At 48.5% G+C, this 131,467-nt stretch overlaps 2 protein-coding genes across 9 annotated transcripts; one reads left to right on the forward strand and one right to left on the reverse strand.

Moving 5' to 3' along the window:
- Positions 1-50,805: 50,805 nt before the first annotated feature.
- LOC103016485 (voltage-dependent calcium channel gamma-like subunit) lies at positions 50,806-56,274 on the forward strand. Of its 8 annotated transcripts, XM_057539986.1 has the most exons (6): positions 50,822-50,928; positions 51,583-51,980; positions 52,654-52,843; positions 53,308-53,515; positions 55,464-55,816; positions 55,898-56,274. In XM_057539986.1, exons 4-6 carry the CDS (start codon positions 53,405-53,407, stop codon positions 56,052-56,054), a joined length of 621 nt encoding a protein of 206 aa, XP_057395969.1. In that variant the 5' UTR covers positions 50,822-50,928; positions 51,583-51,980; positions 52,654-52,843; positions 53,308-53,404; the 3' UTR covers positions 56,055-56,274. The 8 variants fall into 8 exon arrangements, with proteins under 8 accessions (XP_057395972.1, XP_057395970.1, XP_057395969.1 ...); XM_057539984.1 differs by having other exon boundaries at positions 55,464-56,274; XM_057539985.1 differs by having other exon boundaries at positions 50,863-50,928; positions 51,583-51,602; positions 55,464-56,274.
- Positions 56,275-58,198: 1,924 nt separating this feature from the next.
- Positions 58,199-121,469, reverse strand: LOC103005092 (secretin receptor). The gene is made up of 13 exons (XM_057539982.1): positions 121,404-121,469; positions 108,888-108,993; positions 93,023-93,130; positions 88,630-88,733; positions 82,588-82,685; positions 81,234-81,366; positions 79,093-79,246; positions 71,244-71,304; positions 69,676-69,745; positions 66,307-66,398; positions 64,409-64,535; positions 59,599-59,640; positions 58,199-58,529 (listed from the first exon to the last, which is right to left on the reverse strand). Exons 1-13 carry the CDS (start codon positions 121,452-121,454, stop codon positions 58,383-58,385), a joined length of 1,293 nt encoding a protein of 430 aa, XP_057395965.1. The 5' UTR covers positions 121,455-121,469; the 3' UTR covers positions 58,199-58,382.
- Positions 121,470-131,467: the final 9,998 nt, after the last annotated feature.

Genomic DNA, 131,467 nt, shown 5'->3' on the forward strand with positions numbered 1-131,467 from the left:
CCATAACCATAAGCAAACCATAAAATAGATTCATTGACCATACCCATAAATAACTCATTAACCATAAAACTTAAACCATAACAGCAACCATAAACCATCCACAGCCCCAACCCTCACACCAGCCCCAGCCCTGATGCTAACCCTCCAAACCACTTACACCAAGCCAAGTCTAGTCAGATTATACAGATACATCTTGGAAAAGAAAACTGGGGAATTCTCTGGTGGCCCAGTGGTTAGGACTCTGTGCTTTCACTGCCAAGGGCTCGGGTTCGATCCCTGACTGGGGAACTAAGATCCCACAAGCCATGGGATGGGGCCAAAATAAATAAATAATTAAAATGAAATAAAACCACTATTTTAAAAAAGATTTTAAAAAGAAAGGAAAACAACAAGAAAAGTACCCCAGTATAACTTATAAATATGAATGTAAAAATCTATCACAAAATAATAGCAACATGAAACCAACAGAACTTTAAATGGATAATGCCATAAGCAAGTATCTCTACACCAGAAATTTCAGGTTGCTCAACATATTAAAAGTAAGCAATGTATTCAACCACAATAATGGTGTGAAGGAAAAACACACAATCCTATCAATTAATGCAAAACATCTACAATGAAAATCCAGTGTTATTTCATGAAAAACACTCAAGAAAGCAGGCATAAAAGGAAATTTGTTCAATATGGAAAAGAGTAGTACCAAAAGCCACAGCAAACATCATGCTCAATGTTAAAGACTGAAAGATTTACTCCTGAAATCAGGAACAAGGCCAGGAAGCTGGCCTTCATCACCATTACTCAATAGTGTACTGGAAGTTCTACCCAGAATCTTGAGGAAAGAAAGAAAAGGCATCCATGGGTGAATGGAAAAATTAAAACCCTGTCTCTTCACAGAACATAGGTCACATCATCTTATATATAAAACTACCTATAATCAGCAAAGAAATTATTTGAGCTACTCAACTAATTAATCAAAGTTACAGAACAAAATATCAATTCATGAAAATCTATCTTATATGCATACGCTGGCAAAAAATAATCTGAAGAAGAATTTATGAGAACAATTCCATTTTTAATAATGTCAACATCAATATTTAGGAGTATATTTAAGCAAGGTACAAGACTTGTTTTTATGTATGTAAAGTTGTATGTTTGAAATTACTGGAGAGTCAATTACTTTTCAAAACATCATGTATGTCAACAGCATGCCAGAAAAGCAGAGAAAACATCAAACTTCCATATAGAAGCCAAGCCTTACCCAGATCCACTTCACCCAAAGTCCACATGTCATGGAGAGGCACTGTGGGAAGGTTATACTAGGAGCCGCTGTCCTCCGTGTTGTGGACGACCTGGATATGGTAGAAACAGTGGGATGTTTGAATTCCAATTTTCCACTTCATTCCACAAAACAACTATTAGAACTAATAAATAAATTCAGTAAAGTTGCAAAGTCAATACACAGAAATCAGTTGCATTTCTCAACACTAATAATGAACCATCAGAAAGAGAAAGAAAGCAACCCTATTTACAACTGCATCAAAAAGAACAAAATACCTGGGAATAAAGTCAACCAAGGAGGTGAAAGACCTGCACACTGAAAACTTTAAGACATTGATGAAGACACTGAAAAACACACCAATAAACGGAAAGATAGCCTGTTCTCACGGAATGGAACAATTAATAGTGTTAAAACATCCATGCTACCCAAAGCAGTGGACACAGTGAATGCAATCCCTCCCAAAATTCCATGGTATTTTCCCCCAAAACAGAGCAAATCCTCCTAATATCTGTGGGGAACCACAAAGGACCCCAAATAGCCAAAGAAACCCTGAAAAAAGAGAACGGGCTGGAGGCAACTCCCTCCCTGACGTCACACTCTGCTGAGAAGCTACAGTCACCAAAACAGTGTGGAACTGGCTCAAAACGGGCACAGGGACCAGAGGAACAGGACAGAGAGACCAGAATTCAACCCACACGGACGGGCTCGGGGAATTTAGGACACAGGGACCAAGGACACACCAAGGAGCACGACACTCCCCACGATAAATGGTGCTGGGAAAACTGGACGCCCCATAACTCACGCTGGCTACCCTGCACACAAACCTGACCAAACACCCAGCTTCCCACGCCAAGCCCTCCCTCGCTCACACGAAGACGGACCCCCTCAACGGTCAGTCGCCCACAGGAAGCTTCTCCCCACTTTTCCTCACCGTCTCTTCACCTTTTCCTCAGGCATCACCTGGGTCCTCAGGAAACCTAGTTCCCTAGTCAGCGTGGACGCAGCCCCACTTTGTCCTGAAGCCGAAACCCCAGCGAGCGAGTCCTAAGGAGACGGGAGACCGAGCTCCTCTCAGCAGAGACGCTGAGCCGGGCGTCCTACCCGAAGGCCCCCGCCCCCGCGCCTGACGAAGCTCAACTCCTCTCAGCTGCCCTCACAATCCAGTTGGCAGGGAACGAGCATGCGCTGTGGGTCAGAGAGGCGAACTCGGCGCCACCCTGTGGTCAGTGCAGGGAAGTGCAGGCCGCGCCTCCCTCACAGGTCCCTGGAGGCAGCGTGCCCTACTGACAGGACTGCTGCATCCATGAAACTGGAAATTCAAACTAAAATGGAGTCTCTATCCCAAAAGTTTTCTAAAAGTAGTTAAGGAACAAGTAATTGGAAACCATTTGGAATGAAGTGAATGTAGATGCAGACTTTACAACTTATACCAAATTCACTCAAAGTTATTCAGAGGCAAATTTTATTTTAGTTTCTAATTCATTTTTGGCTGCGTTGGGTCTTCGTTGCTGCATATGGGCTTTCTCTAGTTGCGTCCAGCGGGGCTACTCTTCTTTGTGGTGCACGGGCTCCTCATTGCCGTGGCTTCTCATGTTGCGGAGCACGGGCTCTAGGCGCGCAGGCTTCAGTAGCTGTGCCGCGCAGGTTTGGTTGCTCTGTGGCATGTGGGATCTTCCCGGACCAGGGCTCGGGGCCGTGTCCCCTGCATTGTCCCCACAGACAAATTTTAAATACAAAACTATTCAAGGGGCTTCCCTGGTGGCGCAGTGGTTGAGAATCTGCCTGCTAATGCAGGGGACACGGGTTCGAGCCCTGGTCCGGGAAGATCCCACATGCTGTGGAGCAACTAAGCCCGTGCACCACAACTACTGAGCCTGCGCTCTAGAACCCGCGAGCCACAACTGCTGAAGCCCACGCGCTTAGAGCCTGTACTCTGCAACAAGAGAAGCCACCGCAATGAGAAGCCCCCACTCGCCGCAACTAGAGAAAGCCTCCGTGCAGCAATGCAGACCCAACACAGCCAAAAATTAATTAATTAAGGAAAAAAAAAAGGCAGCACCTGGGGGCTGGCAGACTGATGCACCAAGTCTTACATCACGTCTACTTAGTATCCTGCATGTCAGGGCCATGCTGGACCTGGGGCTGCCCAGACAGAGTGGGGCCTGCATCACCCTTCCCAGGAGGGAGGGTGGAGGGAAACCCTGCATGACCTCTGAGGCCCTAAGAACCCTTGACTAAGGCTGAGCTCAATTTGAAACACTGGGTGACCAGAGCAGACATTTCATTCAGCTATCAATGAGAATCCAGCACTGGAGGAGCAGAAAACAATGGCCTCGCTCAACCTTGACGCTAATCCTGACATGGACCCTAACCCTCAACTCTGATCCTGACCCTAAGCCCTGACCTAACCTTAGCCTAACCCGTACCCTAAACCTGTACCTTACCCTAACCCATGCTCTACCCGTAGCCTACCTGTACCCCAATTCTAACCCATACCCTAACACCCACTCTAACACAGAACCCTAACACCCACTCTAACACAGAACCCTAACACCCTGAGACCAAAACCATAAACCTTAACCAATAAGCAAAACCATAACCATAACCAAACCATAAAATAGATTCATTGACCATACCCATAAATAACTCATTAACCATAAAACTTAAACCATAACAGCAACCATACACCATCCACAGCCCCAACCCTCACACCAGCCCCAGCCCTGATGCTAACCCTCCAAACCACTTACACCAAGCCAAGTCTAGTCAGATTATACAGATACATCTTGGAAAAGAAAACTGGGGAATTCTCTGGTGGCCCAGTGGTTAGGACTCTGTGCTTTCACTGCCAAGGGCTCGGGTTCGATCCCTGACTGGGGAACTAAGATCCCACAAGCCATGGGATGGGGCCAAAATAAATAAATAATTAAAATGAAATAAAACCACTATTTTAAAAAAGATTTTAAAAAGAAAGGAAAACAACAAGAAAAGTACCCCAGTATAACTTATAAATATGAATGTAAAAATCTATCACAAAATAATAGCAACATGAAACCAACAGAACTTTAAATGGATAATGCCATAAGCAAGTATCTCTACACCAGAAATTTCAGGTTGCTCAACATATTAAAAGTAAGCAATGTATTCAACCACAATAATGGTGTGAAGGAAAAACACACAATCCTATCAATTAATGCAAAACATCTACAATGAAAATCCAGTGTTATTTCATGAAAAACACTCAAGAAAGCAGGCATAAAAGGAAATTTGTTCAATATGGAAAAGAGTAGTACCAAAAGCCACAGCAAACATCATGCTCAATGTTAAAGACTGAAAGATTTACTCCTGAAATCAGGAACAAGGCCAGGAAGCTGGCCTTCATCACCATTACTCAATAGTGTACTGGAAGTTCTACCCAGAATCTTGAGGAAAGAAAGAAAAGGCATCCATGGGTGAATGGAAAAATTAAAACCCTGTCTCTTCACAGAACATAGGTCACATCATCTTATATATAAAACTACCTATAATCAGCAAAGAAATTATTTGAGCTACTCAACTAATTAATCAAAGTTACAGAACAAAATATCAATTCATGAAAATCTATCTTATATGCATACGCTGGCAAAAAATAATCTGAAGAAGAATTTATGAGAACAATTCCATTTTTAATAATGTCAACATCAATATTTAGGAGTATATTTAAGCAAGGTACAAGACTTGTTTTTATGTATGTAAAGTTGTATGTTTGAAATTACTGGAGAGTCAATTACTTTTCAAAACATCATGTATGTCAACAGCATGCCAGAAAAGCAGAGAAAACATCAAACTTCCATATAGAAGCCAAGCCTTACCCAGATCCACTTCACCCAAAGTCCACATGTCATGGAGAGGCACTGTGGGAAGGTTATACTAGGAGCCGCTGTCCTCCGTGTTGTGGACGACCTGGATATGGTAGAAACAGTGGGATGTTTGAATTCCAATTTTCCACTTCATTCCACAAAACAACTATTAGAACTAATAAATAAATTCAGTAAAGTTGCAAAGTCAATACACAGAAATCAGTTGCATTTCTCAACACTAATAATGAACCATCAGAAAGAGAAAGAAAGCAACCCTATTTACAACTGCATCAAAAAGAACAAAATACCTGGGAATAAAGTCAACCAAGGAGGTGAAAGACCTGCACACTGAAAACTTTAAGACATTGATGAAGACACTGAAAAACACACCAATAAACGGAAAGATAGCCTGTTCTCACGGAATGGAACAATTAATAGTGTTAAAACATCCATGCTACCCAAAGCAGTGGACACAGTGAATGCAATCCCTCCCAAAATTCCATGGTATTTTCCCCCAAAACAGAGCAAATCCTCCTAATATCTGTGGGGAACCACAAAGGACCCCAAATAGCCAAAGAAACCCTGAAAAAAGAGAACGGGCTGGAGGCAACTCCCTCCCTGACGTCCACTCTGCTGAGAAGCTACAGTCACCAAAACAGTGTGGAACTGGCTCAAAACGGGCACAGGGACCAGAGGAACAGGACAGAGAGAGCAGAATTCAACCCACACGGACGGGCTCGGTGAATTTAGGACACAGGGACCAAGGACACACCAAGGAGCACGACACTCCCCACGATAAATGGTGCTGGGAAAACTGGACGCCCCATAACTCACGCTGGCTACCCTGCACACAAACCTGACCAAACACCCAGCTTCCCACGCCAAGCCCTCCCTCGCTCACACGAAGACGGACCCCCTCAACGGTCAGTCGCCCACAGGAAGCTTCTCCCCACTTTTCCTCACCGTCTCTTCACCTTTTCCTCAGGCATCACCTGGGTCCTCAGGAAACCTAGTTCCCTAGTCAGCGTGGACGCAGCCCCACTTTGTCCTGAAGCCGAAACCCCAGCGAGCGAGTCCTAAGGAGACGGGAGACCGAGCTCCTCTCAGCAGAGACGCTGAGCCGGGCGTCCTACCCGAAGGCCCCCGCCCCCGCGCCTGACGAAGCTCAACTCCTCTCAGCTGCCCTCACAATCCAGTTGGCAGGGAACGAGCATGCGCTGTGGGTCAGAGAGGCGAACTCGGCGCCACCCTGTGGTCAGTGCAGGAAGTGCAGGCCGCGCCTCCCTCACAGGTCCCTGGAGGCAGCGTGCCCTACTGACAGGACTGCTGCATCCATGAAACTGGAAATTCAAACTAAAATGGAGTCTCTATCCCAAAAGTTTTCTAAAAGTAGTTAAGGAACAAGTAATTGGAAACCATTTGGAATGAAGTGAATGTAGATGCAGACTTTACAACTTATACCAAATTCACTCAAAGTTATTCAGAGGCAAATTTTATTTTAGTTTCTAATTCATTTTTGGCTGCGTTGGGTCTTCGTTGCTGCATATGGGCTTTCTCTAGTTGCGTCCAGCGGGGCTACTCTTCTTTGTGGTGCACGGGCTCCTCATTGCCGTGGCTTCTCATGTTGCGGAGCACGGGCTCTAGGCGCGCAGGCTTCAGTAGCTGTGCCGCGCAGGTTTGGTTGCTCTGTGGCATGTGGGATCTTCCCGGACCAGGGCTCGGGGCCGTGTCCCCTGCATTGTCCCCACAGACAAATTTTAAATACAAAACTATTCAAGGGGCTTCCCTGGTGGCGCAGTGGTTGAGAATCTGCCTGCTAATGCAGGGGACACGGGTTCGAGCCCTGGTCCGGGAAGATCCCACATGCTGTGGAGCAACTAAGCCCGTGCACCACAACTACTGAGCCTGCGCTCTAGAACCCGCGAGCCACAACTGCTGAAGCCCACGCGCTTAGAGCCTGTACTCTGCAACAAGAGAAGCCACCGCAATGAGAAGCCCCCACTCGCCGCAACTAGAGAAAGCCTCCGTGCAGCAATGCAGACCCAACACAGCCAAAAATTAATTAATTAAGGAAAAAAAAAAGGCAGCACCTGGGGGCTGGCAGACTGATGCACCAAGTCTTACATCACGTCTACTTAGTATCCTGCATGTCAGGGCCATGCTGGACCTGGGGCTGCCCAGACAGAGTGGGGCCTGCATCACCCTTCCCAGGAGGGAGGGTGGAGGGAAACCCTGCATGACCTCTGAGGCCCTAAGAACCCTTGACTAAGGCTGAGCTCAATTTGAAACACTGGGTGACCAGAGCAGACATTTCATTCAGCTATCAATGAGAATCCAGCACTGGAGGAGCAGAAAACAATGGCCTCGCTCAACCTTGACGCTAATCCTGACATGGACCCTAACCCTCAACTCTGATCCTGACCCTAAGCCCTGACCTAACCTTAGCCTAACCCGTACCCTAAACCTGTACCTTACCCTAACCCATGCTCTACCCGTAGCCTACCTGTACCCCAATTCTAACCCATACCCTAACACCCACTCTAACACAGAACCCTAACACCCACTCTAACACAGAACCCTAACACCCTGAGACCAAAACCATAAACCTTAACCAATAAGCAAAACCATAACCATAACCAAACCATAAAATAGATTCATTGACCATACCCATAAATAACTCATTAACCATAAAACTTAAACCATAACAGCAACCATACACCATCCACAGCCCCAACCCTCACACCAGCCCCAGCCCTGATGCTAACCCTCCAAACCACTTACACCAAGCCAAGTCTAGTCAGATTATACAGATACATCTTGGAAAAGAAAACTGGGGAATTCTCTGGTGGCCCAGTGGTTAGGACTCTGTGCTTTCACTGCCAAGGGCTCGGGTTCGATCCCTGACTGGGGAACTAAGATCCCACAAGCCATGGGATGGGGCCAAAATAAATAAATAATTAAAATGAAATAAAACCACTATTTTAAAAAAGATTTTAAAAAGAAAGGAAAACAACAAGAAAAGTACCCCAGTATAACTTATAAATATGAATGTAAAAATCTATCACAAAATAATAGCAACATGAAACCAACAGAACTTTAAATGGATAATGCCATAAGCAAGTATCTCTACACCAGAAATTTCAGGTTGCTCAACATATTAAAAGTAAGCAATGTATTCAACCACAATAATGGTGTGAAGGAAAAACACACAATCCTATCAATTAATGCAAAACATCTACAATGAAAATCCAGTGTTATTTCATGAAAAACACTCAAGAAAGCAGGCATAAAAGGAAATTTGTTCAATATGGAAAAGAGTAGTACCAAAAGCCACAGCAAACATCATGCTCAATGTTAAAGACTGAAAGATTTACTCCTGAAATCAGGAACAAGGCCAGGAAGCTGGCCTTCATCACCATTACTCAATAGTGTACTGGAAGTTCTACCCAGAATCTTGAGGAAAGAAAGAAAAGGCATCCATGGGTGAATGGAAAAATTAAAACCCTGTCTCTTCACAGAACATAGGTCACATCATCTTATATATAAAACTACCTATAATCAGCAAAGAAATTATTTGAGCTACTCAACTAATTAATCAAAGTTACAGAACAAAATATCAATTCATGAAAATCTATCTTATATGCATACGCTGGCAAAAAATAATCTGAAGAAGAATTTATGAGAACAATTCCATTTTTAATAATGTCAACATCAATATTTAGGAGTATATTTAAGCAAGGTACAAGACTTGTTTTTATGTATGTAAAGTTGTATGTTTGAAATTACTGGAGAGTCAATTACTTTTCAAAACATCATGTATGTCAACAGCATGCCAGAAAAGCAGAGAAAACATCAAACTTCCATATAGAAGCCAAGCCTTACCCAGATCCACTTCACCCAAAGTCCACATGTCATGGAGAGGCACTGTGGGAAGGTTATACTAGGAGCCGCTGTCCTCCGTGTTGTGGACGACCTGGATATGGTAGAAACAGTGGGATGTTTGAATTCCAATTTTCCACTTCATTCCACAAAACAACTATTAGAACTAATAAATAAATTCAGTAAAGTTGCAAAGTCAATACACAGAAATCAGTTGCATTTCTCAACACTAATAATGAACCATCAGAAAGAGAAAGAAAGCAACCCTATTTACAACTGCATCAAAAAGAACAAAATACCTGGGAATAAAGTCAACCAAGGAGGTGAAAGACCTGCACACTGAAAACTTTAAGACATTGATGAAGACACTGAAAAACACACCAATAAACGGAAAGATAGCCTGTTCTCACGGAATGGAACAATTAATAGTGTTAAAACATCCATGCTACCCAAAGCAGTGGACACAGTGAATGCAATCCCTCCCAAAATTCCATGGTATTTTCCCCCAAAACAGAGCAAATCCTCCTAATATCTGTGGGGAACCACAAAGGACCCCAAATAGCCAAAGAAACCCTGAAAAAAGAGAACGGGCTGGAGGCAACTCCCTCCCTGACGTCCACTCTGCTGAGAAGCTACAGTCACCAAAACAGTGTGGAACTGGCTCAAAACGGGCACAGGGACCAGAGGAACAGGACAGAGAGAGCAGAATTCAACCCACACGGACGGGCTCGGTGAATTTAGGACACAGGGACCAAGGACACACCAAGGAGCACGACACTCCCCACGATAAATGGTGCTGGGAAAACTGGACGCCCCATAACTCACGCTGGCTACCCTGCACACAAACCTGACCAAACACCCAGCTTCCCACGCCAAGCCCTCCCTCGCTCACACGAAGACGGACCCCCTCAACGGTCAGTCGCCCACAGGAAGCTTCTCCCCACTTTTCCTCACCGTCTCTTCACCTTTGCCTCAGGCATCACCTGGGTCCTCAGGAAACCTAGTTCCCTAGTCAGCGTGGACGCAGCCCCACTTTGTCCTGAAGCCGAAACCCCAGCGAGCGAGTCCTAAGGAGACGGGAGACCGAGCTCCTCTCAGCAGAGACGCTGAGCCGGGCGTCCTACCCGAAGGCCCCCGCCCCCGCGCCTGACGAAGCTCAACTCCTCTCAGCTGCCCTCACAATCCAGTTGGCAGGGAACGAGCATGCGCTGTGGGTCAGAGAGGCGAACTCGGCGCCACCCTGTGGTCAGTGCAGGAAGTGCAGGCCGCGCCTCCCTCACAGGTCCCTGGAGGCAGCGTGCCCTACTGACAGGACTGCTGCATCCATGAAACTGGAAATTCAAACTAAAATGGAGTCTCTATCCCAAAAGTTTTCTAAAAGTAGTTAAGGAACAAGTAATTGGAAACCATTTGGAATGAAGTGAATGTAGATGCAGACTTTACAACTTATACCAAATTCACTCAAAGTTATTCAGAGGCAAATTTTATTTTAGTTTCTAATTCATTTTTGGCTGCGTTGGGTCTTCGTTGCTGCATATGGGCTTTCTCTAGTTGCGTCCAGCGGGGCTACTCTTCTTTGTGGTGCACGGGCTCCTCATTGCCGTGGCTTCTCATGTTGCGGAGCACGGGCTCTAGGCGCGCAGGCTTCAGTAGCTGTGCCGCGCAGGTTTGGTTGCTCTGTGGCATGTGGGATCTTCCCGGACCAGGGCTCGGGGCCGTGTCCCCTGCATTGTCCCCACAGACAAATTTTAAATACAAAACTATTCAAGGGGCTTCCCTGGTGGCGCAGTGGTTGAGAATCTGCCTGCTAATGCAGGGGACACGGGTTCGAGCCCTGGTCCGGGAAGATCCCACATGCTGTGGAGCAACTAAGCCCGTGCACCACAACTACTGAGCCTGCGCTCTAGAACCCGCGAGCCACAACTGCTGAAGCCCACGCGCTTAGAGCCTGTACTCTGCAACAAGAGAAGCCACCGCAATGAGAAGCCCCCACTCGCCGCAACTAGAGAAAGCCTCCGTGCAGCAATGCAGACCCAACACAGCCAAAAATTAATTAATTAAGGAAAAAAAAAAGGCAGCACCTGGGGGCTGGCAGACTGATGCACCAAGTCTTACATCACGTCTACTTAGTATCCTGCATGTCAGGGCCATGCTGGACCTGGGGCTGCCCAGACAGAGTGGGGCCTGCATCACCCTTCCCAGGAGGGAGGGTGGAGGGAAACCCTGCATGACCTCTGAGGCCCTAAGAACCCTTGACTAAGGCTGAGCTCAATTTGAAACACTGGGTGACCAGAGCAGACATTTCATTCAGCTATCAATGAGAATCCAGCACTGGAGGAGCAGAAAACAATGGCCTCGCTCAACCTTGACGCTAATCCTGACATGGACCCTAACCCTCAACTCTGATCCTGACCCTAAGCCCTGACCTAACCTTAGCCTAACCCGTACCCTAAACCTGTACCTTACCCTAACCCATGCTCTACCCGTAGCCTACCTGTACCCCAATTCTAACCCATACCCTAACACCCACTCTAACACAGAACCCTAACACCCACTCTAACACAGAACCCTAACACCCTGAGACCAAAACCATAAACCTTAACCAATAAGCAAAACCATAACCATAACCAAACCATAAAATAGATTCATTGACCATACCCATAAATAACTCATTAACCATAAAACTTAAACCATAACAGCAACCATACACCATCCACAGCCCCAACCCTCACACCAGCCCCAGCCCTGATGCTAACCCTCCAAACCACTTACACCAAGCCAAGTCTAGTCAGATTATACAGATACATCTTGGAAAAGAAAACTGGGGAATTCTCTGGTGGCCCAGTGGTTAGGACTCTGTGCTTTCACTGCCAAGGGCTCGGGTTCGATCCCTGACTGGGGAACTAAGATCCCACAAGCCATGGGATGGGGCCAAAATAAATAAATAATTAAAATGAAATAAAACCACTATTTTAAAAAAGATTTTAAAAAGAAAGGAAAACAACAAGAAAAGTACCCCAGTATAACTTATAAATATGAATGTAAAAATCTATCACAAAATAATAGCAACATGAAACCAACAGAACTTTAAATGGATAATGCCATAAGCAAGTATCTCTACACCAGAAATTTCAGGTTGCTCAACATATTAAAAGTAAGCAATGTATTCAACCACAATAATGGTGTGAAGGAAAAACACACAATCCTATCAATTAATGCAAAACATCTACAATGAAAATCCAGTGTTATTTCATGAAAAACACTCAAGAAAGCAGGCATAAAAGGAAATTTGTTCAATATGGAAAAGAGTAGTACCAAAAGCCACAGCAAACATCATGCTCAATGTTAAAGACTGAAAGATTTACTCCTGAAATCAGGAACAAGGCCAGGAAGCTGGCCTTCATCACCATTACTCAATAGTGTACTGGAAGTTCTACCCAGAATCTTGAGGAAAGAAAGAAAAGGCATCCATGGGTGAATGGAAAAATTAAAACCCTGTCTCTTCACAGAACATAGGTCACATCATCTTATATATAAAACTACCTATAATCAGCAAAGAAATTATTTGAGCTACTCAACTAATTAATCAAAGTTACAGAACAAAATATCAATTCATGAAAATCTATCTTATATGCATACGCTGGCAAAAAATAATCTGAAGAAGAATTTATGAGAACAATTCCATTTTTAATAATGTCAACATCAATATTTAGGAGTATATTTAAGCAAGGTACAAGACTTGTTTTTATGTATGTAAAGTTGTATGTTTGAAATTACTGGAGAGTCAATTACTTTTCAAAACATCATGTATGTCAACAGCATGCCAGAAAAGCAGAGAAAACATCAAACTTCCAAATAGAAGCCAAGCCTTACCCAGATCCACTTCACCCAAAGTCCACATGTCATGGAGAGGCACTGTGGGAAGGTTATACTAGGAGCCGCTGTCCTCCGTGTTGTGGACGACCTGGATATGGTAGAAACAGTGGGATGTTTGAATTCCAATTTTCCACTTCATTCCACAAAACAACTATTAGAACTAATAAATAAATTCAGTAAAGTTGCAAAGTCAATACACAGAAATCAGTTGCATTTCTCAACACTAATAATGAACCATCAGAAAGAGAAAGAAAGCAACCCTATTTACAACTGCATCAAAAAGAACAAAATACCTGGGAATAAAGTCAACCAAGGAGGTGAAAGACCTGCACACTGAAAACTTTAAGACATTGATGAAGACACTGAAAAACACACCAATAAACGGAAAGATAGCCTGTTCTCACGGAATGGAACAATTAATAGTGTTAAAACATCCATGCTACCCAAAGCAGTGGACACAGTGAATGCAATCCCTCCCACAATTCCATGGTATTTTCCCCCAAAACAGAGCAAATCCTCCTAATATCTGTGGGGAACCACAAAGGACCCCAAATAGCCAAAGAAACCCTGAAAAAAGAGAACGGGCTGGAGGCAACTCCCTCCCTGACGTCACACTCTGCTGAGAAGCTACAGTCACCAAAACAGTGTGGAACTGGCTCAAAACGGGCACAGGGACCAGAGGAACAGGACAGAGAGACCAGAATTCAACCCACACGGACGGGCTCGGGGAATTTAGGACACAGGGACCAAGGACACACCAAGGAGCACGACACTCCCCACGATAAATGGTGCTGGGAAAACTGGACGCCCCATAACTCACGCTGGCTACCCTGCACACAAACCTGACCAAACACCCAGCTTCCCACGCCAAGCCCTCCCTCGCTCACACGAAGACGGACCCCCTCAACGGTCAGTCGCCCACAGGAAGCTTCTCCCCACTTTTCCTCACCGTCTCTTCACCTTTTCCTCAGGCATCACCTGGGTCCTCAGGAAACCTAGTTCCCTAGTCAGCGTGGACGCAGCCCCACTTTGTCCTGAAGCCGAAACCCCAGCGAGCGAGTCCTAAGGAGACGGGAGACCGAGCTCCTCTCAGCAGAGACGCTGAGCCGGGCGTCCTACCCGAAGGCCCCCGCCCCCGCGCCTGACGAAGCTCAACTCCTCTCAGCTGCCCTCACAATCCAGTTGGCAGGGAACGAGCATGCGCTGTGGGTCAGAGAGGCGAACTCGGCGCCACCCTGTGGTCAGTGCAGGGAAGTGCAGGCCGCGCCTCCCTCACAGGTCCCTGGAGGCAGCGTGCCCTACTGACAGGACTGCTGCATCCATGAAACTGGAAATTCAAACTAAAATGGAGTCTCTATCCCAAAAGTTTTCTAAAAGTAGTTAAGGAACAAGTAATTGGAAACCATTTGGAATGAAGTGAATGTAGATGCAGACTTTACAACTTATACCAAATTCACTCAAAGTTATTCAGAGGCAAATTTTATTTTAGTTTCTAATTCATTTTTGGCTGCGTTGGGTCTTCGTTGCTGCATATGGGCTTTCTCTAGTTGCGTCCAGCGGGGCTACTCTTCTTTGTGGTGCACGGGCTCCTCATTGCCGTGGCTTCTCATGTTGCGGAGCACGGGCTCTAGGCGCGCAGGCTTCAGTAGCTGTGCCGCGCAGGTTTGGTTGCTCTGTGGCATGTGGGATCTTCCCGGACCAGGGCTCGGGGCCGTGTCCCCTGCATTGTCCCCACAGACAAATTTTAAATACAAAACTATTCAAGGGGCTTCCCTGGTGGCGCAGTGGTTGAGAATCTGCCTGCTAATGCAGGGGACACGGGTTCGAGCCCTGGTCCGGGAAGATCCCACATGCTGTGGAGCAACTAAGCCCGTGCACCACAACTACTGAGCCTGCGCTCTAGAACCCGCGAGCCACAACTGCTGAAGCCCACGCGCTTAGAGCCTGTACTCTGCAACAAGAGAAGCCACCGCAATGAGAAGCCCCCACTCGCCGCAACTAGAGAAAGCCTCCGTGCAGCAATGCAGACCCAACACAGCCAAAAATTAATTAATTAAGGAAAAAAAAAAGGCAGCACCTGGGGGCTGGCAGACTGATGCACCAAGTCTTACATCACGTCTACTTAGTATCCTGCATGTCAGGGCCATGCTGGACCTGGGGCTGCCCAGACAGAGTGGGGCCTGCATCACCCTTCCCAGGAGGGAGGGTGGAGGGAAACCCTGCATGACCTCTGAGGCCCTAAGAACCCTTGACTAAGGCTGAGCTCAATTTGAAACACTGGGTGACCAGAGCAGACATTTCATTCAGCTATCAATGAGAATCCAGCACTGGAGGAGCAGAAAACAATGGCCTCGCTCAACCTTGACGCTAATCCTGACATGGACCCTAACCCTCAACTCTGATCCTGACCCTAAGCCCTGACCTAACCTTAGCCTAACCCGTACCCTAAACCTGTACCTTACCCTAACCCATGCTCTACCCGTAGCCTACCTGTACCCCAATTCTAACCCATACCCTAACACCCACTCTAACACAGAACCCTAACACCCACTCTAACACAGAACCCTAACACCCTGAGACCAAAACCATAAACCTTAACCAATAAGCAAAACCATAACCATAACCAAACCATAAAATAGATTCATTGACCATACCCATAAATAACTCATTAACCATAAAACTTAAACCATAACAGCAACCATACACCATCCACAGCCCCAACCCTCACACCAGCCCCAGCCCTGATGCTAACCCTCCAAACCACTTACACCAAGCCAAGTCTAGTCAGATTATACAGATACATCTTGGAAAAGAAAACTGGGGAATTCTCTGGTGGCCCAGTGGTTAGGACTCTGTGCTTTCACTGCCAAGGGCTCGGGTTCGATCCCTGACTGGGGAACTAAGATCCCACAAGCCATGGGATGGGGCCAAAATAAATAAATAATTAAAATGAAATAAAACCACTATTTTAAAAAAGATTTTAAAAAGAAAGGAAAACAACAAGAAAAGTACCCCAGTATAACTTATAAATATGAATGTAAAAATCTATCACAAAATAATAGCAACATGAAACCAACAGAACTTTAAATGGATAATGCCATAAGCAAGTATCTCTACACCAGAAATTTCAGGTTGCTCAACATATTAAAAGTAAGCAATGTATTCAACCACAATAATGGTGTGAAGGAAAAACACACAATCCTATCAATTAATGCAAAACATCTACAATGAAAATCCAGTGTTATTTCATGAAAAACACTCAAGAAAGCAGGCATAAAAGGAAATTTGTTCAATATGGAAAAGAGTAGTACCAAAAGCCACAGCAAACATCATGCTCAATGTTAAAGACTGAAAGATTTACTCCTGAAATCAGGAACAAGGCCAGGAAGCTGGCCTTCATCACCATTACTCAATAGTGTACTGGAAGTTCTACCCAGAATCTTGAGGAAAGAAAGAAAAGGCATCCATGGGTGAATGGAAAAATTAAAACCCTGTCTCTTCACAGAACATAGGTCACATCATCTTATATATAAAACTACCTATAATCAGCAAAGAAATTATTTGAGCTACTCAACTAATTAATCAAAGTTACAGAACAAAATATCAATTCATGAAAATCTATCTTATATGCATACGCTGGCAAAAAATAATCTGAAGAAGAATTTATGAGAACAATTCCATTTTTAATAATGTCAACATCAATATTTAGGAGTATATTTAAGCAAGGTACAAGACTTGTTTTTATGTATGTAAAGTTGTATGTTTGAAATTACTGGAGAGTCAATTACTTTTCAAAACATCATGTATGTCAACAGCATGCCAGAAAAGCAGAGAAAACATCAAACTTCCAAATAGAAGCCAAGCCTTACCCAGATCCACTTCACCCAAAGTCCACATGTCATGGAGAGGCACTGTGGGAAGGTTATACTAGGAGCCGCTGTCCTCCGTGTTGTGGACGACCTGGATATGGTAGAAACAGTGGGATGTTTGAATTCCAATTTTCCACTTCATTCCACAAAACAACTATTAGAACTAATAAATAAATTCAGTAAAGTTGCAAAGTCAATACACAGAAATCAGTTGCATTTCTCAACACTAATAATGAACCATCAGAAAGAGAAAGAAAGCAACCCTATTTACAACTGCATCAAAAAGAACAAAATACCTGGGAATAAAGTCAACCAAGGAGGTGAAAGACCTGCACACTGAAAACTTTAAGACATTGATGAAGACACTGAAAAACACACCAATAAACGGAAAGATAGCCTGTTCTCACGGAATGGAACAATTAATAGTGTTAAAACATCCATGCTACCCAAAGCAGTGGACACAGTGAATGCAATCCCTCCCAAAATTCCATGGTATTTTCCCCCAAAACAGAGCAAATCCTCCTAATATCTGTGGGGAACCACAAAGGACCCCAAATAGCCAAAGAAACCCTGAAAAAAGAGAACGGGCTGGAGGCAACTCCCTCCCTGACGTCACACTCTGCTGAGAAGCTACAGTCACCAAAACAGTGTGGAACTGGCTCAAAACGGGCACAGGGACCAGAGGAACAGGACAGAGAGACCAGAATTCAACCCACACGGACGGGCTCGGGGAATTTAGGACACAGGGACCAAGGACACACCAAGGAGCACGACACTCCCCACGATAAATGGTGCTGGGAAAACTGGACGCCCCATAACTCACGCTGGCTACCCTGCACACAAACCTGACCAAACACCCAGCTTCCCACGCCAAGCCCTCCCTCGCTCACACGAAGACGGACCCCCTCAACGGTCAGTCGCCCACAGGAAGCTTCTCCCCACTTTTCCTCACCGTCTCTTCACCTTTTCCTCAGGCATCACCTGGGTCCTCAGGAAACCTAGTTCCCTAGTCAGCGTGGACGCAGCCCCACTTTGTCCTGAAGCCGAAACCCCAGCGAGCGAGTCCTAAGGAGACGGGAGACCGAGCTCCTCTCAGCAGAGACGCTGAGCCGGGCGTCCTACCCGAAGGCCCCCGCCCCCGCGCCTGACGAAGCTCAACTCCTCTCAGCTGCCCTCACAATCCAGTTGGCAGGGAACGAGCATGCGCTGTGGGTCAGAGAGGCGAACTCGGCGCCACCCTGTGGTCAGTGCAGGGAAGTGCAGGCCGCGCCTCCCTCACAGGTCCCTGGAGGCAGCGTGCCCTACTGACAGGACTGCTGCATCCATGAAACTGGAAATTCAAACTAAAATGGAGTCTCTATCCCAAAAGTTTTCTAAAAGTAGTTAAGGAACAAGTAATTGGAAACCATTTGGAATGAAGTGAATGTAGATGCAGACTTTACAACTTATACCAAATTCACTCAAAGTTATTCAGAGGCAAATTTTATTTTAGTTTCTAATTCATTTTTGGCTGCGTTGGGTCTTCGTTGCTGCATATGGGCTTTCTCTAGTTGCGTCCAGCGGGGCTACTCTTCTTTGTGGTGCACGGGCTCCTCATTGCCGTGGCTTCTCATGTTGCGGAGCACGGGCTCTAGGCGCGCAGGCTTCAGTAGCTGTGCCGCGCAGGTTTGGTTGCTCTGTGGCATGTGGGATCTTCCCGGACCAGGGCTCGGGGCCGTGTCCCCTGCATTGTCCCCACAGACAAATTTTAAATACAAAACTATTCAAGGGGCTTCCCTGGTGGCGCAGTGGTTGAGAATCTGCCTGCTAATGCAGGGGACACGGGTTCGAGCCCTGGTCCGGGAAGATCCCACATGCTGTGGAGCAACTAAGCCCGTGCACCACAACTACTGAGCCTGCGCTCTAGAACCCGCGAGCCACAACTGCTGAAGCCCACGCGCTTAGAGCCTGTACTCTGCAACAAGAGAAGCCACCGCAATGAGAAGCCCCCACTCGCCGCAACTAGAGAAAGCCTCCGTGCAGCAATGCAGACCCAACACAGCCAAAAATTAATTAATTAATTAATTAATTAAGGAAAAAAAAAAGGCAGCACCTGGGGGCTGGCAGACTGATGCACCAAGTCTTACATCACGTCTACTTAGTATCCTGCATGTCAGGGCCATGCTGGACCTGGGGCTGCCCAGACAGAGTGGGGCCTGCATCACCCTTCCCAGGAGGGAGGGTGGAGGGAAACCCTGCATGACCTCTGAGGCCCTAAGAACCCTTGACTAAGGCTGAGCTCAATTTGAAACACTGGGTGACCAGAGCAGACATTTCATTCCTCTATCAATGAGAATCCAGCACTGGAGGAGCAGAAAACAATGGCCTCGCTCAACCTTGACGCTAATCCTGACATGGACCCTAACCCTCAACTCTGATCCTGACCCTAAGCCCTGACCTAACCTTAGCCTAACCCGTACCCTAAACCTGTACCTTACCCTAACCCATGCTCTACCCGTATTCTACCTGTACCCCAATTCTAACCCATACCCTAACACCCACTCTAACACAGAACCCTAACACCCACTCTAACACAGAACCCTAACACCCTGAGAGCAAAACCATAAACCTTAACCAATAAGCAAAACCATAACCATAACCAAACCGTAAAATAGATTCATTGACCATACCCATAAATAACTCATTAACCATAAAACTTAAACCATAACAGCAACCATACACCATCCACAGCCCCAACCCTCACACCAGCCCCAGCCCTGATGCTAACCCTCCAAACCACTTACACCAAGCCAAGTCTAGTCAGATTATACAGATACATCTTGGAAAAGAAAACTGGGGAATTCTCTGGTGGCCCAGTGGTTAGGACTCTGTGCTTTCACTGCCAAGGGCTCGGGTTCAATCCCTGACTGGGGAACTAAGATCCCACAAGCCATGGGATGGGGCCAAAATAAATAAATAATTAAAATGAAATAAAACCACTATTTTAAAAAAGATTTTAAAAAGAAAGGAAAACAAGAAAACTACCCCAGTATAACTTATAAATATGAATGTAAAAATCTATCACAAAATAATAGCAACATGAAACCAACAGAACTTTAAATGGATAATGCCATACGCAAGTATCTCTACACCAGAAATTTCAGGTTGCTCAACATATTAAAAGTAAGCAATGTATTCAACCACAATAATGGTGTGAAGGAAAAACACACAATCCTATCAATTAATGCAAAACATCTACAATGAAAATCCAGTGTTATTTCATGAAAAACACTCAAGAAAGCAGGCATAAAAGGAAATTTGTTCAATATGGAAAAGAGTAGTACCAAAAGCCACAGCAAACATCATGCTCAATGTTAAAGACTGAAAGATTTACTCCTGAAATCAGGAACAAGGCCAGGAAGCTGGCCTTCATCACCATTACTCAATAGTGTACTGGAAGTTCTACCCAGAATCTTGAGGAAAGAAAGAAAAGGCATCCATGGGTGAATGGAAAAATTAAAACCCTGTCTCTTCACAGAACATAGGTCACATCATCTTATATATAAAACTACCTATAATCAGCAAAGAAATTATTTGAGCTACTCAACTAATTAATCAAAGTTACAGAACAAAATATCAATTCATGAAAATCTATCTTATATGCATACGCTGGCAAAAAATAATCTGAAGAAGAATTTATGAGAACAATTCCATTTTTAATAATGTCAACATCAATATTTAGGAGTATATTTAAGCAAGGTACAAGACTTGTTTTTACGTATGTAATGTTGTATGTTTGAAATTACTGGAGAGTCAATTACTTTTCAAAACATCATGTATGTCAACAGCATGCCAGAAAAGCAGAGAAAACATCAAACTTCCATATAGAAGCCAAGCCTTACCCAGATCCACTTCACCCAAAGTCCACATGTCATGGAGAGGCACTGTGGGAAGGTTATACTAGGAGCCGCTGTCCTCCGTGTTGTGGACGACCTGGATATGGTAGAAACAGTGGGATGTTTGAATTCCAATTTTCCACTTCATTCCACAAAACAACTATTAGAACTAATAAATAAATTCAGTAAAGTTGCAAAGTCAATACACAGAAATCAGTTGCATTTCTCAACACTAATAATGAACCATCAGAAAGAGAAAGAAAGCAACCCTATTTACAACTGCATCAAAAAGAACAAAATACCTGGGAATAAAGTCAACCAAGGAGGTGAAAGACCTGCACACTGAAAACTTTAAGACATTGATGAAGACACTGAAAACCACACCAATAAACGGAAAGATAGCCTGTTCTCACGGAATGGAACAATTAATAGTGTTAAAACATCCATGCTACCCAAAGCAGTGGACACAGTGAATGCAATCCCTCCCAAAATTCCATGGTATTTTCCCCCAAAACAGAGCAAATCCTCCTAATATCTGTGGGGAACCACAAAGGACCCCAAATAGCCAAAGAAACCCTGAAAAAAGAGAACGGGCTGGAGGCAACTCCCTCCCTGACGTCACACTCTGCTGAGAAGCTACAGTCACCAAAACAGTGTGGAACTGGCTCAAAACGGGCACAGGGACCAGAGGAACAGGACAGAGAGACCAGAATTCAACCCACACGGACGGGCTCGGGGAATTTAGGACACAGGGACCAAGGACACACCAAGGAGCACGACACTCCCCACGATAAATGGTGCTGGGAAAACTGGACGCCCCATAACTCACGCTGGCTGCCCTGCACACAAACCTGACCAAACACCCAGCTTCCCACGCCAAGCCCTCCCTCGCTCACACGAAGACGGACCCCCTCAACGGTCAGTCGCCCACAGGAAGCTTCTCCCCACTTTTCCTCACCGTCTCTTCACCTTTTCCTCAGGCATCACCTGGGTCCTCAGGAAACCTAGTTCCCTAGTCAGCGTGGACGCAGCCCCACTTTGTCCTGAAGCCGAAACCCCAGCGAGTCCTAAGGAGACGGGAGACCGAGCTCCTCTCAGCAGAGACGCTGAGCCGGGCGTCCTACCCGAAGGCCCCCGCCCCCGCGCCTGACGAGGCTCAACTCCTCTCAGCTGCCCTCACAATCGAGTTCGCAGGGAACGAGCATGCGCTGTGGGGCAGAGAGGCGAACTCGGCGCCACCCTGTGGTCAGTGCAGGAAGTGCAGGCCGCGCCTCCCTCACAGGTCCCTGGAGGCAGCCTGCCCTACTGACGGGACTGCTGCATCCATTAAACTGGAAATTCAAACTAAAATGGAGTCTCTATCCCAAAAGTTTTCTAAAAGTAGTTAAGGAACAATTAATTGGAAACCATTTGGAATGAAGTGAATGTAGATGCAGACTTTACAACTTATACCAAATTCACTCAGAGTTATTCAGAGGCAAATTTTATTTTAGTTTCTAATTCATTTTTGGCTGCGTTGGGTCTTCGTTGCTGCATATGGGCTTTCTCTAGTTGCGTCGAGCGGGGCTACTCTTCGTTGTGGTGCACAGGCTCCTCATTGCTGTGGCTTCTCATGTTGCGGAGCACGGGCTCTAGGCACGCAGGCTTCAGTAGCTGTGCCGCGCAGGTTTGGTTGCTCTGTGGCATGTGGGATCTTCCCGGACCAGGGCTCGAACACTTGTCCTCTGCATTGGCAGGCAGATTCTCAACCACTGCGCCACCAGGGAAGCCCCAACAAATAAATTTTATAAGTGTTTGTCTTTAGATTATTTTCTACAATATTCTGATTTAAAGTAATGCCAAAAAAGGGTTATTGACTGAATGCTTTCTACTATGTATTCTGGTATTTAATTAGATTTTATTTTTGATTAACTGCTTACATTTTTTCATCATTCAAGTTTCTTTCCATTATGAACTCTCAGGTGTTTTCTAAAGTATATATTTAGGACTAACATCTTTTTTTTTTTTAATTTTCATCAGTTTTTTTTAAATTTATTTATTATTTATTTATTATTTATTTTTGGCTGTGTTGGGTCTTCGTTTCTGTGCCAGGGCTTTCTCCAGTTGCGGCAAGTGGGGGCCACTCTTCATCGCGGTGCGCGGGCCTCTCACTGTCGCGGCCTCTCTTGTTGCGGAGCACAGGCTCCAGACGCGCAGGCTCAGTAGTTGTGGCTTACGGGCCTAGTTGCTCCGTGGCATGTGGGATCTTCCCAGACCAGGGCTCGAACCCATGTCCCCTGCATTGGCAGGCAGATTCTCAACCACTGCGCCACCAGGGAAGCCCAGGGCTAACATACTTTAATCACTTACTACATTTGTAGGGTTTCTCTCCACGGTGGACCCTCCGATGTCAAGCAAGGTGACAATTGTGGTTAAAAGCTTTGTCATATTCTCTACATTTGCACAGTTTTCCCTAGTAGGAAAATGTCTAGAAAGTTTTGAGAGCGAGTTAAAGGCTTTGGCAGATTCCCTGCCTTTGCGAGGTTTCTCTCCAGCACGAGATCTCTAACGCTGACTAAGATATGAACGCTGATTAAAGGCTTTGCCACATTCTTTACATTTGTAAGATTTCCCTTCAGTATGGATTTCCCTATGTCTTCTTAGATTTAATGATTGATGAACGCCCTTCCCACGTTTATTACACTTGTTAACGTTCCTCCCTAGTATGAATTCTCTGATGCTGAGTAAGACTTGAAGACTGGTGAAGAACGTTACCGCACTCACTGCGTTTGGAAGTCTTCTCTCCAATACGAACACGCTTAATACACAGTAAGATTAGAACTTTGATGAAAAACATTTCTACACTGTTACTTTTAGAATGGTTCTCTGAAAATTGAATTCCCCGATGTTTCATAAGATTTGAGTCTTGGTCAAAGTGATTCCCCATTTCAATGAATGGATAACTTCTTGCTCCATTATAAATACTCCTGTGATTGTTGAAGATAGAGCTCTTGCTTAAGGCCTTACTCATTTTATTACACATGAAAAGTTGTTTCGTATTACCTATACTATGATACCTATAGAACAACGTTGGCTGGATAAAGACCCTCCCATTATTATCAACATTACAGGTTTTAGAATAGGGAGAAACTATTTGTTGGTTAAGGTATAAAGAACACTTGCTAATGGATCTCCCAAATTGATACTGGGAATTTTTTTTTCATTCTTAAATCTATTGTTTTCAGACATGAGTATTTGCAATATAGACTAGATGACTTTCCAAGTTTTCCAAATTTTCATTCAGAGATTGTGCATAATTTAAAAAATTATAGGTACTTCCCTGGTGGTTCAGTGGTTAAGAATCCACCTGCCAATGCAGGGGACATGGGTTCAAGCCCTGGTCTGGGAAGATCCCACATGCTGCAGAGCACCTAAGCCCACGCGCCGCCACTACTGAAGCCCGCACGCTCTAGGGCTGGCGTACCACAACTACTGAGCCTGCATGCTGCAACTACTGAAACGTGTGCGCCTAGAGCCCATGCTCTGCAACAAGATAAGCCACTGCAGTGAGAAGCCTGCACAGCGCAATGAAGAGTAGCCCCCGCTCCCCACAACTAGAGAAAGCCCGCGTGCAGCAATAAAGACCCAACACAGCCGAAAAATAAATAAAAATTTTAAAAATAAATAAATAATAAAAAAAGGTACACATCTTTATGTACAAAAACATATTTTTCTGCCAAAGTTACTGACTTAAATTGGAGTTTTTCCCAATTTGATTTATATCCTTGATTTATTTTGGCAGTAATGTTTTTCCTATGGGAAGTTGTCCTAATATGATTATATCCATAATAACATCCTTTTAGTCCTTCACATGCCTGCTTACATTCCCAGTCTTTCATTAAGTTTAAATTTTTAAGGCGACAGCTTTCTTATTTCCTGAACAGCACTTTTCAGAATAAATCTTCCATGCCTGGCTTTTTTTGGCATCAAACCCAGGATGTCATGAAAAGATATAGCTGAAAGATACCAAATAAATTATCCCACTTAATAATCTCAGTGAAAATACTCTACATTTTATGTATACTTGACAAATAGTTACCTAAATTAAGTAAAACAGAAATGACCCAAGTAAAATCAGAAGTGAAAGAAGAGATATAATAAATGGTACTATAGAAATAAAAGTAATTATAGGAGGCTACTATGAACAATTATACAACAACAAATTTGACACTTAAAAAAATTACATGAATTTCTAGAAAGATACAGCCTACTTAGAATTTAGCATAAAAGAATTTTTTAAAATCACAATAAACTTACAATTAGACAAAAATACTAATTTTAAAGAATTCCCAACAAAAAAAAATCTATGAACCAGATGAATTAACTAGATAATTTCAACGACATTTCAAGAAAATTTAACACAAATTCTCAACAAATATTTCCAAAGTGTGAAGAGGAGATAAATTATCAGGACACCTTCTATGAGACCAGGGTTATCCAATATAAATTAAAGCAAACAACCGGAATATAATGAAGATTATACATGAAAAGACCACAATTATCAGTATATTCAATAGTGGAAGACTGAAAGCTTTTCCTCTATATTCCAGAAAAATATAAGAATGCACATTCTCACCACTTGGATTCAATTTCCTAGTCAAAATGATCACGCAAGGAAAAAAAGGCATCCAAACCAGAAAGGAAGGAGTAAAGTATCTCTGATTACAGATGACAAAATCTTATGTAGAAAAACCTAAAGCATCCACATTAAAAAGCAAATAAGTACAGAAATCATAAACAAATTTAGCAAACTTCAAAATACAAAATTAAACAAAAATTAGTTGAGTTTCTATACACTAACAGAAAATAATCCAAAAAAGACATTAAGAGTATATTTTCATTTACACTAGGTTCAAACAGAATAATATATTAGGAGTTAATGAAGGAAGTGAAAAGCTTGCATGATAAAGATTGTAAAAACTGCTGGAAGTTATTTGAGAAGATATAAATAAACAAACACACATTCCATATTTCCAGATGGGAATACTTATATTAATTGTCAATACTACCCAAGGTGATCTATAGATTCAGAACAGTCGCTTTCAAAATCCCAATGACAATTTTGACAAAAATAGAAAAGTTCCTTCTAAAATGTATGTGGAATATTACAAAACATTGAATATCAAAAATAACTTGATAAAGAAAGTGAAAAGTTGGAAGCATTACACTTCCAGATTTTAAATATACTACAAAGCTATAGTTATCAAAAGAGAATAGTGCAAACATACAGACAGAAAAAGAATAATCGATCAGCAGAGAGAGCACAGATAGAAGGTTCCATATTTATGTCAAATAATCTTCAACTAGGGTGCCTAGAGCACACAATTGGAAATGGGTAGTCTCTTAAACAAATGGCGCTGGAAAAATTGGATGTTTACATGTGAAAGAATTATGTTGGACTCTTACCTAATGCCACATATAAATGTTAACTCTGAAAGGATTGAACTGGGACTTCCCTGGTGGGCCAGTGGGTAAGACTCCGTGCTCGCAATGCAGGGGACTGGGTTCGATCCCTAGTCAGGGAACTAGATCCCACATTCATGCCTCAACTAAGAAGCCCACATGCCTCGACTAAGAGGCCTGCATGCTGCAACCAAGAAGTCTGCATACCACAACTAAAAGATCCCACATGCTGCATAAGACCCAGTACAGCCAAAGTAAATAAATAAATAATTTTTTAAAAAATAAAAGGATTGATGATTTAAATACAAAACTATAACTATAAATCTCCTAGGAGAAAACATAGGGGATATTTTTTATGACATTGGATTTGGCAATGATTTTTTGGATATGAAACTGAAAACTCAGGCAAGAAAAGCAATACAGTTGAATGGGATTCCATCACATGTAAAAACTTGCACACATTAGAGGAAACAATCAATGGGGTGGAAAGGCAACCTGCAGAAAGAGAGAAAATTCTGCAAATCATATATCTAATAAGGAGGTAAGATCCAGATTATATAAATAACACCTAGAACACAACAACATCAAAAAACAAGTAACACAATGTATGGGCTGAGGATTTAATAGACATTAATTCAAATAATATATACAAATAAACAACAGAAATGTGAAAGATGCTCAAAATAAGTAATTATTAGGGAAATAAATGAGACCACAATGAGGTATCACCTCATACTGATTAGGAAGACCACTACATATATATATACGTAATATAGTATATAGAAAATGTTGACAATGATATGGAGAAATTGAAATACTTATACATTGTTCAAGGAAATATAAAAGAATATAACCAGCAAAAAAATAATATGGAATTTTCTCAAAAAATTAAAGATAGAATTATGATATGATCCAGCCCTCCCACATCTGGGTATGTATATAAAGGACTTCAAAGGAGCATCTGTTAGAGATATTTTCACACTCAGTTACTTTGTAGCATTACTCACAAAAATCAGTAATAGATGAAACAGCCCAATATTCATGAATATATTTTAAAATGTAGCATATACATACAATGGATTATTATTCAGCTTTGAAAAAGTAACGGATCTTGTCACATGATGCAAAGTGAATAAATCTAGAAGACAGTATTATTTTGTGATATACAATAGTCACAAAGGAACGGAGAGTATATGACTTTCTTTAGGTGAGAACTCTGATAAAGAAAAAGTGGAATGTTAGTTGACAGAGGCTTGGAGCAGAGGGAAATGAAGAAGCGTTTGTTGGGGGCTTCCCTGGTGGCTCAGTGGTTGAGAATCTGCCTGCTAATGCAGGGGACACGGGTTCGAGCCCTGGTCTGGGAAGATCCCACATGCCGTGGAGCAACTAGGCCCGTGAGCCACAACTACTGAGCCTGCGTGTCTGGACCTTGTGCTCTGCAACAAGAGAGGCCGCAATAGTGAGAGGCCCGCACACCACGATGAAGAGTGGCCCCGCTTGCCACAACTAGAGAAAGCCCTCACACAGAAATGAAGACCCAACACAGCCAAAAATAAATAAATAAATAAATAAAATGGTTAAGATGATAAATACTATATGTTTTTCCCACAGTTAAAAATTAAATAATACCAGGCTTCCCTGGTGGCCCAGTGGTTAAGAATCTGCCTGTTAATGCAGGGGACAAGGATTCGAGCTCTGGTCCAGGAAGATCCCACATGCCGCAGAGCAACTAAGCCCACACGCCACAACTACTGAGCCTGCGCTCTAGAGCCCGTGAGCCACAACTACTGAACCCGCGTGCCACAACTACTGAAGCCTGTGCACCTAGAGCCCGTGCTCCACAACAAGAGAAGCCACCGCAATGAGAAGCCCGTGCACCGCAATGAAGAGTAGCCCCCGCTCACCGCAACCAGAGAAAGCCTGCACACAGCAATGAAGACCCAACACAGCCAAAAATAAAAATAAAATTTAAATTTAAAAAAAAATTATTTTTAACGAAATAATACCAAAAATAGAAGTGTAAAACTTTTCAAAAATTACTTTTCATTCAAAATTTTCTTTCACAAGGTAATAAATTCATTTAAAAAGTAGATGAGAAATTAAGACTATTTCCAAAACTACTCGCCAAGTCAGAATAAAGCAAACAATGATCAATAACCAAGAAGACAAATAAAGTTGATAAGTCATAAGCACAGTAGGGGTATAATTAAACAAATAATCACATATATTATTGGCAACATATGGGAGATTCAAATTTGAATTCAACACCACATTGTCTTAAGTGTACTGAGTTGAAAATTGTCTTTTACAGACATGAAATATAAGTTAAAAACAAAATGAGATTAACTAATTTGGGAAAACACACCTTATAAAAGGAAGCATATTGTTTGTAGAATTTCTAAAGAAAAATAAGAGAAAATTTATTGCCCTGAATTCTGAATACAACATATATGTACTATTAAAAAAGAATCTTTTTAGATGAGATGATGTATGTTAACTAATTGTATTGTGGTAATCATTTCACAATATATGTATGTCAAATCATAGGTCAATTATATCTCAATAAAACTGGAAAAAGTTACATCAGCTTTACAATAATGTCTGAAATATACATATAGATAGATAGATATAGATCTATCTATATATATATATATATATATATATATATATATATATATATATATAGGACCAAAATAAAATGGAAATACAACTTAGCAAAACTTACAGGATGCAACAAAAACAGCTGTAATTAAGAAGTTTATCATTATAAACAACTACAATAAGAAAAAAGATCAGAAATAAACAATCTAACTTTACCCTTAAAGGAACTAGAAAAAAAAGCAAAAAACTAAGCACATAAGTAGCAAAAGGAATGAAATATCAGAGCAGATATTAATGGAGACCATGAAAACAATAGAAAACATCCATGCAAAGTGTGCTTTTTTAAAAAGATAAGCAAAATTGACAAACTTTTATCTATACTAAGAATAAAAGAGAATACTCAAATACACAAAATCAGAAATGAATGAAGAGAAACTGCAACTGATACAACAGAAATACAACATCATAAGTGACACATATGAATAAGTATACTCCAACAAATTGGATAAACTAGAAGAAATAAACAAATTCCTAGAAAACTACCAAGACTGAATCAAAACAAAATAGAAAATCTAAACAGATCAGTGATGAGTGAAGAGCTTGTATCATTAATCAAAAACCTACCAACAGAAAAAAGTAAAGATGAGATGGCTTCACTGGGAAATTCTACCAAACACTTAAATAAGAATTAATACAAATCTATCATAAACTCTTCCAAACAAATGAAGAGGAGGAACATTCCCAAACTCATTTTATGGGTCCAACGTAACTTTGATACCAAACCTACATAAGAACACTATCAGAAAAAAAAAAAACTGGGAAGTATCCCTGATGAATATAAATGCAAAAATTCTCAACAAAATACTAGCAAACTAAATTCAATGGTATACAAAAAGGATCACACACCATGACCAAGTGGGATTTATCCCTGGGGTGCAACGATGGTTCAATGTAAACTAAATAAAATATGTAAATTAAAATATGTGATGCACCACATTAATAGAATAAAACATATAAATCATATGGTAATCTCAATAGACGCAGAAAAGGCACTTGACAAAATTGAACATCCTTCCAAAATTGGTTTAGAAAAATGTACCTCAACATAATAAAGGTCATAAAGAACAAATTCACAGCAAACATTATTCTCAATGGTGAAATTCTGAAAAATTTTCTGCTAAAAATAGGAAAAAAAAACAAGCATGTCAACTCTCATCACTACTTTTCAATACGGTGCTGGAAGTCCTAGCCATGTCAATTAGACAAGAAAAGGAAATAAAAGAAATCCAAATTGGAAAGGATGAAGTAAAACTGTCTCTGTTTGCATTTAATATCATCTTATATATGAAAAATCCTAAAGATTCCACCAAAATACCATTATATCTAATAAACAAATTTAGTCAAGTTGCAGGATACAAAATCAACGTACAAAAAACAGCTGTGTTTTATTTTATTTACTTATATATTTTTGGCTGAGTTGGGTCTTCATTGATGTGTACAGGCTTTCTCTAGTTGCTGCGAGCAGGGCTACTCTTCATTGCGATGCACAGGCTTCTCATTGCAGTGTTTTCTCTTGCTGTGGAGCACAGGCTCTAGGCGTGTGGGGTTCAGTAGTTGCAGCATGCAGGCTCAGAAGTTGTGGCACATGGGCCCTAGAATGTGTGGGCTTCAGTAGTTGCGGTGCATGGGCTCAGTAGTTGTGGCTCATGGGCTCTAGAGTGCAGGCTCAGTAGTTGTGGTGTATGGGGTTAGTTGCTCTGTGGCATGTGGGATCTTCCCAGACCAGGGATTAAACCCATGTCCCCTGCATTGGCAGGCGGATTCTTAACCACTGTGCCACCAGGGAAGTACGAACAGCTGTGTTTTAATATACTAACCACAAACAATTTGAAAAAAGAAGTAAGGAAAACAATCATATTTACAATGGCCTCAAAAATAAATAAAACACTTAGGAATAAATTAAACCAAGTAGGTGAAAGATATGTAAAACTACAAGACCTTGATGAAAGAAACTTAAGAAGATACAAATAAATGGAAAGAGTTCTTGTGATCGTGGATTGGAAGAATTAATATTGTTAAAATGTCCATACTATACAAAGCCATCTATGGATTCAATGCAATTCCTATCAAAATTCCAATGACTTTTGCACAGAAATGAAGAAAACCACCCAAAAAGCTGTATGAAACCACAAAACACCCCTAATAGCCAAATCAATCCGGAGAAAAAAGAACAAATCTATAGGCATCACAATTCCTGATTTCAAACTTTATTATAAAGCTATAGTAATCAAAACAGTATGATACTGCCAAAAAATAGAGACATAGACAAATGGAACAGAATCAAGAGCCCAGAAATAAACCAGCTCATACATGGTCAACAAAGATTTGACAAGGGAGCCAAGAGATGCAATGGTAAAAGAATAGTTTCTTCAATAAATTGTGCTGGAAAAACTGGGTAACTACAAGCAGAAGAATGAAATAAACCACTTTCTTCTACCACTCACAAAAATTAACCCAAAATGGACTAAAGGCTTAAATGTAAGACCCCCAAACTATTACTTCTTCTGTTACTTGAAGAAAACCTAAGGAATAAACTCCTTGTTTTGGTTTTTTTTTTATTAACGTCTTTATTGGAGTATAGTTGCTTTACAATGGTGTGTTAGTTTCTGCTTTATAACAAAGTGAATCAGCTATACGTACACATATATCCCCATATCTCCTCCCTCTTGCGTCTTTGATACTGGTTTTGACAAAGACTTTTTGGATATTTGTACCAAGGGTGCAAGTGACAAAAGCCAAAATAAACAAGTGGAACTTGTTTCAAATGAAATAAAAACTAAAATAACAAACAAGCAAAAAACACTAAACTAAAAAACAACACTTCTACATAGCAAAATAAACAATCAGCAAATACAAAGGAAACCTACAGAATGGGAGAACATATGTGGAAACCATCTTTCTGATAAGGGCTTTATCCAAAATATATAAAGAATCTATAAAGCTCGATGGCTAAAAAAATAAAAAATAAAAAACTGGGATAAAGACTTGAATAGACATTTCTCCAAAGAAGACATCCAAACAACAAACAGGTACATGAAAAGATGCTCATCTAAGTATCAGGGAAATGCAAATCAAAACCACAATGAGATATCACTTCATACCTGCTAGAATGGTTATGTGAAGAAAAAAAAAGGGCAACTCTTATGTACTTTTGGTGGAAGTGTAAACTGGTACAATCGTAGGAATCAAAAAGAATGGAATTGGAGCCTTATCTTACATCACTCACACAATTTAACTCAAAATGGATTAAAGATTTAAATGCAGGACTTGAAACAATAAAAATCCTAAAAGAAAATAAAGGAGAAAAGCTCCTTGACATTGGTCTTGGCAATAATTATTTTTTGCATATGACCCCAAAATAACAGGCAAGAAAAGGAGAAATAAACAAGTGGGACTATGTCAACCCAAAAACCTTCTGCACAGTAAAAGAAATAATCCAAAGAATGAAAAGGCAACATATGGAATGGGAGAAATTAACAAACTGTCTTATCATAAATGGTAATTACCGAAGTATATAAAGAAATCACACAACAGCAAACAAACAAAAACAAATAATCTGATTAAAAATGGTTAAAAGATCTGATTAGACACTTTTCCAAAAAAAAAAAAATACAAATGTCCAACAGGTACATGAAAAGATGTTCAGCATCATTCAACATCACAGAAATGCAAATCAAAACCGTAATGAGATACCACCTCACACCTGTTACAATGGGTACAGTCAAAGAGACAAGAGATTACAATTGTTTGCAAGGATGTGAACAGAAGGAAATCCTTTTTGGTGAAAATGTAAACTACTACAGCCACTATGAAAAACAGTATGGAGGTTCCTCAAAAAATTAAAAGTAGTCATTTTGTTGTCCCAGTACCATTTGTTGAAGAGACTATCATTTGCCCATTGAGTATGTGTGACTCCCTTCTCAAATATTAGTTGACTTTATATGCAGGGGTTTATTTCTAGGCTCTCTATTCTGTTCCACTGATTATGTGACTATTTTCTTGCCAGTACCATACTGTCTTAATTACTATATCTCTGTAATATAGTTTTATAGCTACTTTATTTATTTATTCATTTTTGGCTGTGTTGGGTCTTCGGTTCGTGCGAGGGCTTTCTCTAGTTGCGGCGAGCGGGGGCCACTCTTCATCGCGGTGCGGGGACCGCTCTTCATCGCGGTGCGCGGGCCTTTCACTATCGCAGCCCCTCCCGTTGCGGGGCACAGGCTCCAGACGCGCAGGCTCAGTAGTTGTGGCTCACGGGCCCAGTCGCTCCGTGGCATGTGGGATCTTCCCAGACCAGGGCTCGAACCCGTGTCCCCTGCATTAGCAGGCAGATTCTCAACCACTGCGCCACCAGGGAAGCCCTGTAATATAGTTTTAAATCAGGAGGTTTGATGCTTCCCAACTTGTCCTTTCTCAGGATTGCTTTGGCTATTTGGGGTCTTTCGTTTGACAAAGTTTAAGGTTTTTTTTTTCTATATCTGTGAAAAGGGTCATTAGAATTTTGATAGAGATTTAATTGAATCTATAGATGTGTAGTATGGACATTTGAACGATATTAATTCTTCTGCTCCATGGGCACAGTATATCTTTCTATTTTATTTTTTCTTCTTCAGTGTCTTTCATCAAAATCTTCAAGTGTTTATTGTACAATTATTTCCCTTCCTTGGTTAAATTTATTCCAACTATTTTATTGGTTTTGATGCTATTGTGAATGGAGAAAGAATAATGTCTTCAACAAATGCTGTTGGGAAAATTGGAAAACCACATGCAGAAAAATGAAATTAGACCCTTATCTTATAGCACTCACAAATATTAATCAAAATGGATTAGAGACAAACATAAGGACTGATACCCTAAAACTCCTAGAAGGAAACATAGAGAAGAAGTGCCTTAACATTGGTCTTGGCAATGATTGTTTTGGATATGACCCTAAAAGCATAAGCAACAAAGGTAAAAAATCAGTAAGTGAATCTACATCTACCTAAAAAGCTTTTGTACCGCAAAAGAAACAATCAACAAAATGTTAAGGGAGAATACAGAAAAAGGAGAATATGTTCTCAAAGCTTATATTGGATAAAAGGTTAGTATCCAAAATCTGTTTATACTGAACTCATACAACTCAATAGCAAAAACAAACAAGCAAAAACAGGAAAGAAAATCCAATTTAAAAATGGGCAGTAGAATTGAATACATACTTTTCCAAAGAAGACTTCTAAACGGTCAACAAGTACATGAAAAGATGCTCAACATCCCTAAAAAGTAAGGAAATACAAATCAAAACCACAATGAGGTATCATCTCACAGCTTTAGAATTGCTATTATCAAGAAGACAAGAGATAAGCATTGGTGAGAGTATGGAAAAAAGGGAACCCTTGTGCACTGTTGGTGGGGATATAAATAGTTTAGTCACCATGGAAAAACTGTAGAGGTTGCTCAAAAAATTAAATATAGGACCATATGCTGCAGCAATACCACATCCTGGTATATAGCAAAAGGAAATAAAAGCAAGGTATCAAAAATATATCTGCACTCGCATGTTTATTGCATCATTATTCACAACAGAGGAATCAATAAAGAAGATGTGGTGTTTACATACAATGGGATATTATTCAGCCTTAAGAAAGAAGGAAAAAAAAAGAAAGAAAGAAGAAAACCCTGCCATTTGAGACATCATGGATGAGCCTTGAGGGCATTATGCTTAGTGAGATAAGCCAGCCAAAGACAAATATTGTATGTTACCTATATATGGACTCTAAAACCAAACCCTTAGCAACAGAGAGTAGAATGGTGGTTACCAGGGGGTGAGGAAGGGGAGAAATTGGGGAGATGTTGTTAAAAGGCACAAACTTGATACCAGAAGATGAATAAGTTACATAGACCTAACACACAGCACAGTGATCACAGACGACAATACTGTTTTATGTATCTCAAAATTGCTAAGACACTGGATCATAAATGTTCTCACCAAAAATAAAGTATAATTATGGGATGTGATATAGATGTTAAGTAAAGCTATGGTGGTAATCAGATTGCAGCATATAAATGGTTCAGATCACACTGCAAACTTTAAAAAAATTAAAAGTAGGGCTTCCCTGTGGTGCAGTGGTTAAGAATCCGCCCGCCAATGCAGTGGACACGGGTTCCAGTCCTCGTCTGGGAAGATCCCACATGCCACAGAGCAGCTAAGCCCATGCGCCACAACTACTGAGCCTGCGCTCTAGAGCCCGTGAGCCACAACTACTGAGCCCACGTGCCACAACTACTGAAGCCCGCATGCCACAACTACTGAAGCCCGCGTGCCTAGAGCCTGTGCTCTGCAACAAGAGAAGCCACCGCAATGAGAAGCCCACGCACCGCAACGAAGAGCAGCCCCCGCTCGCCGCAACCAGAGAAAGCCTGCATGCAGCAACGAAGACCCAACGCAGCCATAAATAAATAAATAAATAAATAAATAAATTAAAACTAGAACTGTATAACCTTTTATGTATGTGTATTCTAAAAGAGCCAAACTCAGAGAAACAGAGAATAGAACGGTTGTTGCCAGGGCCTGGGAAGTGGGGAAAATGAGGAGATGGTGGTCAGAGAGTATAAACTTCCAGTTATAAGATGAATAAGTTTTGGGAAATCCAACGTACATCATGGTGACTATAGTTAACAAAACTATTATATTCTTGAAAGGTGCTAAGAACGTAGATCTCAAATGTTCTCATCACACAAAAAATAAATAGTTAAATAACCTATGGTCATTGTTTCACAATATACAGGTTTATCAAATAACTACATTGCACACTTTAAGCTGACAAAGTGTTATGTCAATTGTATCTCAATAAAGCCGGAAAAAATATTTCAAGATGGTGACAGCAGAGCATGAAAACAAGCACAGGCTTTTCTGAGCAAAGGACCCAGTGTGACAGCAAAAGTGTCACACCTGTGGGGCTGGCCCTTATTGAACCTGCTAAGACACACCTAAAACCTGCCCCCTTGTCCCCATCTCCACGGCTAACAACCTGCCTGAGCTCCCACCTGGGTCACTATGGCAATCTCCTAATCGGCCCCCTGATTCTCCTTTTGCCCCTTCAGACCATTTGTGGGACAGCAGCCAGAGTAAGTCAGATGATGTCCTTCTTCTGCTTAAAACCCTTCCCTGGCATTTCACCCAGAGTAGAAGCCAAAGTCCTTTCAACGGCTGACAAGCCTGTTCACAACCCCCAGGACTCTCTCCCTCGCTCACTTAACTTCAAACACACAGCATTCCTGACGGTCCTCAAAAAAGCCAGGCACGTCCCTTCCTTGTGGCATGTCCCCTTGCTCTTCACTCTGCTTGCAATCTCTTTGCCACCGGTGGCACTCTGCATGTCCTCCCTCACAGCTTTTGAGTCTTACTCATTGACAAATATCTACGGAGCACAGACTACGTGCCAGACACTATTCAAGGCACAGACGGCTGCATCCAGCGTCCCTCTGATCATTACTAAGGCGGAGCATCGTTTCATAAACTCGCAGTCAATTTTACAGCTATTTTCCTGGAAAAAATAAATAGATAATATGGGAGCATGGGAATCTTTCAGGCATAAACCCCAAAACTTAATATAAATGTTATAACTGTCAGGGATGTGGAGCTCAGCTTCCCACTCCTTAAACATGGGCTGTGCGTAGTGACATCCTTCCAAACGGTACAGACAGAATGGACTGGGGGAAAGAGGAACGTTATAGTGCAGGAACCTGACAAGCCCTCCTTCAGCCAGGGGACCAGGGTCACATCAACAGTAAAAAGCCACAGGGACTTCCCTGGTGGTGCAGTGGTTAAGAATTCGCCTGCCAATGCAGGGGACATGGGTTCAAGCCCTGGTCCGGGAAAATCCCACATGCCACGGAGCAACTGAGCCCATGCACCACAACTACCGAGTCTGCGCTCTAGAGCCCACGAGCCACAACTACTGAGCCTGCGAGCCACAACTACTGAGCCCGCATGCCACAACTACTGAAGCCCGTGCGCCTAGAGCCTGTGCTCTGCAACGAGAAGCCACCATAATAAGAAGCCCGCGCACCGCAACGAAGAGAAGCCCCCTCTCGCCACAACTAGAGAAAGCCCACGCACAGCAACGAAGACCCAACACAGCCAAAAAATAAATAAAAATTTAAAAATGTTTTAAAGAAAGGAGTAAGCCACCCTCAGAGCTTTTGCCCTGTATATGGACTGTTGTGAACTACTTTTACCCTCTGTGGTTTTCCCCTCCAAAAACACAAAGCCCCAGGCTAATCACGAGGGAGACACCAGGTAAAATTCATGCTACAAAATTCCTGGCAAGCACCCTTGAAAATGGTCTATGTCATCAAAAAACAAGGGATGTCTCAGAAACTCTAACAATGGAGACATGACCACTAAACACAGTGAGCTATCCTAGATGAGATCCTAGAGAAGAAGAAGGTAAAACTAAGAACTTTGAAAAAAGAGTGGACTGTAGTTAATAGTCGCATATCAACATTGGTTCATTAATTATGACCATGTACCCTAATTATTGGAGACGGTATTAAAATAGGAAACTTGGGCAGGGCTACTTGTGGAATCCTGCACTCTCTTTGAAAAAATTTTCATTCTTTCTTTCTTTTTTTGACTGCACAGGGTCTTATTTACAGCACGCAGAATCTTCATTGCAGCACTCAGGATCTTTTTTTAGTTGTGGCATGCAAACTTCTTAGTTGTGGCATTTGGGCTTCTTAGTTGCAGCATGTGGATCTAGTTCCCTGACCAGAGATTGAACTTGTGCCCCCTGCACTGGGAGCACAAAGTCTTACCTACTGGACCACCAGGGACATCCCACAAAATTTTTATAAATCTGAAAGTATTTTAAATTAAAATATATTAATCAATACATCAAATTTTTACATTTTTCTAACACTTTATCTATTGTCCTACTAGTAATTACTATAATTTTCCACTGTCACCTAGTTTTATAGTTTTATTTATTTATTTATCTATTTATTTTATTTTATTTTATTTTTTTTTGGGCTGTGTTGGGCCTTCGTTTCTGTACGAGGGCTTTCTCCAGTTGCGGCAAGCGGGGGCCACTCTACATCGCGGTGCGCGGGCCTGTCACTATCGCGGCCTCTCTTGTTGCGGAGCACAGGCTCCAGACGCGCAGGATCAGTAGTTGTGGCTCACGGGCCCAGTTGCTCCACGGCATGTGGGATCCTCCCAGACCAGGGCTCGAACCCATGTCCCCTGCATTGGCAGGCAGATTCTCAACCACTGTGTCACCAGGGAAGCCCTAGTTTTATTTTTTTAATTGGATTCATGACACAGTAAAGTAAATAACCCAGGATAACACATAATTTCCTATAGCACCATATGGTACATTTTATATTAAAGTATTAATGCACATGTGGATAATAATTTATTATACACTATGTTATTTAGAAGTATTCTCGGTTGTTGTTGTTTTACTGGAGCAGCTGTGTCCTGGGTTCACTCTCTAAAAAGCCTGTCACCATAGATGTAGGTCAGGATTCAGACTGACGTGAGTCTATTTCACTTCATGGCTGAACATATTCAACAGGTCAGTTTATAAAATAAAAATAAAATGATTAATGATTCATTGTGACTGGCTGGTTTTAATTTTGTTCCATGTTTACATTTCAGGACTAATAGCACAAAATCAACTATTTGTCAACTCAAATACCAGTTTAGAATAATGAGAAAAGTAGTGACCACAAAGATTCAATTTATCATCATGATTTTTTCTAATCCAAAGTGTTTAAAAAATATTCAAACTCATCAGTTCCTAGGTGACAGGAGAAAGTGACAATATCAGAGGACCAACAATGGCAAATTATCTTGCAAGTGATTTCAGATGCTGCTACATTTTGTGCCAGAAATAAGCTGACTCTTAAAAGATCAGATGGAATTACTGGAAGCTCAAACCCTGCAATATTTCCTTTTCTTTTTTTTTAAGACTTATTTTATTATTTATTTATTTTTTGGCTGCGTTGGGTCTCAGTTGCAGCACACGGGATCTTCGCTGATGCACGCGGGCTCTTCGTTGCAGTACACGGGCTTCTCTCTAGTTGTGGTGTGGGGGTTTTCTCTCTCTACTTGTGGCATGCAGTCTCCAGGGCGCATGGACTCTGTAGTTTGCGGCACGCAGGCTCTCTAGTTGAGGGGCGCGAGCTCAGTAGCTGTGGCACAAGGGCTTAGTTGCCCCGCCGCACGTGGGATCTTAGCTCCCTGACCAGGGCTCGAACCTGTGTCCCCTGCATTGTAAGGCAGATTCTTTACCACTGGACCACCATGGTCCAGTGGTAAAGAATTACATGTTGGACTTCCCTGATGGCACAGTGGTTAAGAATCTGCCTGCCAATGCAGGGGACACGGGTTCGAGCCCTGGTCAGGGAAGATCCCACACGACGCGGAACAGCTAAGCCCATGTGCCACAACTTCTGGGTCCGCGTGCCACAACTACTGAAGCCTGCGCACCTACAGCCCGCACTCTGCAACAAGAGAAGCCACCGCAATGAGAAGCCCATGCACCACAACAAAGAGTAGCCCCTGCTCGCCTCAACTAGAGAAAGCCCGCGCGCAGCAATGAAGACCCAACGCAGCCAAAACTAAGTAAACAAATAAATTTATTTAAAAAAAAGAATTACATGTTATTACAATGTCCATCCATATAGTTAGCAATGTAAGTCAAGATAAAGAGTGATCTGTTCCTATATGTGCACCACAATTCAAAAGAAACACATAATGCTTCTAAGAAATCAGGTTAGATATTAAATAGAGTTGAAAATATAAAAAGCAAATACTTTTCCTTGCTTTGATTGTACAAAAGAAGTGGCCCGGGCTTCCTTGGTGGCGCAGTGGTTGAGACTCTGCCTGCCAATGCAGGGCACACGGGTTCGAGCCCTGGTCTGGGAAGATCCCACATGCCGCGGAACAACTAGGCCCGTGAGCCACAACTACTGAGCCTGCGCGTCTGGAGCCTGTGCTCCGCAACAAGAGACGCCGTGATAGTGAGAGGCCCGTGCACCGCGATGAAGAGTGGCCCCCGCTTGCCGCAACTAGAAAGAAAAGCCCTCACACAGAAACGAAGACCCAACACAGCCAAAAATAAATAAATAATTAATTTTTTAAAAAAAGAAGTGGCCCATGTTAAACAAACACGTCACCTGATAAGGTATGTTCATCTTAAGAACACTTCCATCTTTCTCAAAAAACTGAAAATAGAGTTGCCATATGATCCTGCAATCCCACTTCTGAGCATAAATCCAGACAAAACTATAATTCAAAAAGATATATGTACCCCTATTCACAGCAGCACTATTCACAATAGCCAACATGTGGAAACCACCTAAGTGTCCATTGACAGATGAATGGATAAAGAAGATGTGGTACATATATACAATGGAATATTACTCAGCAGCCATTAAAAAGAATGAAAGAATGCAATTTGTAGCAACATGGATGGATCTAGAGATTATCATACTAAGTGAAGTAAGTCAGAAACAGAAAAACAAATACAATATCACTTATATGTGGAATCTAAAATACAACACAAATGAATTTATTTACGACACAGAAACAGACTCACAGACATAGAGAACAGACTTGTGGTTGCCAAAGGGAGAGGAGGGTGGAGGAGGGATGGACTGGGAGTTTGGGGTTAGCAGATGCAAACTATTCTATAGAGAATGGATAAACAACAAGGTCCTACTGCAGAGCACAGGGAACTATATTCAATATCCTGTAATAAACCATCATGGAAAAGAATATAAAAAGAACGTCTATATATGTATAACTGAGTCACTTTGCTGTACAGCAGAAACTAACACAACATTGTAAATCAACTATACTTCAATTTAAAAAAAAAAGAACACTTCCATCACCACAGAAGAAAGATGTATTGATTGTATTGAAATAAAAGAAAAAACTGATATGCTGTAACTTAGGAAATTATTAGTAAATTGGAAAAAGATAATGTGGGCTTAGAAATGCTCATCGTCACAAATATTTTACATGAGTGACTCTGGCAGTTGTACAAAGTGGTAGAAGTCATTATTCCTCAACTGTATATGATTATGGCAAATGTGTTCAGCTCATAATCTTAAGAGACAAAATTTCTGCTCCTATAAATTAAATCATGATAACCTTTAAAATATCGTACAATTTCTTTTTTTTTTGGAAGCCCCCGCAGCTTGTGGAATCCTAGTTCCCCAACCATGGACTGAATCCGGGCCACAGCAGTGAAAGCGCGGAGTCCTAACCACTGGATTGCCAGGGAACTCCCAAAATATTGTACAATTTACAAACATGTTTTGCAAATTCAGTGAGTACATTAGATATTTTCACATCTGTTCTAAAAAGCACTTAAAACACTGATAAGAATGCCCAACGGGCATCAAGATCAAATGCAATCAGCTACCATCCCAGGCAAATTAATGACATTGAGCAAATGTTAATCTATGTGTCCACTTATTTAAAGCATATATTAGTGTATGATACAAAACAAAGTCAAATACTATATGATTATATTAATATTTAAAATAAAATCCTATTAGGAAATGCAACGTGGTGAAATCAGAAGCATCTTGGTATAAATATATTACAAATATTTATGCAGGATTCATGATGGGATGATACTGTGAACCAAGTGGAAATTGATAAGAGAGCTCTCCATGGAAAAATCCTGACTCTATATAAAATGCATGCTTGTTAGAAGGCCTTTCCCCTTGTTTACAATGAGAGAAAACACCTTTGAAATATGTTAGAAAAATGAAAAGCTTTAACAAGAGATAGGCATACACTTTCTGACATAAAAATTAAACAAAAAGGAAAAGTAAAGAAATGGGGAATGAAGAATCTACAAATAAAAATATCGATTCTTTTTTTTTTTTTTTTAATCTTTTGGCCACGCTACACAGCATGTGGGATCCTAGTTCCCTGACCAGGGATGGAACCTGCACCCCGAGAAGTGGCAGCACAGAGTCTTAACCACTGGACCGCCAGGGAAGTCCCAAAAATATCAATTCTTATGGGAAAGGAGCTTATGATAAAAAATAAGATTATAGATATCCTAATTTACCATTGAAATATACAAAATTATTCTAAAGCCTTGAGATTTTGAATTTACTAGGAGAAAGTTTATTTGCAATGAAAGTATCTACAAAAAGCACCCATTGTCTTGGCTCTTAAATATGCTAAAGTTTCAAGTTTTAATATATTTCGTCTTAAATTGTCTTAAGTAGTATGCAATGGCTAGTATTTTAAAAATCACAGCTGTATGTGGATCTTCTAAAAGTGAGTCACAATATTTTCATTATATCTTTATAAAAAATTTGGTAGTGGGCTGGCTATTATTATTTAACACTTCTAGTCACATTGGAAATCTGCCAAAGTCGTTTCAATGACCTAATATTTACGAATATCTAAGATGGTCACTGTGTTAAGAGAAACCGTCAAGCATGGCAATATCTTAATCTGGAAACAAGGTAAGTTAAGAAGTATATTTTAAATATATTTTAGATAATTTGTGTTCCTTTAAAGCCAGGGAAGTAAAATTATAGAAAATTCTGAATTGGGGGCTCCTCTGGTAGCACAGTGGTTAAGAATCCGCCTGCCAATGCAGGGGACACGGGTTCGAGCCCTGGTCCGGGAAGATCCCACAACTGCTGAGCCCGCGTGCCACAGCGGTGGGCGGCCCTCTGAGACTGGGTCCAGGCGCTGTGATGCTCTGGTTCTCTCGCTCGGGGTTCTCTGGGCATCGGCCTGGTCGCCCCCTGCCCTGGTTGGGCGGCCTTACGCCAGGAGGAGGGCTGAGGCCACGCACAGCCCAGGCTGACAGCCCCGCCTCGGGGAACCCAGAGGAAGGGGACATGCGCGGTGTACACATATGAAGCCCGGGACTGCCCTGTCTGGGTTATGTTCCCACCCCTGGGGCCCATCGCTGTTGCTGCCCTGGGCCACGCGCCTGTTGCCATGGCCAGGGCGTGGGATTCTGAAATCGTGGCTCCAGTGGGATGGAGTGGCAGGGACGGCGGGCGAGGGTCAGTCTCCCCGACCCCGGAGAACTGGGCAGAGTTGAGGAGAGGCAGCGGGGTGCCAGGCTTTGGTGCAGGACTTAAACGTGGGTTCTTTGACTGTAATGCCAAGCAGAGGCCAGCAGAGGGAGGCGTAGTGATTTGCTGGGATCTTGTGGGGTCCTGCCCATAGACACGACTTGGGAAGCCACATGTATCCCGTTTGGGACAGTCCTGTTGGTGGCAACCTGGGGTGAGTGGCCAGGAAGGGAAGAGTGACAGAAGGTGGGCTCCCTTGTCTGCAGCACCGCCCAGCCCGGCCAGCTTGCCCCGGGCAATGCGGCGGGCAGGCTGAGAGCCCCAGATTCGCCATTCTCCTGCCCGGTCCAGTCCCCGCTTACATTTTCCCCAGAGAGAGGCATTTCCTGGTTCCCTGCTCACCGTCTCAGCAGCTGGGCATTCTGCAAAGTCTCTAGAAAATACCCGCAGTAGATTTGTGAGACTTTTTTTTTTTTTTTTTGGCCGCACCACTCAGCATGTGGGATCTTAGTTCCCTGACCAGGGATCGAACCCACGTCCCCTGCAGTGGAATCGCGGAGTCTTAACCACTGGACTGCTAGGGAAGTCCCTTGTGAAACTCTTTAAAACGCCTTTACAAAGTGCCCAGGATACGAGCAGTGAGTCAAGGTTGTGGGTGTCCTGCCAAGGCTCAGGGCTGACCCTGCAGAGAGGACTGGATTTAAACCCCAACCTACCATTACTGTGTGTGTGCCTGGGCCAATTGCTTGACTTCTCTGTGCTTCCCTTTCTCCCTTGAAACCGAAGATCGTGATAGTACCTGCCTCAAAAGACTGATGTGAGAAAAAAAAAAAAAAAGACTGATGTGAGGAATAAATGAAATAGTACGTTCTAGCATACTCGGCACGTGATCTAGTACATAACAAGCACTTGACAAATAGTATTATATTATTATGCCCCCAACACAAACCCATACATTAAATCATCTGACTGCACATAAATCAGTCTTCCAGACACTTGCAGCTGCCCCTTGAGGCACAGATACTCCATCAGTAACGGGTAGAATTCAGTGCTTTGTGGGCTCCCCATCTTCTTAAGCAAGAGTGAGCAAACTTTTCCTATTGACCTGAGGTCAGGAGAACATCAATCAGTGTAATTAGTTAATTCAATAATGGCTTAATTTGGGAATGCCCTGACGGTCCAGTGGTTAGGACTCCGTGCTTTCACTGCTAAGGGCCTGGGTTTCATCCCTAATCTGGGAAATAAGATCTCACAAGCCACGTGGTGCAGCCAAAAAAAAAAAAAAAGTAAATAATGACTTGACTCTGTTTGGCTGTTGAGGAGTTTTGGAGGGCTTCATCCTTTTTTTACCTGAAATTGATTGACAATATTATGTTTAGCTTCAGGTCTACTGAGGGCTTATTTCTTGGTTCTCACTTGTGTTTGAGATGAGAAACTGTCAAGTAAATGCCCTTTGGACAAGCAAGGACAGCGTCTGCCTCTGGGACGCGTGTGTGAGCAGCTGCGGCTGTGCAGGTCCACACGTACACACACGCAGAGATGTCTTTGACTCACAACAGTTACCTATACAAGGAGCCGCCCTCACCCTCCACTTCGGAACCTGCACTGCTCTATGAGCAGTCACAAGCCAACCAACCTCCAAGGTCAAAATATCTTCTGTGAACCCAGAAGAGAAGAGGGTAGGGTGAGGAACTAAGGAAAGCAGAAAGCCTTTAGGATAGAGGTTTTCAACCTCAGCTGCAACTAAGCCAGCGCACCACAACTACTGAGCCTGCGCTCTAGAGCCTGCGAGCCACAACTACTGAGCCCGCAAGCCACAGCAACTGAAGCCCAAGCACCTAGAACCCGTGCTCCACAACAAGAGAAGCCACCGCAATGAGAAGCCTGTGCACCACAACGAAGAGTAACCCCCGCTCGCCACAACTAAGAGAAAGTCTGCGTGCAGCAAGGAAGACCCAACGCAGCCAAAAGTTAAAAATAAATAAATAAATTTTTTTAATTAAAAAAAAAATAAAGCAATAAGAAGCAATGAACCAGACCATTCAAACTTTCCTTACTGGGACCCACCTAAGAAATACGTTTCACTTTGCAACCTGTATCTATCTCTTTTTGAAAAAAAATTCATGAAACAACATTTACCCTAATTATGTTTGAGGCACTCTGATATTGCCTATTACATTGTATTTGTTTATTATAAATGGTGATTATGCCCCCGCCAAATTGATCTCACCAGCCGCTACTGGGACCCAACTTACCATGTGTAAAACACTGAATTAGATTTACACATACACCAACAGGGGTGGCCTCAAATCATGCTGTTGGGTGAGAATAGTAGGAAACAGAACAAGATTTATAGCATAATGCCACTTAGGAAAGCAAAAATCACACACACACACACACACATACAAGGATACACAATGGTTAAGGATATACATCAAACACATTAGAGGCGGTACCATTGGGGGAATGAAAAACGGAAAATAAACTCCAGGAGGATCTGGATGCAAGGATGCCCGCGTGCTGTGATCTGAGAATGGTTGGCTAGGCTCGGAACTGGGGTCCAACAAAACAAAAGACGGGGGGGTCATTTACTGGAAAAGTTTGAGAATCACATAAATATCCAGAAAATACATAGGAGCTGGAGAATGCCGCATTTAGAATTCTTGAAATGTATTTAAAAAATCAATTCATAAGGTCAGAGACAAAATATCATCCAGGGCAAAGTTGGAAGAGAGGAGGAAGGGTCCCCTCACCATCGACAAGGTGATACCAGATGAAAAGGAGGTGGTCGGCTTGGAGGCTGGCAAGGAGCAGGGTCCGAGAGGCCTGGCTGGTCAGTGCACCCCCGGCGCACTCCAGGGGCGGGGGCTCATGGCGGGGGCCACAATGACTCCAGGGAGGGGCTCTCTGTCGAATGTACGGCCCCTGCCTCATTGCTCTCTTGCCCAGAGCCCCTGCCGCCCAGGAGGCTGCCTGCCCCCAGCCCTTGGTTACAGCTTTTCTGGACCAGGATGGACCCCTAGCCCCAGAGTCACCAGTGCTCAGACCGTCTGCTTGCCTTTACACCCAGCAGCCTCGTTTTCCTGGACTAAGGAGATTCTCCTTCGGGAACCTGAACCCAGAAGGGGGAGACCATTGCCATCGGGGTGAGGGCTGCAGCAGGAGGGTCTGGAATCTGGGCAGGAGAGACTGGTCTGAGGAGCGGGGTGGGGGGGGGCAGAGTTACAGGGAACAAAAACTGGGGCCAGCCAGGAAGGCGGTGGTGGTAGCGTGGAAACAGACCCTGAAAGCATGGCTGGGTTATTTACCAGCACAACACAGAGCTGGGCTTATAAAGGGAAATCCTACGAGGGCCAGGCAGGCAACACAGAAGAGTGAACAGAACGGGGGGGCGGTAAGACTGGGGGCCCCCCAGAGCACAGCCCATGCAAAGGGCAGTCACCCAAAGTGGCCACTGCTCCCATGCAGAAAAGGGACCCTCGGGGTCCAAACTGTCTCATTTTCAAGAGAAGCCAATAAATCCAGAATTTAGTGTAAAACCTCCCAATTTATTTTATTTTAATTTTTTGGCCGCCCCGTGAGGCATGCGGGATCTTAACTCCCCAACCACGGATTGAACCTGTGGCCCCTGCAGTGGAAGCGCAGAGTCTTAACCACTGGACCGCCAGGGAAGTTCCAAACCTCCCAGTTTTTGAATTGACGACACTTTTTTGCTTTTAACATGTCTACAGACTGAGGTGGTTAAGTGGCCAGACTCCCAGACCCTGCTGGTTCAAGGCCCGGAGGCTCCCCACAGCCCACCCCTCCACTCCCCGTGGGGGACCATCCTTCCCTCCCTTATCACTCCTCTGGACCCTGTGACAGCATGTCTTCCTTGTAAACGTCAAAGCTAATACACGGGGTGGTGGGGTATTTCCTGGGCTTCCCCAGAGCCTAGGCAAAGCCCTGCCTAAAGTTTTTAACTTCTCTCGCCATCATTCCGTGCTCACCACCAATTCCTGGTGTCTAATTTTGCTTCCTGGACCCTTTGATCCGGCAGGTGGGGTGCCCTGATCAGGGAAGAGCACCGGCCCATTTTGGGAAGGGACGGGCTGGCAGTCTGCTCTATACAACTGCCCTGGGTGTGCCTGGTTAGGGGGACCATCCCCTAGAGACGCGGTGTCTCAGAGTGCGCTGACAAGTCCAGGGTCCACGCCTGCAAAGAAGGTGCTAGAAGTCTCCCCAACTCTGCCTGGAAATCTGCAGGTCCTGGCGCCCTGGAGGGGCCCCCATCTCAAGGACGGACTGGCCTGTAGAAAGGGAGACCCTACAGAAAGGCCACCCTCTGAGCCCACCTACATCCCTCCCCATCCTCTTCAGACAACGTGGGGGGAAGTTCTGATATGTGGGGGCGTTCAGGAAAGATGCCTGCATCCTGCTGCACTCGTTCCTCCCTTCAGCAGGTCAGTCCCCTTCCCCACCGCCCTTGCCCCCCTGGGGAACTGGTGCCCTGGGGCCCTCAGAGGCTGACACCCTCACTGGCAGCATAAACATGACACCTGCTACCCGCCTGGCCCAGAGGGAAGCGCTGTAAAGCCAAGCCCCAGGGCAGGCGGGGAAGCCCCTGGGCCACTATGATGCCTAAACAGGAGGTTGGAATGCAGGGCTAGAGCTTGAGGCAGAGGAGGCAAAGGGCAGGGGGAGGTCTGGCGTGGAGGGGATGGAACCGGCCTGGAATCAGGAAACCTTGAGGAGGGGGCTGGGAGAAGAGAAAGACCCAGTGGGTGAAGGCAGGGCGGTGGGGAGAAGGTGGGGAGGGGACGGGAAGGGGACAGGGAGAGGCAAGTGGGCTGGTCCACAACACGGAGGGACCAGAAGTCCAGGCTTCGGGCAGGCAGAGTTAGTCATCAGCTTTGAAACTGCCCAGTGAACTCGGCAGCTCCTAGCAGACTCCCCGTTATTGCCTCTGGGTCTCCCCATGTGTCTGCCCCAGCTCACCTCAGAGACCCCACACCCCAACGGCTCAAAGGAGAAAAACCCGGGGCAGGGGTCTCCCTAATGGTAGAGTGGAGCCTGCCTCAGCTAAGCTTCTCTGGGGTCAGGGGTCAGTGCCCACCCTGCACCAAGCAGTTGACACACTCACTGCCCCCGTGACCCTCGCAACACCCAAAGGATGCGTTTCCCCTTCTGACAGAAAACCAAGGCTCACGGAGGGGAAGTGATTCGCCCAGAATGCATCTGAGGCTGCTCCATCAATCAGCAAGCCGTATGGACCAGCCCCTGCTCTTAGAACTGGGCATGTGGGGGTGAGAGACAGGCCTAGCACTCAATTGTGTACTGTACTTTAGAGAGGGAAACGGACAAATAGAGAAGTTCAGCTAATGATCAAGAAAATACGAAGGCCCACAACATTGTAAATCAACTACATTTCAATAAATTTAAAAAAGAAAAAGAAAAAAAGAATGAATGAGACAATATATACAAAAAAAAAAAAAAGAAAGAAAGAAAACACGAAGGTAACAGGGTCAAGCGTGTGTGGGGTGCTACTCTGGCTGGCAAACTCAAGGGAGGCCCTTGAAGAGGTGACAGCCTGCCCAGCAGACCCCCAAGGAAGGCCTGTCACACAGAGGGAACCGTGAACACAGCAGCCCTGAGACTGGACAGAGCTTCCCGCCCAGGGCACAAGCGGGCACGTGCAGCTGGAGCTGAGGGCAGAGGGGTGGGCCTGCAGAGAGAGGGGATGGGAAACTGCAGGACAGAGGCTGAGAGTGGAGGCAGGGAGGCCCAGCAGGAGGCTCTTACGCAGGCCTCCACGTCAGAGGTGACGGGGCCTAGAACTGGGGAGAGGATGGTGCGGACCAGGGGTGCAAGGGAATAGAGAGAAGGAGGATGTGGGCCTGAACTGGGGAGGCTGGGGAGGAAGCAGAAATGAAGGGGAGGCAGATTTTGACCCTAAAACCCAAGCATCTTACCCCTGACGGGGACTTTGTCTTTTTCTCCTTTGTCGTCCCTCATTAGCCAGGACAGCGGGTACACAGTAGGTGTACAATTAACTCATTCATATATTCAATGAATATTTATTGAGCACCTACTATCGTGCCTGGCAAAGTCCCTGGCCTCTTGGATTTCACACTGTGGAGAGAGAGGGGGCGCGCGTGTGGTGATGGAGGGAGGGAGAAGAGAACGGAGGACCTTTGTTTCAGGTGCGGTGGTCACTGCAGGCTTCTCTCCCACCTCCTTGGGGGAGAGAGGCGGTGAGTCTTGGCCGGGAATATCTTGAAGAAGTGCACCTCAGGCAGAGGAAGCGGCAAGTACAAAGGCGCGGAGGTGGGAGGGTACTCACTGAGTCTGTTGATTCATTCACCGGTACCTGTGCCCTTGCCTTGGAACTTTCTAAGATCAGTGCCTGGGTCTTTCTCATCAGACAGCAGTGGTCGGAGGGCTGAGTGGGGGCCACGTCCTCCCTTTCTTTACGCAATTCCTCTTTCCCAGCACTGGCCAGGCCTAGAAGCAGGACAGGTGGAGGAGAAAAGGCAGAGACAGTCAAGCAAGAGGGTGGGTTCTGTGCTGTCCCGCCACTCACCCCCAGGCTGTTCCTGGTTTTAGCCCCTGAAGGTCCCACCCTGGCATTCCCCTCCCCCCCACCTCTGCCCCTGCCAGAGTCCCCCTGGCACTGGGAACCCCCTGCCCCTCACAACAGTCACTCCTGCTGAGTGGAGCGTCTGTCTCTCTCTGCCACACCCGCTCTGCTCAGCCCGGGCACCACGGAGGGACCTAGGGGAGCCCGGGAACCTACGGTGCAAATGAAGGGCCGGCCCAGGTGAACCCTAACCGCGCCGCCTGCAGTGCAAGGGCGGAGTCTTAACCACTGGACCGCCGAGGGAAGTCCCCCGGCTTTCTGAAGCTCATAAAATAACTGGAAGCGGACCATCACTTCCTCATTATCATTCCTAAGTCATTTCTGCTTCTCCAGCAATCTTGCTGACATGTCGCTCTAAATTCCACCGATTCAAGACTTTCTATTCTTACCAAGAAAGCGTAACAGGCAGCAGACCCCCAAACAGGCCTGACCACACACGGAACAAGGTGGGCGCTAGGTTAACGGACCTGACACGGTTTCTGCGGCAGCGACAGAATCAGATGAACCTCTGACAGGGAGATGCCCGGGATGGGGCGGGGGGTGGGGGGGCAGGAGCGTTAGGTGCCAGCTGAGAACGTCCCCGGGCAAAGTCACCGGGGAGCTGCCTGCCTGAAGGGGCCAAGTAACTTCCCTCACCCTGCTTCGCGACGGAGAAAGGGGACCTTGCTTCACCTAAGCGGCAACCCCCTCTCTGTTTATCAACAGCTGAGAAGGGCTGGCAGGGTCTCAGCTGGGATTTACCCTTCTTGGGGTGGGGACGTTGTGCGCTGCCCCCTTGAGAACTCAAGCCCCATCAAAAGTCCAGGAAGAACAATGACTTTTGTTTGGTCCTATTTGCCTTCTGGATGGTCCCTGGGGAGGCGAGGAGGCGAGCAGGGCTGTACGGCCCCCTTTGGGGGAGAGGAAAGGGACGCAGGAAAGACTGCCCGGGGGAGACACTCCGTTCACACTTACCGAGGCCTCGCAAGACCCCGCCCTTTCACAGGTAGCATCTCATTTACCGCCCGTGGCTCAGAGACGGAAACAAGAGCCCAGGATCACAACGGCCCAAGGTGGTGGAGCTGCAGAGCCCGGGCGCGCGCCTGCCGCCTGGACGCCGCCGCCTCCCCCGGACGCTCGGGCTGACCCGGCTCCTCGGCCCCGGGCCCTCGAGGAATCGGCGCCGCGGGCACAGCCGTGCCCTGAGACCGGGGAGCGACTCCGGGCCTGCAAGTCGGCCGAGTCAGCCCTCCCCCAGGCCCCGAGCCTCCCCTTCGGGCCGGGTCCTGGCCCCCACCCCCCCGGGGGCTCCTCCGGCGGCCCCGCTGACTCAGCACAAAGCGAGCCGCGGCGCGCGGGGAGGGGCCCGGCCCGACCAGCCGCCCGGGGGCAGCAGTTCCGCCCGCCCCTCCCCCGGCCCGCCCCGCCCCGCCCCGCCCCCGGGAAGAGGTCCAGAGTCGGGAGCCGCGGCCCCGGCAGAGCGGCGCTCGGGAGCCCCGAGGGAACCAGGCTGGAGCGCGCAGCCGAGCCCCGGCGCGGGATGACAGCCCTCGGCGTGCAGGTGGGCGAGAGCCCTGGGGGGGGGGGGGCGGGGAGGGGCCCGGCCGGGGTCCGGGGGGGGGTGGAATCCGCCCAGGGCGCGGGCCCCTCGAGGTCCTGCGGGCACCGAGGCTCCCAAACGGCTGGGGAGGAGTGTTGTGCTTCTCTTTGGGGTCCGCAGTGTCCATCCGTTAGGTGCACCAGAGGGGTCCCTCCTGTTAAAAGGGGGCGCGTCTGGGGCGGAGGATGGACGGAATCCACTCGAAAATGAGGCTCGCCTTGTCACACGAGGAAGCATCTCTGGGGAAGCCAGGACTTTCCTGGGCGGGGGCAGCAAGACCATCTCCCCTCCCGAAACTGATTTTGGGGGGCGGGCAAGGGGGTGGACTCGCTGGGGCACGCGGAAACCTCAGGACAGGCTGTAGAGAGGGGAGGGGCCCGCCTCGCAGAGATGGGGTTTCTCCTTAGAAGGATGCCAGGGGTCCATCCCCACGCCTACCCCCCGGGCGTGCGGCTCTCCGCTGCCCTGCGTCGAGCTTCCCTAGCGGACGCGTCCCGCCTCCTCACCTCCCGACTGGACGGTCTGGACGGTCAGAGCGGCCCGCAGACTCTGCCCGCAAGTGCTCGGCGCCCCGCAGCGCAGACTCCGGCTGATCCCAATGCGCCCACTTTGTAGATGCGGTGACCGAGGCTCAGGTGAAGTAACCCGCCCGTGGCGGCCAGCTCAGCGACAGAATCGAGTCGAACCAGACTTCTGGGCCCGAACAGGAGAGACTCCACCCATAGGCCGCGCCCCCAGCCCCTTGTGGCCGGGACACCGCAACCCTAGAGCCGGATGCAGCGAGTTCCTCTCGTGCTGGGCATAATCTGGGGTCCCGGCCGGGCCGCCTCCGGGACCGGCAGTGAGGAGGGTGGGAGCGGGTGCGGTCCCGCCTTCGGGAGCCGACGGCCCTGCGTGGGAGAGACGTGCACACCGGGATTTCGGAGCGGTTTGGGGGAAGCGAGTGCTAGACTAAGAGGCGAAGAAACTGCGGCAGGATTAACGGGGGCGGGGAGGGGCAGGAGAGTAGCCAGGTAAACAGACTTGACCTTTTAGTGAAAGAAGGGGGGCGGGGAAGATGAGGTAAAACCCTGGGGCGCTACTGCCGGCGGCGCGGGGCGGGGCGCTGTGCTGGCTTGAAAATCGCCGCTGATGCTAGGAGCACGTAACCGCCGGCCTGGGACTGTTCTAAGCAGTGGGGGTGCTTAGGTCTCGTTTCGGCTCCACCCGGGGGCCAGGAGGCAGGTACTGTTATCTTCAGGGGGTATGTAGCTCCCCGGAGGTCAAAGCGCTAAAAGGCAAGCAGGCCGGCTCCGGCGCCTCCCTGACCGGTGCCCTGCGGTCACGCAGGCGGAGCTTACTCTGCAGGAGGCTGTCGAAGAGATTTCCAGCTGAGGAGGAGGAGGGCCTGACCTGGGCCTGGGCTGAGCGGGCAAAGGGAAGGGGTGGCGGGGTGGGGGGGAGGGAAGCGCAGGGGCGCGGGGCGGGGGGTTGATGTGGAGAAAGCGTAGTGAGCAGCCCAGAGTGTCCACTACTTAGGGGTTGACGGGATCAGATGGGGTCCTGGGTTACAGAGGAGGACAAGACCTTGGCACTGGACTCAGTGGCCCAGGAGTGCCACGTGACACTGTTCTACAGGTCACTACTTAATCATTCGGGGCTCTGGATGAAAAAGGGAAATGCTTCCATTTTTCTTTTTTTTTTCAGTAGAGACAGTCCAGGCCCTAAGAGATTAAAGTGATTTGCCCAAGGTCACAGAGCTGGAGGCTGGTGGGTCAGGGGCAGGGCTAGACTGCCCTCATACCCTCTGGTCCACGGACCTTCCACTGACCACGCTGATGCCCAGCTGCCCTCCGGAAGAGGATTTCAGGCCCTGGATCACTGCAAGTTCACAGAGGTGCTGGCAGCCGGGGTGTGGGGCAGTGGTGAGGAATAAGGACTCCCAAGATACCTTATTATTGTTACTAATATTAATCAGGAACTGCTTCTGTGCTGGGCACCTTTATATACATGATCTCACTTAATCCTTGGGAGTTTTACTGGTGTCAGGGTTTGAATGATGCCCTCCTTTGGGGTGGGAGGGGGAAAACGACCTGATGTCAGCTGTCTTTTTCTGATCCCAGTGTGATGTCTGAGGGCCTGGAGATTAAAGTCCACTCTGTGTGCAGGACAGGTGGGGCTGAGGGTAGGATGGCATGTGCTTTTTCTCCAGACAGCGTGATGTCTGAAGTCAAAAGGCCTCTGGGTGCTGCGTTCTTGTGACTTGTTGCCTGCGTCTGGGGTTTTCCCATCCTAGAAACTTATCAACCTGCAGGGAGTTACATAACCTCCGGGTGCCTTCATGGCTACTCTTTCCTGCAGGGATCACTAACTCCTGCTACAAAATGCAACTGCGGAACCATAGATGAGAAAATAAGGGCCAAGGAGGTTAAGAAACCGCGCAAAGACAAACACCTTTATGGTTTGTAGTCCCAGAGGTTTCCAAGTTCCCTTGGTTTGTTTCTCAGTAGAGCCGTTTTTTCCTCATGAAATCCAGTACGGACTCTTAGATTCCCAGCGGCTCCAGCAGGTAAGAGGGACCTGCTGTGGGTTAAGTGAGGGGCCGGGAGCTGACCCCCTGCCCCCTGCTTTAGCACCTGGAGGCCTCCAGGAGACGAGGGGATGCGGTTTGAGAACCAGAGCCCAGACTCCCCGCCCGAGTGCTCTCTACAGCGCCCCAGGCTGCCTTTGTCTCTGGTCTGCGTCGGGTCCTGAGCCCTTGGGCGTCCCTCTGGCCGCTCCAGTCCTTCTCCTCACCACATACTGAGCCCCTCACACGAAGGCCCCAGTGGGTATTCATCGGTTGCGTGCATCCCCCCCACTACACATGATACAGCTGTCGGGCAGCTGTGCCAGGCTTTACTGTGATCTCGGTGAATGCTCTTGGGCTGGTCCCCTGACCTCTGTGTGAGTTTCCCTTTTTACATACCCTGCCCCCCCCACCCACATGGAGCATCTCCACCAGACTCAGGTTTAAGAGTGAGACAGGACCCTAACTAGGCAGAAGTGCTGAAAGCAAGCCGGATCCATAAGGATCCTGGGGCCTCCCGGGAGCGTGGCTCTGCTGTCTGCCCCTCACCGAGAGGGGCGGCCCAGACCGCCTCTGGAAGCCTCCACTTGCACGTGGCATAGGGCTCACCCCCAGAGTCCCCTTTCGGTTTGCTTTCTAGCAGTGATCGTCACGCATGAGCTGTGTGCTTTGCTTACCTCCCAAACTGGGGCGTGACCTGGGCTGCTTCCACACACACTCTAAAGGGCGTAATTTATGACTGGGCAGGAGATGGTTTAAAGGGAGCTTCAGATGGAAGTGACAGCGGCTGCAAACTCGACCTCGTGGCTCTTGAGCACGGCGCCGAGTGCTGGGGACACGGTCCTGCCCTCCCACTACGAATCAGACAGGAATGGAAAACTTGTCAGAACGGTTCCTGACGGAGAGTGACCGGAGGGGTCCGTTCTGGGTTGGGTGGGCAGGACAGACCCCTCCCAGGAGGCGATGTTTCAGCTGAGACATGAAGAATGGAGAAGGGGGGGGCAGCCGGGAGAAGAGCCTTTCAGGTGGAGGGACCAGTAGGTGTGAGGAGGAAAGTTCTAGGCTTGTCCTAGGCATGGCCAGGAGGATGCCCTGGGAGGGCTTGTGGGCCGTCTAAGGAGTTTTACCCTTTGAAGCATTCCTTTTGCTTCCGGGTTGGGGGTTGGGGACGGTGGCGTGGGGGTGTCCCGGGGCTGTGGGAAGGGACACCTCACTGGACGCGTGGCCCGGCTTGCCAGGAGAGAGGACAGGGTGTACTTTTGCAGGGCCGAGACCATAGGCTTCGAAGGGGAGCCTCAGGGACTCCCCCACCCAGAAACTTCTAGAACAGACAGTGGTGCCCCGTCCTGGGCGGAGTACAGGCTGAGCCAGACTGAAGGGCAAAGTGCAAATATCACTGCGCCCTGAAGAAAAGTGCTGAAAAAGCTGGGTGCAGATTAGAATGAAACTGGGGAAGACCAGGGGCCAGAAGAGGGAGCTATGTAACCTTCACTGATGTGCTAATAAAGTCTAGTGCAGTATTCTTGTTTTGCATACAAAGAAGCCAAGGCTGGCTGCTAGCTCAAGGTCACATCAGCCAAGCCAGACAGGTTTGCTGACTTCAGAATGGACTAAGATTTGCCTGTCAATACAATTTGGGTTTCTTACTCATTATAAAGATCATTAAAGAAAGGTCAGGAAACTCTTTGCCTGATTAATAACTGGATCCACAGGCAATGCTTATAGGTCTTGAATGGAGGACGGACGGGAAACAGGTAGGATGGGAGGAGGGTCCCCCCCCCCCCGCCCCACCAGGAGGTGGGTCTGTGCTGTGACTAAGGTGGGCTTCCCGGGCATCCTGGGAGACCGTGGCTGTCGGAAGCTACAAGGTGTGTTCTGGGTCTTCCCTGAGGAGGCTGGTGGGCTGTGGCGGGGGCCCTCCCTCATGCTGCCCCGTGCTGTCTTCCAGGCCCAGAAGTTGCTGGCCCAAAGGAGGTCCCGCCGGTCCTTCTCTGACCCCTCCATCCGGGCGCTCATTATCTTGTGCACCTCCCTGGCAGTGGTCCTCTCCTCCCTCTCCATCTGCGATGGCCACTGGCTCCTGGCCGACGACCGCCTCTTCGGGCTGTGGCACTTCTGCACCACCTCCAACCAGGCTGAGCTGCACTGCCTCCGAGACCTGAGGCAGGCCCATGTGCCCGGGCTAGCCTCGGGCATGGCTGTGGCCCGCAGCGTGGCCACCTTGGCCGTGGTGGTCGCCATCTTTGGCCTGGAGCTCCTCATGGTGTCCCAGGTGTCCGAGGACCCCCGCTCGTGGCACAGGTGGGCTGTGGGCTCCGCCCTCTTCCTCCTCGCGTTCATCCTCTCCTTCGGGGGCCTCCTGAGCTTCCTGACCCTCCTCAGGAACCAGGTCACGCTCATGGGCCTCACGCTGACGTTCTGGAGCGAGTTCACGGCCTCCTTCCTCTTCTTCCTGAGCGCCGTCAGCGGCCTCCACGTCAACAGCATCAGCCGTACTGACAGCGTCACGCACCCCTGGGGCCTGCCTGCAGAATTTTAGGCCCCCCTGCGAGGACACTGAGTTCTACCAGCAAGTGGGGTCACGATGGGACTTCTCCAACATGGGACATTCAAACTGCCGCCTCTTGGCCTTGGGGTGGTCGGGCCAGTGGCCTTTGCAGCCCAGAGGCCGGGTGGGTGCCTCCGAGCCAGCAGCTGCACCAGCTTAGCCACGTTATTAGGATGTTGATTTTACAAGAAGAAACATATTTTAAAACCTTTTCTTGAGTCCTTCCTGGGATGGGAATAGACGTGGAAGCAGCTCAGGGAACTGGTGCTCAGGCTGGCTGCACAGCCAAGTACATTTCACACCTGTTTTACTGACTCTGCCGGGATATGGGCTGTAGGGTCCCTGGGGCCTCCTGCGTTGCTAAAAGTGAATCATTCGTCAGCGAAGGGTGTCCAGTCAGTGCCTAGAACCTTCTTCACCAGCTCAAAGGGCCTTGTGCAAATTCCCTGCTTTAGCTTTGGTCATGTCAGGGAGGCAGCGTTCAGGGCTGCTGGGGTGTAGAAGCTTTTCAAACCGTTCGACTTTATTTGAGCCCTGCCCTTTGTCGGGGGTACCCCGTAATCCCTGGATAACCCCAGCTTCCAGCAGCTGGCTGTGCCTCGGGACTCTCCCTGTGAATCCCGCCTGAAGCCCTTCCAGGAGGGCCCGCCTGGCTTCTAATACTGTCCTCTCTGAGGTAAGCGTGTGCATCCATCTTTGGTAAGGGCCAGACAGCCTCAGGGTACCATTTTTATCCTAGAACACACTTCAAAGAGCACATATCTGGAGCTGCTGGACTCCAGGGGGTACTGGGGACTGGCCCAACCTCAGGTAATGATTAACAACCACCCTGGATGCAGAGGCCTGCAGGTGGAGGGGACCAGGAACCAGTGGAGATTTCCACCTTTGCTGGCCACTTTACATTTCTGTGCATCAAATTGGCCCCTGTCCAGTCCCTTTTCTGCCCAGTAGGTGGGTTTGTGGCCCTCAGCCCATTTCATTCTACACTAGCCCCATGCCCCTCCCCCACCTGATGAATTCAGGCCTTTCCTGGTTCATTCTGGCTGCCACTGATTGCATGGGGTTTTGGTCTCTGCCCTGCCAGGTCCTCTTTCTGGGCTGGACTGGGTGCCTCTACCTCTCCTGTGATTTTACTTTTTTTTTTTTAACTTTTTGATTCCAAGGTGTACAGAGTCCATGAAGGTCCCTGGAGAAAGCCCTGGAAAATGGGTGTCTGGCCTTCTCACCCCAGTAGCAGACTATAAGATGCAAAGGGGGTGACCCTGTCTGCAGGGGTGAGATGCAGAAGTTGTGGGCCAGGGCCACTTGTCCAGGGTCACCCAAAGCCAGGACTAGAGCTGGGCCCACCTACCAGCAAGATGCCCTCTTCTCTAGCCGCGGGGAGGGTCACCTCTGCTTCTGTCAAGAATGCTCTCCCCTGAGCACGCAGGCTTCGTTTTGTAAAAGGGTTCAAATACGTAGTCCTTTAACCCTCACATGGCTGGCAGGGAAGGAGTGCTAATAATTGAGGGAACTGAGATTCAGAGTACAGGGGGAGACTTAAAATCCCCAGTGGGGCGGGGAGACAAGCCCCTGTCCGCCCTTGCCCAGGAGCAGGGGAGACAGACAGCCTTGGAGGCTGGGGATTTGAAACCAGAAGCCCTGGACCGAGCTGCCACTTCCCTGCTGAGTGTCTTGGTCAAGTCACAGGACCTTGGTGAACCAGTTTCTCTTCTGTCAGTGGGACTCTGCCCCATTTCCTGCTGTACTGCAGATAGCTTAGCCGAAAGCAGGAAGAACGGGTGCCTCATCCCACGCTGGGGCGACTGAAAGGGCCGGGGCTCTCCTGGGCTCCCTGTGACTTGGCTGTCAGAAGGCTCTGGGGGAAGAGCGACCGGGTGGGTGAGTTGCGGTGAGGGGTGGGGAGGGTCCACCTAGGGCCGAGGGCCTCAATCTCCGCTAAGCTTGTCCCTGAAAACTGGAGCAGGGGGACCCAGGCAGCCCCATCCTCCAGGAAGTGGTGGGGGCGGCATCCTTCACCTGTGGCTCCCGGGCAAGAGGACTGACAAATACCAAGTCTCATCCCAGCTACCGTTTATTCCCCTGCCCCCTCCTGGGACCCCTGAAGTCTTCCCAGAAAACTCAACAGACCCAAATCCCAGGCCCTCTTCCTGCCCCAGGTCCCTTCGGTTCTGAGGAATTACCACCACACCCCCGCCCCGAGGCCCGGAGGAGGGGTGTTATAGTCACAGGAGCGAGCACACAGCATCTGGCAGGAAGATGGGCAGCAGTCAGCCCTCAGGACCTGTCTTGGCCTGTCTGGGTGGCCCTGCTCCAGCCTCAGATGACACTGGTCCTGCAGGTACCCCGGCTCTGCTCCGAGGGGCTGGCCTTGGTGCCGCTGCTGAAGGAGCCGAGGGCCACCGGGTGCAGTGGGAACTCACGCAGGTGCCACTGCCGCCACTTCTTCTGAACCTCCAGCTGCACCTGCCCCCAGAGACCAGCCGTCAGCCGGGAGGAAAGGATGACCCTGGCCCAGGGTCCTGCTCCCCTGGGGCCTCGGTCGGGCTCTGCCACTTCTGCCCAGCGGGCATGCCTTCCCCTCCTGCAGGCCGCTCAGATTTACCATCTCGACGTCCAGTAGGTATTGAGGGCCCCCTTTCCCTTGGGTCCTTTCACCTGCAATCTCCGCACACCTGTCCCGAAGAAGGGGGTTGTTCCACAGTCTCCAGATTGGTCACCTGGGGCAACTGGACACATCCCCATGAAGCCACCCAAGCTCGGAACTTATCTGGGGGCCAAAGGGCTGCTCTTTGGGAATTTCCTTCACAATCCCCAGCTGTAGCAGCAAAGCCTTTGAGGCCAGACTTGATGCTTGATTTTTGGAAAACATCAGAGGCTACTCCCATTCAAGTGGGGCAAACCAGATGATCAACAGTCACGGGAAGGCTTTACTTGTGTGCAACACCGTATCCAACTAATGTCAACTGCACGGCCTCTGTGCCAGGAACCTCACGTCCCGACGGTGCTCTGGGCAAGGGCAGAGACCTCCAGCTAGGGGTGCAGCCCCCCGCCCTGCCAGGAGTCACACTCTCTGGAGGTCTCAGAGGACGGAGCAGCAAACGTTTCACCTGAGTCACTCGTTTTACAGATGAGAGGCCTGAGGCCCAGAGCAGGGCCGTGACCGACATCACCCATCAAGCAAGCAGTCAGCAGCCGCGGTTAGGGCTGGGGTGCCTGCACTTTCCTCCATTTCCTGAACTTGCCCAAGGATAAGAATCACCTGGGGTGCTAGTTAAGACATTCTCAGCCTCCAGCCCAGAGTGACGGGACCTATTTTTGCTGGTTTAGAAACAGGGCAGGACCCAGTGGTTGTTTTAACAAGGCCTGCAGGTGACCCTGGGGCTCCCATGAGGTAAGCCCAGACTCCTGGAAGACAGACCCAAGCCAGGAGGGCCCGGCCTCCCCCACCAACGCCACACCCCACTCCCCACCACCCCTTCCAGGTACGGCTGTGAGGGAGCTCCCCTGCACCCCGGCAGCCCAGGACACTCACCTCCCCATTGAGGAAGCAGTAGAGAACGGCCACCACCAGGCCCTGCGGAAGAAGCCGGGCAACGGGATGAGTGCGGGCCCAGCACCCAGCCTCCTACCCACCTGGGGCCCTTTCCTCACCAGCCCCAGCTCACTGCTCCCCACAGCTGTTCCAGAGCCTCCCCGCGCCTCTCCCCCTCCAGGGGAAGCGGAGGCTTCCTCTTCCGGCCCTCAGTGCCCCAGCTGTGCTGGCATCACCCACACAGACTGACGCGCTTGGGGGCAAGGACCTCCCCCGTGTCCAGGGAGGGGCCCTGCACCAGGGCCGTGCCAGTTACGTTAAGTGGAGGCCACAGGGACCAGGCAGGTCACCGGAATTAGCGAGGCGGGCCACCTGGGAGAAGCAGCAACAACGGCACCTGAGCCATGCCCATCTGGCCCGGAGCTGAGCGGGTGGGGCAGCCCATGGGAGCCCCTGGGCCTGGGTGGGCTCATCTGCAAGACGAGCTGGAAATCTGGAGAGGTCTAAACAGGGCCAGCTACTCACGTTGAAAGACAAATGTGTGGCCGTGTGGTCAGAACAGCTGGCGTGCAGGTCGCAGGCAGGTACCGGCCAGCCAACAGTGGGGCGTGAGCCCCCCTCACGTCCAGGTCAGAGGCCTCAGGGCTACGTATGCTTTAGGTTCCCTGGGACGGTGGGGGTCTGTGCCTATCAGGGCCCTCCCCCGCTAGCATCCGGAGCTCCTCTCTTCCCAGCGGTACCCCCGGAGTCCTGGCGTGGAGCCTGCCAGGCGGGGCTGCGGGCGGAGATGTGGGACCTGAGCTGAAGAGGCCTGCGTGGAACCGTGAGCTACGAGCAGGGTCTCGCAGTCGGGATGCCCTGCTCACCTCAGGGCCCTCCGAGGGCCGGCCTGTCCTTCCTAACAAGCCCCTGCCCTCAGGCTTCCCACAGAGGCCCAGGTGCCACAGCCCTGACCGCGGGTGGCCCAGCCCCTCCCCCCAGTGCCAGCCAGGCCTGCCCCTGGCTGCTTATGACATGGACAGGACCCCAAAGAGGGGTGAACCTGCCTGTTTATGGTGGGCTTCATCCACACGACTGCTCAGGAGTCCTGGTGTTTTTTTGTTTTGTTTTGTTTTTTAATTTTAGTTTTTTTTTTATTTTTGGCTGCATTGGGTCTTCGTTGCTGCGCGCGGGCTTTTCTCTAGTTGTGGCGAGCGGGGGCTACTCATCGTTGCAGTGCGCGGGCTTCTCATTGCTGTTGCTTCTCTTGTTGCAGAGCACGGGCTCTAGGCACACGAGCTTCAGTAGTTGTGGCACTCGGGCTCAGTAGTTGTGGCGCACGGGCTTAGTTGCTCCACGGCATGTGGGATGATCTTCCCAGACCAGCGCTCAAACCCGTGTCTCCTGCATTGGCAGGCGGATTCAGAACCACTGCGCCACCAGGGAAGCCCAGTCCTGGCGTTTTAACAAGAGTTACAAACTAGAAGGATCTGCTCTAAGAGTCTCAGGTGTGGTTGATGCCACAGGGAACGGGGACCAGGGGGGTGGGGCAGGAACACGGACTCAAGGCAGCAGTTTTCAAGTTTTGCCACACATAAGAATCACCTGGGAGCTCTGGCCCAGGGTGCAATCTGTGCCCCAACTCCGAATGTCTGGGGTGAAACCATCAGCAGCTCTGAAAGATGGTTCGAAGGGGCACCATTGATTAGGAGCCGCTGTCAGAGGGTGTGAAAGTCGGGCTTTGAAATAAACGAGAGCTGGGTTTGGGGCGCAGCTTAGCCTGTGTAATATTGGGCTTCTGGGTTCCAGGTGCTTCATTCAATCCTTGCAGAGCCCTAGGAGGTGGGTGGGGAGGACCCCCGCTTCACAGGTGAGGGACTGAGTCCCGGGTCGGCAGGCCAGGAGCTGGTGGTCAGGCTGCTGCCACCTCACTGGACCAGGGCTGCCGCAGCCTCAAAGGTCCGGAGACACAGTCTCACTGTTGAGGTGGGGGTAGCCCCGGGTGAGGGCCGGTTAGACGTGCCCCAGGTACGCAGAGGGCGGCCTGCCTCAGCCAGCAAGCTTCAGAAATTCCACGGTTTGTATACAGTCATTAAGAATATGCAGTCTTGGACCTCCCTGGTGGCGCAGTAGTTGAGAATTGGCCTGCCAATTCAGGGGACACGGGTTCGAGCCCTGGTCCGCGAAGATCCCACATGCCGTGGAGCAACTAAGCCCGTGCGCCACAACTACTGAGCCCGCGAGCCACAACTACGGAAGCCTGCACGCCTAAAGCCCGTGCTCCACAACAAGAGAAGCCACAGCCATAAGCCCGCGCACCACAACGAAGAGTAGCCCCCGCTCACCGCAACTAGAGAAAGCCCGCGTGCAGCAACGAAGACCCAACACAGCCAAAAATAAATAAAAATTAAAAAAAAAAAAGAATATGCAGTCTTTGAAGAATTTTAATGACCTGGAGAAACGTTCATTATGGAATGATAAAGAATTAAACAGAACAAGGAGGATATAAAAGCCACACGTCCTGATCTCAATTTTGTGTATGTGTGCGTGTCTTCTTGGATAGAAAAGAGACAGAAGTAAACACACTGACATTTTAACAGAGGTCATTATATCGGGTTATGAGATTATCGATGGATTTTCCTTTTTCTTTTAACTTTTCCTTATTTTCCAAATTTTCCTCAATTAGCAAGTATTTCTACAATTAGGAGGAGCTAATAAACTTTCATTTTTAGAAATATATGACAGGGATCATAGCATTATGGTTCTGTGTGTGTTCTTTAAGCTCTCGTCTTTTAGAAATACATGCTAAAATATTTACGTTTGAAATACAACGATGGCTTGGGGTTGCCTAAAATGATGTGGGTGACGGCAGAGGTGAAACAGGACAGGCCACGACAGGGTTAGGGCCACACGGAGGTTCGTTATATCGTCCACTTCACTTTTGTATTATGGAAAAATTTTTCCATAATACAAAATTTAAAAAATATGCATACAGTATAAATGTATAATATATAATAAAATGACATCTATGTTTGTATTTGAACAGTGGTTCTTTTTTTAAAAAAAGTCTTAAAGATCCTTTTTCTCTGTAAACATTTCAATGGGAACATTTAGGCAAGTGCTTTTGGTTTCCTCCTAACAAGCATTTCCCGAGGGGAGCCGAACGGCCTTCAGGAGCAGTCTGCAGCCCCAGCCGCAAGCCCAGCTCCAGAGACAGGAAGTCCCCACCCACGCAGGATGACACCTGGGTCTCCAGGTCCTCAGCGGGGTCACTACCCACTTCTGTTGGCCAGGTCATGACCTTCCACCCGTCTGGACCTGGACCCCCCACCTGCTAAACGGGCCACGGTGAGCCCAGCCTCCCGCACGTTATGTGGAAGCTTCCTGGCCCAGAGCAAAAGATCACGGATTACACAAGAGACTAGGTGCTCTGCGGGTCTGGGGTGCTGGCCGGGGTCTCTGGGCAGAGAAGGGGCTCAGAGGGAGCAAAGGGGACAGCCCTGGGGTGGGGGTCTGAAGGCGTGGGTTAGGGCCAGACCCCACTCAGGAATGTGTTCCCAGTGATGCGTCCTCCCTGGAAGTGAGCTGTGACAGGAGGACCACCCTGGGCACACCTGTCCTGAACAGAACTCCAGGAATGAGGGCGGCGTTGAGCCCCGCCCCAAGGCCGAGGCCTGCCCAGGTGAGGAAGACTGTGGGATGGTCAGTGTTGTTGAAGACAGGCTGGCTTCTTCCGGAAAACCCACTGGGAGAAAGTTCTCTCAGGCCGTTCCCTAGGGACTAGCCTGCTTTCATCTAAATCTTGAAAGAGTGTGTTTCTGTCTTTGCTTTGGCTACTGGGAAGCTCCAAACCAAATTTATGACACACCTCTCCCACCTTCAGAAAACTTGATCAAATTTGTTTCTGTGTATGAACTCAGTTTTGGCTTTATTTTCTTTATTCACTGATCCCTCATCTACTTATTTTTTGTCCTTTGTATGTTTTCCCTGAAAGCTACATCATATTATTTTTGGAAGGAGATAGTTATGAGTAAATAAACAAATAACACTGTGAAGTTTGGGATTCATGTTAAAAGCCCCTTCTGTCCAAACAGGTTTACTATATTTTTTAACTTCGCAACATCTTGTTGAATTAGAAGGTAGGTGGTTTCTCCCCCACCCCCTTTGTTTTCTTTTTTTAAAGTTGGCTTTTATTTTTAGTAAATTGTGTATGTAATTGGTTTCAAAGAGTCAAATGTCTCTTGTCACAAAAAAAAGAAACGAAAAAACAGTAAGCTGCTGACACCCCTGCCCCATTTCCTGTTCTCAGAGGCAGCGACTTGGAACTCTCTTGACTGATTCTGAGTTATAATGCGGATGTTGCTACTTCTGAATTTTTCAGCTTGGGGCGGTTTTTATGGACTTCCCAGTGTGGAGAGGAGGCTATCCTTCTTTCGCACAGCCTTCCACCCCCCGCCCACTCCCCCACTACACTCATCTTCCTGTCCTACTCCTTGATGGCTGAGCCCGAGCCCTCGGTGCTTACATTATTTTGACTCTAATTACCGAGACTTGTGCGATCGTGTGTGCTGGGCTACGTTCCCTTCGTCTTCCCTGGAGTCAGTCTCTCTCTCCTTACTTGCATCTCCCACCCCCGCGTGACTGGTGGGGAGCTTGGGTCCCACTGAGGGTCACGCAGCACGGTGAGGTCCTGCCCCTGCGTCTCGTGGGTCTCTGCCAAATGAGGCATCCCTCTGCCTCCGGGAAGACCTGGCTTTTGGCCTCTCCACTTTTCTCTCAGGAGAGAGAGAACACTTCTTCCCACCGTGAAGCCACAGCCCCTGGAGCTTACCTGGAAGGAGCCAAGGGCCAATTCAAAGAACAGCTGCATCTCCATGGCATCCTCCGGGGAGAAGGCAAAGACTATGTAGTGGACTCCGAAGAGGGGGACCAGCAGGAGGGTGGACTTGGCCAGGCGCCTGAGGACACAGAGGCGCTGCGGTCTCGGGCCCCTCCACACCCAGGGGCACCCCCATCTCGCCTGACTGCAGGAGGCTTTGCAGCAGTGTCCCCGCCGCTTGTTTGTTTTTACTTCCGTTTCGGAAAATCTCCAGCTCCCACGCACCCGTCACCCGGATTCAATACTTATCAGTCCACGGCCAGTCCCCAAATTTCTGTTCATGCGCCCTATCAGTAAAACGCTTTGAACCCATACCCACATGAATAACTTTATTGATTTATAACGTATCTGCATGTACTACTATCACGCTGTGTCTTATGTATTATTAGCAAAACCAGCATTCTCATTTGTTTGATAATAAATATCTGTAAGGAGAAGCTCTTTTGTTTTCTTCCCAGGTTAGGGTGGCCAAATTTAGCAAACAAAAATACAGGATACCCAGTTCAATTTGAATTTCAGATAAACAATGGATAGTGTTTTTTTTGGTGTAAGTACTAAAAAACTATTTGTTGTTTATCCAAAATTCAAATTAAACTGGGCATCCTGTATTTTATCTGGCAACTCTGTCCTGGATCCCCAGCTGCCCCCTACTTTGGAGCCACTACTCTAGTGACATCCTGGGGAATCTGTCACCCAGTAATCCAGGCCTCTGCCAGATTCTCAAAACTCAGATCATGACAGAGAAAGCCTCTGTTGGACACTGATTTGTCTTCAACATTTGTCATGGGCTGAACTGTGTTTCCCCAGAATTTTAAGTTGAAGGTCTAACTAAGCCCCAGTACCTCAGAATGTGACTGTACTTGCAGACAGGGACCAGTTTAAATGAGACCATCAGGGTGGGACCGTAGTCCAACCAACTGGTGTCCTTGTAAGAAGAGACACCAGGGATGCAGGTGCACAGAGAAAGGCCACGTGAGGACCCAGTGAGAAGGCGGCCGTTTACAAGCCAAGGAGACAGACCTCAGGAGAAACCAAACCTGCCAACACCTTGATCTTGGACTTCCAGCCTCCAGAACTGTGAGTAAATAAACTTCTCTTATTTAAGCCAGCCAATCTGTGGTATCTTATTGTGGCAGGCTGTGCAGACTAACACAGCATCTTTCTTGAACATCTTAAAGGTTTTAAAGTACTTTTGGATCACATTATCTTGAAAATCTGGTGAAAGCTAAGGTCTGGTGAAAGCTAAGGTCTAGTGAAAGCTGGAAAATACAGTCGACCCTCGGCATCCACGGGGATTGGTTCCAGACCCTCCGCAGACACCAAAATCCTTGGATGCTCAAGGCGTTTATATAAAATGGGGTAGTATTTGCATATAACCTACGCACATTTCCCCATATATTTAAATCATCTTTAGATTACGTATAATACCTCCTACAATGAAAATGTTTTGATTGGGAATTTTTTTTCCCAAATATTTTCAATCTGCAATCCAAGGTTGGCTGAATCCTCAGATGCAAAACCCACAGACAAGGAGGGCCACTGTCCCTGTAAAGATTTGAATTTAGGTCCTCGAAGCCCACTCTCTGACTCCCTAGCCTTGTCCCAAGGGTAAGATCTCTGCCTCCAGGGACCCTGCTTAGATTTCTCTTCTCCCCACCCCCAGGGCTGGGTCTCAGGGTCACATGGACCCACTCTCCCTTCCCCTGGTCCACTGTAAACCCCCAGGCCCCGGCTTTTCCTTTTCCTCCACCTCCAACAGTGCCCAGCACCAGCTGGGTACACGATAGGTGCCCAGGAAATGCCTGCTGACTGACTGAGCGAGCGTGCCTAGGTCTTGGCCCTCCACTTACGTATAGTGGTTCCCTTCACTTCCTCTTGTTTCTTGAGTTCTAAGTTTCCTCATCAGGATCCTTAGGATGTTTATAAAAAGGATGAAATTAATCTGTAAAACACAAGGCAGAGGTGGGGCTAAGGGTGATCTGCGCTCCCAGCACGACCCCCCCGGCCCTGGCCCCCGGGCAGGGAAGGCGCTGCAGGCCACACCAGGACAGCTCAGCTCGCCACTCCCTCTGCCACCCGCAGACCTTCCGGGGGCTGGGCAGTGTGCTGCTGAAACACACCGTCTGGGCAGGGACGGCTGCCACAGCACCGCCCCCTGCCCCTGGGATTCAGGAGCTCTGAGGTCTGCTCAGCTGCAGCATGGATTACTCACACTTGGAATGCGTTGGAATCTTGTTAAAAGGCAGACCTGGAGTGGGCCTGAGATTCTGCATTTCTAGCAAGCTCCAGGGAATGAATGCCAAAGCGGGTCCTTGGACTACGCTTTGAGTAGCAAAGGCTTTATAGCAGAGGTTCTCAAAGTTTAAGGTGCAGATTGCTGGGCTCCACCCCCAAGGTTATGGTTTAGTAAATGCAAATTAGATTTGCTTTTTTTTTTTGGCCACACCACATGGCTTGCAGGATCTTAGTTTCGCAACCAAGCCCTCAGCAGTGAAAGCACGGAGTCCTAACCACTGGACCACCAGGGAATTCCCAAGATTTGCATTTTTAACAAGCTCCCAGGTGAAGCTGCTGGTCTGGGGACCACACGTTGAGAACCACTGCTTTGGAGACTCACAGAATCTCTGCAGGTCAATCGCCAGCTCCAGGAAGCCTTCTTATACCTCCTTTTCCTGATTCACTGTAGTTAGGGATGACGCTACTCGTAAGAGCACTTGAAATACTTGAAAGGGGCCAAACGCAAGCATCTGTGTGCGTCCACTGATCACCAGTTCAATCCTCACTTTCTAAAGGACAGGAACGCAGTCTATTTCTTTCAGTGTCCCCTTCCCCAACTCCAGTGCCCAGTGCCAGCAACACCATGAAGCTGCCTGTGCGTCGGCCCCTCTCCTCCCCTCCCCCACCAGCTCTAGACCATTTTGCAGAAGCAGGATCAGTGGAGCTGACTGGCTGGGCCCCCTCATTGTTCAGACAAGTAGCCTGGGGCCTGTGGACGCTGGCCAGAAGACACAGGATTAGCGGCCTGTCTGGGACCCCAGCCCAGCGCCCCTGCTTCAGGACACTTCTCAGCTCGCTGTTTGTGCATCTTGCTCTACGCCGTGCGCGGTGTAAACTAACAAAGGCTCTTTTATCTTATTTCATTTTTTGCCTTTGAATTGTATTTCATTTAATAGGGAGAACTTGAAAGCAAGAGGGAAAATCTTAACTATCCCAAGGATGAGTCTTAAATAGTGGAATTCTAGGCCCCGTGACAGGCTGGTAGGGAGAAACTTTGCATCAGTAGTGCCCACCCAACATCCGTCAGTCACTAGAGAGACTACAGTCTAGTGAAAGCAGCCTGGGCCCTGGGGCTCTCGCGGGCTGGGCTGTCCAAGCCCCACAATTACAGCAGGGAAACTGGCTCGGTGTTATGCAGCAGCAGCACATCAGCTGGTCAAATAATTTCAAATGACGTGGGAAAGATGACATCTATTGCTAAGTGAAAAAAACAAACTAGGACACAAAACTATATTAAGCATTTTTGAAAAAGTACATGTGCTCAAAGAAAAAAATAGGAAGGAAAAGCACATGATCACAATGTGCATCTAGGCACTAAAAATATGGGTGATTTTATTCCCTTTTTAAAAATACATTTTGTATTTTCCAATTTTTTACATGAATTCCATTATTATTATTTTAGAAATGACAATATATTTTGATTTTTCAGAAAAACAAGTACATTCTTATTAAAACATAGTTAGTGATAGAGTCAATATTTTTCCACCACATTATCAACCTAATAAAAAAGGTTCTGACATTATCTAAATGTGACAAGCTGACAAAAAACAACTTTTGGTAAATAATAGCAGATTTCATTATACTGTTTTCAGCGTATTGACTGTAGTAGGAAATGAAAGCTTAGTATCTTTCATTATCCCTTAAGCTTCAATTTAGTCAGATTATAAAACACTATGCTAAGGTTAGCAAGTAAAAATGATAATCAAATTATTTGTTACCATAAAATGACTTTGGGTAGCAGTGTCTTAGGGGAGCAAAAGTAAAGCCTTGTTTAAAGTACCAGACACTCCCTGCGCTAGCAGTACAGCCTGCATTACCACCGTGTCAGACAGCCCCTTCCCTGAGTGGTTCCGGATTAATGAACGGCCCTCGCACCTGCTAAGAGAAGCCGAAATAGGAAGTCGCTGTGCTCTCCTGAGCTACTCAGTGGCCTAACGCGGCTGCCACTCGGATTTCGCCACAATTTCCAGCTCTCCTACTGCAAGTCGAGATGGTAGGCAGCATCAAATAAAATTCTGTTATTTTTGAAAAGAGAAAGGTGGTGGTCACGGATGGCCCCGGGAGGCGAGCCCTTCAGCCATCAGCAGAGGAGGGGGCTGCTGCCCTGTGCTGCCCTCCTGTGAGCCCAGGAGGGGCACGCCCTGTCACCTGGCTCTGCAGCCTTGGCGCTCCTCTGAGCCTGTGCACATTACTTCCGGAGAGGGGCTGCCCCAGTGTGCCCCCCGCCCCACGTGTCTTTCTTGTTCTTATCCAGGCCCACAGGCTCAGCTAAGGGCCTCTGGATTGCAGAGCACAATCACCTGGGAACTTAAAACCAAGACGAGCCCCCAGGCCCCTCCCCAGGACAAGGAGACCCTGCACCTCTGCTATCACTGTTTTTACAAAGCTCCCAGGTTGAGAGTCCAGCCAGGGTCGAGACCCCTGAGCTCCCCTGTCCACGAGTCCCTCCTGAGTCTCTCCGCTGGGGCCACCCCTCCGGGCCTGTCCCCGTCACAGCACCACAGGGGCCCAAGGCCAGTCTGGCACTTGGCTTTCCCCAGGTGCAACCCCCCTCCTGTGATCCCAGCTCAGCGAGCCTGCCCACTTTAACCAGAGAACACCGAGAAAACGATCAAGCGCCAGTGCTCTGCACCAGGGGAGGGGGAATCTCAGGCCAGCCTGAGCCAGATCGGGGAAGGAGCTCTGCTCGCCACACCGCAGCTGCCACCGTGGACCAGGCGAAGGCAAGCTCTCGCCACCTGCCTCACTGCCCTCCCATCCACCGGTCTCTAGGGGCGGAGCTCCCAGACCCTCCTGCCACTGCCCAGCCCCCGGAAGGTCTGGTTTATCCCTCCGCACACCCAGAGGCAGCAATGCTGGCCTTGCCCTGGCCCTCTGCCCTGCAAGCCGGTCCTGTTTTGGTCTCTCCCGCTGGAGCCCAGCTCAGGGGGACGGCCACTTACCAGGACGGAGACGATCACAGGCCCTCGAATGACCCACCAGATGGACGCGTTGGCATTGATGTCCCAGCACCTAGGCAGGGAGAGCCAGGCATCACAAGGAGTGGGGAGCTGGCTGACCAGAAGAGACTAGTTCTCTGACGTCCCCTTTGCGGGAAGGACCCACACTGTGGTCCTGACCCCGGAGGCTGTGTGCTCAGCACCCTGAGAACTGACCATCCTCTGCGGCCCAGGAGCACTGCCGGGGCCAAGGGAGCATCTGGGAGCAGAAGCGTGGGGACCTGAGATGGAAGATTCTGGGCCCCAAAGCCAGCACGCTGTCAGATGCATCGGGGAGCATGGTGGCTGGGCAGCTGACCTCAGGGAGTGAAGTGTCCGGGTGACTGACGTGTGACCTCGGCCCCGGGGACATCAGGCACAGGGGCACTTGGCAACTGGAGAGCCTGTGCTTGGTCTAAGGCGGCCACAACTCTGTCCAGCTCATTTTTGCCACGAGGGCACATAGGAAATGTTGACAGAACTTTCCATTTGTTCTAAAGAAGCTGAAAATCCAGACTTTTTTTTAAGGGAATTTATCCAATCAAAAGGATTATTTGGGGGGCTTCCCTGGTGGCACAATGGTTAAGAATCCGCCTGCCAATGCAGGGGACACGGGTTCGAGCCCTGGTCCAGGAAGACCCCACATGCCGTGGAGCAATGAAGCCCATGCGCCACAACTACTGAGCCTGTGCTCTAGAGCCCACGAGCCACAACTACTGAGCCCACGTGCCACAACTACTGAGCCTGCGAGCCTAGAGCCCGTGCTCTGCAACAAGAGAAGCCACCGCAATGAGAAGCCCACGCACCGCAACGAAGAGTAGCCCATGCTCGCCGCAACTAGAGAAAGCCTGCACGCAGCAACGAAGACCCAACGCAGCCAAAAATAAATAATAAAATAGATACAACATTAAAGAGATAAAAAATGTTTAAAAAAAAAGAAGGATTATTTTGGAGTGAATTGGACTGCAAGACGCATGCATGCCTCGTCTGCCCTCGTCCACTCTCCGGCCTGGCTGTGTCATTACACTGATGACACACGGCCTCCCTACCCCTCGGCCCGGCTGCCGCACCTCCTCTCAGGCGTCTTCCATGCTTTCCTTCCACGAGCCCGCTTCCAGGAACCCCCGGGCTTACCCTGTCCCTGAGCCCAAGTCTTTGGAGAACGAGACTAGAGCTCTTGGTGCCCGTCAGGGCTATAAGGCTGCTCTCCTGCTCTCCTGGGCCTGCGGGACTCACACACTCGTGTCGGAGGAGGGAGCTGCCAGGAGAGGAAGAGCTGGGCTGGCCCTTAGAGCAGCTGCCAGTGTTTCACAGCTCTCGTCGGGTACCTGACCCAACCACAGAGTGGCTGGGCTGGCCAACCCCAGGAGGGCTGGGCATTTGGCAGCCTGCGCTGCAGAGAGCTCACCTGTGGCCCAGGCCTGAGACACAGGCCTCTCCTAGGTAACAGCTCCAAAGAAGGAGCCATCCTGCTGGAAGCGCTGGACAAGATAAAATATACCCTCGTTACCTCCCTCCGTCCACCAGCTTACCCGACATCTTCCAGAAAGTGTCTGGTGACAGCCCACAAAGCAACAAAAATCGCTGGGGAACCTGAGGGTTAAAAATAAAGGGGGGGGCACAAAGGAGAGGACTCAATTTTCAGCACCCTTATGAGAGACAGGACAATCAGTGATTCCAGGCCAGGGAGCAAGCAGGTGCCAAGGTCTGGTTGCCATGGAAACCCCCTTGCCATCCTGTGTAAATCTGCAGCCTCCCGCTTCAAGGGTGCCAAGGAATCCCTGGGAACGGAGGCAGGATCAGACAGATCCTGAAGGCCACGGTGGGGCAGGGGGCTCTGGAAGCTTGGGCCAGATTCCAGAGGACCTCTGCGGGGGAGAAGGGAGGGGACCAGGGCCCCTGGGCAGGCCCATGAAGCTTGTGGAGGCCACTGGTGGAGCCCTTTTCTCAAACTGGGATATTTGGCGGGGATGCAAGGCCACAGGAGAACATTTAGTTTTATTTGAATATTGGTTTGTAAAAAGCTTGGCCATTCAACTGGTAATGTAAGCTATCAATGTTATGTAAACAAAAATACATTTTGGACTAGAGAATTGTAAGTACACAGGAAATTTAAAGATAAAATACAAGAACACTTCCTGACTTCTGGCTGAACATGACAAACTGAACTTATACATTTATCTCTGTTTCTCACTGAAACCCCCCCAACATGAGAGTAAAGAAATAAAAAAGCTACAAGCCCATAAGCACAAAGAATGGGCAAGGAGGGTACAGTGCACGAGAGATGTCAGCACACTTAGGAACCTGGGAGCTGGCAGAGGAGCAGTAACTGATGTCCCAGAGCAGACGAAGCTGAAACACAGCGCGGCATGGGGGCTGCTGCTGGGAAGGCGCCTGGGCCCGGTGGTGAGGGCACCCGGGACGCCAGCAGGCAGGAGAGAGGGTGGGGCTGGAAGACAGGAAGCACGGAACCACCCCAGGTGGCCAGCACCAGCCTCCTACAGCCAAAGAGCTCATCCCCGACAGAAGGGCACTCTCTGGAGAAACAGAGCCAGGGGGAATGGGGCTCTGGCCCAGCAGAGGGTGGGAGGGGTGCTCAGCTGGGCACGGGGACCAAGAGATGGTCTACACCTGTGCTGCCACGTGTGGCCACTGAGCCCTTGATACGTGGCTGCTCTCAGATGAGCCGTGCTGCAAGTGCAAGAGAGCAGACTTGGAAGATGTGCAAGAGTAAAAGACTGTAAAATATGTTATTAATGATTTTTAAAATTATACATCGAAATGTTAATATTTTGGTTATATTGGGTTAAACAAAATATACTACTGAAATTAATTTTACTAATTAATGAAACTAATTAGTTTCTTTTTACTGTGTTTACTGTGGCTACTAGAAAATTTTAAGTTATATAAAATACAGCTCAGATTCTATTTTTAATGGGCATGCCTGTCATCCGCTGACTGGTAAGAGCCCACCCCCAGGCTGCTCAGTTCTCAGACTTCTAACAGCCGGGATTGCACCCTTGCTCGAGCCCTCCAAACCCCACCCCAGGCAGGAGATGACAGGATTCTTCCCTGGAGGAACCAAACAGCCCCAGACAAAGGGCCTCTAGTACCGATGCTGAGGACCCACGAACACAGCGGCCACTTCCAGCCCCGTCTCCCTTGAGAGACATGTCCCCCCACTCCCCTCCACACCCACACAGAGGGCCTTCAGTCAACACCGAAGTGACTCACTCTTAAATATGAATAGTCAAGGTCATCAACATCTGAGGAAAGCTGATTACATAAAAGACAAGGACCAAAACAACCAGAGAAAAGGAACTCAGAGGAAATAGACCATACAGGCTGTACGAGGAACTTGAGCAAAACAATTCCAAGGAATATCATCAGCGAGATTAGAGGGACGATTACTTCTCCAAGACACAAACAGGATGCCGAAAAGAGGGAGCATTCAGAGAATAAGGAAGAGGGCTTGGACATTCAAAATATGATGATCAAGATTTTTAAAATTCCATAGATGGGATGGAAGATAAAGACCGGGAACTGCCCAGAAAGCAGAGCGCAAAGCGTGGAATGAGAAGTAAGAGGAAAGAGACGAGAAAATTAGAAGCCAGTTCCAGGGGGTGCACCAACTGATTACAAGTCTCAGAAAGAGAGGGTTAAAAACCAGAGGGAAGGAAGTGATCAAAGGGGCCGTGTAAGAACACTGTCCAAGAGATGAAGGATGTGAGTTTCCAGATGAAAGGACCACCACATACCAGCAAAAGGATGAAAACAGACTTGCATGGGGGCAATCCCTATGATATTTCAAAACACAATAGACAGAGAGAAGATTCTACAGATTCTACAGCTTATACAGAGGTGAGTAAAAAGGCTCAGGAAACAGAATGACATGGCATGTCGCATAACACCAGATGCCAAAACAGAAGGCCTTCAAAATTCTGGGGAAAAATAACTGTCAACCTAATTTCTATGCCCAGCAAAACTACAAATAGGGCATGAAAGTTGAACAAAGATATGTTTAGATATGCAATGCAAAAAAATGTAGCTTCCAGACGTCCCTGGTGGTGCAGTGGTTGAGAATCTGCCTGCCGATGCAGGAGACATGGGTTCGAGCCCTGGTCTGGGAAGATCCCACATGCCGCGGAGCAACTAAGCCCGTGCGCCACAACTACTGAGCCCATGCGCCACAACTACTGAAGCCCGCAAGCCTAGAGCCTGTGCTCCGCAACAAGAGAAGCCACCGCAAATGAGAAGCCCGCGCACCGCAACGAAGAGTAGCCCCCGCTCACTGCAACTAGAGAAAAGCCCGCGTGCAGCAACGAAGACCCAACACAGCCAAAAAAAAAAAATGTAGCTTCCATGCACTCTTTGTTAAGACAGACACTGGAGGATGTGCTCCAACACGACTGGACAGTAAACCAAAGAGAGGCAGACAAGAAGTCAAGGAATAGGATTCGTGGAGGAAAACAAAGGAAATCTCAGCCTGAAGGTTAAGGGAGCTGAGCAAGTCTAGAGAATGACCAGCCCAAATAGAGCAGGAGGGCAGAAGGCTCTTCTAGAAAGAACATGGGTGGGTGTATCACGTTAAACAGCACCCCCCCCCAAAGGTTCATATCCCTAGAACCTTAGGATGTGACCTTTTCTGGAAATAGGGTTTTTGCAGGTGTTATTAGTTAAGATGAAGTCATACTTATAAGGACCTTAATCCAATATAACTGGCATCGTTTTAAGAAGGCCGTGAGATACACACACAGAGAGGAGACATAGAGGGAATAAGACCATGTAAAGATGGAGGAAGAAATTGGAGTGAGGCTCCTACAAGGCAAAGAAGGCCAAAGACTGCCACCAACCACCAGAAACAAGGGGAGAGGCATACAGCATATTGTCCCTCAGAGCCCTCAGAAGGAATCAGCCCTGCCAAGACCAGACTTTGAACTTCTGGCCTCCAGAACTGGGAGACAATAAATTTCTGTTGTTTTAAGACAAGTGGCAACTTGTTACAGCATCCCTAGGACACTAATACAGCAGGAATAAACCAAACAAATAGGAACTAATAGACTTCACGTTGTTGCATTTGATGATGGGGAACCAGCACTGGAGGGTTTTCCAGTTCTGTTGAGAATTTGGGAGAATTAATGACAGCAACACAAAATGAGTCAATAAAAAATGACTCCATAAGTTTGGGATTAACACACACACAATACTATATATAAAATAGATAACCAAAAAGGACCTACTGTATAGCACAGGGAACTCTACTCAATATTATGTAATAACCTATATGGGAAAAGAATCTGAAAAAGAGTGGATATATGTATAACTGATCCACTCTGCTGTACACCTGAAACTAACATAACATTGTAAATCAACTATACTCCAAAATAAAATAAAAATTAAATTAAAAAATGACTCCATAAAATATAAAAACTTAAATACTGGAAGTAAAATCAATGTACACCAGTTGGCTCGGTAGTAAACAATATCTACATAGACATGATGATATATACATTGAATATTGTGATTTAGCCCCAAACTGTGAAAGACTCTAACGGGAGGATGGAGGTGGCAGATGAAAAATTTTATACCCTTCCCTTTAATCACAAGGAGTCAACAAATAACGCCTCAGGACTTCCCTGGCGGTACAGTGGTTAAGAATCCACCTTCCAACGCAGGGGACGCGGGTTGGATCCCTAGTCTGGGAACTAAGATCCCACATGCGGAGGGACAACTAAGCCTGTGCGCTCTAGAGCCCGCACGCCGCAACAAAAAGATTCCGCATGCTGCAGCGAAGATCCTGCGTGCCACAACTAAGACACGATGCAGCCAAATAAACAAATAAATATTTTTTAAAAAGCGGGCCAAGGATGTGAATAGACAGTAAAAAAAAAACAGTGCCTCAGATGGACAAATCAAGACACAGTAGAATACTGTTTAGAAACATGAGAGCAGATATCAAGGGGAGCAGCTAAAGAGCTGGAGGGTGTTACATCTGGTGGCAGAAGTGGGAGCCTCTTCAGGAGCTGCTTGCTTTTGTTTGTTTTTTCATTTTAGACTTGTAGTTCTATTTAATTCTTTAAACCAAGTACACGTATGGCTTTGATAAAAAAAAATTCTCTGCCTCAACTGCGGGTACTTTGGGCAAACATGGATTCTGAGGGCCACCTGTTTATGAGTATTTGTCTTACATCTTTAACAGTGAGTCGGTGGAAAAGTTTGAAAAGCGGATAATGGCTTAAGTCGTGGTTCTCACTGTGGTCCCTGCAACAGCAGTATCGGCATCACCTGGGACCTGGTTAGAAATGCAGAGTCTCAGGCTCCACCGCTGGCCCACTGGACCGAGGCTGTGGGGCGGGGCCCAGGCAACCAGGTTGACGTGCCCTCTGCGTGGTTCCAACGCAGCTCCAGCTGGAGCACCACCAGTCTGAGATCCCTCAGTGAATGGGAGTTTGACGCAGCTCCTATACAAGCCAGAGGCACCACCTTTCCTGGGCACAGACTGACACCCCAGCCACCTTGAGAAAGTAAAAGCTTTGGATAAGCAATAAAAACTTCAAAAGCTTGTGCCTTCTGACTCAGGGGTCCCAATTCCAGGATTCTCTATTACACATGGAATAAGCTTTGCCCACAGAAGTATTCCTCACTGTGTTATTTATCACAGTGAAAAATGAGAAACAACCTAAACATCCAAAAAATAGGTATTTGGTTACATACATCCACACAGTGGTTAAAAATGTTTACTGAAGATTTGAGAGAATACAGAGCATGCTTCTGTGTTCATGGAAAGAGGCAAGATCCAAAATTCTACATACAGGATGACTGCAACCATGTGGGAAAAACTGGGAGTATAAAAGAAGTCTGGAAGGAAACCCCAGAAAATGTTCAACAGATGGGACTACGGTAATTTCTTTTCCTACTTTAAAAAAACTTTTTTTTTTTTTGCAAAGTTTTATGGTGGCCACATACTCATTCCAGCAACCTATCTCTGGGGAGGGGGGTGAGTACAAACTGAGGCAGGGGCGCTGCTTTTGCAAGACAAGAGCCTCTCGCAGACAGCTTTAGACCTTCCTGAGTCCCTTCATGTCCCCTGGGGGTTGTGCAGGCAGAGAGGCACAGAGAGAAGGAACCCCTGCTGTTTAATGTGCTGCTCTATCCCCAGGGCCTGGCATATAGTAGATGCTCAATAAATATTTGAGGAAGAGGGACTTCCCTGGTAGCCCAGTGGCTAAGGCTCTGCACTCCCAATGCAGGGGGCCCGGGTTCCATCCCTGGTCAGGGAACTAAATCCCACATGCTGCAACTAAAAGATCCCACTTGCTGCAACTAAAGATCCTGTGTGCCACAACTAAGACCCAGTGCAGCCAGCTAAATAAACAAATATTAAAAAAATATATTTGAGTAAGAAAAGAAGGCTCTCATTATCTCATTTAAACCTCCTAAAAACCCGTGATGGAGATATTATCACAATGCACTTTTGTCTCCTTGCTAGACTACAAACCCCTGGAGCGATGGAACCATTTTTGTTTTTGCTTTCGTAATCTCCGTAAGCCCTTCTGAGCACAAAGAAGTGCTCAAAGAAAGTTCAGCAAATTATGATCCTGACATTATAGATGACAAAACTGTCCATGTTCATACAGGGAAATCCTGGCAGATCTGGGAGTCAAGGCCCAGTGAGTTGGCTAGACAGTGGGGGCATCTGGGGCAGAGTCAGCAGCGTAAGGCAAGCCCCTTGTCCCAGGCTCCCTGGAACTACTGGCCTATGTGGAAATCCAGATCTGCAGAGCCCTACATCTCCTGCTGACTGAGGGTCATGTGCTAATCAGGCTGCCAGAGTTCAGAAGCAGGAGGGCTCAGTGGACTCTGCTGGTTCAGGCAACTTCCCTGATGGTCTGATGAGGAGACAGAGCCCTTGCACATAAGGATTTAGACAAGCAGAAAAGACAGTGGAGGGCATTCCTGGCAGGAGCACTTCTTAATTAAAGGCACCAAGAGGAAAGTAAATGAAGCTAATGGCTACTACACATGACTACCCCTGTAAGCCTGTGAGTCACTCACAGAAACCTGACTCTGTCTAGAACCCAGTGGGTAACTTACATATGTTTATCAAATGAACAATTGATGGATGGAGGGAGGGAGGGAAGCAGGAAGGGATAGAGGGATGGATGGAGGGATGGATGGAGGGATGGTGGGATGGATAGGTGGATGGATTGATGGAGGGATGGATGGATGGATGGATGGATAGAGGGATGGATGGAGAGATGGATAGGTGGATGGACTGACGGAGGGATGGACGGATGGATGGAAGGATGGATAGATGGATGTTTGTTTATGGCAGAATAAGAGTTAAGGGGCTTTGCAAATAGACAGGCCTTGGTTTGAATTCTGGTTCTACCCTTGTCTACAGTGTGAGCTGAGCATGTTATGTCATGTCTCTGAGCCAAGGTTCCTCTAAGAGGCCTCTGGAGGTTGTTGTGATGATTAAATAATGCATGCAAAGTGTTGAGCTCAAAGCCTGGCATACGGTAGGTGCTCAAGAAATCAGAATTATTATCATCTTCATGGACCAGAAAGGAAAGGGGGAAGAGAAGCAGTGGGGCCTGCAGTTAGCTGCCTTACTACCATTTCCCCTCCTTCCTAGAAACTGAATCCTGAATTTCCTTTGGGAAGCTATGTGGTTTGAGTAGCTTAAGCCAATCAGTGTATTCCATTCTCTCAGGCCCCTGTGATTGGTTCAAGGATGTGTATAACACTTCAGCTGGTCCAATCAGAGTGAATCTCAGAGTATTTGCTGGGAGTGCTTGGACACGGCCTCTCTCTTTCATCAGATTTAACAGTGAAGCCAGGAAGAAGCCCAGAGCTGCTGGCAGTTACACTGGGAGCACCTAATGATAACACTGACGTCACAGGCGGCAAAGCAGAAAAACAAAAAGAAACGCTGAGCTGCTAGCTTCAGCCTCACCTGAAGCTGGTAATCCCTGGACTCGTCAGTTATACGAACCAATTAATTCCTTTGATGTTTAAAGCCTATCGAAGGCAGGTTTTCTGATACCCACAGTCAAAAGCACCCTAACTGATACAAAAGGAAGCAGGAATGAGGACGTATGGATGCGACGTCTGGGGAAGACGAGGCAACAGTGTTGGGGGTATCAAACTGTAAAAGGCTTTGGATGCCAGAAATTGGGGCTAGGTTTTAGCTGTTTTTTCCCATGTGACAGACAAACTGAGGCCAGAGAGTTAACCATCAAGCAACTTGTCTAAGATCACACAAGTTCACGATCTTAACTAAGTATAGAGCTGATACTGGAACCCACACCCTTCTCCTTCTGCCTCAGTGCCCGTTCCCACATAGCATGCAGCCACCGTACCCCTGGAGAAACATACCCCATCCGAGGGCAATAAATCCCTGGAGCCATTTCCTTTCTGAGAAGAAGGAGATGACGAGGAGTGTGTGAAGGTAGAGGCCTTCCACCAGCAGCCAGGAGTAGTTGGCCATGATGCAGTACTGGAAGAAGACCATGACCAGCTTACAGCCCACCTGCAAGGAGAGGCAGCTGAGTCCCAGGCTGGAGACCCTGGGCTTCCCTCCAGGAGAGGTGGGGTGCGGTAGGGGTCAGCAGCCAGGCCAAGGAGCGAGCCTCTGGGGCTCACGGCCATCCCCTCTGGCCTTCCGCTATGAGAAGACCAGGCTCATAGAGTTCTCTAGAGTGGAAATCCACAGGCCAGCAGGCTTGGTCAAGATGGCCAAAGGGCTGTTGCAGCAGCAGGAACGGCATTCAAATTCTGGAACCGGCTGCCAAGTGTCAAACGGTCAGACATCGCCCAATTCCCAGTAGCAAATGAGGGCATTTTTCAGATAAGGAAACTGAGGCCTAGAGAGGGAAAGGGATTTCTGAGCAAAAGGTTAATAAAATCCTTTCCAGGCTTAGTTTTCCTGGAAATAGATGAAGAAGGGACAAGCCAACACTGATGAGAGTACACGACCCTGCCTGGTGCACTGCGTCTGGACTGCAGGCCTCTGAATACCCCAGGGGGGTGCCAGGGCTGGCCCTGCCTGATGCTGTGACTCTTGTGGCAGGCCTGTGCCTCGCCGGGATCCCTGGAAGCTACGCCTGTGGGATTGTCGGGCCGAGGCTTCTACGCCAGCACGGCTCCCATTCCCGCACCGTGAGGGCCTCCTCTCCTTTCACCGCGCGGTTCCCTGAGGAGAGGACAGCTCCTGGGATGGCCCGAGGGCTGCTGCCCAGAGCGCAGGTCACGTCCATGTCCACGGTGGAGGAGTGCCCAGGGCCGCCTGTGGCCTCCCAGACACTCCGACTCCAGGCATGGCCTGTGGCTGGCTCGTTAGTCTGCGGGTTAGTAGACCCTGGAAAGGTTCCCTGCTGGGCACTGCTGGACTTCTCCACTGGTCAGTGATGGGGTGGGGCCTGAATCTGTCTTCTGACTCCCAGGAAATCTCCCTGAGACACAGGGGCCCTGCTTGAGGGACCTCTCAGTCTTGAGTCAGAAAACACACACATACACACACGCACACGGAAAACTATAAGCAAGGCAAACCTGACAGATCTGTGAGCAATTACAGATGTGAGTGGTGGGAAGTGGCGGGCAGGCTGACTAAACCAATCTCGATTTCCAATCCCCTTCTCCCTTGCTGGCTTCTGCTGTGGAGACTATGATAGTAAAATACTCAATCTCCCAGCTTCCTTTGCAGTTAGATGTTGTCACATGACACAGTTCTAGCCCGTGAGACGTGGACATAGTCTTGGGAAGAGGCAAAGCCTCCCAAAGAGAAAAAAAGTTTAACCTTGACTTTCCTTTTTGCCTGGAACATGGGGTGAGGCCTGAGGTTGCAGCAGCCACGTTGCTAACATGCAGTGTAAAGCGTGGGATCAGGAATGGCGGAGCAGAAGGGGAAAAGGACCGTGTCCGTCACGGCGTGGAGCCACTGAGCCACCTCTGGGTCACCCGTCTGTGGACCGCTTCTGTGGGGACAACCCCCACTTGTTTAAGGCACTGACGTACAGTTTTCTGCTACGTACAGTGAAAGGGATCCTCAACTGGTACACAGTGATGCTGCAATGAACGAAGACTCATCTGAGCTTTCAGAAGGAGGACGAGGGTTGTTAGATTTAACAAAACGATTGTTCTACTGCACTTCTGGGTGTGCAGACACACAAGCATATGCTCACCTTTTTCTTTCTACAACCCCAACCCTCTAGCTTTAACCATCTGTCTACATTTGGGACTTGGCAGGAGCAGGGAAAGGAGGGGATTGCTATGCGTCTAATTCCCAGAATGGCTAATCCACTCCGGGACACTGGGAGTTGAACAGCAGCCCCATGGGCTTCTCGACAAACTGCTTTCATATGGGTCCCAGACTGTGCATGTGGGGACATGAGACTCCCTGAACCTCCCCAGCGCTGGCCCCTTTACTCTAGGCATTAAGTGCAGCCTCAGCAGGGACGGCGGGGGCAGCAGGGGAGCAGGCAGGCCTGGCCACACTGTGGGCCACGCAGGCGTGTTACCCTGTGGGCATCGCAATGGGCGACGTCGTCGTCGGAGAAGAGCACGGCATCCTTGATGAAGTTGGACAGGGCACGCAGGATGAAGGACACAAAGAGATGCATGTGGATGTAGTTGCGGGTGCAGTGGAGCTTCCTGGAGGGAGAGGGTGCAGGGCCGGAGGGGTCAGAGCCGGAGGGGCCCAGGGCTCAGCCGCCCACCCTCCCCCCACCCCACGCACCACGGAAACCCAGGCCCTGGACGTGACAACTCTCTAAATCTCCCTGTTTGCAGAACCTGAATGAACCCAGGCCCCCAGGTGCCCAGACTACTCTGTCTCGTGCTGCAATTAAAAAAAAAAAAAAAAAGCTGGGGTTATAAGGGCGAGATCCTATTCTGCCCCGACCACCACCTCCAGCTCCCAGAATTGTCAGAAGGGGGTGGGGAAGGGGGCAAGTGGCACAGAAAGAACACAGGCTGTGGGGAGAAATCAGACCCGGGCTCTGCCACTTTTCAGCTACTCGACCTAGAGCAAGCCCTTCACCACCAAAGCCTAGGTTTCCCCCTTGCTGTAGGGACAGAAGTCTGTTAACTGCTCCCCTCCTTTCGCTTCAGGAACCAGGCTTTCTTATGGGGAGTGCATCCCAGCTCTGGTTGGGGAATATGCTACCTCTACCCACATGACAGACCTGACCAATCAGAGCTCCATACCTGGCTGCAGTGATTGGCTCAGGGATGGGCATGTGACCCAAGCCAGCCAATGAGAATTCCCCCAGGACTTTCATTGCAACTAACGGAGAAGGGGGTCTCTTGGCCCTGGTGTCGCTGAGCTGGTAGAATGTACGTCTGCAGCTGCTGGTGGTTGTCTGTGCCAGCCCCGCGTAAAGCCTGCCTGAGGCCAATGCAAGGTGAAGAAATGGCAGGAGACAGACCCAGTTCTGCTGATACCTTTAAGCACCTAGATCCAGGCACACCTAAAGCCAGATGCCCCTGAACTTGTCAGTATGTGCATCAGGTCACCTTTGTTTTTCTTACGGTGTTTTAAGGTGGATTTCTGTTTCTTGCAACCAAGAGTCTGGCTAATATACCTGTAAAATGGGGATGATACCTATCTCCCAGCATTGTGTGAAAATTAGAAATGATACATGTAAAGCAACTGGTGCAGTAAGTTCTAGTGATGTTCAGTAAATGTCAAATGAATAAAGGAATGAACGAGGTCACAGAAACTTCAAAGTTTTGCCACAGGTAAGCTTTAGATCAACAGGGGACAAAGTGGCCCACCCAGACCTTCCTCTCTCTGGTCAGAGCAATTAAAAGAGACCCGAAGTCTGTGCCGGGGAAGGCTGGGAGGACGGAGAGCTGGCAGCGGGCTCTTACCGAAAGGCACAGAGGACGCTGAGGGCAACCAGCAGCATCACCAGGGAGGAGCTGTAGCCCACGGTGTACATGACCTTCAGCTTCAGGAGGTACTCGTACTGCAGAGAGAGAGGACTGTGTCAGCCCCGCCCGCCCACCTGGCTGCACCTGCCCTTTTCTGCCACAGCGTGTACCTGCTCCAGGCTGCCGAAACCCCTTCAACTCTGACCGCTATCCTGTTCACACCCCAAGGACACACATTCATAGACTCACGACATTTTGGCTTGGGAAAAGACCTTGGGGATCATCTGATACCAGTTCAAACTTCTATCCCATACACAGGGCCCCTGACCATCACCCTGAATTCAAGCCTTTGCTTGAATACCTCCAGGGATGAGGAGCTCACTGCTTTTTGAAGAAGTCACTGGGTATACAACAGTGCAAAGTATTAGATAATTTTTTCTCAAGTGAATCTAAAATCTATTACCTTTAAATTGTACCTATTGGTCCCTTTTCTTCTTCTGGAGTCACTGAAAATAAATTGAATTTGTCTTGCACCTAGAGCCCACTATTATTTTAAAAATAAATTTTTCACTGTAGAATAGCTTTAGACTTATAGAAGAGTGACAAAGATTCTACAGAGAGGACTGTCCTTTCTGAATACAATTCTTCTGCCCATCTGCCCCCCACTTATCATCTGGGCATTAAATATTCCCTGTGTCTTTAATCTCTTTCCATAACCCTTCACCATGTTTCTCAACTAATATGCTCCAGTTTGTGAATGTCCTTCTTAAACAAGACACCCAGAACCAGATAGCTGAAAAGCTCCAGATGCATTCTCTGACCAGGAAGAAACAGAGTGGGACCATCACTTCCCCTGATCTATACACTGCACCTTATTAATGCAGCCGAGCAGTCATTTACTTGTTCAGCAGCCAGCTCACACTATTGGCTCATCTTTGATTCAAGAAGATCTCAATGGAATGGAATAATGTGACATATAGAAATAAATGTGAAGACCTGTATTTTTAAGGTTCAAAAAAAAAAAAACAAATTGTACAACAGTCTTAAAAAGAATCAAGGAAATAAAAAGTAAAGCAATAATGCCATACCATTTTTTTGTTTTACCAACCGAATTAACAAATATTTAAAAGTACTAATATTCTATGTAGGTGAGGGTATAGTAGGAGTGAAAATTGGTTCAGTCTCTCTGGAAAGTAGCATGTATCAAGAACCTCTGAAACATGCATTCCTTCTGACCGCCCCTCTACCTCTAGGAATTAATTCTGAGAATTATCAGAAATATAAAAGCATATTTATATATAAAGATGTTCATCAAAGAACCATTTTTGATGAAAAACACACAAATGTCCAACAACAGAAGAATAGTTAACTAAATTCTTTTAAATCCAAAGGTTAGACTGCATTAAAAAATGGTGCTTACCAAGAGTTTTAAAAGATGTCAGGACATAATGTAATGTTAACTGAAAAGGCAGAATACAAATTTTACACGTACAGTGTGATTTCTGCTTTAAGTAAAAAAAGTGTTAAGTTGAATTGTATGAAACTGCCCTTTTCTGTACATCGAAAAAGACCGCATATTGGCCATCTCATGTGGTTCAATCTCATACACACACAGAAACAAGACTGTAATGAGGTGTGTTAGACATTATTAGTGGTTAACTTTGGAGTATAAACTTGTGGATAGAGTCGTTATTTTCATTTGTATTTTTTTCTGTACTTTTCATTTTTCTTCAGTGGGTAAGTACTATCTTATAACCAGAAGAAAAGGGTAATAAAAAACAAAGAACCACAGGCACAAGAATACTATTGGGGAAACCTGACAGCTGTTCATATGAAAATGACCTTGAGGTTTGAGTGGCCCAAGCTCCATGGCATTAAAGAAGTGTATGCAGAGAGAACATGCACAGGCTTCAGAGCCAAGAGACAAGGGTTCCCAACCCAGGACTGCTACTACTCACCAGCTGTGTGACCCTGGGCAAATTACTTAACTTCTCTGAGCCTCAGATTCCTCATCTGCAAAATGGGGATAATATCTACCGTGCAGGTTTTTTGGAAGAACAAATAGGGTATCAGGTAGAGTACCTAGACAATGCCTGGCACTTGGAAGACACGCAGCACATGTTGATTCTTCCCCATCTCCACCCTCTACCCCCCCAACCACCGTTCAGTCTGAGGCAGCAGTCTGACAGTGCCGGTGTGAGGTATGGGTATGGGGTAGCTGCCAGGACAATTAGGTCTCTTCTCAGTTACATTAATGCAGTGCTGTGCAGCAGGCCACGCTGGAACGTCTGGAGTGTTTGGTCCAGGTCTGGGTATGTTACTTTAAGAGGAGCATTAGTAGAGTGGAGCACCTCGGGGGGAAGGTGACTGTCATCTGAACTGGCTACACTGCACCCTACAGGAAACAGACAAGCTTAGGGAAGCCGAGTACTAAACGCCTGAGACCTCACTGCGAGCCCCAGGGGTAGGGGAGTAACCACAAAGCCCACTGGACTCAGACGGACCGAGTTTCCTGGCAGCAGAGGGAACCTTTGACGGCCGGCCGCCATGTGACCCTGCGCTTCGGCACTGAGGCGACTGCGACCCCGGAAGCCGGAAGCCGCCTCTCGGCAACGAGCGGGGAGACACAGCGGCAGAGGTTGCATTGGTGAATGGTTCCTAGGCTTGGGGACGCCAAAGAGCAGTGAAACGTCAAAAGGCCGGAGGAGCAACGTGTCAGCCTAGGATCTCGTCACGTGAGGGACGTGTCCCACAGCTGAGGGCGTCGGCCTCACCCCGGGGACGCCTGGGTCTGCAGCCCCGGGTCAGGAGCACATCGGGTAGCCTGTGGCAGCGTGAGGAGGCATGGGGTGACAAGCGTGCAGGGTCCGGACTGAGCATCCCGTGCTGTCCTGTGGCTGGGTTATTGTCTGCCGGGTCACCCTCAGGACGCCCTGGCCAGCTCGCCTTTGTCTGTAAGATCTGACCCCAAAAGAGCCCTGTTCCCAGGAAGCCAGATGTGACCTCTGCCCCAGGCCTCAACCTCTGCAGCTGTGCACCCCCTGCCCCCCAGAGGGCTGCTGCCTGTCCTGGATCAAGCTGCCCATCTCTCTGCTGTGTGTCTCGACTGGGCCCCCTCCTCCTCTATCCTCTGCATCAGGAGACAGCAGACGTTTTCCATAAAGGGACAGACGGGAAACATTTTAGGCTTTGGGTACTATTCGGTCTCTTTTGCAACTATTCAACTCTGCCCTTACAGTGCAAATGGGTGTGGCTCTGTGTCAATAAATCTTTACTTGCAAAAGCAAATGGTGGGCTGGATTTGGCCCAAGGGCCCTAGTTTGCTAACCTCTGCTCTCGGTAAGCAAACTCCACTTTTTTTACCCAAGTGGCAGCTTTGCCTGGTCTTTCTGCTAATCTGTCCACTGTTGGCAATTGGTGTGGGCCAAGTCAGGAAGTTGCAAAAAGACAACCAACAAATACATACTTTCACCATCATTTGATTAAAAGAGAAAAAGACATTTCAACACTAAGAAAGGATGATTAAATTCTCAGAATAAAAGAAAAAGTTTGTGGGAATTCCCTGGCAGTCTAGTGGTTAGGACTCCACGCTTTCACTGCCAAGGGCCTGGGTTCAATCCCTGGTCAGGGATCTAAGATCCCACAAGCCTTGGATTTCCCTGGTGGCGCAGTGGTTAAGAACCCGCCTGCCAATGCAGGGGACATGGGTTCGAGCCCTGGTCCGGGAAGATCCCACATGCCGTGGAGCAGCTAAGCCCGTGCACCACAACTACTGAGCCTGCGTTCTAGAGCCTGCGAGCCACAACTACTGAGCCCGCGTGCCACAACTACTGAAGCCAGAGCGCCTAGGGCCCGTGCTCTGCAGCAAGAGAAGCCACCACAATGAGAAGACCGCTCACTGCAATGAAGAGTAGCCCCCGCTCGCTGCAACTAGAGAAAGCCCACGTGCAGCAACAAAGACCCAACACAGCCAAAAATAAAATAAAAATTAAAAAAAAAAGACAAAGTCTGCGCTTGTCTGTGGACTGGTATTTAAGGACCCGTGAATCACAGTGAATCTCATGGTCTGGAAACCCTTCCACCAGTCTTAGGGATTCGATTTTATCTTTTTATGTGAGCTGAAGCCACGGTAGGTCTTCTTTTTACTATTTTAGACAACTGATTTTCTGAGTTAAGTCCAGAACTTTGCATTTATCTTTGTTTTAATTTATTTAATTTATTTATTTTTGGCCGTGTTGGGTCTTCGTTGCAGCACGCTGGCTTTCTCTGGTGTGGTGAGCGGGGGCTACTCTTGGTTGTGGTGCATGGGCTTCTCACTGCGGTGGCTTCTCTTGTTGCAGAGCCTGGGCTCTAGGTGCATGGACTTCAGTAGTTGTGGCACGCGGGCTCCATAGTTGTGGCTCGCGGCCTCTAGAGCGCAGTCTCAGTAGTTGTGGTGAAGGGCTTCGCTGCTCTGCGGCATGTGGGATCTTCCTGGACCAGGGCTCAAACCCATGTCCCCTGCATTGGCAGGCGGACTCTTAACCACTGCGCCACCAGGGAAGCCCACATTTATCTTTGTTAAATCTCTGCTCCTTCCTCTGGCATTTTACAGTTCCAACCCGGCCGTGAATAACACGGTTAAGGCCCTGGGCTCCGTGCTTGCCCAGCTGGTTAGTCTAAGCCAACAGTCCTTATATGTGGTTTTCACAGACATAACTCACAAAACCAAAAGCTCTTTAGGGCCCTCAGTAACTCCCAAGGGTGTAAAAGGATCCCGAGGCCAGAAAGTTTGAGAACTGCTGGTCCAAGCCAAGCACGTGTCCCAACCCTCTGCCAGGGATGGTCTGGAGGTGGACAGGCTCAAGTCACGTTGGGCCAGTGAGACGTGAGGACAGGCTTGCTGGCGGCTTGCATAAGAAACTTTCTTGCTGTTAGCAAGAAAAGTAAGGCCGCCCCTCCTGCTGGACAGGCAGGCCTGGGGAGTCTGCGCTACAGTCACCAATGGCAGTCACCTGACAACAGGAAGCGAGCCAGCCTTGGGATAACCCACCAGGCTAGCAGGAGGAGAGACAGAAAGAAGCTGGTCCTGGGTGGCTTTGGGGTACTGCTCACGAAAGGGTCCTGAGGCCCGTTCTCCGCATCCCCAGCTACGTGAGCCACGTTAGCTTACGAAGCCAGTTGGAAATTTCTGTCACTTTCGAACCTCCGTCCTGCCACCCACTATACAAATGATCCCTCTTAATCTTATGGACTTTACAAACGTGATACACGTAAGCCTCCTGTCTTCATATAGGCCAGTGACAGAAATGGTAATCTACAGAGGTCAGAGCCCATCCACTGGCCCTCCAAGACCACAGGTATCCTTATTAAATTACTCCCATCGGATCTGAAGACCTCATGTGTCTTCCCTAACTGGATGATAAGACCTGGGAGAGAAGAAACTCCATCCTCCACGTCAGGCCCCACTCCATCTCCTTCGGGAAGGGCTCTGAACCAGACGGCCCCTTCAGGGAGCCCACCGCACCAGCGTCCTGTCTCAAACCAGGCCTGCCCACCGCCGGGCTCTCCTGCCTCTGGAGCCCGAGGCTCCTCTGAGAAGGGACATTTGTGAGCAGGCGCTGCGGCCAGGAACCCTTGCCTGCACTTCCACAGCTTCACGAGCCTGTGAGGTCAGGACTATTACTAACCCCATTTCCCTGATGAAGAAACTGAGGCACAGAGAAGTTACATCCTGCCCAACCCGCAAGGTCACAGGCAGGTTCAGACTCACCACCGGACCCCAAGCATTTAGCCCCAGTCTCTGCTCTTCGGGTTTCACGCCTGCCCGACCCCAGCGTCCCGATGGCACGTGGCGGTTCTCACTGTGCCGTGCTCCTCAGCACCACCACCTCTGGGCTGGTGGACCAGGGAGGGGAAGCGGGCTCATCCAGCCCAGGGGAGCGAGGAGGGTGTGGGGCTGAGAGGGGCAGCCCGGGGTGCCCAACCTCGCCCTGAGCCAGCCTCACTCTCTCCTCCCCCAGCCACCTCTGCCCCGCAGGGAGGTGTTGGCAGGCTTACCCTCTTCTCGTTGGAGGAGTCGTTCACGTGGACCCCACAGGCCAGGTCGGGCCTGGGGAAGGTCTCTGACCAGCCGCCCTGCGTGCAGTTCCGAAATATGGAACCTGTGGGGGCCAAGCAGCCTGCGGTGAGCAGTGGGGACCGGACCCAAGGCCGGCTCTCCAGGGGCCCTCGCCGCGTCTCAGGAGCAGCTGGAGCTTCCTTCCGTCACCCTGTCCCTTTCTCTGAACCACACAGGCAGCTGCAATTGGCCCAGCTGGCCCTGGAAACCTTAGTAAGAGTCAGTCAGGAAAAGTAGTGGGAAAGGTGCGCAGGTAGATGGCCTAGAGCGGATGCGCGAGCGTGGGACAGACCCGCGGCTCCCGGATACGTCGACCTGCAAAGCTGGCCGGCCCTGCCCCGATACCCCTCTGGCCCCCGCCCCACGCCCACTGTGCCAGGCACCGAGCTCCACAGTGAGGGAGACGACTGACACATGCCCCAGGCCCAGGCCCAGCAGAACTTCCAGCGTCACTACTCGATTCCCTGGGTGCCCCCGGAGAACCTTCAAGCTGGGAGGCACTGCAGTGTCTCCTACGAGGAGAGAGGCTGGATGCAGTGCTTAAGAAGAGCAGGTTACACACCTTGAATCAAACAATGTTGATCTCACACTAACGGCTGGGTATTTACTCAGTTATAAAATTTCATGCTCTAGTGTAACAATACACGGTCACTGCTACGTGCTACACGGTCACTGCTAGGTGCTGGGCACTGTTCTAAGCGTGTGATGGGTATTAACTCACTTAATCCTAACAAGACTAGGAGGCCAGCACTGTTACTTTTACAGTAAAATGTACTGTAACATGTAAATACTACACCCATTTTACAGCTGGGGAAACTGAGGCACACCGTGGTTAAATAACTTGCTCAAGGTCACACCACAGTAAATGGGGGACCTGGGATTTGGACCCCGGGGCTCAGGCCTATACTCTTAGCCGCAGGCTTTGCTCTAATGCCCTTTCTTACTCCTGGGCTTCCTGCTCCCAGGCCCTGCAGCCATCTAATGGGGTGGGTCGCCCAGAGAATCTGCCTGGCTGGTGAGGACCCAGCCCCGCCCACAGTGAACCCTCCTCAGGCTCCGGGTCCTACTCCTGCCCTAAGAGGTTCTATTCTACATCCAACTTCGCACCCTGCTCGCCAGCATCTGCAGACCAGCAGAGCCAGCCCTCCAGGCAGCCACCCCTGAGGAGGGAATGATTAGCCCTGTAACCACGACGCCAGGCCACACCTCTGCGTTTCTCCGCGTTACAAATCGCAAGGTAGCCGCAGCCCTCCCTCCCTGTCCCGGGGCTCACCACCCCACCCCTCCAGCACACGGCTGCAGCCTGCACCCCACACGGAGGTGACAACGGCCCCCCTGCCCCCCTGGCAGACGACAGTTCCCGAAGGCTCCCCAGGGCCCGCGCAGAGCGCTTGCTCATCAAACATTTGCAGGCTGGCTGGCTGGCTAGAAAAGCAGATGGGGGCGGGGATGAAAAGCCTGCTCCACGCATTTCTACAAGAGGAGAGGGAAGAGCCCGCCCACGAGGAGCTCCTAGAACAGGAGCCCGAAGACTGGGGTAGAGGAGCTGCCAGCCAAGAAGGAAGTCTGGGGAAGCAGGGGGAGCTGCCCTGCTTGCACCGGCCGGCCCAGCTGCATCCTCCTCTCCGGGCTGCCGAGGAGGGCCGAGTTCCGGTCCCCGGGTCTGGCTGCTGTGGAGGCTGCGGGGGCGCAGGGAGCTGACCCTGTACACAGGAGCCCTGCTGCTCCTCTCGCTCTAACCAGTATCCTGTCCAGGGCCCCCAGCCACCCCAGCTGGGCCTGGTGTGTTCCTCTCTGACAGGCCCCAGGGTCTGGGCCACTGGCTCTCAGGGTTCCACTGAGCTGGAGAAATACGGCGGGCGTTTCTAGGACCAGCCACTAGGCTCACGTACGGATTCTGATCTCATCGTCACAGCGCCCCACTGAGGGAGGTGCTGCTGACCTATCTCACAGACGAGAAAACCAAGGCCCAGGACTGGGCAACAGTGCGCAGCCAGGACGTGGGCCATCACTGCACGGCCCTCCTGCCTGGCCCTCTCCCTGAGGTCCCAGGGGCAGCTCTAGCAGGAGACCGAGGCCTTTGGGCTCCAGGCGTGCCAGGTCTAGGATGGCCCGTGGCACCGGGAGCGCTGGTGCGGAACCAGCCAGATCCGAGTTCGAAACCCAGCGCTGGCTCCTTGTCGCTGCGTACCCTTAGGCGCATCGCCGCCCCGTGCCGAGTGGGCGTGATCGCCCGCGCTGCAGGACGCGGCAGGAAAGGCGACGGCACACGCACGCCACTCGGGCTGGTGCCAGGCAGGCGGGAGCCGCGGGGCTGCTTCCCGCCTGCTTTGGGCCGCTCTGAAGTGGGCCAGGACGGTGCGGCTTGGAGTCTGGGGGTTTAGGGGACGGGCGGAGGGTTTCCGTCATTGAATCAGGCAAGCGCGGCTGTCAGAGAGGGGAGAGTGGTGGTCAAAGGCACACTGGCTGGATGAGAAGGCTGAATTAAAAGCCCACACCCCCGCCTGGAATCCAGAAGCGGTTATCGGACAGCGTGTCCCTGGAGGCTGGGCTGCCTGTCTGGGGGCCTCTCTTCACAGACCCCACAGGGTTCCCAAGATGATGCTGCGTGTGAGCCAGGCCAGGTGCCCAGAGCAGTAAACAAGGCAGTGCCCTCTGCTGACAGGGCTCTTAGTACAACTGCAGAGGAGACAAGGGGTGGGCTCCCTCTGGAGCCCCTTCCTCCCACCCACTTCCCCTGGTTTAATTCCTAACAGGTAAGGGATTCTGCCCCAAGTTCAGGTCAGTGAACACCTCAAGGGCCCCTGAAACTACAGTCAGCATTTCTGTTCACACGTGTGTGCAGTCTGGGGAAGAGCCAGGCCAAAGCTTTTATCTGATTCTCAAAAACCCCCAGGACCCTAGTCAGGTTAGGAATCTCTGCTGCTATAAGGCTCCCATTCCCACCAAGACAGAAGGGAAAAAAAGCCAGGGCCTGACCCCACTCAGGAAGTGTGCTTTTTAATAAGAAACTCTGGAACACCAGTGCCCTTTCAAGCATCAAAGGAATGCATCCTAGATGGAACATTCTAGGCCCTGGCACAGACAGACAAATATCTGGAGGCAGAATCCAGCCTGCAGTTTCCCCAGTCACACAGACACTCATTCCGTCTGGGCCCATGTAGCGGGTGCCCTGAGAAAGAATTAATCTATTCTGTTTCTTTCTTCTTTCAAAAGGAAGGGTCTGGAGCACCAGCTTGTCCTCACTGGGTGCTCCGTCCTTGCCCTGGCTGGGGAGCCCTGGAACCCTCGGGACACCACCGAGAAGCCTTCCTCCAGACCCCGGACCCGAGATGGCTCCAGGGGAGGGAAGGGGTGGTGGGAGGATGGTTCTCGGTACCTGAGGCTGGACTGTCCCGACCTACGCTCCTGGGCTGGCCGATGCCCTGGACCTGCTGCTGGGTATGAGCACAGTGGGACCCAGGCTGAGATGATCCACCCACCCTCAGCCCCGTCCCCCAACCAGCCCCGGACGCCGGGCATCGCACCCAAGGGGCAGCGCCTCCGTGCCGACGGGCAGGTGGCGGGTCCTGCAGCCCCACAGCGACACCGTGTGGCATAGAGGAGAAACTGCAGTCCCCGCCTCCCCACCTCCCAGCTGTGAACCTGAGGGCAACGGCTAAACCCCTCGTAGACGCTGTTACTTTTTACTCCGTAACTGGGTCAAGCGCAGGGAAAAGGTCTGTGGTTTGCAGGGGTTTTGTGATGACTGAGCGAGCTCACATCTCTAAAGATGCCTGGCACGTGACAGGGCTTTAGCCAGCGTTAGTCCCTGCGCGTCCCCTGTCTGAGACGACCTCCTCACTTCCTTGCCTGAAATGAAGGGAACCCGTATAAACTGCAGCTTTGCCAGAAGCTTCCAGGGAGGCCAGAGTTCACCAGCAGGGCCTGGCCGAGAGGGCACAGGGGAAGTAAGTGTCCTGGAAGGCCAGCCTGGGCCCGGTGTGACCCAGCCACGAGGGCTGGAGCAAGGGCCCCGGGCGCTAAGGGGGCAGAAACGTGGAAGGGAGGAGGGGAGCCCCTTGATGAGGGCACTGGGCAGAGAGAAGCAAGCCTGGCCTCCTTCACCACTTCCCCAGTCTGCGGCCCCCAGCCCCCTTGCTTGGCGCCCTGACAACTGAGGCCACACCGCACCTCCCCAGTCAAGGCTTCCAGTCCCCAACGAGGACACGCCCACCCTTCCACTCACTCCTTGTCGCCAGAGAAGTCTCCTCGGCCAACGCCTCCAGGCCCAGGCCCACCCCGGGGGCCGCCCCACAGCCTCCCAGCTGGGCCCCTGGGCTGGGCGGTTACCGTTTCTGCCCACGAGCATCCAGAGGAACCGCGGGCAGGCCACTTCCACCGTCTGTCCCGGCGCAGAGGAGGGCCAGCAGCTCGTGTTGTCCCACAGCCCCTGGCAGCCTGCCGAGGAGAGAAGCGGCGTCAGGCGGGTCACGGCGTGGACGCAGGGCCTCCCCAGCACCGTGGCACCAGCACCGGCACCCGCGCCTCGGTGTCCCCCCAGGTGCACTCCCGTGACCAGGAACCACGGCGTCTAATGGGCCCTGTCACCTTTGGGGCGGTGGCCTCGGCATCTACACGGTGAGGGCTCGGTGCTGAAGACACACAGGGACACGCTGTCTCACAGAAGCCTCGCAAGGGCAGGGCTGGGCTCCTCCAGAGCAGAAGATGGGGCATCTCCTGGCCTCTGCTCGCACCCGCTGACTCCATGGCAGTGAGCCTGCCTCCTGGCTGCACAGTACAACCACCAGGGAGCTTTAAAAACATACCTAACCGGGCCCTACCTCCAGGGACCCTGATTTCATCGGTCCTGCGTGGCGCTCAGGCATGATGCGGTGTTAAAGCTTTCTGGGTCATTCTACCGTGACGGCAGGGCTGAGAACTTCGTCCCATGACTCTGACTTCAGCTTGTATCAGAATTATCCAGAGTGCTTGTTAAAACACAGATGGCTGGGACCGCACCCCCAAAGTCTCGGTGGAGCCTGAGAATTTGCATTTTTAACAAGTTCCCAGGGGAGGCTGGTGTTACTGGTCTGGGACCACACTCTGAGAACCGCTGCCTTGGCTATGGAAGCAGCACTGCATTTGTGGTAGGAACGTCATTGAGGATGCTGCTTTCACCTCACTGGGTTCCCTTGATGAGGCCCCCTACCCCCCCACCCCCAAAGGAGAACATGGTCTCAAGGCAACGCGAAGCTGAACTTACGGTGAACAACTAGTATACATCTGTCCTTATAAACACTGAATTTGAGGCTGTTTCCTTTTTGCTTTGTTTGGTTGCTAGGAAGCTCAGAGCCAGATCTGTGGCCCACTTCTGGTAACTGAAAGGCTTGGAAATGAAAAGATTATCAGGTGTCTTCAAAGCAAAACTAGGCGTTGTCTAATCACAGCCTTCTGGGTTAGCTGATTCTGTGGATCTCTGGCCTTTTACGTCTTTGAGCTATTTTGCAACTCTATAAATTGTAGACAACTGATGTCCTGTCCAAAGGCATTTGAATCCACATTTCTATCTCCTCCTTTGCATTTGCATGACTATCAGTTATCTACAATTTATACATAGTTGTTTTCAGCCAGTTTTGCATCTATTTGTAAATTCATTTTACCATTCTGCCTTATACGTACAGTACTTTGAGTTCTCCTGTGAACCAGTGGTAGTATCTTACTGGTTCTCTCATTACTTAGGTACACTGTTTGGCAGGTATTCATTTTGTATTTGCCCGTGAGTTATGATTATACTCTGTTAAAAATGATCATTTAACATAACCACCCACCAATTCTCCCAAAGTTGATCCCAGGGGAAGAAAGACCAGGGAAATTGCTCCTGTGACAGGCTTCTGGGGGCCCATGCCACCTGGGAGGGCATCACCCGGGGAGGTCTGGAGCAGACCGTAAATTGAGCCGAGGTGACTGACACCCATGAGGTCAGCAGTCACCCCACATCTGGTTTGGGGAACACAGAGCAGACCACACTAACCTGGAGCCCCAACCTTCAGAGAGAACCCAGACCCTTGAGGCCCACAGACCTGGGCTCCAATCTGCCTCACCACACACTCGCTGCCCGAGCCCGGTTCCTCAGCTCTTTCGGGGGAAACAGATGCCTTCCTCCTGAGGTTGTCCGGGGGAGGAGGAGATCAACCTCACACGGAAAGCCCGGCCCTCAGTGGGTGCAGGGGAATTACAGCTCCCTCCTGCCGTCCTCCCCAAGCCCTTTCTGGTCTCATCCTGGCAGGGGGAGGGCAGGCCAGGCTGGGTCCTCTGAATTGCTGGGCAGTTTTCAGCTCCAGGGACTGGCGGATGCGTGTGGTTTGAAGGGGCCCTTGGGTTCCCAGATGGCTGATGCCCAGCTTTTGTGAAGCGCAGGGTAACAACCAGGCTCAAAGCATCAATATCCTCCTCGACACCCTCGTCCACGCCATGTAAAGTCCCCTGATGATCTGTCCCACTTCAGAGGCTCTGATCCTGCAGTGGACATCAGAATCACCTGGGAGGTTCTAATTCAATCATCCTGAGCCCCAGGAATCCGCATGTGAAGACCTCCCTACAGGCGCTGCTGTATGTGTCATTAGGCTCTGCTTTGAGAATCTTCGCACTGCACCTCCCCACAGCGAAGGCCCTGCTTCCTGGCTCAGACCAGCCCTGGGCTCCCAGGAGCACATCCAAGATGGCGGTGAGAGGCCAGGGAGGTCACAGCGGGGGGGCAGCTCCTCCTGGTGCCCGGGCGCAGACGGCTCCCCCCACCCCGGGCAGACAGTCGGGAGAGCGGGAACCTGTCTGATTCCTGACTGCCGGACGCCTGTGCCCGCAAGGGCTGGGCAAGGCACAGGCGCCCACAAGCGTCTAAGGAACGGATGAACGCCCCAGCCTCCGGCCCCTTCCCTTCCCCATCGCCCATCCCTTGTAAATGGGCTTTCGCCGTGACGCCCACTTGACTTCTGAACCCCGCGCTAAGGTCCTGGCCTTCCGGTTCTCTGCCACCAGCTCTGCCTTAGTCCCAGCAGGAGTCACTCCGTGCTTCACTGAATGCACAGCAGTGCTGCCGGGCGCCCGGCTCTGTCCTCGGTTTACAAACGAAGCGGCAGAGCAGGGAGAGGCAGGTTCCTGGAGTCACACAGCCAGGAATGGAGGGGCCGGGAGGCTCCGCCCACCTGCCTGTCTCCAGGGCATCCGCCCCAGCTTCCTGGAGGAGCGTGTCTGGGGGGCTCTGGAGGTGGAGAGCCCCGGGAGGGACAGGGAGGCTGTGGCCCCGGGCACGGGGAGGGGAGGGGAGGGCGATGGAGGAGAGCCGCCACGGGCACACAGGGCGGGGCCTGGATGGGGCTCCCACAAGGACAGTGAGGACATCCAGGTGTCCAAGGGCCAGGTGTCTGCATCCTTCGAGCAACGTGGGGCTTGAGACCCCCTTGGATATTCCCGAGGCTTCACCCCAGCTCTCACAGTGCGCCCTGAACGAGGGCGGGCTGGACCGTCTCTCTTCCTGAAACTCCCCTGGGCACCCAGGCAGGGTTCTGCCACTTCTGGGCGCCGGTCCTCCAGATTCCCACCACGGACGTGGCTCACCAGGCCCCCGGACGCCCTTGGGACAGCGGCACGGTCCTGAGGGCCCTGCGCAGACGAGCACGGTTTGCCTCTACTCTGAGTTCTCCCGCACCTGGAGGCTGGAGCGTGAGGGGACCCCACGGCCTCGTTGCTTCTGAAGAGGCCCCACCGGCTCAGGCACACCTCCTGGGAGCAGGCGGGGCATCTCCCCACTGCGGAAACACACAGGAGCCTCTTCCCTCACTCTGGGACAAGTGGCTTCAGGGCTGAGGCTGGTCAGGTCAGCCAGGGCACTGGCCCATGGCCCCAGTCCACGAGGCCGGACGACCCGTGTCCGGCTGGCCAGACAGATGGGAAGGGGGCCAGGGTGTCTGGCGGGCTTCCTGAGCTGGGGCATGTCAGGCCGGGCCCACAGGGACACTGGCCTGTGCTGGCAGAAGGCCGGGCGGGAGCGGCTGGTGGGGGCTGGGAGGGAAGCGGGGCCCCCCTACAGCTGGTTCACACCCATGCCCTTCCTATCGGCCAAGTAGGGAGAAGAGGCTGGGAAGGGGCCGTCCAGCCCTGTGCTGGACACACAGCAGTCGCCATGCGCCGCGGGCGTCGAGTAGCATTGCTGTCCCACGGCAGAGACGAGGAACCCAGGCCCCAAGAGGCGAAGTGGCATGCAGGGTGACAGCAGGACTGGCCGAGCTGAGATCCCACCGCCGGGCTGACCACTGGCGGTAGGAGGCCTGGATGCTGACCCCACACGGCCTCTCTCACGTCCCGAGCCCTGTGCCGTGGCCACTCTCCCAGCCCTGGCCTCGCCGTCTGGGCACAGACCCAGGGGGCCAGCGTGTGAGGAGCACATGGTGGCAGTGTGCCCCTGAGGCTGGTACATGGTGGGACACTTTTAACTGTAACAGCTGTACATTTTTAAAAAGAGAACTTAATACGCATTAAAAGGTTACAGAAGAAGCACATCACAGCTGTGACTTTGAGGGTTACTACTGTTTAGGATGAGGCTAAGTTAAAATAAAAAGTCAGTTGAAAAAATAGGGAACCCTCACGCGTTGTTGGTGGGAATGTAAGTTGGCGCAGCCACTGTGGAAAACGGCATGGAGCTTCCTCAAAAAATGAAACTAGAGCCGCCATATGACCCAGCAATCCCAGCCCTGGACACACACCCAAAGGAAATGAAGTCACTATCTCAGGAGCGATCTGCACCCCACACGCACTGCAGCGTTATCTGCCACAGCCAAAGTATGGAGACAGCCTAAGTGTCCATCAAAGGGTGAATGGGTAAGGAAAAGTACAGTGAAATCTTATTCAGCGAAATATTATTCAGCCTACTGGGATTCCCTGGCGGCCCAGTGGCTAGGACTCTGCACTGCAGGGGGCATAGGTTCGATCCCTGGTCAGGGAACTAAGATCCTGCGTGCCACGCCGCACAGCCAAAAACAAACAAAAAAAAGGAAATCCTGCCATGTGTGACAACACGGACGAACTTAGAGGACGTCATGCTCAGTGAAGTAAGCCAGACACAGAAACACAAATACTGTTATCATCTCCCTGGTATGTGGAATCCAAAAAAGTCAAACTCACAGAAGCAGAGAATAGAATGGTGGTTACCAGGGGCTGGGGTTGCAGGGAAAGGTGGAGAGGTTGGTCGAAGATTCCAGAGCTGCAGTCAGGTATGATGAATAAGCCTAAGAGCTAACGTACAGTGTGCTGAAAAAAAGTCAGCCAATTGATTTAAAGGAAAAAATATTAAGGAAACCACAGTACATAAGGTACATGGTGCAAGCGGGCTGGAGGGACTACGGCCGGGGGAGCAGGGGGTCTGTGCGGCCCCCTGGCTGCTTGCAGGGACCCCTTTTCTGCTGCTCCAGGGTGTGAGTGGAGGGCCTCAGACCCCACTCCCCACAGGCTCCTGCTCTGAGTGCGGGGAAGGCTGCACAAGTGGAGCAGGAAAGGGAGGGGGGCGTCCTGGTCTGGCCTCCCCTGGGGCTCTGGCTCGGAAGGGACGAAGCACAGAACTCGGGTCACTGTGGGGGGCTGGGTGTTTTAGACCCAGAGCAGCAAAGCTCAGTGCCTGAGCCAGGGTTGAGGGGAACCCATGAGGTAAAGGATAGGGAGCTTTGTAAACAGAGCCACTAGCGAGGGCTCAGCGCCTCTGGGAGGGCAGGGCTGGAATGAACGTAAACTGGCTGCTGCAGGGCAAGCAGGCCCCAAGGCATCCCCCCAACCCTCCAACATCTCTGAAGTCACCTGCTGACACTGACTGCCTGGCTGGAGGGGAAGGGATGGAAGGGTGTGCAGGTTCAAGGAGGGAAACAAGACGAGACACCACGGGACCACAGACGTCATCTGGAGGGGCCAGGGGGGTGCCTGCCTGGCGCCCACGGCACAGCATGGCATCCTCGGTGAAGTGAAGTGTGGTGGAGACGGACTGAGCTTTGGACACGCCACTTACCTCTACGAGCCTCACTTTCCTCATCTATAAAATGGGCATAGTAACGTCCCCCAGGATTTTGGTGGGAATTAATGATTTGTGTTTGCAGTGGATCTTTTTTTCCTCCTGGTTATTTTTTTCCTTTTTTCCGTCCTTCCTCCTCAGATTACTAGTTCACAGTCTCCGAGGAGGGCAGGAAAACTTACGATCTCCCTGACTTGGGTTTCCAAAGGTCCCTTGGGGCAGGGGGATAAAGAGGAATTCTGGTGTAATCAAAACACTTGGGAGAAAACAGAAAAAGAGCAAGACTTCCCCCAGACTAGGGAGACAAGGGGTGACGTGATGAGCAGGAACACAGAAGGTTCCAGAAAGAGGCATGAGTGCCCTGCTGCCCACTCGCCCCAGATGGCAGGAAAGCCCAGAGGAGAAACGGCTACGGGAACACGTCCAGATGGGCAGGACCGACAGCCTGTTTCCTGGCTGCATCATGCCTCCTCTGCCTTCTGAGCCCACCCCCAGGGGCAACCTGGGGCGGTCTCCTTGGCTTTGCAGTATTTACGGTATTTAGGCGTTGCCCTGCTTGTGATGGCTGGACCACACACAGAGGTGGTCAGCGTGGGTTAGAGGAACTGAAGGCCCAGGGTGGCGACGGCGTTTAAAAGCATGGCACAGGAGGGACAGCAACGAGTCTGGGGGCGTTCCTCTTTAAACCAAGAAGCACAAACCGTTCCACAGAACTATCCTGGGCAGTAGTGGGGTGCCCACCCCCTAGAGTATTCAAGCAGAGAGGGTCATGCAATTAGGAGGCTGCCTGGGACGAGACGAAGGACCCTGTGAATGTGAGGCTGAGCGCCGCTTCCCTGGGGCAGGCTGGCTCTTCTCCCTCCGGGAGTCTCGCTCAAGGTGGCTTCTGAGCACCGGACGCTGAGCCTCCCCTCCCCCGACTGTACAAACTGCACCCGGCCCAAAGAGCCCTCCTAGTCCTCCCTGGCTGAAACGCTGCCTTTCACGCCGCCTCTCACACTAAATAGACATTAATTGGTATCAACAATCTCTTTCTCCCTTTTTTTTTTTTTTTCAAATGCCAATCTTTTCTTGAGAGGATGAGAATATCAGTCCCTCTCAGCTCAGTCTGGATTGTAAAATAGACAATCCTCAGGATTTGCAGTCAGAAGATATGGGCTGAGAGTCCTGTTTCAGCTCTGGGTCATCCTGTGCCTCTAAGAGCCTCAATTTCCTCATCTGTGAAGTGGGGATGACAATGCACAGGTTGTTTTACTGCACAGGTTGTTTTAAGAACTGAAAAAATATGTTGAAAATGCTACATGAACATAAGTTACTTGTTTCTGAAAAACGAGCCCAGATCAGCAGTGCCAAGGAAAGGGTGAAGAGAGCTAGGCTCTGGGCAGGGGAGGGAGGTCCCAGGTTGCCTGGCTGCCAGGAGAAGCCAGAAAAGGACTGGAATGTTTGTTAGAGAAACTGCATTAAAAGCCAGCACGTAAGACACACTGGTAGCAGTGCCACCACGTGGATGAGCCTTGGAAGCATTAGTGGAAGGAGGTGACACAAAGGTCGCGGACCGTGGCCCCATTCGTTGTGAAAGTCCAGAGTCAGCGAAAGCAGAGACAGGGAGTGGGTGCATGGTCGCCAGGGGCGGGGGGTGGGGGGCAAGATGAGGAGTGACTACCCAACGGGTACAGATTTTATTTTGGGGCGATGAGAATGCTTTGGAGCTACGTAGAGGTGGTGGCGGTTGCACTGTGAATGCACCAAACGCCACTGAGTTGTTTGCTTTAGGATGGTTGATATTGTGAATTTCACCTCACTAAAAAAGCACTGCCCCCCGCCACCCGCTGGAAGCCAGCCCATGTTCTTCGGGAGTGGGCAACCAGCTGGCAGAGACAAGAGGAAAAGGGGATGCTGTGTCCCCATTTTGAAGGCGAGGACACAAAGGTCCAGAGAGGATCGGGGTCTTGCCCAAGGTCACACGGCCCTAAGTGACAGAGCAGCACACCTGCCAGGTCTGTCCAAACTGCTAAGCCCACATCTTTCCTGCCACTGCACTGTCTCTCGGGAACATTCTCCCTTAGGGAGAGGCAAAGCCCTTCACCCAGCCAGCTCTGAGGGGGTATCAGCTTCTGAAAACAGAGCAATAAATAGCCGGGTAGAGCACGCCACGAGCTATTAGGGCGACCCTGAAATGTTCCCACAGAACGTTCCGAAGGCCGTGGCCACCTAACCCGGAACAGCTGAAGAGGTGCTTTTTTATGCGTGGTGAGTGAACAGCTGAAGAGGTGCTTTTTTTTTTTTTTTTTTTTTGAAGAGGTGCTTTTTTATGCGTGGTGAGTGCGCCGGGCTTGGCGCCAGCTCGGTGAGCGGCGTCTCCTGGGGCTCTTCCGGCGCTCAGACATTAACCTCCTCCGCAGGGAAGGCCGGGCAGCTTAACCATTAACCTACACCCCCCCCAGAGCGTCCGCCGGCCCCTCCCCGCCTCAGGCGCCAGACAGAGCCTTGCTGGGGACGGAGGGCCTGTGGGCCCTGGCGCCCAGGACTGCAGGAGTCGTGCCCCTGAGAGGAGGTCACGGGGCCGGACCCCCCAGGCGGCCCCAGCCCCGGCCCGCCCCCGCAACCTGGTCCTGATGGGCATCCGCGGGGCGGAGCCTGACCGAGGGCTCTACGCCTTTGCTGTTTCTCCTGTTTTCATTCTTCGAGGGAATCTCCCCCCGCGGCCACCACGTCGGTTCTAAGCTCCACGATGGGTCTTCTGGCTCAGCTTTCTCAACCTGTCAGCAGAACAGGCCTGAAGATTTTCCCAGGAGTCCGGGTCCTCAGAAGACTTCAGAAGACTCAGAAGTCTTCTGGCTCAGGGGCTTTTAAACCAGGTTTTCAAAACAACAGACCCCTTTTCCTAAATGAAAATTGCAGACGGCCAAAATGCAAAACAGATCCACGCGGCCTGAGCCTTTGTGCTGGGATGGGGCGGCCTGGCCCCGTTCACCCACCTGCGCGGCCCGGCCAGACACAGTTGCAATTACGGCGTGTGCCGCACAGCCCCATCGCACACGAGGAGAGCGCGGTCTCCCCCGGGAGCTCACGGCAGAACCCGGCAGGAGTCCCACTGCGCCTTCTCAGCCCTGGGTGCACAAGTAGGACCACGTGGGAGCCCCTGGGGACAGAAGATGGCTACACCTGGTCCAGGTCGGTCAACCTGGGCACATTCGCAGCCTCCCAGGAACTGCAGTGTGAGGTCGGCAGCCACAGGGTGACGGGCCCCCAGGTCAGGCTCGGAGCCCCCTCGGGGGTCCGAAGCCGCTCCTGGGCCCTCTCCTCCTCCCCTTCCCTCACCCTCTCCTCCTGCAACCTCAGCCTCAGTTGCCAGCCAAACAGAAGCGTTCCCCAGCCCGGCCCTCCTCTGAAGCCTCCACTCCGTGTGTCTAGAACTGAACTCACGACCTTCATCTCTTTTCCCCCAGAATACTCCCCCCTCCTCCCTGGAGGTGCTGCAGCCACCTTACGACCAGGAGGCGAATGCCACACATTGAGCAGAAAGACAGGAGGAATCCGGATTCTGCGGGCGCCTGGGAACTCTGCGCCAGCTCTGGATCTTTTGTGATGTCTAAGAAACCAACCCCTATTTGGTGACGCTCGCTTATCAAGTCTCTGCCACATGTGCAAAAACACATTCCCAAGCCATAAGAGAGGAGTCCAAGCTCCTCCTTCCTCACCATTCTCACCTCACAACAAGAAGTGCTAACTATTTTTTGAATGAATGCTTTCAATTTCACACCAACCCCATAAAATAGATGTCGAAACTGAGGCCCAGAGACATTAGGACTTGTTCAAGATCACACAGCCTAATTTAAAAGCCTGGGCTCCCCCTTCCCCCTCTCCTCCCCTGCACCCCTCTTCCTCTCTCTCTCTTCTGGAAAATACAGAGATGGGGCTGCCTCCCCCTTGCAGCCACACACACGCCGCTGCCATCGCCACCAGAGGGCAGACCGTTGTCTTCAGGGAGCGAGAAGCGCGACAGGAAGGGAGGGGAGGGGAGGGTCTGGCGGACACAGCTGAGAGGACAGCGGCACAGCGGGAGCAGCGGTTTGGGTGGCGGCCAGGTTCCTGGGAGGGTTGAGCACGGTGGGAGGGGGGCTGGCAAGCAGTCACCGGCCTGGGCATGGGGCACGAGAAAGTGGACGACCAACAGCCCAAGGATTTCAAGAACAAAGGCCATGACTTGGAGATAAGAGTACTGCAAAAGGATCTCTCTGGTCTGTACACCAACAAGCCGGATAACCTAGATGAAAAGGATCAATTCCCAGAAACACACGACCTACCAAGACGGAAGCGTGAGCAAGTAAAAACTCGGAGCAGACCTCTAACTAGTCGGGAGATGGAATCTGTCATAAAAAATCTCCCAACAACAAAAGCCCAGATGGCCTCACTGATAGAGTCTACCAAACATTTAAAGAGAAATTAACACTAAGCCTCCTCAAAGGCTTCCAAAAAACTGTAAAGGAGGAAACACTTGCAAAATCATTCTATGAGGCCAGCATTACCCTGATACCAAAGCCACACAAAGACTCTACAAGAAAAGAAAACTACAGACCAATATCCCTGATGAACATTGATGTAAAAATTCTCAACAAAATACTAGCACATTGAATTGAACAGCACATTAAAAGAATTATACACTATGACCAAGTGGGATCTATTCCTGTGATGCAGGGATCGTTCGAAATGTGAAAATTGCTCAATGTGATACACCACATTAACAAAATGAAGAACAAAAACCACAGGATCATCTCAGCTGATGCAGAAAAAGTATTTGACAAGATTCAACACCCTTTCATGATAGAAAACACTTAAACGAGAAATAAAAGGAAACTATCTCAATATAATAAAGGCCATATATATAAAGGCCACAGTGAACATCATACTCAATGATGAAGCCTGAAAGCTTTTTCTATGAGATCAGGAACAAGACAAGGACACCCACTTTTGCCACTTGTATTCAGCATAGTACTGGAAGCCCTAGCGTATAGCAAGTAGGCAAGAAAAATAAATAAAAGGTGTCCAAATTGGAGGAAAGAAGTAAAATTATCTCTGTTTGCAAACGATGTGATCTTATATGTAGAAAACCCTAATGATGCCTCAAATGGGCTCACCAAAGTGACAGGGTAGATATAAAATCAACACACAAAAATTAGTTGCATTCCTATACACTTGTGAGGAACAACCTACAAAGGAAATTATGAAACAAATCCATTCACAATAGCATTAAAAAGAATAAAATACTTATGAATAAACCTAACTAACAAGGTGAAAGACGTGCACACTGAAAACTACCAAACACTGCTGAAAGAAATTAAAGACACAAATAAATGGAAAGACATCCTGTATTCATGGCTTGGATGACTTAATATTTTTAAGATGTCAATAGTACCCAAAGTGATCTACAGATTCAATGCAATCTGTATCAAAATCCCAATGACAGGGAGTTCCCTGGTGGCCTAGTGGTTAGGATTATGGGCTTTCACTGCCATGGCCTAGGTTCAATCCCTGGTCAGGGAACTGAGATCCCGCAAGATGCACGGCACAGCCAAAAAAAATTAATAATTCCAATGACAGAAATACTTTATTTAATATTTATTTAATTAATAGTATTTTCAGAAATAGAAAAATTCATCCTAAAATTCTTAATGGAATCTCAAAGGACCTGGGAATAGTTAAAAACATCTTGAAAAACAACAAATTTGGAGATCTCATACTTCCTGATTTCAAAACCCATTTGAAAGCTACAGTAATCAAAACAGTGTGGTACTGGCATAAAGACAGACATATAGACCAATGGAATAGGAAAGAGAGCCCCCAAATAAACTTTCACATACATGGTCAAGTGATTTTTTACCAAGGTGCCAAGACCATTCAATGGGAAAAGGACAGTCTTTCAACAAATGGTGCTGGGAAAACTGAATGTCCATGTGCAAAAGAATGAAGATGGACCTTTACCTTATACCACACATAAGAATTAACGCAAAAATGGACCAAGGACCTAAATGTAAGAGCTAAAACTATAAAATTCTTAGAGGAAGTTTCATGAGATTGGATTTGGCAATGCTTTCTTGGATATGACACCAAAAGAACTGACAACAAAAGTAAAATTAGATATATTAGGTTATACATCAAACTTAAAAACTTGTACATCAAAGGACACAATCAACAGAATGAAAAGGCAACCTAGAGAACGACAGAAATTATTTGCAAATCATATATCTGATAAAGGGTTAATATCCAGAATATATAAAGAACTACAACTCAATAACAAAAAACCAAACAACCCTATTTAAAAATGGTCAAAGGACTTGAAAGGACGTTTCTTTAAAGAAGACATACAAATGGCCAAGAAACACAGGAAAATATGCTCAACATCACTAACCATCATGTAAATGCAGATCAAAACCTCAATGAGATACCATAAGCCAATCACAAAAAGACAAATACTGTATGATTCCATTTATTTGTGGTACCTAGAACCATTCAATCCATAGAAACAGAAAGTAGAATGATGGTTCCCAGGGGATAATGGAAGAGAGGAAAAGAGTTGTTGTTTAATGGGTATAGAGCTCCAGTTTTGCAAGATAAAAGGTTCTGGAGATTGGGTGCACAGCAATGTGAACTTAACATGACTGTACTGTACACTGAGAAATGGTTAAGTTGATGAAATTTACATGTTTTTTTAAACTACATTTCTTCAAAGAAGACATACAGATGGCCAACAGGCACATGAAAAGATGCTCAACATCACTGATCATCAGGGAAACACAAATCAAAACCACCACAAGATATCACCTCACACCTGTCAGAATGACTATTATCAAAAAGACAAGAAATAACAAGTGTTGACGAGGGTGTGGAGAAAAGGGAACCCTCGTGCACTGTTGGTGGGAATATAAATTGCTTCAGCCACTGGGGAGAAACTATGGAAAGTCCTCAAAAACTTAAAAAATAGAACTACCATATGATCCAACAATTCCACTCTTGGCTATTTATCCAAAGAAAACAAAAACACTAATTAGAAAAGATACATGCACCCCTATGTTCACTGCATTATTTACAATAGTCAAGATACAGAAGCAACCCAAGTGCCCATCAACAGATGAATGAACAGATAAAGAAGACGTGGTACATATATACACAACTGAATACTACTCAGTCATAAAAAAGAATGAAATCTTGCCAGTTGTGACAATATGCATGGACCTAGAGGGTATTATGATAAGTGAAATAAGTCAGACAAAGACAAATACTATACGATTTCACTATGATTTCTATGATTTTATAGATGTGGAATCTATAAAACAAATGAACAAACATAACTAAAAAGAAACACGTTACAGAGAACAAACAGGTGGTTGCCACAGGGAGGCAGGGTGGGGGAGGAAAGAAATAGGTGAGGGATATTAAGAGATACAAAGTTCCAGCTGCAAAATAAATGAGTCACCGGTATGAAATGTACAGAGTGGGGAATAGAGTTAGTAACTACGTAATATCTTCGTACGGTGACACATCAAAACTAGACTTGTCTTGGTGATCATTTTGAAACGTACAGAAATATTAAATTACTATGTTCTGTATCAGAAACTAACATAGCGTTGTAGGTCCATTATACTTCGAAAACGAACAAACAAATTCATAGACAAAGAGATCAGATTTGTGGGTACCAGAGGCCGGGCTGGGGGGAATTGCAGGAAGGTAGTCAAAAGGTACAAACTTCCAGTTATAAGATAAATAAGAACTAGGGGATGTGATGTGCAGCTTGATAAATACAGTTACCACTGCTGTGTGTTATATGTGAAAGTTGTTAAGAGAGCAATCTCAAGAGTTCTCGTCACACCATTTTTTTCTGTTTCTTTAACTCTGCATCTATAAGAGATGATGGTGTTCACTAAACTTCTTGTGACAGTCATTTCATGATGTATGTAAGTCAAATCATTATGCTGTGCACCTTAAACTTATACACTGCTGTATGTCAACTATATCTCAATAAAACTGGAAGAAAAAGAAAGAAAAACGGTTAAGACAGTGAAATTTGTGTTACGTGTATTTTACTACAATTAAAAAAACAAAGCAAAACACTGACAACATCAAATGTTGTCAAGGATGTGGAGCTACAGGAACCCTCATTCACTGCTGGTGGGAAATTAAAATGGTGCAGCCACTTGGAAGACAGTTTGGCAGCTTCTTACAAAACTGAACATGCTCTCACCATACGATCTAGCAACCATTCTCTTTGGTATTTATCCAAATGAATTGAAAACTTATGTCTGCACAGAACAACTTGATTTAGAATCGCCAAAACTTGGAAGCAACCAAGATGTCTTTCAGTAGGAGAATGGATAAACTGTGGCCCATCCAGACGGTGGAATATTCTTCAGCTCAAAGAAGAAATGAGCTACCAAGCCATGAAAAGACATGAGAAAAACCTTAAATGTATATTACCAAGTGAAAGAAACCAACCTGAAAAGATTACACACTGCATGATTCCAACTATATGACTTTCTGGAAAAGGCAAAACTATGGCGAGAGTAAAAGGATCAGTGGTTGCCAGGGGTTAGAGGAGAGAGAGGGCTGCATCGGTGGAGCACAGAGGGCTCTCAGGCCAGAGAGACTAGTCTGTATGGTGGTATAATCGTGGATACGTGCAGTCATACATTTTTCAAAGCCCACCGAATAGGAACACTAAGGGTGACCCCTAATGTAAACTGTGGACTCTGGGTGACGATGGTGTGTAGGTTCATCAGCTGTAACAAAGGTAGCACCTGGTGCAGGATGCTAACGGTGACGGAGGCTCTGTGTTTGGGTGGGAGGGAGTAGCAGAGAGTATGTGGGAACGCTCTGTACTTTCCGCTCCACTCTGCAGGGAACTGCTCTAAAAAATAAAGTCTATTAAAAAGAAATTCACATCACATAAAATTAACCATTAGCCATTTTAAAGTGTACAATCAGTGGCATTTAGTACATTCACAGTGTTGTGTGACCGGCACCTCTATCCAGTTGTAGACATTTCACCACCACCAAAAGGCAGTTCCTACACAGTTACTCCCCAGCCCTGTCCCCTGAGCCCCCGACAACCACGAATCTAACTTCTGTCTCTATGAATTTGTCTAATCTGGACATCTCATACAAGTAGAATCATATAACACATGGCCTCTTACAACAGACTTCTTTCACTTCACGTTTTTTAAAATTTATCCACGTGGTAGTATGTATCAGTACTTCATTCCTTTTTAAGACTGAATGCTGTTCTGTCGTACGTACAGATCACATCTTCTTTACCCATTCGTCAGCTGACAGACACTTGGGTTGTTTCCACCTGTTGGCTACTGTAACCCGTGCTGCTCAGACCTTGCCTGTACAAGTCTTTGTCTGACTGTCTGTAAAGGATTCTTCTCTTAACGCTACATCCCTCCCTGCCCTTAGATGAGTGCAGGCAAAGCAGATAAGTGAAGGAAGGGAATAGAAGTAAAGTTAACATGTAAATATCAAATTAACAATATTTACAGTCTTGACTAATAATAACAAATATTTAATACTATTTAAGAAACACCTGTATTAACATACTTTATCTCATATATCTCATATACCTTTATAATTCTGATGTAGAATTACATTATACATTATAATAGATATATCTCATATATCTTTATAATTCTGATGTAGACTTTATAATTTTGATGTAGACTTTATCACCTGCGTTTTATAGATCAGTAAAGCGAGACTCAGAAGGTTAAATAATTTGTCTGTGTTCACACAGCCAGTGAGGGTCAGCCAGCAATGGACTCCAAGTTTTCCAGACCCCACGCTGCCTCTCCCATCAAACTAGCAGTAGAGGTGAAAGAATGGGTGAGAAGTACACCGCCTTGATAAGTAACTCTCACCAAACGCTTACCTTGGTGAAGTCATCATGCAGAAGCTAATGGTTCAACAACCCTGGCTGTAACCACAAACTCAGAGAACCAAAGAGAGGCGTGGTTTCTCTGGGTGTGTATAGACTGGCCACCAGGGTCACTCCAGGCCCTTCCCCTCAGCTTACTCTCTGAAAGGACGCAGCTGCTCCAGCCCCTACCTGCCCCCAACCCAGTGGACCTGGACGCAACGCACATCCCAGAGTGGGCCCAGGTGTGCACGTACCTGGGGCCGGGTGCCTGGCCCTCTCCTCGGCGAGTCCCTGCAGACACTGGTCCCGCTCTTCCCGCAGCACCTGCAGCACAGCGCACAGCCGAGGGAGGGCTCCCACCTGCAAGCCCAAAGCCAAGAATGCTCGTCACTGCCATGAAGCTGAGTCTAGTACGCAGGGCAGGGCCAGACAATGGAGACTCAAAACGAGGAAGACAAACCAGTGAATATAACAAAAAAAGAGCATGCTCACAGATACAGACAACAAACTAGTGGTTACCAGCAGGGAGAGGGAAGGGGGGCAAGCTAGGGGCAGGGCAGTAAGAGGTACAAACTGCTAGGTATAAAATAAGCTACAAGGATACGTTGTACAACACGGGGTACAGAGCCCATATTTTACAATAACTATAAATGGAGCATAACCTTTAAAAATTGTGAATCCCTAATTGTACACCTATAGCCTATACAGTATCGTACAGCAACTATACTTCAATAAAAAAGACCTGTAAAAAAAGCAATGTAAACTAGAGACTTTGGTTAATGTATCAGTATTAGCTCAACAATTGTAACAAATGCACCACTTTTATGCAAGATATTAGTAATAGGAGACACTGGAGAGGAAGGGTTGAGGGGGTATATGGTCATTCTTTGTACTTTCTGCAGAATTTTTCTGTAAACCTAAATAAATCCTCTCAACAAAATAAATTATATTAATTTTAAAAAAATAAGTGGGAGGAATCAGTTCAGCTAGTTTAAAGGCTCGCTGTATAGCTGCAGTAATCAAAACAGCATGGTATTATTAGAAGAATAGGCAACGGTGTTAAAGCGACTGGACAGCTACAGATAACAAAATGAACCTTGAACTAAGACTCATACCTTGTACACAAATTACCTCAAAATGATCATGGACTTGAGCGCAAAACATTAAACTAAAACTTTTAGAAAAAACATAGAAATTCTTCAAGATGTAGGGCCAGGCAAAGATTTCTTATACTTGATACCAAAAGCACGATCCATAAAAAGAAAAACTGATAAATCGGACTTCACTAAAATTTAAAACTTTTGCTCCAAGAAAAACCATGTTAAGAGGATGAAAAGGCAAGCTACAGATGAGGAGACGATATTTGCAATCTGCAAATTAGAACTAATATCTAGAACAGACAGAGAACATTCAAAACTCAATAGTAAACAAATTAAAAAATCTATTTAGGGACTTCCCTGGTGGCGCAGTGGTTAAGAATCTGCCTGCCAGTGCAGGGGAAGCAGGTTCGATCCCTGGTCCAGGAAGATCCCACATACTGTGGAGCAACTAAGCCCATGCACCACAACTACTGAAGCCTGTGTGCCCTAGAGCCCACAAGCCACAACTACTGAGCCTGTGCTCTGGAGCCTGTGAGCCACAACTACTGAGCCCGTGTGCTGCAGCTACTGAAGCCCACACACCTAGAGCCTGTGCTCCACAACAAGAGAAGCCACCACAATGAGAAACCCACGCACCGTAAAGAAGAGTAGCCCCTGCTCGCCACAACTAGAGAAAGTCCGCACGCAGCAACGAAGACCCAACACGGTCAAAAAAAAAAAAAAAATCTATTTAGAACATAGGCAAAATGCATGAAAAGACATTTCAGAAAAGACACACAGATGGCAAATAAGCACATGAAAAGATGTTCAACATTATTAGCTATTAGGTAAATGCAAATTGAAATCATAATGGGGTATCACTACATGCTTATCAGAATATCTAACATAAAAAATGACGACAATGCTGGCAAGGTTGTGGTGAAACTAGGTCACGGACACATTGCTGGTGGCACTGTAAAATGAGGCAACCACTCTGGAAAACAGGTTGACAGTGTCTTAAGAAAAGCTAAACATGCAACTATCATATGACCAGCCATTGCACTCTTGGGCATTTACCCTGGAGAAGTGAAAACTTATATTCACAAAAAAACCTGTACACTACTATTTGTAGCAGCTTTATTCCTAAGAGCCCAAAACTATAACAGTCTAGATGCCTTTCAATGGGTAAATGGTTAAACAAACTATGGTACCTCCATACTATGAAATTCTACTCAGCAATTAAAAGGAACAAAGTAGTAATACATGGACCAACTTAAATGAATATCCAGAGAAATATGCTGAATGAAAAAAGCCAATCCCAAACGGTTACATACTGTATGATTACATTTATATAACATTCTTTTTAAAATTTAATTATTTTATATTGGGGTATAGTTGATTTACAACCTTTGTGTTTGTTTCAGGTGTAGAGGAAAGTGATTCAGTTATACGTGCATCCATTCTTTTTCATATTCTTTCCCCATACAGGTTATTAGAGAGTACTGAGTTCCCTGTGCTGTACAGTAGGTCCTTGTTGGTTATCTATTTTATATAGAGAAGTGTGTATATGTTAATCCCAAACACTTAATTTATCCCTCCACCCCCTTCCCCCTTTGGTAACCATAAGTTTGTACTCTATGTCTGTGAGTCTGTTTTGTAAATACGTTCATTTGTATCATTTTTTTTAGATTCCACATCATTTATATAACATTCTTGAAACAGCAAAATTATATCTATAGAAATGGAGACCCTATTAGTGGTTGTCAGGAGTGAAGGGAGGGTGAGGGTGGGAGGGAGGGAGGTATGACTCTAACAGGGCACCATGAAGGGTCCTCAGGGTTGCAGACTTGTTTTGCATCTTGACTGGATCAACATCAGCATCATAGCGGGCCAGTCAAACCCCAGCTCACTTGCAAACACTAAGAAAGAAGTAAACACGCATTGCTATGTGCCACTGAGTTTTCGTGGCTGTTACACAGCACAGCTGACTGGCTAGGAGTGACGTTTCCCGAAAGTGGGTGGCCATGTGCATTGCCGGAAATGAAGAAAGGGGCGCTGAAGCAAAGAGGGTCTTGAGAGCGATGGAACAAGATGAGGAATGAGGGAACACCTACAATGAGAACCCCTCCAAGAAAAACTTAACTTCCTTTGTGTTTTTCCCTGGGACTATGGAAAAATAAACATCCGAAGACAGTTTAACTTTTTCATTCTACATTTTTCTTAAGTTGTAGTAAAATATACATAATATTTACCATTTTAACCGTGGTTTAGTGTACAGAGTTGTACAATGATCACCCCTATCCATCTCCAGGACTTTTCAACTGGCCCAACAGAAGCTCTGTACCAATTAAACAGTAACTATCCGTTACCCTTCCTGCAGCCCCTGGTAACCTCTATTCTACTTTCTGATTCTATGCATGTGTCTGTTCTAGGTACTTCATATAAATGGAGTCATGCGATATCTGCTCTTTTGTGTCTGGCTCATTTCACGTCCACATTGTAGCATCTGTCAGAATTTCATTCCTTTTTAAGGATGAATACTATTCCATTGTATGGACAGACCGCACTTTGTTCATCCATTCATCGCTGGGTTGTTTCCATCTCTTGGCTACTGTGAATAATGCAGCCAGGAACAGAGGTGTACAAATATCTTTTCGAGTCCCTGCTTTGATTCTTCTGGGTACATACCCAGAAGCAAAATGTGTGGATCATATGGTAATTCTGTGTTTACTTTTTTAAGAAACCACCACACTGTTTTCCACAGCAGCTGCCCCATTTTACCTTCCCGCCATCAATGCATAGAGTTCTAATTTCTCTACGTCCTCATCAACCTTTGTTATTCTGTGTTAAAAATATCCATCTTAGTGGGTACAAAATGGATCATCCCACATTTCTTTTACCCTTATCCTTCCATTAAAATTGAATAAACTGGGGCTTCCCTGGCGGTCTAGTGGTTAAGACTCCACGCTGCCAATACAGGGGGCCAAAAAAATTTTTTTAAGACAAAAAAGAAAAAAAAAAGATGAAGAAGAAAAACAACCATCCTCTATAGTTCACCCCCTTTAAAAAAAAAGTATTAAATATAATTTTACTTAAAATTCACAGAAGAAGAAACAAGTGAAGGTGAAAAAGTATTGCTAAAATTTATATAACATTTTCTCAAAACAAGAGCTATTAGTACTGAAAAGTTCCCTTTAAACAGTTTTTAAAAATCAAGTTTGTCTCTCAGGGGAAAACATAGGCAGAACACTCTATGACATAAATCACAGCAAGATCCTTTTTGACCTACTCCTAGAGAAATGGAAATGAAAACAAAAATAAACAAATGGGACCTAATGAAACTCAAAAGCTTTTGCACAGCAAAGGAAACCATAAACAAGACGAAAAGACAACCCTCAGAATGGGAGCAAATATTTGCAAATGAAGCAACTGACAAAGGATTAATCTCCAAAATTTACAAGCAGCTCATGCAGCTCAATATCAAAAAAACAGGGGCTTCCCTGGTGGTGCAGTGGTTGAGAATCTGCCTGCAAATGCAGGGAACACGGGTTCGAGCCCTGGTCTGGGAAGATCCCACATGCCGCGGAGCAACTGGGCCCGTGAGCCACAATTACTGAGCCTGCGCGTCTGGAGTCTGTGCTCCGCAACGAGAGGCCACGACAGTGAGAGGCCCGCGCACCATGATGAAGAGTGGCCCCCGCCTGCCACAACTAGAGAAAGCCCTCGCACAGAAACGAAGACCCAACACAGCCAAAAAATAAATAAATAAATAAACTAACCCCAGTCATTCTCAACTAATTCTTCAAAAAAAAAACAAACAACCCAATCCAAAAATGGGCAGAAGACCTAAACAGACATTTCTCCAAAGAAGATACACAGATTGCCAGCAAACACATGAAAGGATGCTCAACATCACTAATCATTAGAGAAATGCAAATCACAACTACAATGAGGTATCATCTCACACCAGTCAGAATGGCCATCATCAAAAAATCTACAAACAATAAATGCTGGAGAGGGTGTGGAGAAAAGGGAACCCTCTTGCACTGTTGGTGGGAATGTAAATTGATACAGCCACTATGGAGAACACTATGGAGGTTCCCTAAAAAACTAAAAATAGAGCTGCCATACGACCCAGCAATCCCACTACTGGGCATATACGCTGAGAAAACCATAATTCAAAAAGAGTCATGTACCAAAATGTTCATTGCAGCTCTATTTACAATAGCCAGGGCATGGAAGCAACCTAAGTGTCCATCGACAGATGAATGGATAAAGAAGAAGTGGCACATATATACAATGGAATATTACTCAGCCATAAAAAGGAACGAAATTGAGATATTTGTAGTGAGGTGGATGGACCCAGAGTCTGTCATACAGAGTGAAGTAAGTCAGAAAGAGAAAAACAAATACCGTATGCTAACACATATATACGGAATCTAAAAAAAAAAAAAAAGGTCATGAAGCACCTAGGGGCAGGACAGGAATAAAGACGCAGATGTAGAGAATGGACTTGAGGACACGGGGAGGGGGAAGGGTAAGATGTGACAAAGTGAGAGAGTGGCATGGACATATAAACACTACCAAATATAAAACAGATAGCTAGTGGGAAGCAGCTGCATAGCACAGGGAGATCAGCTCGGTGCTTTGTGACCACCTAGAGGGGTGGGATCGGGAGGGTGGGAGGGAGATACAAGAGGGAGGAGACATGGGGATATATGTATATGTACAGCTGATTCACTTTGTTATACAGCAGAAACTAACACACCGTTGTAATGCAATTATACTCCAATAAAGATGTTAAAAAAATACCAGTCCTATTCGTTTTCCCCCCCCGGAGCCCTCCCTCCCACAGACCTCCTTCCTCTTCCCAACACCGGCCTGTGGTTTTGGGGGCCTCTCCCCGCTCCCCCGGCCAGAGTTCCATTTCCTGGACTCCCTTTTTCTTTACTCTTCTTCCTTGTTTTACAGAAGCATGTTCTCTAGTAACTTCCTAAGAAAGCACACGGAGGAAGTAAATTTTTGAATCTCTGAAGGAGTGAAAAAGCTCTTATTCACTTAATTATCAAACTAATTAATAATTTGGGGATAGAAAAGTCCAACCTGCAGAGAGAGAAAATAACGAGACAGACCCCAACATAAGAGAGGAAAGATGTCAAGAGAGGGTTCTGTGAGCTATTTTGGACTCTTAAATCCGAAAAGGTAATATCTGGGAGGAGATACAATGAAAACCTGTTGAATTCTGAAGGAGGTGAAGAAACGCATCACTTTGCTCATCACACTTTACAATATAATTACTCACCTGCCAACGTTGAGACTGGAAAGGAATAGCTTCAAGGGGGAAACAAGAGAAATACTAGTTTATAGCATGAGAAAGAAAAAGAAGGAACTCAATCTTACAACCAGTTCGAAGCACAAAACGTCATCAAACACTTACTGGGCCCCCAGGACGCCCCGCAATCAAAGGCGAACGGACGCGCGTCCTGCTCCCGGAGCTCACCGGCTCCAAGGAGTCAGAGTGGCCCGAGGCGGGAGCGCGAGGGGAAGGCAGCCGCCAGGTCACGATGGACCACCAGCAGCGGCAGGGGCCCCCGGGAGGCGGCTGCACCCGAGAAGTCATCCCCACAGAGCGGAGAGGATGCGGACGGACGTGACAGAGCCGGCGGGGGCCTGAGGGCCGGCTGAGGGCAGGGCCGGCGTGGCTTCCATGATGCGTCTGCTCTGGGTGCCTCGACAGCTCCAAGAACAGGGAAAACAAGGAAACGAGATGTAGGCCTGGGAGCTGAGGTGAGAGAAGTTTGGTTGAGCAAGACTGGGTTTGTGACGCGGTAAGACGGCCAAAGAAGCTCACACGGTAAGAGGGAGCAGACCCAGAAGACCAAGGGCCAGAGACAGCCTCGGGGAACAACCCGCACAGGCTGGGAATAATAGCGTAAAGAAGGACCACGCCAGAGGAGGAACCTTGCGCGAGAGGAGCCAGCCACGCGAGAAGGAACCAGCCACGCGAGAGGAGCTAGCCTCGCGAGAGGAGCCAGCCACGCGAGAAGGAACCAGCCACGCGAGAGGAGCCAGCCACGCGAGGAGGAGCCAGCCACGCGAGAAGGAACCAGCCACGCGAGAGGAGCCAGCCACGCGAGAGGAGCCAGCCACGCGAGAGGAGGGGCCTAGCCACTGGAGGGACCACGCGAGAGGAGGAACCTCTGGAGAGGCGTGGTGGGAACAGCGAAAGGTAGGAGCCAAGGCGGGGAAAGGGACAGGGTGTCCTGGCACGGAATGCTTCCAAAGGCTGGGGTCCCATGGGTGTCCTGCCCAGTTTGACCAGGACAGTCTGGGTGTGTGCCTGCTGCCTTGATCTCGTCATTCGTTAACGTCCAGCCCCTCTCATCAGTCACATGGTTCCCGGGTAGACCAAAGACCGCACCCTGTCTAATGAATGTGGCAACACAGGCACTGGTGACTGAAGCCCGTGGGTGGCGGGTGGGAGCCAGGGTGCGGCTGGCTGAGAAATGGGCGGAGGTGGAGGCAGGGGTCGTGGACGCTTCTTCTAAGACGACGCTGGCCGTAATAAGTCAGAGATGGAACTGTGGCCAGAAGGCCCAGAGTGCAGGGGGAGGACCCTGTGCCACCAGCCTTGGGAAGGTTGAGCAGCTGATGGAAAAAGCCAGTCAAGAGGAGGACAGTGAGAACTGGGCTGCCTCTGTGTCGGCTCAAGACACAAGTCACTGAGCGTGGTGGGGGCGGGGGTGGGAGCACGGGTGCTGGGATGGCCGTGGGCCGGAGCAGAGCCTCTGTTCCGCCTGGATGTGTTGTGGACAGGATATCTGTGTCCCCCAACGAATACATTGGTGCCCTAACCCCGGGTGTGGCTCTGTTTGGAGACGGGCCCATAAGGAGGTAATTAAGGTCAAATGAGGTCTAAGGGGGTGGCGCCCAGATCTGATAGGTTAGTGTTCTTATGAGAAGAGACACCAGAGGGCTCACTCTCTCTGTGCCCGCTCAGAGGAAAAGCCATGTGAGGATAAGGCAGTCGTCTGCAAGCCGTCTGGGGAGGGAGGGCTCCCCAGAACACGACCATGCTGGCCCTAGATCTGGGACTTCCAGCCTCCAGAACTATGAGAAGATAAACGTCCACTGTTTAAGGCCCGCAGTCTGTGGTGCTCTGTTATGGCAGCCCTTGTGAAGGAAGGGCAGGAGGAAGGGCACAGGAGGGTACCATTCAGACATATCTGTGAGGGCAAGATGTTGCTCAGAGGAAGTTCTTTCCCTGACTCTCAGGAAATGGGAGATAGACCCGGTCTGCTGAAAATGAAAGAGGAGGTGGTGAGGTCAGAAATCTGAGAAGACACCAGGGGGAGCCTCTGGGAGCCAAGGTAAAGAGAACTGATGCGGGGCACGCAGGGATTCTGGAGAAGTCTGGAAAACTCAGGAATCCTGGCAGCACGACGGGCAGGACATGATGCACCGGGGAGGTCCCTTCCCCAGAGGCCCCTTGGACTCTGTTAGACACGGCCTGTTGAAACTGGGTGGGTCCCAGGAGATCCCTGTTTTCTCGTGTCCTCTCGAATGCTGGGCAGCCCTCTGTTTGTCATGTAAGCAAGCAGATAGGATCTGAGTGTTGCGGGGCTTGCCTTGGGCTGCAGGTTGTTCCAGAGCCCGAGCCAAGGTCAGTGGTGAGAAACCTCAGCTTGCTAAGGGCAGGGGTGCAGGCACCAAACCAGGGGCCACTGCAGGGGCCGCTCTGTGGGCAGCGCTCCAATCCTGGTTATTAAGTCTGCACTTTCAACAAGCGGTGCCAGGAAGAAAGCTCTGCCCATCCCTGGCATGCGGGGAATACTGGGGACGGGACAGAGGGAGGGGAACTCTATAGCATCTCCTAAAGGGGGTGCCAAAGCCTAGAGGACTCCCCTAAACAGTGTGGGAAGCGCACCTCCTGCTGGACTTCGTGACCCCAAGCTCATCTCTGGCCCCCTCAATAAAATGCTGTGTGTAATCCAGTATTTTGTTTATGTTTTACGAAGTGATTAGATTAAACTGAAATTAGTGTCATTTTGCGGTTTGGGAGAGAATTTCACGACAGCGCCTTGGGCACCAGAAACCAGAGCGGCCTCTCCTTGGGAGCAGACGCACATGCTGGCTAAGAACAGCTGGGTTTGGGTCCTCACGCCACCGTGTCCAGCTGGGTGACCTTGACCAATGGCTTCACCTCTCTCTGAGCCTCTGTTTCATGTGCACAGCGAGGATACTGATTGTTGGTGTGAGAAGTAAATCAGACAGTGCCAGGAAGGACTGAGCAGAGTACCTGGTGTGAAGTAAGTGCTCAGTAAGGGAAGCCTTCACCATCTTCACCATCATCGTCATCAGTCACGTTAATTTAGGGACAGTAAACACTCAAAAAGAAACCCACAAATACTTCTCAGAATATTGTCCAAAACTCCCAGTGACTTTCATCTAAGAGGCTGCAGTAGCCAGATCCTCCTGTGACCTTTGCAGGCCTTCCTAAAACTCTGCTCACCCAGCTGCCACAGAGCTCGTCAGCCTCTGGGTCCAGATGCAGCCCAGAGAGGGGTGGGGACCACCATGTGTGCCAGACCCCATCCTTGGAGTTTCTGTGCCGTCAACTGAGAAGGAATGAAGGTGGGGAGGGGGAGTGGGAAGGGAGGGTGGAGAAGCCCAAGGAACCCATGCCCTGCAGAAGTCTTCTTGTCTGGAAATGGGTCTCCATCAGGTACACCTGCTTCTGTCCTCCGGCTCAGATTCCCTGTCACCAACCCCACACTACCCTGAATCCAACATCCAGTGACACCGATTGTGAATCCTGTTCACGCGTTTCCCCTGAAACATAACATTTAAGACAGTGGTTCTCAACCAGGGCAGTTTTGCCCTGCCTGCTCCCCGAGGACATCTGGCAGTGTCTGGAGACACTTTGTGTTGGAACGACTTGGAGAGGTGGTACTGGCTTCTGGTGGCTAGAGTCCGGGGACGCTGCTGGACAGCGCACAGGGCACAAGACAGCACTGCCTCCGCCCCACCCCCTGTCTCCACCCCCTCGTTCCCTCCCATGCCAGGGGAGGGCCTAGCTCTCTTCCCAGCAACCCTTGTGAAAAGCCCAGGTTTAATATCCAGAATTACCGCGTCAAAGTTAAGAAACCCTGCTTGAAGGAAAAAGCAGCCCTGCACCCCCGTTAACTCAGGTTCTCAGATGGGCAGCTTGCCAGATGCCCTGGATTAAAAAGCCCTCCCCTGAGTGACGACTCCTCCTTTCCTGACACATTTATGTACAGTTTTGTAAGCAAGGATTGCTTTCAAGATGTCATGCTTCACTACCTGTTGCTATATGAAACTGTCCCAGCTGAGGACAGCCACTATGGATAGCACCATCATTTCATTCACTCACTCATGCATTCATTCAGCCCACACACACTCACTGACTCCCCCTTACGCTGGGACAGGCTCTAGGGACACAGGATGAGCGAGACTAAGTCTCAAGGCTCAAGCTCGAAATGAACATATTGGGGAGGACAGATGTGCTGGTAAATAATGACAATAGTGTTCCAGGTAGAAGTCCTCATGAGAGGCACGGGTGGGGACAGGCGAGCTGTGGCCAGGGTTTCCTACCCAGGTCTCAGAAACCTGCCCCATCAGCCATCAGCACTTGTCAGTCCACTGGCAAGGGACCCTCCCGACATCACCCTGTATGGAAAGGCGGGGGAGGGGACAGTAATAAGCATTTGGCCTTAGTGACTGCCCCCCCCCCAGTTAGAAAGATGCCTATGATTTCCCTCAAGAGGGAGCACGAAATGAATAAAGAATTGTTTGAATGCCCTTCAATTTCAAAATCGAATGTCTGACAACTCAAACAAACAGGAAAAAAAAAGCAGGGTTTCATAGGCTGGGAAATACTCCAACCGAGGTAGGTCAGTTCCACTCCTATTTGTTGAAGGAGTTCTCTGCCAAGAAGTGTGAACCTCAAGTCTGGATAAGCCCATAAAATCACCAGAGAACCAAGACTTACACACAGGAATCCACCTCAGAGAACACAAAGCGGTACAGGAGTGGATGAAAATGCACGTGAAGACCAGGGGCGTCCCGGACAGAGCTCTGGGCTCCAGTCTCAGCGCTGCCACAAACCAGCTGATGTGGAGCAGGTCCCTGCTCTCTGGGGGTCTCAGTTTGCTCCCCTGTAAAAGGAGGTAACTGGACCAGGGCATAATAAGCATCCTTCCAAGGCACACAGAAGACTTGAACCAAGGGGAGGCTCTCCTTTCCCCTCTGTTTATTCCTGAGATAACACCGGGGTCCCCTTGAGATTAAAATGTAGGTTGAACCTCAGTCCTGAAGCCCAGCTACCTGTCGATTTCTTCTGATAACCGCAGAGTTACTGCAGATACTTAAAAAGGAGGCTGGGAGGATCACCAAGAGGGAGCGGCTGCCTCCCAGCCCTGGGCACCGAATAACAACACACCTGGAGGCTGCACCGGGCTTCGAACTGTCCCCACCGTCTCAGGTGGCGTTTCCCCAAAGTGGGAGCTTAGACTAACGAGCGGGTGCTGTTGCCCTAGCACCTTCCAACTCCAGCCCTAGGACAAGAGGCTCCAAGTTACAAGCGAGCTGGGAACAAGCCCCAAAGCCCACCCTGGATGCCACAGAGCCGCCCCTCCTGCATGCCAACGCTCCCGTCAGCTCGGGAAGCAGGTCTTTCTTGCAGTCAAACAGGACAGGACTACAGGAAGGCGAGGTCACTGGACGCCAGTAAGGACTTGCCCAGGACAGAGACTGCAGACTCAGAATTAAGTTCCCAAGTGCTTTCCCTGGGAAGTTTCTTGCGACAGAGGCCCCGGGGGCCAGTTTGGAGGGCTGGTGGGAAAGAGTGGTTCTGGAATCTGTGCGCCCACTTCCCAACCCCCCGCCCTCGCTTCCAGCCAGCCAGTCTGGGTGCAGCCACTCTCCCATTCACAAATCCCGCAGGGAGAGGCCCGGATTCCCTGGAGTTTCTGAGAAAGAAAGAAAAACACGCCACCCACTCTGCTGCCTTCTCTTTTCTCGGCCAGCTCCTCCCTGGGCCTGGTTTGGGGAGACCAGTTGCTCCCAGGAGTCCCCAGACACAGACACTGGGGAGCCAAACCCACAGGAGAGGCGAGGGGAAGAGCTGCAGACCCCGTCCCATCACGGAACCAGCAGCGGCTGCGGCCAAAGCTTTCGGAGGTCTTCCCATCCGCAGCCCGGTGTGTGTGCAAATGTCAAGGCTTTGGAGCAGACGGATTGGGTTCCAGTTGTCTTTTCTCGGGGCAAGATTTTTGGTCTTTCCAAGTCTCGCTTTCCTTGTCCGCAAAGTGAGGGTGAAAACATCAACCTCTAAAGGCTATGATGAGGTTTCACGGCAATAACGCAGGCAAAGCGCCCGGCACACAAAACGCACGGCCAGGGGCGGCTCCAGAGCCCCGCCTAGGAGGGCCCCGGAGGCGCAGCCGGGAGGAAGGGGTGGGCTGGAGGGCAAGGGGGTTATCTCGGCGCTGCCTGCGCCCGCGCTCACGCCGATGGTGTTTTGGAGGAGCGGGCCCTCCGGAGAGGAGCGGAGAGAGATCGTAGCTGTGGGGGACGCATGCGGAGGAAGGGCTCCCACTCCCCAGCGGAAGATCTGGGGGCCCCCATCCCCCCACCCCGCGCGGGACCCGCGGAGGCGCGCGTACTCACGGCGTGCGCGGCGCAGGCGAGCAGCAGCAGCGGCGGCAGGAGGGCGCGCATGCTGCCGCGTGCGCTCCCTGGGCGCCCCGCCGGCCGCCGGCCCGTGCGCACCGCCCGTTCCGGGCTCAGCGCTCCCCGCCTCCTCTCGGACCCTGGCCGGCCTCCGCGCCCCGGGGAGCCATGGCCCCACCCGGGACTTCGCCTCCTCGGACCAGGTGGCCGCGAGCCACGCCGCCCGGCCTGTTGATAAGGACGCGGCGCGGCGTGCGCTCCTCCGCCCACCGCGGCTGGCTGGGGGCCCGCGCGGAGGTCGGCGGCGGAAGAGGCAGCAGGAGGGCGCGGCCGCAGCGGCTCCCACGGGCTCGGCCTGCCCCGCCGCCACACCCCCACGGACGGAAAGGGCCCTCCCCAAAGCCCGGGTCAGCCCCGCCGCCGCCGCCGCCGCCGCCGCCGCCGCGCAGCGTGCGCCGCCTTTTAGAGCCTCTGTTCTCCGAAACAATACGTCTAATAAAACCCACCTACCTTCCGGCGAAAGAAGGTGGGGCGAGTGCCCTGTGACACAGCGGGCGCTTGGGAAATCGCTATGGCATCTATTCTGGGGGGCAGCTACTCTATTTCCGATTTTCACTTTATTTTTCTTTCTGATTAGTTACACACGCTCATTCCAGAAAGTTGCACACCCATCACACTGAGAAGCCTTTGATGATCAGGTGAGACGGAGGAAGGCCATCCGGTGTACCCAGGCGTTTGGGGCTGTGCTGGGGGCTTTGTGCTTCCTGGTGTCCCCGGGAGGCTAATTCAGCATCAGGCAGGTGTGTCCGGCAGCCGCTCATCCTGAGTCTGAGGCCTCAGGTGTCCTGGAGGCTGGCTTTTAGCCTCTCGGTACAAGGCATCTTCAAATGGCTTTTGTGGACCCAAGTTTTTCTTCTTCTGCCCTGGTGCCCATTCCCTTTCCTCGTGTCTCTCCTATCTAGATCTTTCTCTCAGGCACTTAAAGTCCGTCAGCTCATTGAATTCCCCCCTCCCCCCACCCGCTCCCGAACACGTGGAGGTGAGGCGAGCTCTGCGTGATTGACGCATTTGGGATAAGGATTGGCCTGAGGTTCTGCACCCGTGCGCACACGCACGCGCACGCACAGCGCTCCCACTAGCAGAGAGCCCATAACTGGATTGCCCTGGGCCAGGCTGTCATTGGAGGTCAAGGTTCTGACTGCCTTGATCCAGTGTGGTCAGTGGCCGGTGGTGGTTTTCATCTCATTCCAGCCCACAAGGATAAGCCACATTCTCCACCAGTATCAGTGACAAACCCACTTGCCTGCAAGTATAAGCCATATTCTCCAAGACCAACGTTATCACTAATAAAAGTGATATTGGGCCCCATCTGTCTTAATCGTATTTCTCAACTGGTTCAAGATTCAGGCTGGAAAAAAAGTTACCAACTGGGTTTCCCTAAACCCTGACGTCATAAACGTGCATTAGAAAGTGCGTGAGTCAAAGACGCGCCATTCTTACTGTGTGGACTTTCGTGTTACTTGAATAGTTTCTGTAACCACCGTGCGTATTGCTTTTTCGATGGAAAGACAAAAAAAGGAAACAATACAAAATGCAGTCTGTGCTCTATACCGGAACCTCGTGATCGCCAGTGAAAAAGCAAAAGGACATTTGTTCTGGGCAATTCAATCAATTTCTGGCCTGTGGCAAGCCATTCTTCCTTAAATAGGATGCTCTGTCTCTCAGGGTATTGAGAAAAAGATCTGAAATGCTCTGTGGGAAGCCGTGGATGCAGTCAGTGGCTTTGTAAAACCTGCCTGAGAAAACAGTTTCAGAATAGGAGTGGAAGGGAGAAGGTAGGGAACTAACCACGTATTTAATACCCGCCATGTGCTAGGGAGTCTTTTAATAATTTGGGGTGTGTTACCGTAGCCAGTCCTCCAAGACTCAATGAGAGGCATTCACTTTCTTTGATGAATAGGATGGAAACTGGAGGCTTGGGGAAGATAAACACTTGCCCCAGTAACACAGCCCAGGACTGAGCCCAAAGCCCCGGCCCTGCATCCTTCGCGGGGCGCTAGGATTTCTCTCAGTCGTGAAGATGACTTCCTTACCCTCAGGGTTTCCAAAGTTCTTTTGCCTGCAGCTTCTCATTTGATCCTCGAAACAACTCCGGGGGTCGGTAGGACCAACGATCAGGGGCTGCAGGAGAGGGAGACCCCATGGCTCACATGGTTTCATTGAAGAGTTTAATGAAAGGACACCGTGCAGAGGTGTGGGCAGGACCAAGGGAACCAAGAGGGGACGTGAGGTGCCAGGGGTCAGCAGCAGTGGGCCTGACGGGCGACAGAGACTCTCTCCTTGACCACACTGTGGTCGGGCTCCTCTGAGCCTCTTCTCGACTAGGCTCTGACCTTGGCCCCGTCTGTCTTTGGCGTGCACGCCCAGCCTCAACAAGACTCTGGCCGTCGGTTACTGGGAATCCTCCCCGCTTGATGTCTGGTCAAGCTCCCCGTCCCCCACCTTTGATGTCTCATCCTGCCCTGCCTTCAGCAAGAAGGCTGTTCACTCAGTTTAGCAGGAAGTCTCCCTGCCTTGACGTCTCCTCTTAGTAGTCTTCCATACACTGCCGCCCTCACCCTGCTCCCTGGCTACGAATCCCCATTTGTTCTTGTTGTATTTGAAGTTGAGCCCCAGCTCTCTACCCTATTGCAATACCTCTGTTGTAACAGTCTTTTTTTAAATTAATTTTTATTGGAGTATAGTTGACTTACAATGTTGTGTTAGTTTCTGCTGTACATACAGCAAAGTGAATGTTATACGTATACATATATCTGCTCTTTTTTAGACTTGTTACCCATATAGGTCATTACAGAATATTGAGTAGAGTTCCTTTTGCTATACAGTAGGTTCTTATTAGTTATCTATTTTATATATAGTAGTGTGTATAAGTCAATCCCAACTTCCCAATATATCCCTCCCTCCCCTTATCCCCTGGTAATCTGGATGTTTGTTTTCTACAGCCGTGACTCTACTTCTGTTTTGCAAATAAGTTCATTCGTACCCTTTTTTTAGATTCCACATATAAGCAATATCGTATGGTATTTGTCTTTCTCTGTCGGACTTAACTTCACTTAGTATGACAATCTCTAGGTCCATCCATGTTGCTGCAAATGGCATTATTTCATTCCTTTTTATGGCTGAGTAATATGCCATTGTGCATATATACCACATCTTCTTTATCCATTCCTCTGTCTATGGACATTTAGGTTGCTTCCCTGTCCTGGCTATTATAACACTCTTGAATAAAGGCTTCCTTACCGTTTTGACAAGAGGCAGAATAATCTTCCTTTAACAAGGAGCAAAGAGGGAAAGCAGTGTCCCCCGAAGTTGGCAAGAGCTGCCCTTGGGAATGCAGCCCCTGTCACAACTGTTGCCTGGCAAGGGGTCAGGTTGGGATAAATACCCTGACCTCTCTTCTGCCCGTGGAATCTCCTGGCGATGTCTTCCATCGGCTGGAACCCAAAGCCAGAAACAAGGCAGACAGAGGGGGAAGAAACCGTCCACAGAGTTTAACCTCCTGCGTGGAGAAGGTAGGGATGAGGCAAAAGGAGAATAACCCCTCTTGGATATATCATTGTACCCATTTAACAGATGAAGAAGCCAAAGTGGATGGGGCCAGAGGTCCAGATCACACAGGACTGTCTGTACTGAAATGCTGGTCTTTTGATTCCCAGCCCTGAGTTGTCTCCATCACGCTTATACCCCTTACACCTGAATCTAGTGATGGAAAATCAGAGCAATGATTTACTACCCTTTCGAAGTCCTGGGGACTAACTGGGCTCGGCAGGCAGTTCTGGTTCGGGGTGTCTCACGTGGTCGCAGTCAGAGTCACCGTAAGACATGCTTGCTTGGATGGCTGGGGCTGGAGTGGCTGGGGTTCCTCGGTGTCCCCCTCTACCTCTGTGTGGATTTCTGCGTGCTCCCTCTACACGGTCCCAGCGTCAGGCAGCTTCAGGGTGCCTGGGCTTCTTTTTTTTTTTTTTAACTTATCTTTTATTTATTATTTATTTATTTATTTTTGACCACACTGTGTGGCATGTGGGATCTTAGTTCCCCGACAAAGGATCGATCCTGCGGCCCTTGCATTGGAAGCCCAGAGTCCTAACCACTGGACCACCGGGGAAGTCCCCTGCCTGGGCTTCTCACATCGTGGCTCTTGATCCCCAAGGTGCTTGTCCCAAGAAAGAGCAGGTGGACAGTGTACCGTCATTTATGACGCAGCCGCGGAGGTCATGCAATGCTGCTTCCGCTGCTTTCTGTCGTCTAGACAATCACAGAAGCCTCCCCAGTTCAGCGCGAGGCAGGATAGATGCCGCCTCGTGATGGGAGAGTAGGCAGATCCTGGAGGGGCACGTGAGACCCTAAGTACTGCTAGGTGGAATGTGGAAAGAAACTGTATGTCCACCTTCTAAATTCATTATAACCCCTATGAGCGACAGAGAGGGGCGTCTCTTTGATTTTGATGATTTTCTAGGTCTTCAGTTCTATCCCTTTCTCCAGGTTACACTGCAGAGGTGGAGTGGGGCATATAAACCTAAGTCATGACCACCTCAAACCCTAGAAGTCATGTTCTCACAACAATAACTTAAAAGTTACCCTGAAACTCTAATTTGAAAAGATATATTCACCCCAATGTTCATAGCAGCACTATTTACAGCAGCCAAGACATGGAAGCAACCTAAATGTCCATCGACAGAGGAATGGATAAAGAAGATGTGGTATATATAAACAATGGAATACTACTCAGCCATAAAAAAAGAATGAAATAATGCCATTTGCAGCAACATGGATGGACCTAGACATTATCATACTAAGTGAAGTAAGTCAGAAAGAGAAAGACAAATACCGTATGATATCATTTATATGTGGAATCTAAAATATGATACAAGTGAACTTATTTACAAAACAGAAACAGACCTACAGATATAGAAAACAACATAAGTTTACCAAAGGGGAAAGGGGGTGGAGGAAGGATAAATTAGGAGTTTGGGATTAGCAGATACAAACTACTATATATAAAATAGATAAACAACAAGGACCTACTGTATAGCATGGGAACTATACTCAATATTTTGTAATAACCGCTAATGGAAAAGAATCTAAAAAGAATATCTATCTATCTATATATTATATATCTGAATCAGTTTGCTGTACACCTGCAACTAACACAACATTGTAAATCAACTATACTTCAATGAAAAAAAATTTTTAAAGTTACCCTGAGGATGGGAGATCCCGTATTTGGTTCCAGGGTAACTTGTTCCCTAACTGTTTCATACAGATATTCTTATCACCCCTGTAAGGCAGAATGTAAGGCTAAATACTGAAGGGCACCAGAACATCACCCCAAATGTGTCACTTTGGCATAAGGATTCTTTTGAGCTAAAGGGAATTGAGAACCAGCAGACACAGGAAACGCTCTTCACCTCCCCAGAACTGCCCAAAAGTAAAGTACAAAGGTGCCCTTTTGTAAAGGAAATTTCCATTTATAAGAAGTCTCTAGCAGGAAGAGAGCTACTCCTGAAGACGAGTCTTATCACCTGAGAGAGTCTTACCTGCACAGCGAGACAAACCTCATTCACCATCCAGCCACCCCTCCTTCCTAGCTCACCTCCCCACCCAGAAGCCCCGAAACCACTTTTCCTTTGTTTAGCCTAAGACGGTATATAAACCTCAATCATCTGGGGACTTCCCTGGTGCCCAGTGGTGAAGACTCCGCGCTCCCAAAGCAGGGGACCCGAGTTCGATCCCTGGTCAAGGAACTAGATCCCACATGCCGCAACTAAGACCCGGCGCAGCCAAATAAATAAATAAATATTTTTAAAAATAATAAATAAACCTCAATCATCTGGATGCCTCCTGGACTCTGGTTTCCTTGTGAAAGTCCGTGCATAAGTGGGTAATTAAAACTGTTTTTTTCTCTTGTTAATCTGTCTTTTATCAGATTGATTCTCACAGGCTTCAGCCATTGAACCTGGGAGGGGAGAGGGAATAAGATTTCTCCTCCCCTACAATGCAAATCCCCACCCCCTACCAAAATGAAATATAAACATTTCCCTGGCATCAAAAGGGAAAGAGAGCTTTTCTTCTCTCCCTTTTCTTTCAACATTTCCTCTAGAAAACTTATAAATCCCATTTGTCTCTTCGAGATGTATGTAAATGTTTATAAAAGCTCAATAGCCTCTTGCCAGTTTTGCAACCCAGGAATGTCTTTCATGAAGGTCTTGGAACCATCTCTTTGCAATGTGAATGTCAAGGAGGATGGTGCCTGTCTTCCTAATACTGTGGGAGTTTAGCCCAAGCACTTGGCTCCAAGTGGTAATTTCCTGCTTGTCAAAAAGATAGGAGAAGTTTTATTTTTCCTTTGGTAAAGACCATTAGCATGTGTGCTATGGATTGTATCTGTCTCGCTTTATAAAAGGGTAAGACTTCTATTTGTCTTTGCCATGGGATTGCCAGTGATGTGCATCAGAGTCTGGTTATTAATGGTCACTCAATAATAAAACTGATTCATTCTTTTCTTCATTTTGTGGAGAGGGGTCACGTGGTTGGCTGGAGATTTATTTTTAACTACTTCAACAAGAAATTAGGAGATATATATATATATATATATATATATATATATATATATATATATTTTGGCCTGTTGTCAATAGCGATAAACACTTGTTAGAGAACTTAACTAAGCACATCCACTCAGTGCTTATTTACTGAGCAGCTACTCTGTTCCAGGTGCAGTGCCACACCAACAGAGGCCTGGGGAAATTGCCTGCACGAAGCCCATGGTGCTGTGATTGCACCCCCCTCCCAGGAGGCCGGGAAGGATGACTGAGGCTGATGGTCAAGACTTCAGAAGTTTGCACAACCACACATTTAACAAACCTATTGGTTGGCTGAAGTAAGCAACTGCAGAATGTATGGTGGGTATCATAAACTGGGATAAATTCTATGGGAGCGTACACATACTAAAGGACCAGACTAAGCCTTGAGGGTTAATGTATTAGGCTGTCATGTCACTCATCATTTTTGTAGATAAATTACATTTGGATAGTGATGATTTTACAAGGTTCAACCTCCTAGGCGTGTGTTGGTGTGTCTGGCCAACCGCCATTCCCTCTTCTTCTGCTACAAGGAGCTCCCTTGGCCATCCCCACTCGCAGACCACGTGGCTTGGGTGGGGCTTGCACCACCGGCAACCCAGGCGTAAGCATGTGACCCAGACCTGGGCAAGGAGAGTCGCCCCCACCAACTGACCACAGTGACTGCTTCAGCGATGGACACACGGCTGAAGCAGGGCCAATAGGAGTGGCACCAACAGAACCTACGTGATGGCATATTACGCAGAAGCTGGTAGCAAGATGGCAGCCTTTCAACGTTATGGAGAGACCCAAGGGACAAAGAAGCCATCCTCTGGCACCCGCACGCAGCTCTGGCGGACACCTCGATAGATAGGTAGGTAGGTAGATAGATACGTAGATAAATAGATAGATAATTTTTATTACTTTATTTTATTTTTAAATGAAGTATAGTTGATTTACAGTGTTGTGTTAATTTCTGCTGTACATAAAGTGAATCAGTTATACATACATATGTATTCTTTTTCATATTCTTTTCCATGTGGATTATCACAGGGTATTGAAGAGAGTTCTCTCAGACTGATAGTTTTTAAACTTTTATTTTTTTAACTTTTGAATTCATTTCTGTCACTTGTAACAAAAAGAGCCCTGCATACACTATGGAAGCTTCCCAGGGCAGTGATGCTTGAGCTGCAGGGGCTGGTTTGGGGGCGGGGGGACGAAGAGAGTGCTGGGGGAGGGGTGGGGGGGGTGAGGAGCTGGCCTGGGGGTCCAGCTCTAAGCCCCCTGAGCGACTGCACCAGTGAAACCTCACTGAACTTGCTCTGCCCCTGCAGCTACTCAATGAACCAAGCAAAAAGGCCTGTTCTGCCCTGCGTGTGGGCTCCTCTGGGACTCAGGCTCACGCACTGTTGATGAGCCGTAAATGATGGGCCGGCACGCTTTCCTATTCCGTGCTGAAGTGCAAAGGTGCACGCTGACGTTTGCGTGAGCTTTTAGGGCTCGGGCTCACTGGTTACTGTGGCATGGGCGCTGGCTTTTTCAGGAAAGCAGTTTTTACTTGACCTCTCTAACTTCCCTCCTCCATTTGTCAGCATCCTTTTAAACATTTGTATGAAATATTAGCATTAAAACGGATCAGATAAAAGAGAGCAAATAAAACCACGTCTGAAAGACAGTGTTGCTAGTGCTGTCCAGGCCTTATCTTCACTGGGCGGAGCAAAGGAAGGTCAGGTGCACGCTGGCCTCCCGGAGGCTCCCTGCGTTTCTGCCTACTAAGGCGGTTTGACTTGGCACACAGAAAAGAAGGTTGGCAGCAGACAAACTTGGATTCAGTTCCTAACTTCGTCATCAATTACTGTGACCCTGGGCAAGTTACTTTAGCCCTTTAAGCCTCGATTTCCTCATCTGTAAAGTAGGGAAAATAATACCAATCTTTCAGCATTGCATGAGGTTGAAAATAATCCAGTGCAATTAAATTATCTAGCGATACTAATTAAGATGCATGTGGTGGGACTTCCCTGGTGGCACAGTGGTTAAGAATCCGCCTGCTAATGCAGGGGACACGGGTTTGAGCCCTGGTCCGGGAAGATCCCACATGCTGTGGAGCAACTAAGTCCGTGCGCCACAACTACTGAGCCCATGTGCCACAACTACTGAAGCCTGCTTGCCTAGAGCCCGTGCTCTGCAACAAGAGAAGCCACCGCAATGAGAAGCCCACACACCACAACAAAGAGTAGCCCCCGCTCACCGCAACTAGAGAATGCCTGCACTCAGCAACAAAGACCCAACTCAGCCAAAAATAAATAAATAAATAAATTTTAAAAATTAAAAAAAAATAAAAAGATGTGATACACACACACACACACACACACACAATGGAATACTACTCAGCCATAAAAAGAATGAAATAATGCCATTTGCAGCAACTCAGATGGACCTAGATATGATCATACTAAGTGACATAAGTCAGACAAAGACAAATATCATATGATTTCACTTATATGTGGAATCTAAAAAAATGATACAAATGAACTTATTTACAAAACAGAAATAGACCCACAGACATAGAAAACAAAATTATGGTTACCAAAGGAGCTAATGGGGGGTTGGGAGATAAATTAAGTGTTTGTTTGGGATTAACATATACACACTACTCTATATAAAATAGATAACCAACAAGGACCTACTATATAGCACAGGGAACTCTACTCAATATCTTGAAATAACCTATAAGGGAAAAGAATCTGAAAAAGGATATATACATATATACGAATTACTTTGCTATACACTTGAAACTAACACATTGCAAATTAACTATACTTCAATTTAAAAAAATTTTAAAAAGGAAATACGGCTTAAACCTGGTTCTCTCCTGGGATACTTGCCCTGTGAACCCAGCAACCACGTTGTGAAGTCCAGGCCACTTGTTGGTATTTTGGGCAAGATCCTGGTTTACGCTCGCAGCTGGCAGCTTTAGTGTCAACTGCCTTCCGGCAACTTCACCTCCCCGATTTCGGGTCTTCCAACTGAAGCCCCAGACATTATGGAGCAGAAACAAGCCATCTCTGCTGTGCCCTGTCTGAACTCCTGTCCCACAGAAATCGTGACAGATAGTAAGTGCTTGCAGTTTTTTTTTAAAAGTATTTTTTGACTATTTACTTATTTATTGGCCACACCACGTGGCATGTAGGATCTTAATTCCTGGACCAGGGATCGAACCCATGCCCCCTGCAGTGGAAGTGCAGAGTCTTAACTACTAGACCATGATGGAATTCCCTGTAGTTGTTTTAAGTCACTAAGTTTTGGGGTAATTTGTTATGGAGCAATACATGATGAAAACAACATAAAATTTTTTTAAAATTCTGCCAGGCAAAAACCATTAACAGCAAAGTCAAATGACAAGTGCTGGAAAAATTTTTGCAACACTTATCAAGGAATGAA

This window comes from Balaenoptera acutorostrata, chromosome 2 (genome assembly GCF_949987535.1).
Source record: "Balaenoptera acutorostrata chromosome 2, mBalAcu1.1, whole genome shotgun sequence".
In the NCBI taxonomy this organism is placed as follows: Eukaryota; Metazoa; Chordata; class Mammalia; order Artiodactyla; family Balaenopteridae; genus Balaenoptera; species Balaenoptera acutorostrata.

Bases quoted from the DNA above. Each gene is read 5' to 3' on its own strand.
- LOC103005092 (XM_057539982.1), bottom strand. From the start codon at position 121,454: ATGCGCGCCCTCCTGCCGCCGCTGCTGCTGCTCGCCTGCGCCGCGCAC. The intron at 93,131-108,887 runs GTACGTGCACAC...TCTCCTCGGCAG, and splicing joins GGCCAGGCACCCGGCCCCAG to GCTGCCAGGGGCTGTGGGAC. The intron at 69,746-71,243 runs GTAAGCTGGTGG...CTCCCTGCCTAG, and splicing joins CACTTTCTGGAAGATGTCGG to GTGCTGGGACATCAATGCCA.
- LOC103016485 (XM_057539984.1), top strand. From the start codon at position 53,405: ATGGTTTGTAGTCCCAGAGGTTTCCAAGTTCCCTTGGTTTGTTTCTCA. The intron at 53,516-55,463 runs GTAAGAGGGACC...GCTGTCTTCCAG, and splicing joins ATTCCCAGCGGCTCCAGCAG to GCCCAGAAGTTGCTGGCCCA.